Genomic DNA, 144,179 nt, shown 5'->3' with positions numbered 1-144,179 from the left:
TAAATGCCACGATCAAAAGCAACCACAACATTTAGCTTGCTTACAGAGGGAGGGCGTTCCCTGTCACCCATCGGCAGCCCACAAATGCAATTGCGGGCCTCCAATGGGGTGCCATGGCAGCCAGGGGTCTGATTTTTTTTTTTTTTTAAAACAGGTCTGTCTTTTCAGACGTAAAAGCCTCTCATCGTGTGCACATACCCTTAGAATGTGCCAGAGGCACATCCTAATAGACGCCCTAATTCTGACAGGAAATGTTCACACAGCTTATTTTCTGACTGTAAAAATCTGAAGCAGAACACCTCCAAATATCTGCCCATTAATTCCAATAGGAAAAACAGCATTCTGTTCCAACAGCGTATTATTTTTTTACGCAGCCGTTTAAAAAAAAAAAAAAAACTGCCGTTGAAAAGCACATGTGGCGGTTTTTCATTGACTCCATTGGAAAACCACTCCAAAAACAGCTGTGAAAAACACTAGTTAATTTTTTAAAAAAAATAAAAAACGCTGAAAATCAGGAGCCGTTTTCCCTTGAAACCAGCTCCGTATTTTCAGACTTTTTTTTTTTTTTTTACTAAGCATGTGCACATACCCTGACACTGACAGGCAATAATGCTCTGGTATGCCAAAGCATTACAGCAATCTGAAGATCGCATCGTAAATGTCCTAGTGGTACTAAAAAAAAATTAAAAAAAAACGTGAAATAATGTAGAAAAAAGGACTCTAAAAAAAAAATATAAATAAAACCAAAGTACACATGTGGTATCACCACGGCAACTCAAACTAAAGTTAATGTAATTTGAACCACAAGATAAACACCGTAAAAAAAAAAAAACGCAAAAAATGGTGAAATTGCTATTTTTACCCATTGTCCCCCCAAAAAAAGTCAAGTCCCATGTACCCTAAACCAGTAACAATCAAAAAGACATCTCGTCCCACAAAAAACAAACCCAAAACATCACTACATTGACTGAAAGAAAAAAAAATTACGGCTCTTGGAAAGACTATGCAAAAACATAATTTTAGTGCAAAAGTGTTTATTGTGCAAAAGTCGTCAAACATAAAAAACCTATACATGTGGCATTGTCGTAATTGTACCGACCAATAGGATAAAAGGTAATGTGTTATTTACACCATAAACGGCGTCAATTTAAACGCATAGAAAAATTGTGGAATTTCAGGGTTTTTTTCTATATCCCCACAAAAAGTAAATAAAAAAGTATGTACTCCAATGGGAGCATTAAAAAGTACAACTAATCCCACAAAAACTAGTCCTCATACAGCAGTCAACAGAAAAATAAAAAAGTTATAGCCCTTTGAATGACTATAGAAAGACAATAGCTTGGTCATTAGGGCCTAAAATAGGCTGGTCACTAAGGGGTTAAGTGTTGATCCTATTTTTGTTTTCCCATCCCATGATCCAATGGGATGGGATTTCAGACCAACAAAACTTCAAAATCGCTCCACATAAGAGACTCAATGCATTCTATGGATAACGCTTTATAGTTCACTACAAAAAAAAAAAAAAGTCTAGCCCCAGTCTAAGGCCATATACAGAAGTTTTTCTTTTTATTGCCACATACAGTATCAGATCCTTTCAAACAAAGACCGAAACCTTCTACACAGGCAAACTATCAGATGTACGAATGCTCTTTCCTGATCATTGCGGCCTAAGGCCTCATGCACACGACTAATTTTGAAAAAAAAAAAGTAGGGCATGACCCATTTTTGATTTTTACAGACCGTGACCATACTTTATTATGGGAACTTGGCCTGCAAACAGAGGACTGTCCCTGGCCATGTGCAGGGGGGCCTAAGCCTGGGGCTAGACCTAGACAATTGTAGTAAGTGATAAACAGCAGACCATAAGAATCCATTTGGCTAGGACTAAATACAGAGTCTAAGGCGGGATTCACACGACCGGGTCGTTCCCGAGCCCGAGAGTCGGCCGGTAAAATCGGCCATTTTGCCCGGCCGGTTTGCATAAAGTTATGCATCCGTGCCGGGCCGGGCAGATCCGGACAGTAACATCAGCGGCAGCTCCTGAAGGGGAATCCCCATGTGTTCGGGGATTCCGCTTCAGGAGTTTCCCCTGATGTCACTGCCCAGAGACATCAAGCGCTCTGTCCAGGAGCGGAATCCCCGAAAACACGGGGATTCCGCTCCTTCAAGGAGCTAAAGTGCGGCTAGCACATAGCAGAGCGGGGAGATACCTCCCTGCTCTGCTATAGTGGCGTCGCTACAGTACGAAGGTGTCGCCGAGCCAGGGTGCTTTTAACAAGCAGGGGAAGGGAGCCAGCGCAGCGCTCCCTTCCACCTGCTGTACACCCCGGCCCTGCAACAGTGTACAGCGATGCCATTCGTCAGAATGGCATCAACTCCTCCTCCTCACATGCACTCTGCGCTGTGAGGAGGAGGAGATAGAGCGCAAGCGCCGGGAAACCCGGCCATCACTCGGAACACATTCCGGTGATGGCCGTGTAATACCCAGCCCCATAGACTTGTATGGGAGCCGGGCGGCCGGGTGCCCGGGCAAAGATAGAGCATGTCCTATTTTTTGACGGCCGGATTTTCCGGCCGTCAAAAAATCGGTCGTGTGAATAGCCCCATTAGGGGTCTATCATTCCTAATGCAGCCGGGTGCCGGCCGATTTATGAACGGCTGGCACCCAGACGGGAAACCCTGCCGTGTGAATGAGGCCTAACAAGCTGCCCACAGGAATGTATTGAGCGCTGTAAAAATATTTTTAAAATTACTTAGAATAGCTGCAATCACAGGACAGATTTGAAAAAAAAAATAAGCCAGCAAACCAGTTGACTGGAGCAATGTAGAAGCTATTTAAGCTTTTTTTGTAGTGAGATCAGTACAAGCCCAATGGATTTCTATAGACCGGGATTATCATTCAGAAAAATGTCCAGGTCTAGCCCCAGCCTAAGGCTACATTCACACAAGTGTGACAGATTTACACACGTATCTGTCTGTGTTGCGTTATTGCATCAGTGTTGTTTGCGAGTGGCATGTGTTTTACACACAAAACTCTTTTTCAACGGACTTGACAGCTGTGCATCCATGTGCATGGTTTTCACGTACCCATTGACTTCAATGGGCACGTAGGTGCGTGAAGACCCCAGTATTGGACAGTGACTTTCACACAATAGAGTGTAAAAACACACATGTGTGAACAGCCCCATTGAAATCAATGGATCCGTGTTGCTGTAAATGTTTTCCACATACAGCACACGAACAGGTTTTACATTAGTCTGCTTGATTATCGCTTCAAACGCTTGTTTCTCAGCTGATTGGATATTTTATGCACCAGCTAGTGGGTAGGCCATTTTCCAGTGATTCATTTTAAATAGTTACGCTTAAATAAAGGAAATGAACGATTAACGTGCCATATTATCAATCAGCCCTCATTTATCAGGCAAAATATCCACCCGTGTAAAAGAACTGGCGATTGTTTACATACATGTAGAATTTGACTGCTGCAGCCATACAAAGGGTTCAGCGGTGACTAATTGCAATTTGGCATAAGGCCAGAAATATAACGTATGACTGACACACTGAGCCTTGATTGGATGCAACTCGAATGTAAACAATTGCCAGCACTGGATCGCTGGGGTAAAAGGTAGGCAAGTACAACTTTATTTCTCCTCATCTCATTTGTAGCTGTTACGCCAAACTTATCAGAACTCTGTTCACAGCCTCTGAAAAGCTAGGCACACTTTAATAATTTTCCAATCCCATCTGTGGCAGTGAATATACAGCAGTATGTGGCTTTTTACTGCTGTCTGAATGCAGCCTAATGCCTCATGCAGCCATGTTTGGTCTGATATATGGACTGTCAGCCACATTTCCTGGACCAAACACTGTTCAGGGTGCTAGAGTTCCTATCATCAGTTATGTATGATTGGAGTCCCTGCCTCTCTGGAAATACTGTCCTGTACTGAAAACAAAGGATTTCAGCAGGGACTCCTAGCATCATACATAACTGATGCTAGGAGCTCTAAAAGCTCCCTGAACAGGGTTTTGTCCAGGAAATGCAGCAGACATACAGTCCATATATCACAGACCAAACAGCTGTGCGCACAAAGCCTTAGGCCATGTTCTATGAGGACTTTTTGCAGCAGAATCTGACAAAGTTCCACCACACCTTGGAGTGCATCTCCACACCCTATTTCTTGAAGGCACGAATACTAAATAGTTGTACCCAACAATTGAAACTACCTTCAATTAAGCATTAAACAGCCATTTTAAACTGACTAACATAATAGCCGACTCTCTAGCCCCAGTGAGCGTGCACGCAGCAACTCCAAGATCTACCGTACTGATGAACATAGAGCTATGTGAAAGCAGCATTTCTGACAGACAAATCCTAACTACTGAAACGTTCTTATCTAGCAAAAAGTACAACAGACATAGCTAGAGAAGCGCTCAGAGGATTTGATGCTAAAAAACACAGGTCAGGATAGTGTAAGACGTATAAACTTTATGGAGGGGCTTCAAGTATTGCAACTAATTTGATAGTGTCCTGATGAGGGGTGAATAAGTGAGCAACTTTGTTCAGGTACTTCCTAGGTAACGATCAGATTTAAGATGTCAAGAAATGATAAGTATTTTTTTTTTTTAACCCAAAAGGACCAGGCCAGTCAGACAGTTTTCCTTTAGATTTATCCACAGGAGGAAATTCAAGGCAAATAAAAAAAACAAACAACTTATTGATGTTCACACAAGCTGTTAATATGCATTGACAAGACACTCCTTTTGTATCCAAAAATGGATAGATATGCAGGAAATATAACAGATGCATCACTTAGAGTGGAGCATGACAGCTTTATTTGGACTAAATGAGAAAGTTTAAAAATAATGTCTCCACTCCAATAATTTAGGGTCAAAAGAAATGAAGCATGATGATAACAGTCCAGTTTGAAAGGGTCTTAAGACTTTGCTTAATCCTGGTGTTGTATGGACATGAAGCAGCATATTGATGACAGACGATTCAAGTTCCGTTACTGTAAAGGAAATAGAGCAGATGAAAGCAACTGGTGTGATAGAGTTCTCAAACATCATTTAGTATGCCATGTATTCCTCTATTCAATCTGCTTTGCCACAGCGACACACAGAAAGCGCAAGGAAGTTTTATATGGCATCTGAGTGCAAACCAAAAAGCAACTGAACAAGGCTTAAGGTCAGTCAATAGATGCAGCGCATATTGGGAAGGCCAAACCTGCTGAGAAGCAGCACCTACTCAAATCCAGCTTTTATTTTTTAGAGGTCCTACAGTGTGAAGTCTCCTCATTGCTTGCAGCACATATTATGGAAGTCTTGCCCATAACCTCTTCTCAAATATACCAGTTATTAAAAAATACGCATTCAATTTGCAACAGCAAAGTCTCACCCTTTAGTGGTAAACATACTTTCCATTGCAAAGATTAATTTTCTATGGAAAATCTGGGGAATACTATAATTCAAGACTACCTAGTAGTAAAATGTGAAATGTACACAAATTTAGTGCCATGACTATACGGCTAGCTTTTGTATAGACTTTTAGAGCTCATTTACACGACAGTGATATACATCCGTGCAGCGTGCATGATTTTCACACACCTCGCACAGACCTATATTAGTCTATGGGGCCGTGCAGACAGTCCGTGATTTTCACGCAGCGGACAAACTCGCGACATGTCCTATATTTGTGAGTTTCTCGTGCATCACGCACCCACTGAAGTCAATGGGTGCGTGAAAATCACGTGCAGCACACTGAAGCACTTCTGTGGGACGCGTGTGATTCATACAAGAGCAGTAAAAAGTATGAATGAAAACAGAAAAGCACCACGTGCTACAAACATAAAAAAAGTGTGTCATGATGGCGGCTGCGTGAAAATCACGCAGCCATGCATCATATGGTGATGACAACCGGAGCTGTTAAGTGCCTTTTGCACGTGCAAAACGCACACGCTCGTGTAAATCTGGCCTTAGAGGATTCAAGGACTGAAAATGAAAAATTCCTAACTTCTTACTAAATCCTACTCTACACACTTAATATGAAGGACCAGATTGCAATGCAAAAAAAAAAAAAATAAAAAAAAAAAATAAAAAAAAAGGGAAACTGCTTTCCGTTTCTTACAGGGCAGTCATTACTACCAAGCAATTGTAACAAATCCCATCTGTGGCAATGAATATACAGCAGTGTGAGGCATTTTAGGGAGGACAGAAACATCCCAGGGAGCAGATGGGCTTCTTTTACAGAAAGTGGAAGAATCAACTTACACATTTTTCAATGTCCAGGCCATCCTTGAAGAAAGTCAAATAAGGCGTTTGTCCATCCTCACGGAAATCTAGAAGAGCCACCATTCCTTCTGGATTCATAGTCTCTCCTGTAAAAAACTGAAAACCACCAAAATGCTTTTTAGAAAGCAGAGTAATCTTTATAGGATTTTTTTGTTATTCTAGCCTTAAACATTTATCACCTATACACCGGTGATAAATGTTAGATATTGGGAGGTTTGAACACCGGGGCCCCACAAGCCACTAGAACAGGGAACCACTGGTTCTTTACCCCAGCTGCATTACTGCTGCAAGGCGTTGTGCACTGCTGCTCCATTCTGAGTTTAAGACCTGCTCAACTGCCACTGGTCAAACTCTTCCTATCCAGTGTCATGTTTATCTATAATGACATAGCCTCATGTTATAACTACCAGTGGTGGTCCTAGCAGTCAGATCCCCTCAGGGTAAAAGCCACGCATTAGATTGATCTACCCAAAAGGTCTTAGTTTTAAAAAATTCTATATTAATAAAATGTACCTGATAATTTTTGAAGTTTCCAAGAACGTCTTTTATTTTTGATGGAGCCCCAGTCATGAACGGCTTTACTCTGTCTGGATTAGTATCCTCAAGTTTGGCTTTGATGCTTAGGGGAAAAAATAAATAAAACTATAGATAAATACTCAAGCAAATTTGTCATTTTCCATAGATCCATTTTTACAAGTGATAGCTCAGACTTTAGAGTTTTCATAGGAACCAGGGCTCCAAAGGTGTCCTAAGTGTCATCATTGCCACACTTGGCCAGCAGCCTGACATCAGAAGAGATTAATATTACACAAATAAGCAATAACTGAGAATCTCCCCAAAAACAAAACGACCAGCATGAAGACAGGGAATCAACCACAAGATCTGATAGTCAGAAAAAAAAAGTGTTAGTGTAATAAGCCATGTGGCAAACCAACATAATCTTATTGTCCATAATTTTCGGTCCAATTGAGGGCTGTAGCTATTAAAGTCAATTGATTGGTGGAAAGAAAAAAAAAAAAAAAAGGCTGGTTTCTCATCCAGCAAGGCTGTGCAGTGACATAACTGTGCCCCAGCAGTAGCTGGGAATGGGGGTTCTCTGGATTCAGAGTGGTAGGTCTCATAACTTATTTATATAGAAGTGTGCACTGTATGGATGTGGTTTTTCACTCACACTGATATATACAGCACACACTGATGTATGGAAGGGTGTAGGCATCCAAGTGTGTAAAATTAGAAAAAAAAAAATTGGAAAGTTATTTCTGGATCCAGAGAACTACTTTCTGCACAACATGTCCAAGAAGCTCCTCCAGGTTTATACCAGGCCCTTTGTTTAAAGAGGTGGAGGTGTACCAGGCCTGACAGGCCCTCTTTGATGCTGTACCTTTTCAGAGTAAAAGCGGTATATTACTGGTCACTTTGCTGTACATCTAGTTTTAACTTGCTCGATTGGTCGAGGGGGCACAACCAGCAGGTTTGTCATATGCATGATGAATTCGTTCCCACAGCGAAATCAGCAATAACACACGGAGACAAGTGACACTTCCAGTAGCTTAAAACTTATTGCACACAACTCTGTACTTGAGTGGATGGCTCATGTGCCATACCCTTAGTGGATGCGTATCAGGTATAGTCACTTACGCTTTCATATAGTCCTTAATATAACATTTGTATGACTCCTTGGTGAAGCCAGTTTCCTGAAGTTTGTGGTTTAATACTACATCAATTCCACTGACTGTTGTTGAATCGGATCCTTCATCCAGGCACTCTGCGGATGCATTTCCACCAATTAGAGCATCATCAATTTGACCTTCAACTCTGGTGACCATCTAAAAAAAAAATATAAACAAGAGGCCAAATTATATAGTCTTCCGAAAGCATCTGAGTAATTAAAGCTGTACAAACTATACCCAGAACCAGGAAGACAGCCAAATCTAGTCACTCACCTTCCCATCAACCTCGAAACACAGCCCATTGCAGCATTCTGTAATCTTGTAGATGTCCGAGAACATTTCATCTCCTACAACATAAGAATCAAAGTCAAGCTATGAACTTGTTCTGTTTGGAGCTTAAAGAGGCTGTCACCAGATTTTGCAACCCCTATCTGCTATCAGCAGATAGGCGCTGCAATGTAGATTACAGGATTTTAAAAAAACGAGCATTTTTGTATTTATGCAAATGAGGCTTGCAAAAGTACAACTGGGCGTGTTGAAAAGTAAAAGTCCAACTGGGCGTGTATTATGTGTGTACATCGGGGCGTTTTTACTACTTTTACTAGCTGGGCGTTCTGATAAGTATCATCCACTTCTCTTCAGAACGCCCAGCTTCTGGCAGTGCAGATCTGTGACGTCACTCACAGGTCCTGCATCGTGTCGGCCACATCGGCACCAGAGGCTACAGTTGATTCTGCAGCAGCATCAGCGTTTGCAGGTAAGTAGCTACATCGATTTACCTGCAAACGCCGATGCTGCTGCAGAATCATCTGTAGCCTCTGGTGCCGATACGATGCAGGACCTGTGAGTGACGTCACAGATCTGCACTGCCAGAAGCTGGGCGTTCTGAAAAGTGGATGATACTTCTCATCTGAACGCCCAGCTAGTAAAAGTAGTAAACACGCCCCGATGTACGCACATAATACACGCCCAGTTGTACTTTTACTTTTCAACACGCCCAGTTGTACTTTTGCAAGCCTCATTTGCATAAATACAAAAATGGTCATAACTTGGTCAAAAATGTTCGTTTTTTAAAAATAAAAACGTTACTGTAATCTACATTGCAGCGCCTATCTGCTGCAATAGCAGATAGGGGTTGCAAAATCTGGTGACAGAGCCTCTCTAACCCAACTATTTACAATTAAGACGGATATCTAGACATTGTCAGGATGGGCCAGACTATGACAAGCCCACATTTTACAAGTGTGATTTACTATAGCTATGGAAAGAAGCCCTAACGTATAAAGTCCTCTCCTATACCATTATTTGAAAACTCGGGACTCAAGCTTCTGCTGACATTACTTTTTTCTTTTTATACATCATTTAGTATGCTATGTATTCCTCTATTCAATCTGCTTAGCCACAGTGACACACAGAAAGCGCAAGGAAGTTTTATATGGCATCTGAGTGCAAACCAAAAAGCAACTGAACAAGGCTTATGGTCTATAAGTAGATGCAGAGCATTCCACTTTCACACGGCAGTATTTTAATCAGTATTCATAGACCAAAACCAGGACAGGATGCAAAAAAAACCAGAAGACTGTAGGTCCCACTATTGGTTGACTTACAAATACAGATCCAAAATACTGCCATGTAAAAGTGGCATTAGGATGTATTCACACGTGCATGTTATAAGATGCAGTTCTTAAAGGGAAGGTGTCATGAATTATTTTTTTTTATCATTGCTTTTAATATGATAACAAATTTTATTTGTTTGTGTTCTCGTGTTCTACTTTTTAATTCTCTATGGGGACTGCCATTTTTTTTCATTTCTGTATGTGTCGATTAACGACACATACAGGGATGGAATACGACACATACATCCCCATAGAGAATGCGAACAGGAGCCGTTCCATTCACTGCAGCGTACGCCGTCTGTGTGGGAACAGCGCATGCGCCACTCCCAGACAGACCAAAAGGAAGGTCTTTGCCAGAGCGAAATCCGGCGCCATTTTCATATGGACCGGAAGCCGCGGCCGGACAGTAAGATGACGACTTCCAGCCATATGTTCAAGGAAGCGAAGGTGCAAGGAATAGGAGCGTAGACGGCAGCAGGTAGTTTATGTTTGTGTTATACTGTCTGCTGAGCCCTGTAGCTAATCCTCCTACACTGCATTTGCAGTTGGAGATACAACCGCCTCCTTCTCCTGGCACTAGCCAGAATAAGGGAGGGGATTGTGTGAGGACACTAGAGCGAGTGTCTACCCCAAATTTGCAGCATAAAGCAATGAGGTTGCTTTACCACATTGACCATGCTGCAATTCATCCGTATGTAATCCGCAAAATGTGGATAAAAAAAAGCCTAGGTAAAACAGGACGACAACCGAACTCATTCCCGGTCGTCGCCTAGCAACACTTCCGCAAATCCGCAAACTGCGGTTGACACATGGAGGTGTACCCGCATTTTCCACTGGCCCATCCGCATCGAATTTGCGGGCCGTAATAAGACATGTCCTGAGTTTTTGCGGCACGGATTTACGGACATGCGGAGACCCGTGAAAACACGGATAGTGTGTATGGGCCCATAGAAATGAATGGGTCCACAATCCTCCAGTGGATTTGCGGGGGAATTGCGGACGCAAAAACACGTTAGTGTGCATGGGGCCTAAGAATCAAATTTATAATATTTCCTGACTTGTGAAAAAAAATGAACTGTTATCACTTAAATAATAATTGTTGAACTAAAAAAAATTCTAGTGACACATTCCCTTTAAGCGAAAATAGATTCAAAGAAGTATCTGTTCTTTAGACTGTTCACACAGTTTTTTGCAGGAGGAAAATTCTCCCTGCAAAATCTGCGCCAGACGTTTTCTGCACAGTGGTTTGACAAAACCTCGACAAAACACTCAGGTGTTCTCCCCTCCCCCGTTTCTGACTTATTGAAATGGGGTTTTGGAGGCGGAAACCGCCTCAATATGGGTCATGTCGCTTCTTTACCGCTCGCAGTAAAAAACTCATCCACTTCCCATTGAAATCAATGGGAGGTATTTTCGGGCGGTATTTGACTAGTTTTGCAGAGCGGTTTCCACGTCAAAAAAACTCTGCGTGAACAGGGCCTTAGATTTATGCTAATTAGTTTCTTAATGACCAACTGGGCATGATTTTTACTTTTGCCAAAGTGGGCGTTGTACAGAGGAGTGTATGACGCTGACCAATCAGTGACCAGTCAGCCTCATACACTTCTCATTGTTCCAGCCCAGCATGATCCACAGCACAGTGTGATTGTGCAGTGAAAGAAGCCGGGCTGGAACAATGAGAAGTGTATGACGCCGATTGGTCAGCGTCATACACTTTACAACGCCCACTTGGGCAAAAGTAAAATCATGCCCAGTTGGTTATTAAGAAACTATTTAGCATAAATATAAAATTGCTCATAACTTGCTCAAAAATGATCGTTTTTCAAAATAAAAAACTGTTATCTACATTACAGCGTCGATCAGATTATGTAGGAGATAGGGCACTTATAATCTGGTGACAGAGCCCCTTTAAGACTATACCCCAACACCAAATCAATACACTTTAGACCAGGTTATAATGCAACTTGCATGGCACTTGTAAACACCTATACATTTTACTTTGAGATTGTTACAGAGGCAGTACCATAAATATCTAATCCCATACAATGCAGTGAGGTCTCTTCACACATGCGCACATCACTACTTGTAGCTGGTGAGAAGCGCCTGTCCAGCCGCCAGACGGAGTCATCACTTGTTATATTACGACCAGACGACACGTACCACACATCTCAGCCGGAAAGTTCTACCCGGCTAGCGTCCTACCACTCCTGCTCTAATCTGCCCAGCAACGCCCCTCCTCTCGGCAGCCGCATCTTCCCGCCCAATTCGCGGTGATGACGTAGAAAACAAGGGGCGAGACTCACGATGGCGGCTCTAGTTCATGGCAAATGGCTTTCCGCCCGGCCTGGTGTAACCGCAACGCTAGCGGGAACCCCAGTGAGAGCGAAAGGGCAGCGGGCGCTATACACGGTTATGAGCAGCCAGGCAGCCCACCCTCCCATTATCGGAAGCCCTTGACACTCATCGTCCGGCACACCACGTGATATCCCACTCACACAATGCAGCCGGCCGGCGGGGAAAATCCGCCAAGCGCACACAACAGGCGTGTACTCGCTCAACTAATCGACGGCGCCTCAAGGCCCGGCCGCCACACTGGTCTAAGAAACCGACAACTAACAAAACAAAGCGGCCGTCGGATGGACGTGTGACAACACGCTACTTACCGGTGATAATATCCTTGTAGATAATCATTGTGGCGGCGGGCTTCGCGCTGGTGTCCCGGAGCGGTCAGAGGGAACCTCAGCGTCGGCGAAGGGTGGGGAGGAAAAGAACGAGTCAGCGCCTCACTTGCTTCATATAGGGGCGGCGCGGCTCTAGTGACGCTATTCGCACATGCGCAATGCCGAGTACTGGGGGGGGGAGGTGAGGCAGCGTGCCGAGGTACAGGACTTGGCACAGTAGTGTCACCGCCCCTTTGCGCTATTACCGCGGCTTCGCGAATGCCTCTGTCTGCAGCGCCATCTACTGGTCATCGGTACTTTTTAAAATTATTATTATTTTTTTTTAACATACATCCTGTTAGTATAGGATGTATATGGGTTAGATCATGAACTATTCAGATAAAGCTAACCACAGGCATAGTTTATTCATGGATTTCCTTCCAGTTATATTTTCCTGGAAGTGTTTCATTGGATCTTATCCAATTGTTTTGATACATAAGTACATACCTCACAACTTTCAAGTATCACAAAGAGGGACAACCGATGCAGGTTTTTTCTTTTAAGCCACGCCTCTAATCCCACCCAATCCCCGCCATACACACCCGATTCAGCTCACACAGTATCATGCTCCTATAGTGCCTCCCACAGAGTATAATACCAAATAGCTGCCATCACACAGTATAATGCCCTCTAACTACGACCATATAGTATACTGCCCACACATATTCTCCCATGCAGTATAATGCCCATACAGATGCCCCATGCAGTATTATGCCCGAACAATTTCCCCCATACAGCATAACAGCCCATAGCTGCCCCAATACAGTATAATGTCCACTTAGCTGCCCCTAGTGCAAGTGCCCTTGTAGATAGTGACACAGTGCCCATGTAGATAGTGCCCATGTACATAGCGCCACTGTCTCCTGTAGATAGTGCCCCAGTGTCCATGTAGATAGTGCCACACCCCCCTTGAAGATAGCGCCACCTCTCATTGGGACTCTCTCTATGAGTGTAAACCCCAAGCCATAGGCCGGGGATTCTGCTCTTAGAGGGAATCCCTGATGTCACTGTTCATATATGGACAGTGACATCTGTGGTTACTCCTTAAGCGGAATCCCCTTTGCCGACTCTGGCCGGGGATTCCGCTCCAGGAGGAGCCACTGACGTCAATGTCCATATAAGGACAGTGCTCCTCCAGGAGTGGAATCCCGGCTAGATCACCGGCAACGGGGATTCCGCTCAAGGAGTAGCCACTAATTCTGAAGCAATGCACCATCAGCTCCCTGCTTCAGAATTAGTTCAGAGCGTAGGAAAAGAAGGGAGTTCCTCCGCTCGCCGAGGATTCCCCGGGCACAGCGCTACTTTAAGTGCTGTGCTCAGGGAAGCCCTTGACGGTACTGTCCATATATGGACAGTGACGTCAGTGGCTATTCCATTGTTGTTAAAGGGAATTTATACAAAAATATACCATAATGTTCCCATAGGTTTTTTATGAGGCAAACATAAAGCAAAAGTGTGTCATTTTGGTATATGTATGGCGTCTGTTGTGAAGATACTGACTGTAGCTTGCTATTTGGCATCATGAAATAACTTTTTTCCTCAACATTAGAAGTTAATGGTAAAATAGATTCAAATGTATGCCATATATTCCTACTGTATACTTAAAGAATCAGTCGGTGAATTAAAAAAGAAAAGAAAATGACTCTTGCTTCAGGGTTCAAGAGTTTTGGATGGCAAAAATAGCGTAGTCTGCGGCACTATTCTTGCAATCAAAAAATAGATGGAGTGATTGTCAATATGATGTGTTAAGGTCCATTTGAAAACCGATCCATCATATCTGTCATGGCTCCATAAAGCCATAACAGTAGTGTGAACAGAGTCTTAAAGGGAATGTGTTGCCAGAAAAACATGTTTGTTTTTTTTTTAATTAAACATTTAGTGTGTAGGTGATTAAACATTGTTCAAATTTTTTTTATTTTTTTCACGAGTCAGGAAATATTATAAATTAGATTCTAATTTATAATATTTCCCATTGCTGGTCACTAGATGGAGCTATTCCCAAAATTGCAGCATTGCAAAATTGGGTAAAAAGCCCTCGCTCTAGTGAGCTCTCAGCATCCCCCCCTCCTTTATCCTGGCTAGTGCCGGGATAAACGAGGGGTTTGAACGGTCTATCCTCCTACACTGTGTGTCGCCATTTTTTGAGCTAACACACAGTGTAGTAGGTTTACATACAGTAGTAAACGTACACAAACACGAACATACATTGAAATCTCTTACCTGCTCCTGCCTCCGCGGCTCCCTCCGGCGCGTCCGCTCCGTCTGCTTTAGCTGGTCCAAGTGCACAAGTCCGGAAGCCGCGACCGGAAGTAGTAATCTTACTGTCCGGCCGCGACTTCCGGTCCACAGGAAAATGGCGCCGGACGGCGCCAATTTCAAATTGGACTGTGTGGGAGCGGCGCATGCGCAGTTCCCACACAGACGGCGTACACAGAAGTGGATGGGACGGGAGCCGTTCGCAGTCCCTATGGGACTGTGGCTGCCGTATTCCATGTCTGTATGTGTCGTTAATCGACACATACAGAAATTGAACAAAAAATGGCAGCCCCCATAGGGAAGAAAAAGTGTAAAAATAAGAAAAAGTAAAACACAAACACACAAATAAATATAAACGTTTTTAATAAAGCACTAACATCTTTAACATATGAAAAAAAAATTTGTGATGACACTGTTCCTTTAACGGGAATGTGTTGTTAGCAAAAAATGTTTTGTTTTTTTTAGTTAAACAATTAGTGTGTGGGTGATTAAACATTGTTCTAATTTTTTTTATTTTTTTCACGAGTCAGGAAATATTATAAATTGGATTCAATTGGATTCTAATTTATAATATTTCCCATTGCTGGTCACTAGATCGAGCAATTCCCAAAATTGCAGCATTGCATGTGGTAAAGCAACCACATTGCTTTATGCTGCAAAATTGGGAAAAAATCCCTCGCTCTAGTGAGCTCTCAGAATCCCCCCCCTCCTTTATCCTGGCTAGTGCCGGGAGAAATGAGGGGATTGAACGGTCTAACCTCCTACACTGTGTGTCGCCATTTTTTGAGCTAACACACAGTGTAGTAAGTTAACATACACTATGAGTGACTATATACAGGATTATGTGACAATAAATAGCATTATAAGTGACAGCCAGCACGGTTTTACTAAGGACAGAAGTTGTCAAACTAACCTAATCTGTTTTTATGAAGAGGTGAGCAGAAGTCTAGACAGAGGGGCCGCTGTGGATTTAGTGTTTTTGGACTTTGCAAAGGCATTTGACACTGTCCCCCATAGACGCCTAATGGGTAAATTAAGGACTATAGGTTTAGAAAATATAGTTTGTAATTGGATTGAGAATTGGCTCAAGGACCGTATCCAGAGAGTTGTGGTCAATGATTCCTTCTCTGAATGGTCACCGGTTATAAGTGGTGTACCCCAGGGTTCAGTGCTGGGACCACTATTATTCAACTTATTTATTAATGATATAGAGGATGGGATTAATAGCACTATTTCTATTTTTTCAGATGACACCAAGCTATGTAATATAGTTCAGTCTATGGAAGATGTTCATGAATTGCAGGCAGATTTAAACAAACTAAGTGTTTGGGCGTCCGCTTGGCAGATGAAGTTTAATGTAGATAAATGTAAAGTTATGCATCTGGGTACCAACAACCTGCATGCATCATATGTCCTAGGGGGAGCTACACTGGCGGATTCACTTGTTGAGAAGGATCTGGGTGTACTTGTAAATCATAAAATCAATAACAGCATGCAGTGTCAATCAGCTGCTTCAAAGGCCAGCAGGATATTGTCGTGTATTAAAAGAGGCATGGACTCGCGGGACAGGGATGTAATATTACCACTTTACAAAGCATTAGTGAGGCCTCATCTAGAATATGCAGTTCAGTTCTGGGCTCCAGTTCATAGAAAGGATGCCCTGGAGTTGGAAAAAATACAAAGAAGAGCAACGAAGCTAATTAGGGGCATGGAGAATTTAAGTTATGAGGAAAGATTGAAAGAATTAAACCTATTTAGCCTTGAAAAAAGACGACTAAGGGGGGACATGATTAACTTATATAAATATATTAATGGCACATACAAAAAATATGGTGAAATCCTGTTCCTTGTAAAACCCCCTCAAAAAACAAGGGGGCACTCCCTCCGTCTGGAGAAAAAAAGGTTCAAGCTGCAGAGGCGACAAGCCTTCTTTACAGTGAGAACTGTGAACCTATGGAATAGCCTACCGCAGGAGCTGGTCACAGCAGGGACAGTAGATGGCTTTAAAAAAGGGTTAGATAATTTCCTAGAACAAAAAAATATTAGCTCCTATGTCTAGAAATTTTTCCTTCCCTTTTCCCTTCCCTTGGTTGAACTTGATGGACATGTGTCTTTTTTCAGCCGTACTAACTATGTAACTATGTAACTAGTAAACACACAGTAAAACACGAACATACATAGAAATCACTTACCTGCTCCAGTCGCCGCCGCTCCCTCCGGACCGTCCGCTCCGTCTGCTGCCACTGCTCCATGTGCACAAGTCCGGAAGCCGCGACCGGAAGTAGTAATCTTACTGTCCGGCCGCGACTTCCGGTCCACAGGAAAATGGCGCCAATTTCAAATTGGACTGTGTGGGAGCGGCGCATGCGCCGTTCCCACACAGACGGCGTACACCATAGTGGATGGAACGGGCCCCATTTCGCAGTCCCTATGGGACTGGAGCTGCCGTATTCCATGTCTGTATGTGTCGTTAATCGACACATACAGAAATGGAAAAAAAAATGGCAGCCCCCATAGGGAAGAAAAAGTGTAAAAATAAAAAAAAGTAACACAAACACAAAAATAAATACAAAAGTTTTTAATAAAAGACTAAAATAAAACTGATATAATTTTTTTTTTGTGGTGACACTGTTCCTTTAAGGGGGTTTTACACTGGGCAATTATCGGGCAAACATTTTAAAAAGTAAAATACTATCGTTGTCGGCAGCACATCTCCCTGTGTAAATGGAGACACGCTGCCGACATGATAATAATGTATGGGGACAAGCGATCGGAGTAACGACCGCTCATCTCCATACATAGCTCCTTGTGACTGGAGCAAACGAGAGCTGTTCAACGAGCTGTCTCGATCGGCGCACGCTGGACCGGCCAAAATCGGTCGGTGAAATAGGGCCTTAAGGACCCTGTTAAACGGGCCAATTGTTGGGCAAACGAGTTTACAGAACGCTCCTTTCCAATCATTGCCCTGTGTAGACAGGGCAACGATCCGCTGATGAACAAGCAAACCCTCATTCATCGGTTGAGTGTATAGTTTCCGCAGCCTTAACCCGTTAGTGACCGCTAATAAGCCTTTTCACGTCGGCCACTAATGAGCTTTATTCTGATGCATAAGCCTTTTTACAGCACTGCATCAGGATAAATAATCAGAGCAGGGAGCTGTCAAATCTCCCTGCTCTCAGCTGCCAGATGTAGCTGGGGGCGTCCCTGCTCGAACGTGTGAGATCGATATTAGTATCGATCTCACCCGTTTAACCCCTCAGATGCGGTGCTCTATAGCGTGCACCGAATCTGAGTGGTTTTGGAGAGAGGGAGGGAGCTCCCTCTCTCTCCCACCGACACCCCGGCGATAAGATCACCAAGTGTCTGTGTCTCCGATGGCAGCCGGGGGCCTAATAAAGGCCCCCAGGTCTGCCTGTAGTAAATGTCTGCTAGGTCATGCCGGAGATGCCTGTCCATTTTAAACGGACAGGCAGTAATACACTGCAATACAAAAGTATTGCAGTGTATTACAATAGTGATCGGAGGATTGCATATTAAAGTCCCCTAGTGGGACTAGTAAAAAAGTAAAAAAAAAGTTTAATAAAGTTAATTTAAAAAAATGTGAAAAAAAATTCAATACCCCTTGAGGAAGCACACCGCCAAACGCGCGTTGGGGTTCATCTGCACACTTGACTGATTCTCAACACATTATGGGTAAGACTATCTCTGGATAAGGGGGCGGGGGTCGATTGAACAGTCTGTGGACCGATTGTTACCAGTGATTTATCTCTTTCCCTAACCCTGTTCATTGCATACACAGGTTGTAATACGTTAGGGCATAACTATTTACTCATATCACTTGGCTTTTGGCCCATACCCCATACTCTTTATCTGGAGTGTCTGTAACTTTGCCCTGGATTACTATTGGGAGCTTTTCTTGCTGGGCTGTACTGGAACTACTGAGTCTCTTTGTCCTTTTGTAACTTTTAAACTTGTTATGTGTATTTATGTGTAAAATAAAAGTTTGTAATTTTACTATACTTGGCTGTTTAGCTCCTTGTCCTCCTCCTGTCTGTATAGGAATCTAGAGGAGCTGCCTTTGTCTTGTATCTAGGGAGGATGCTTTAACTGTATAGCGCCTAGCCCTTTACCCTAATTGCTATATGAGTCTTTTTATGTGTATAATATTTGGTATCGCTGCGTCCGTAACGACCCCGACTATAAATCTATTAAATTTAACCCGCATGGTGAACGCCGTAAAAAATTAAATAAAAAACAATGGAAAAATTGCTGTTTTCTGTAAATCCCGACTTAAACATTTTTTGGTAAAAAGCAATCAAAAAGTCGCACCTACTCCAAACTGGTACCAATAAAAACTACAAGTCTTCCCGCAAAAAAAAGCCCTCATACAACTGCATCGGCGGAACAATAAAAAAGTTATGGCTCTTCACATATGGAGACACAAAAACAAATAATTTTGAAATAAAAGCGTTTTTACTGTGTAAAAGTAGTAAAACATACAAAAACTATACAAATTTGGTATCGTTGCAATCGTAACAACCCGCTGAATAAAGTTATTGTGTTATTTATACCACATGGTAAACGGCGTAGATTTAGGAAGCGAAACAGAGTGGCGAAATTTCAGTTTTTTTTTTCTATTCCCCCCAAAAAAAAGTTAATAAAAGTTAATAAATAAATAATATGTACCTCAAAATGGTGCTATTAAAAAATACAACTTGTCCCGCAAAAAAACAAGACCTTATACAGCTATGTCGACGCAAAAATAAAAAAGTTATAGCTCTTGGAATGAGACGATGGAAAAACGTAAAAAATGGCTTGGTCATTAAGGTTTAAAATAGGCTGGCCATTAAGGGGTTAAATATTCTCGTTATTGGCAGCACATCTCCCTGTGTAAACAGGGAGATGTACTGATGACATGATAGAAATGGATGAGGACGAGCGATCGTAGTAATGAGCGATCTCCCCCATACGTAGTCCTTGTGAAAGGAGCAAATGATTGCAGATCAACGAGCTGTCTCGTTGATCAGCGCTCGGTTACACGGCCAAAATGAAGTTAAAACAATGAGCTAGACGCAATGTTAATTTTCTAGAGTTTGTTATGCAAACTGGTCCACAAGATCTCATCTACACAAGTATAAGTCCCCATGTCCCGGTCTCCACATTACTGAATATATTCCCGTTGAACAAGTGGACATTTTACCACCCGGGGGCACCACAAACAATGGTCTACAAATCAACTGTATGTACGGTATGATTGCACGGTGGCATGTATGGAATAAAGGTGGTTTTAAACGGGCAGATATTGCCCGTGTTTATCACTTTTAAAATGAGCGCCGAGCGACAATAATAGGAGCAATGATCGGTTATGTAAGGGGACGAGCGATCATTATCACGATTGTACGTCACCATGCATTTGTGTCACGTCGGCAGCACATCTCTGTGTTTATACAGGGAGATGTGCTGCTGTCTAGCAACCATTTTTTTGGCCGCATAAAAGAAGCGATCAGCCAATGAACAAGTGTTTCCCCGTTCATCGGCTGATCGTTGCCCTGTTTACACAGTACAATGATTGGGAATGAGTGTTTATATGAATGCTAGCTTGCCAAATTATTGGCCTGTGGCAGGACCTGGGGCAGGAAGTGAGTGACGTCACAGCGTGATCTCTCGAGAACACGCTGTGTGTCTGCACTGCCAGAAGCTGGGCGTTCTGAAGAGAAGTGGATGATACTTCTCGTCAGAACGCCCAGCTAGTAAAAGAAGTAAAAACGCCCCGATGTACGCACATAATACACGCCCAGTTGGACTTTTACTTTAAACATGCCCAGTTGGACTTTAGCAAGCCTCATTTGCATAAATACAAAAATGGTCATAACTTGGCCAAAAATGCTCGTTTTAAAAAAAATAAAAACGTTACTGTAATCTACATTGCAGCGCCTATCTGCTGCAATAGCAGATAGGGGTTGCAAAATCTGGTGACAGAGCCTCTTTAATATTCCCAATACTTTTTTATGTTTGTGTTAGGTGTTCAACCACCTTCTCTGATTTTTCAGGCCCCATTTACACAGGTCAATGATTGGGCAAGCTAGCGTTCATATAAACACTCATTCCCAATCATTGTACTGTGTAAACAGGGCAACGATCAGCCGATGAACGGGGAAACACTTGTTCATCGGCTGATCGCTTCTTTTATGCGGCCAAAAAAATGGTTGCTAGACAGCAGCACATCTCCCTGTATAAACAGAGAGATGTGCTGCCGACGTGACACAAATGCATGGTGACGTACAATCGTGATAATGATCGCTCGTCCCCTTACATAACCGATCATTGCTCCTTTTATTGTCGTTCGGCGCTCATTTTAAAAGTGATAAACACGGGCAATATCTGCCCGTTTAAAACCACCTTTATTCCATACATGCCACCGTGCAATCGTACCGTACATACAGTTGATTTGTAGACCATTGTTTGTGGTGCCCCGGGTGGTGGAATGTCCACTTGTTCAACAGGAATATATTCAGCAATGTGGAGACCGGGACATGGGGACTTATACTTGTGTAGATGAGATCTTGTGGACCAGTTTGCATAACAAACTCTAGAAAATTAACATTGCGTCTAGCTCATTGTTTTAACTTCAATCATATCACCAATTACCATAGTGACAGGAGAATTAACACACACCTTCTTTTGTTTAGCCCTGTAATCCGGAGGGTTTTAGGCCACTTATCTGATTTTTGGAATTTCATTTAACAAAACTAACATCCTGTGATTCCATTCTTACTATTTTAGCAATAGGAAAGGATTTTTTTTTACCAATTGATCAAATGATGGGTGAACAATGCCAAGAAATACTGGCTATTACATCTTTTGTGAACCTGGCTACTGTTTTACGAATAGGATAACGTCAAAGCTTCATACACATGGCAGAGACTGCACAACGTTACACTAGAGACTAGAAGCCCTTTTACACTGGCCAATTATCGGGCAAACGAGCGTTCAAAGAACGATAATTGGCCGGTGCAAACAGGGCAGCGATCAGCAGATGAACGAGCAAACACTCGTTCATCGGCTGATCGTATCGTTTTAAATGTGAAAAATGTTATCGTTGTCGGCAGCACATCTACCTGTGTAAACAGGGAAACGTGCTGCCGACATGATACAAATGTATGTAGACGAGATTTCAGAGTAACGAGCGCTTGTCCCCTTACTAGCTCCTTGTTAAAGGAGCAAACGAGCACTGATGAACGAGCTGTCTCGTTGATCAGCGCTCTTTACATCGGCCTAAGGAGTTCTAGGCACTTTGTATGCCGCTGGATGGTGCCTCCGTATAGTGCAGCATTATAGAGATATTCTTCTTTAGAAGAATGCAGCCATAATATGACATCTAATGGAAAAGATACAAATCATTTTTTGCTGTCTGATTCATAAATGGACGTTTTTTATCAGAGCTGTAAAAGCCCTTTTACATGGGCCAATGATCGGGCAAATGAGCATTCATATGAATCGTTCCCGATCATTGCCCTGTGTAAACAGGGCAACCATCTGCAGATGAACAAGCAAACACTCGTTTATCGTAGTGGAGTGACTACCGCTGTAGCAGTCATAGCGGCTGCTACGGGGGCCCGCGGCATGAAGGGACCCGTGCCTCCCGCTGGCACGGGCCCCCCGTGCCCAGAGCCTCCGCTAAGAACCGCAATGGCTGCTACATCGGTAGCGACGCCACATTCAATTGAATGCAGATACTATTGAACACTATCGGACGCAGATACTATTGAACACTATGACAACGCAGGGAGTTATCTCCCTGCTTTGCCATAGGCTACAGGCTACATTGGTTCTGCAGCCTATCAGGTGCAGAGTCAAGATCCCTGCACAGGCCGGCGTGATGACGTCACTGGATCACGCCGACCCATGCAAGGATCCTGTAGGTGTTGAGGAGCTACTCCGTTTGTCGGGGGAACGGGGCCCAGGTGAGTGTAATTTTGTATGGTTTGTGGGGGGCAATATATCGCACTATATACAAGGGAGGTACTGGCGCTATCTACAGGGGGGCTGTATAGCTGTCACGATGTGGGGTGTGGACCTACTGGGCCGTACCGCATAGCGGAACGGCAGCTGACCAACCAACCAACCAGGTACTCGATCTGGATAGCACTGGAAACAGGATACAGGAACAGGGAACACTTGGAAACTGGAAGACACTAAGGGGCCATTTGCAAGACAAACTTTGGGTAACGAACAATGCTCAGGCAAAGAACAAGAGGGCAGAGCCCCATTTATAGTCCAGTAGCACTCTGGGCTTGATTGCAGACTTCCTGCAATTATGCGTGCACTGGCCCTTTAAGGCCGTGCTCATGTGGGCCCTCCGGGAGACAGTCTCGATGCCAGGAAGTGAGGGCTGGCGCCTCACTGGAGGACGACGCTGCGGAGAAGACACATGTCCATGGCCACGGCCGTCGAGGGGTAAGTCAGAACGACGGGCCGTGGCCATAGACGTTACAATAGCACTGTACGGGGCGGCTGTATAGCACTGTATGGGGGGCTATATAGCACTGTCTACATAGGGGGGCTGGATAGCAATGTCTACAGGGGGCTGTATAGCACTGTCTACAGGGGGCTGTATAGCAGACTACAGGGAGGCTGTATAGCAATGTCTACAGGGGGGTTTGTATAGCACTGTCCTGTCTACAAGAGGGCTATATAGCACTGTCTAAGGGGGGGGCTGTATAGCACTGTCTACAAGGGGAGCTGTATAGCAGAATCTATGGGGGGGGCTGTATAGCACTGTCTACAGGGGGCTGTATAGCACTGTCTACACGGGGGTTGTATAGCACTGTCTACAGGGGGGGGGGCTGTATAGTAGAATCTACGGGGGGCTGTATAGCACTGTCTCCAGGGGGGCTGTATAGCACTGTATACAGGGGGCTGTATCACACTGTCTACAGGGGGCGTGTATAGCAGACTACAGGGGGACTGTAAAGCACTGTCTACAAGGGGGGCTGTATAGCACTGTACTGTCTACAAGAGGGGCTATATAGCACTGTCTGGGGGGGGGCTGTATAGCACTGTCTACAGGGAGCTGTATAGAACTGTCTACAAGGGGAGCTGTATAGCAGAATCTATGGGGGGCTGTATAGCACTGTACAGTGGCGCTGTATAGCATTGTCTACAGGTGGACTGTATAGCACTGTCTACAGGGGGGGTTGTATAGCACTGTCTACAAGGGGGGCTGTGTAGCAGAATCTATGGGGGGGCTGTATAGCACTGTCTACAGGGGGATGTATAGCACTGTCTACAGGGAGGGGGCTGTATCGCACTGTCTACAGGGGGCCTGTATAGCACTGTCTACAGGGGGCCTGTATAGCAGACTACAGGGGGACTGTAAAGCACTGTCTACAAGGGGGCTGTATAGCACTGTACTGTCTACAAGAGGGGCTATATAACTGTCTATGGGTGGGTTGTATAGCACTGTATACAGGGGCTGTATCACACTGTCTACAGGGGGCCTGTATAGCAGACTACAGGGGGACTGTAAAGCACTGTCTACAAGGGGGGCTGTATAGCACTGTACTGTCTACAAGAGGGGCTATATAGCACTGTCTGGGGGGGGGGGCTATATAGCACTGTCTACAGGGGGCTGTATAGCACTGTCTACACGGGGGTTGTATAGCACTGTCTACAGGGGGGGGCTGTATAGTAGAATCTACGGGGGGCTGTATAGCACTGTCTCCAGGGGGGCTGTATAGCACTGTATACAGGGGGCTGTATCACACTGTCTACAGGGGGCGTGTATAGCAGACTACAGGGGGACTGTAAAGCACTGTCTACAAGGGGGGCTGTATAGCACTGTACTGTCTACAAGAGGGGCTATATAGCACTGTCTGGGGGGGGCTGTATAGCACTGTCTACAGGGAGCTGTATAGAACTGTCTACAAGGGGAGCTGTATAGCAGAATCTATGGGGGGCTGTATAGCACTGTACAGTGGCGCTGTATAGCATTGTCTACAGGTGGACTGTATAGCACTGTCTACAGGGGGGGTTGTATAGCACTGTCTACAAGGGGGGCTGTGTAGCAGAATCTATGGGGGGGCTGTATAGCACTGTATACAGGGGGCTGTATCGCACTGTCTACAGGGGGCCTGTATAGCACTGTCTACAGGGGGCCTGTATAGCAGACTACAGGGGCACTGTAAAGCACTGTCTACAAGGGGGCTGTATAGCACTGTACTGTCTACAAGAGGGGCTATATAACTGTCTATGGGTGGGCTGTATAGCACTGTCTACAGGGGGCTGTATAGCACTGTCTACAAGGGGGGCTTTATAGCAGAATCTACGTGGGGGCTGTAGAGCACTGTCTACAAGGGGGCTGTATAGCACTGTCTATAGGGGGGGCTGTAAACTACTGCCTACAGTGGGGGCTGTATGGCACTATCTACAGGGGGGCACTATCTACAAGTGCGGGCTGTGTGTTGCACCCAGAAGAGGGGGCCCAGTCAAAAGTTTGCTATGGGGCCCAGTGTTTCCTAGTTACGCCCCTGGTTCATCGGCTGATTGCATCATTTTAAATGCATAAACTATTATCATTGTCGGCAGCACATCTCTGTGTAAACAGGGATATGTACTGCCGATATGATGAAAATGTATGGGAACGAGCGATTATAGTAACGAGCACTTGTCCCCATACATAAGCAATTATTTCTCATTGTGAAAGGAGCAAACAAGCGCCGATCAAGGGCCATGTGATAGGACCTTTAGGCTCTGCAGATCACCACATGGGGAGCACATGGCAATTGTATTTTCTAAGGCTGGATTTACACACAGCGTTTTTCTTCGTTTTTCATGGAGTTTTCTTTGGGTTTTTACAGGGTTGTATTTTTAGGTAAACAAAACGCTGCAGGCAGATGTTATTTTAAAATCTGTAGTGGAATATTGAATAGTCTACATACACAGAGATCTGGTGGTGTTTTTGGGTTCAGTGACTTTTTTTTTAAAATGTAGCATGCTCTGAAAAAGTTGAAAAACGCCATATAAAAACACCACCAAAACCACGTGTATAGAACCTCATATTAAAAAAAAAACATATGTTAGGGGGCAGAGCTTGCGAGCTTAGTATTGGACACATAAACCTGGTGCTCCTCGCATTACCGCTGGCTTCTCTTACTTATTGGGCAAGGATTCCACCCAAAATGGCCAACCTGCCAAGAACAGATCCGAAGAAACCCCGGGTACTCCCCGATACTTGAAAAACCAATCAGAGATGGATAAATACATTCATAGAAAGCATTCCTCCCAGGCGGGATATAACAAGATGGTGCCGGGTGACTTCAAGAGGCCTCTTACACTCATGACTCAGGGGACGAAAGTGCTTTGGTCTGCTCAAACACGGCAGGTGAGCGAGACACGGGCCTCATCTCCTGCGCCTTCATTAAGAAGACACTCACCAAAGCTCTATCTCCGGGACTAAAAGAGCTGGCTGACATTAAAGCTGATGTGAAGCATATTGGCCACAGAGTAGATTCTCTGGAGGGTGCGCAGGCTGCCAGTTTATAACACAGCGAACACATGCAATCGGTCCTAGCTTCACAACAGACACACCTAAACAATGCTCACCTGATGCTGGAGGACCAGGAGAAAAGGAGCAGAAAGAAGAACATCTGTATCAGAGGTGCTCCTGACGCGGCGGCAGCAGATATCTTTCCTCATGTTGCACGCCAAATTTTTGCCTCCCTCGTTGGCACGAAGGAAGCTGACAAAATTATTATTCAGCAGGCTCACAGGGCTCAGCGTCCGAAAACGGCCTTATCAGAACCACCTAGTGACATTATTTGTGGATTACTGAGTTACCTAGACACGGCAGCTATCCTTAAAGCCGCTAGGGACACACCGGAGATCTTATATGAGGGAACAAAAATCACCCTATCTCAAGACCTCGCAGCCAGCACTTTGGCTAAGTGACGACTCGTGAAACCACTAACTGATACGCTAAGAATGAGAAAAATACCTTTTCGCTGGCTATTTCCCATCGGGATTGCTATATTCAAAGATGGACGTCACTTGGTTTTACGATCTCGCCTGATGTTGTACCCAATGTGTGGGATTGTCGCGAAGGGTCTGTGGAACCACTGGGCCGTACCGCCATGGCGGTAAGGCAGCTGGCCAACGGCGCAGGTGAATGTCTATAGTTCGTATAGGTACCTGTGACAGCTCAGACAGCAGCAAGGCAGGCTCGGCTATGACTAGGCAGCAGGTAAACATCAGGCGAGGTGAAGCAGGTCAGACGTGGATACAGCACGACACGACTTTGGCACAGCACAGTGCTCGACCAGGATGGTATGGAATGCTAGAGACAGGAACAGGAATTGGAACAGGTACAGGAAAAGGAACAGGTAACACACTAGGAGGCCATCACATAGACAAACTAGGGAACAACAACAACGCTCAGGCATCGAAGCAGGGGGCTGGCCCTCTCTTATAGTCCAGGGTACTCACGGGTCAAAGTTCGTCACAAGGTCCGGTGCGCACATTGCCCCTTTAAGAGCGGGCACGAGCACCCTATGGGATCCGGCTGAGGTGAGTGGACGCGAGCGCGGGCGTCTCCTGAGGAGGAGGCTGGGGCCAGCGCTTGCCGACTCGTGGCTGTGGCTGTCAGGATTGGACCGGAGCTGACAGCCCGCAGCCACGGACATTACAGTATCCCCCCTCTTACGCCCCTTCTTGGAACCAGAGCGAGAGAGAAACTTCTTCAGAAGAGCAGGAGCATTGAGGTTCTACTCTGGATCCCAGGACCTCTCTACAGGACCAACCCCCCCCCCCATTCCACCAAATAAAAGGTCTTTCTGTAATGGCGGGGTAGGGAGACAGACAGGTGAGCCCTAATCTACCCGCCACTCAGTCCCTGCCTACTTGCAGCGGCCCGTCCTAAGCGACGGCGTACAACTGGGCGACGGTCCCTACGCTCACTAAGTGCACGACAGACAAACAGACAAGGGTAACAGAAGCTAAGGGAAATGGGGCTGTTGCCCACGGCAACCCGGTGAGCAACAAGAGTAGTGAACGAGCCGAGTCAAACCAGGAGTGGACGAGGTACAAAATGCAGAGCAGTAGAATAGTGAATGAGCCGAGTCAAACCAGGAGTGGACGAGGTACAAAACGCAGAGCAGGAGAATAGTCAGTCAAGCCCGGGTCAATATGAAGCAGAAGACAAATAGTAAGCAGCAGCAGCAGGGCCAGGAAACAGACTGAAAGAATCACAGGCAAAGGAGGAGCAGGAAGTGAAGGTATAAATAGACAGAGGGCGGGAGCTAGCTCCGTCTGGCCAGGCTATGATAGGCTCTCCCACTCCTCAGCCTCCCAGGCTGATTGGTGGAAGAAGGGGTCACTCGACCAGATTTAGGAGCAGGTGCAGAGTGAGTAACCACGGGCGTCGACACAGAAGCTGTGTCAGGCAGATCCTTTACACTTTCCTCTCACTTTTTTGGTGTCCAGGATCTCTTGAACCTCAAAGGTGTCTGAAGGGCCGCTGGAGGCAACCACAGGGTTAGGAATCTTGGTGTAGCGGTTCAGGACCACTGGCTTCAGGAGGGTGACATTCTAGGAGTTGGGGATCTTGAGGGTAGGAGGCAGCCGAAGCTTATAGGTGACAGGGTTGATCTGCTGCAGGATCTCGAAGGGTCCGAGGAACCTGGGAGCAAACTTGCATGATGGCACCCTTAGTCGGAAGACAGACCCTCGTGCCAGGAAAAAACTGAGGAGATTCTCTTCTCCTTGTGTCAGCCTTCCATTTCATGCGGTCGACTGCCATCAGGATGGAGGATCGAGTTTGCTGCCAGATCTGTAGGAAGTCTCTAAAGGTGGAGTCAGCCGCTGGAATCTCGGAAGAATCGGGCATCGGGAGAGGAATTCGTGGGTGCTGGCTGTAGACAATGAAGAACGGTGTATTCCTTGTAGACTCGCTGGTGTAATTATTGTAGGAGAATTCTGCCCACGGGAGCAACTGTACCCAGTCATCATGCTGCTTGGAAATTAAGTGGCGTAGGTAGTTCTCCAAGATCTGATTGATCCTCTCTACCTGACTATTGGACTGAGGATGGTAGGCTTATGAAAAGTCCATTTTGATACAGAGGAGTCCGCTCTGCAGAACTTCGAGGTAAACTGAACCCACGATCAGACACAATATGCTGCGGCAAGCCGTGCAGGTGGAAGCTGTGCTGGAGGAGCAGAAGGAAGACCGGTCAGAGGAAGGAAGTGGGCCATCTTCGAAAATCGGTCCACCAACACCCAGACAGCACTGCATCCAGCAGAGAGAGGCAGATCCGTTATAAAGTCCATAGCTATATGCTGCCAGGGGGCATTGAGCACAGGCAATGGCTGGAGCAGACCAACAGGTCTGGAGTGAGCGGCCTTGTTGGCTGCACATACAGAACAGGAAGCAACAAAGTCAATAATGTCCTTGGGCAGTATGGGCCACCAGAAATGACGAGCAATCAGATCTCGGGTCGTAAGCTGCCAGTCTAGAGGAGTGTTCCCAGCGGAGGATTCTTCCACGATCAGCCAGGTGCGCAAAATTCCTCCCTGGAGGAATGTCCCCAACTTGCAGACCACCTAGCCTGACGAGGGTTCAGCCGTTGGGCCGTCTGGAGGTAGGTCAGATTCTTGTGGTCTGTAAAAATCAGGATCGGATGAGCTGCGCCCTCTAGTAGATGTTTCTATTCTTCCAGGGCCAATTTGATGGCAGGTAACTCCCGATCCCCGATCGAGTAGTTGCGTTCTGCGGAAGAGAAGAGCTTAGAAAAATATCCACATGCCCTTGACTTTCCTTGGGACCTCTCTGGAGCACCAGCACCGACAGAGGATGCGTCCACCTCCAACGAGAACTGCAGAGAGACATCCGAATGATGGAGGATAGAGGCTGACGTGAAGGCACTCTTCAGGCTATTGAATGCGGAATCTGCCTCGGGAGTCCACACCTTGGCGTTCATATCCTTCTTAGTAAGGTTAGAGATGGGAGAAGTCAGTGAGAAGTTCGGAATAAACTGCCTGTAAAAATTAGCGAATCCCAGAAAGCGCTGTATGGCCCTCAAGCCTTGAGAATGTGGCCATTCCAGAACAGACTTTACCTTCTCAGGATCCATCTCGAGACCTTGATTCGAGACGATGTAGCCCAGGAAGGGTAGAGCATCTTTGTCAAACACGCACTTCTCCAGCTTGGCGTACAGACGATTCTCCCTTAACCGTAGGAGAACTTGACAAACATGTCTCTGGTTTGTTATAGGATCTGGAGAAAAAATCAAGATGTCATCAAGGTAGACTACTACACAAACATAGAGGAGGTCACGGAAAATGTAATTCACAAACTCCTGGAAGACCACGGGAGCATTACACAGGCTGAGGGGCATTACTAGATACTCATAGTGTCCATCACGGGTGTTAAATGCAGTCTTCCATTCATCACCCTGGCGAATCTGGACTAGGTTGTAAGCCCCACGCAGGTCTAATTTAGAGAAAAACCTTGGCACCACGTATACGATCAAACAGATCAGAGATCACTGGCAACGGATATTTATTCTTCACCGTAATCTGGTTGACACCTCGGTAGTTGATACAAGGATAAAGAGAGCCATCCTTCTTTTTGACAAAGAAGAACCTGGCTCCTGCCGGGGAGGAAGACTTTTGTATGAAGCCCCTCTCCAAGTTCTCTTTCACATAGGCGGACATGGACATAGTCTCCGGCAAGGAGAGAGGATATACCCTACCACGGGGAAGGGATGCACCAGGAATCAGTTTGATAGGGCAGTCATACGCCTGATGTGGAGGCAATGTCTCCACCTCCCTCTTGCTGAAGACTTGTAAAAATGCAGCATAATGACTCGGCAATCCTGCCAATGACCGAGGCAGAGAAGGCTGAACTGAACAAATCTTCACCAGGCAACGGCTTTGACACTCAGAGCCCCACTGGAGAACCTCTCCAGAATTCCAGTCCAGGACTGGGGCATGCAGTCGGAGCCAAGGCAGGCCCAGCAACACAGGGTTAACAGCTTTGGATAGGACGTAGAATGACAGAAGTTCGGAGTGAAGAGCCCCTACTTGGAGCCTCAGCGGCTTGGTCACAGCTACAACTTGGTCCATCAGAGGTAGTCCATTTACTGAAGCAACTGTCAACGGGCTCTCCAGAGGAGTGGTGGGTAATTGTAGAAGGTCCACCAGGTCTCTACGGATGAAATTATCAGCGGATCCAGTGTCCAGATACTCAGAGACCTGATGCGTTCTCTCACCTGACACTATGGTCACAGGTATGGACAATTTAGACGGAAGTCCACAAGGTTGTCACTCCTAGCAACCCTAGGCTTCGGGATCTTTGGGGACACAGGCGCACAAGATTGCCACCGAGGCCGCAATAAAGACAGAGTCCAGAAGTGCGTCTGCGTTGTCTCTCCTGGGTGGATGACTTACACTGGTCCATGATCACAGACTCCTTAGGAGGATCGGCATCTGAGGACAGCAGGGGTTGCTGCAAAGTAGGAGCTGGACTAGGAAGGGCTCCCCCCTGTCGGACCTCTTGGAGGGGTTCTCGGATCCGCATATCAATCCGGGTGGACAGAAGGATGAGGTCATCCAGGGTAGACAGCTGATCCTGAGCGGCAAGTTCGTTCTTAATCTTAGGAGCCAGTCCATGCCAGAATGCAGCCACCTAGGCCTCATTGTTCCATAACAGCTCTCCCGCCAGGGTGCGGAAGTGGATGGCGTACTCACTCATGGAGGTGTCTCCTTGGCGTAGATTAATCAGAGAGGCCGCTGCAGATGAGACGCGACCAGGCTCCTCAAAAACCATATGAAAAGTCCTGAGAAAGGCTTGGAAGTCACGGGTCTCTGGTCCTTGTCTCCCCCAGATAGGGTTCACCCATGCAAGAGCCTTGCCAGTGAGGAGAGAGATGATGAAAGCGACCCTTGCGCCATCAGACGAAAATGTCCTACTATACAGGCTGAAGTGGATCTGGCGCTGATTCAGAAATCCACGACAGCTACTTGCTTCTCCATCATAGCGGTCAGGAAGTGGCAAAGAAACACGCGGGTCAACACTGCCGGGAGGTGTAGTAGGAGGAACGGCAGCTTGTGCTTCCTGTCGACGTGCAAGAATGTTCAACACCTGGAGGAGTTGGTCCTGTCGAGACCAGAGGCCTAGCATATCTGCTCGCATCTCTTGAGACGTCGTCATGGTCTTGAATTGACCAGCGGGGTCCATGGCCTGAGCGTACTGTCACGAAGTGTCTGTGGACCCACTGGGCCATACCGCCTTGGCGGTAAGGTAGCTGGCCAACAGGGCGCAGGTATATGTCTATAGTTGGTATAGGTGTCTGTGGCAGCTCGGACAGCAGCAAGGCAGGCTCGACTGGGACTAGGCAGCAGGTGGACGTCAGGCGAGGTGCAGCAGGTCAGACGTGGTTACAGCACGACACGACTTTCGCACAGCACAGTGCTCAACCAGGGTAGTACGAAATGCAAGGAACAGGAACAGAAACACACTAGGATGCCATCACATAGACAAACTAGGAAAACATCAACAACGCTCAGGCATGGAAGCAGGTGGCTGGACCCCTCTTATAGTCCAGGGTACTCACGGGTTCAAGGTTCATCAGAAGTCTGGCGCGCGCGCTGCCCTTTTAAGAGCGGGGGCGAGCATTCGCGCGCACCCTACGGGAGCCGGCTGAGGTGAGTGGACGCGAGCGCTGGCGTCTCCTGAGGAGGAGGCTGGGGCCAGCGCTTGCCGACTCGTGGCTGCAGCTGTCAGGGGGAGACAGGAGCTGACGGCCCGCAGCCACGTACATTACAACGGCGTTCAACACCCGAGATAGGCACTATGAATACCTGGTAATGCCCTTCGGCCTGTGTAGTGCTCCCGCGGTCTTCCAAGAGTTCGTCAATTACTTCTTCCGAGATCTCCTCTATGTCTGTGTCGTGGTCTACCTCGATGACATCTAGATCTTTTCTCCTGAACCGATGACTCATCAGAGACACATTCGTCAATTTCTGCTGCTGCTTATATGCCAAGCTGAAGAAGTGCATGTTTGAGAGATATTCTCTACCCTTCCTAGGCTACATCATCTCGGATCAAGGTCTCAAGATGGATCCTGAGAAGGTAAAGTCCGCCCTGGAATGGCCACGCCCTTAAGGCTTAAGGTCCATACAAACTTTCTGGGATTCGCCAACTTCTACCGGCAGGTCATCCCAAACTTCTCTTCACTGACAGCACCCATCTCTACCCTCACCAAAAATGGCATGAACGACAAGGTGTGGACTCCAGAGGCAGAATCTGCGTTTAATAGCCTGAAGAGTGCCTTTATATCAGCCTCAACCCTCCATCATCCTGATGTGTCGCGACAGTTTTCATTGGAGGTGGACGCCTCCTCTGTTGGTGCAGGCACACTTCTGTTCCAAAGAGGTCCCAAAAGCAAGGCAGTGGTATGTGGCTATTATTCTAAACTTTTCTCTTCTGCACAGCGTAACTACTCGATTGGGGATCGGGTGTTAATGACCATCAAGTTGGCTCTGGAGGAGTGGAGACATTACTGAAGGGTGCAGCTCACCCTATTCTGATATTTACCGACCTCAAGAACCTCACCTATCTCCTGTCGGCCCAACGGCTGAATCCCCATCAAGCCAGGTGGTCTCTGTTCTTTGCTCGGTTCCAGTTTGAGCTCCACTACCGTCCTGCTGACAAAAATGTGACGGCCGATGCCTTGTCCAGGTCATTAGAGAGGACGCCATGGAGTCTCCGCAAAACATCATTGATCCATCCTGCATTGTCTCTGTCAACCCCCTGCAAGTTAGTGACATGCCCCCGGGGAGGGCTGTTGTATGCCTGGCGGACAGGAGAATTCTTCGCTGGGGACACAGCTCAAAACTGGCAGGTCACACGGTTGCCCGTAAAACTCGAGTCTTGATTACCCGTCATTTTTGGTGGCCCACGCTGCCCAAAGACACCATTGACTTTGTTTCATCCTGCACGGTGTGCCCGGCTAACAAGGATGCTCACCCCAAGCCTGTAGGCCTGCTCCAGCAGCTGCCGGTGCCCAATGCTCCCTGGCAGTATGTAGCAATGGACTTTGTCACGGATCTGCCTCCTCTGCTGGATGCAGTACGGTCTGGATGGTGGTGGACCAATTCTCAAAAATGTCTAATTTTGTTCTGCTTACCAGCCTACCTTCTGCTTCTCGACTGGCCAACCTCTTCATCCAACACATCTTCCGCCTGCATGGCTTACCTCTGCATATCGTGTCTGATCGGGGGGTTCAGTTTACCTCAAAGTTCTGGAGAGCCCTCTGTAAACTCCTTCATGTGAAGTTGGACTTTTCCTCAGCCTACCATCCCCAGTCCAATGGTCAAGTAGAGAGGATCAATCAAATCATGGAGAACTATCTACGAGACTTCATCTCCAGGCAGCATGATGACTGGGTGCAGCTTCGTCATTGGACCGAAATCTCCTATAACAACCACACAAGCGAGTCCGCTGCTGCCACACCGTTCTTCATTGTTTATGGCCAACACCCACAAATTCCTATCCCGGTGTCAGCTACGTCCCAGGTGCCCGCAGCTGCATTCAGGGACTTCCTGCAGATCTGTCAGCAAACCCGATCCTCTATTCTGCTGGCGGTCGACTGCATGAAACGAAAGGGGGACATAAGTAGAAGAGGGCCTCCGCAACTTTCTTCCAGGTACCAAGGGCTGGCTGTTCCCTTGGAATATCCGGCTGAGGATACCGTCATACAAGTTTGCTCCGAGGTTCCTCGGACCCCTCGAGATCTTACAGCAGATCAACCCTGTCTCCTACAAGCTTCGGCTGCCCCCCACCCTCAAGATCCCCAACTCCTTTCATGTCTCCCTCCTGAAGCCTGTGGTCTTGAACCGCTACACCAAGACTCCTACTCCTGCAGCTCTCCCCAGCGGTTCATCAGATTCATTTGAGGTTAAGGAGATCTTGGATACCAAAAAAGTGGGAGGAAGAACTTTTTATTTGGTGTATTGGAAGGGGTTTGGTCCAGAAGAGAGGTCCTGGGAGCCAGAGGAGAACCTCAATGCTCCTACCCTCGTGAAGAAGTTTCTTTCCCGCTCTGGCCCCAAGAAGAGGGGTTTAAGAGGGGGGATACTGTAACGTCCGTGGCCACAGACCGCAGACTCCTCTCATCCTGCCATCCGGAGATGCTAGCACATGTGGACGTCCTGGCCAGCAGTGACCTCCAGGGTGCGTATGCGAGCTCAGTCCCAGTCTTAAAGGGCCAGCGCGCACACATGTTTAGAATTGTCTAATCACCCTGGACTATAAGAAGGGCCTTGCCCCTTCACTCATTGTCTGAGTGTTGTTGTGTTTACCCGTGTTAGTCTTGCAAATGGTCCCTTAGTGTTTTCCCATTCCCAGTGTTCCTGTTCCTGCTACCTATATCCTGTATCCCATGCTACCTTGTTCCTGTACCTTAGAGAGTTGGAGTCGTGTTGTGCCACCGATCTGCTGTGCTACACCACGCCTGGTGTCTGCTGCCAAGGACCCATCCGAGCCTAAGCATCGCTACCTTCTGAAATACCACAGGTACCCTTACTCGGACTATAGACTTCACTTGGTACACTGTGTGGCCAGCTGCTATCCCGCTACGGCGGTACGGCCCAGTGGATCCACATACACACAAATTGTGTGGCTCAAATAGCGATACTTGAAAAACCTGCTGCCTCCTATATACTCTGCTGCCCCTTATATACCCTGATGCCCCTATATACCCTGATGCCCCTATATACCTTGCTGCCCCCTATATATTCTGCTCCCCTATATACCCTGCTGCCCCTTATATACTCTGCTGCCCCTAATATACTTTGCTGTCCCTTATATACCCTGCTGAGGGTATAGAGTCCTATATACCTTGCTGCCCCCTATATATTCTGCTCCCCTATATACCCTGCTGCCCCTACATACCCTGCTGCCCATTATATACCATGCTGCCCCTTACATACCCTGCTTCCCCTTATATACCCTGCTGCCCATTATATACTGTGCTGCCCTTATATATATATATATATATATATATATATATATATATATGCCTCTGCGTGTGTGTTTATATGTGTCTGTGGGTATAGTTATCATCTACGACATTATCTGTACTCAGTTATTACCTTGTGCTATCTGTGGTGTTACATAGGATTGCATGTGAAATCTACTACATTATCTGTACTCAGGGAGTTATTACTGTGTGTTATCTGCGGTGTTCCATAGGACTGCAGGTGACATCTACACTATCTGTACACAGATCGTTATCACTGTGTATTATCTGTGGTGTTACATAGGACTGCAGGTGACATCTACATTATCTGTACTGTGCATATATGGGTCTGTTTGTTAATGTGTCTTTGTGCTCGTATATATGTGCCTTTTATGTATTTGTATATGTCCCTGTCTGTGTATGTCCCTGTCTGTCTGTCTGTGTGTGTGTGTGTGTGTGTGTGTGTGTGTGTGTGTGTATGTATTTGTACGTCTATATATTTACCTGTATGTATATATTCCAGAATGTGTGTATGTATATTTGCCTGTATATCTAAATATCTGTCTTTATGTATGTACAGTATATATTTCCAGTACATGCGTGTCTATATATGTGGTTAATTTTTGGTTTGTGTAGGGGGCTGAAATAGAGAGTCCCGCACAGGGTGCCATCCAACCTAAGGCCGGCGCTGATCTGAGGCGACATCACTATAATCCCCAAAGAGTGAAAAGATTTGGACAAATGTGGGAGCTATAGGCCAATTTCCTTATTGAATGCTGATCTGAAGTTGTGGGCAAAGCTAATAGCACTTTTTTTTCCAGCTTTGATTGGAGGGGAACAAGTGTGTTTTGTCCCGCCAAGGGAGGTGAAATATAACACCATTAGGGTACTACATGCTATATACTATGCAAGATTGAGGAAGATTCCAATGGTCCTTCTGGGAACTGACTGCCAACAAGGCCTTTGATAGTGTTAGCTGGCAATTCATGACAGAAGTCCTCATTAAAGGGTTTTCCACCATCTGACAACTGATGACCTATCCAGCAGATAAGTCATCAGTATATCATGAGTGCAGGTCAGACACCCGGATCCCGCACCGATAAGCTGCTCCGGTAGCATGCGGTCACCGGAAGCAGTTGGCTCCGTACATAGCATAGCGGCCATGCTGCAGAACTGATGATCTGCTCCTATTCACTTGAATAGGAGCAGAGCTGCAGTATTGCAGCTCGGCCGCTATTCCGTGGCCAGAGCTAAGTGCTTCCGGCATGTACGTCCTGTGCACGGAGGCATCGGACCAGCTGATCTGTGCGGGGTTTGGATGTCGGACCCCCACAGATCATGTACTGATGACCTATGAAAGAAATTTCTTCACGAGGACAGGGGCATCGATGTTCTCCTCTGGCTCCCAAGACCTCTCCTCTGGGCCAAATCCCCTCCAATCCACCAAATAAAACGACCTTCCTCCCACTTTCTTGGAGGCCAAGATCTCCCTCACTTTGAAAGTTCCGGATTGAACCGCCAGGAGCCACTGCGGAACTAGGAGTCCTGGAGTAGCGGTTCAGGACCACGGGTTTCAGCAAGGAGACATGGAAGGAGTTAGTGATCTTGAGGGTAGGAGGCAGTCGAAGCTTGTACGACACAAGATTGATCTGTAGCAGAATCTCCCAAGGGTCCAAGGAACCTGGGGACAAACTTGCAAGATGGCACCCTCAGCCAGATATTCCTGGAAGACAGCCAGACCTTAGTACCTGGAAGAAACTGGGGAGGTTCTCGTCTTCTACTGTCTGCCTTTCTCTTCATGCGGTCCACCGCCAGCAGAATAGAAGATCGTGTCTGCTGCCATATCTGCAGAAAGTCCCTGAAGGTAGAGTCGGCTGCAGGCACCATAGGACATAGTAGAGCCGGGCAGGGGTATTTGAGGATGTTGGCCGTAGACTATGAAGAACGGACTGGAGGAGGTGGACTCACTGGTATGGTTATTATAAGAGAACTCTGCCCACGGGAGCAGCTGTACCCAGTCATCATGTCGTCTGGAGACAAAGTGCCGCAGATAGTTCTCCATAATTTGGTTAACCCTTTCGACTAGTAGGCTGAAAAGAGACAAAAACCACGGCGCCACATAGTGTAGATTACCAGAGGTAAGAGGAAGCAATATCCCGAAGTCCAAATAGGTGCTCACCTAGAATCAAAGGACAACGGACGATGGAGAGAAATGCTGCTGCTGCTGCCAGGACTCGGTGCCGGTGATCCAAGGAAGACCGCAAAAATAATGCTGATATACAGAAAAAAATTTTGGAGTCTCCAAGGCGCTGCTGCACGGGAAAGCAATAAGCAAACGATGTATCAAGTAAAGGTGATTTAATGAAATCAAGGCTACGCGTTTCAATGCCGCACCGGCATCTTCATCAGGCCATAAAAGAAATAAAACATCTGCACAGTTTAAATACACACTGACCAATTAAAAAACCCGCCAATATGACTGGGGTCAAAGTTCTCAGATGACGTCATGAATGAAAAGAGCTGTAACAGTTCACACGAGGCAATAGATAGTAAAACAGCAGTCAGGACCATGGACAGCGGTAGTGTCAAAAATACGCAACTGTATAAAAGGAAAGCACATAGCCGACAGGATAATAATGGTACATAGGGAATAGAAATGCGAAATTGCAGAAGGGATAATCGATGATAAAATGCAAATAATGTTGAAATAAGAATAATATATGACATATATAAAAGAGGAACGAAAAAGGATTCAGATATACAGTAAATAAATAACTGTGCCGCAATATGCTTGCTCGGAATAAACATCCAATGGATGTTTAATAACTAACATACAAATGGATGTTGGGAGAAAGATACATAATGATGTAAAATGGAGATGTAGAAAAAATGAGTGAAATGAACAGAAGAGACAGCGCAATAGTCGGGAAAGGACAGGGCATAGAAAACTATAATGGGCATGATATACATAGTGATCCAATAAAGTACCATTAGAAATGGTGTTACGATGGATACTATACAGTTTATGAAATACAATTATGCGATGATGTACAATTACAGAATCAATGCAGTACAAAAATAGATAAAACAATTGATAATAGACATAAAAAAACGGGGTAAAAGGGAACAAGTTGCAAGAACACCAATATATAAAAGGATCATCGGGGGGCTGGGTAAAAAACAACATATATAGAGCCAAAAAGTGAGAGAGTAATTGGAAAAATCGGGTATCACGAAAATGAAGAGCAGGAAGGGAAATCACTAATAATCTTTATTTAATTGCGCAAAAATGCCGCTAAATAGAAATGACCTTAAATTATGAAGCAAACGAATTTAAAGGAGTACATAAAACTAGGAAGTGCAAAATACTCACAAATGTGAGGGAAAAACGGACCCAAACGAACGGGCAGAGAAATTAGTGGTGAATGGATGGGCAAAATGTATTGTTAATAAATGATAATTAATCAAGGGACGATTCAGTTAGATCATTTAGACCATATGGTTGTAGAGTCCTAAGTTTAAAGATCCAATAGTTTTCGCGCTGCTTGAGTTTATTAAACCTATTTGCAGTGTTTGATGAAATCAGTTCGATCGGTGTGACCGTTATTTCATTAAAATGATTGTTATGAGTGGAGGCAAAATGACGTGAAACACTATGTTTCATAAAACCAGAGGTGACATTAAACCTATGACTATTAATTCTGGTTCGCAGGCACTGAGTAGTGCGGCCAATATATTGCAAACGACAAGGGCATTCAAGCATATAAACAATATAAGAACTCCCACAATTAAGGAAATTATTAATTTTAAAAGATTCATCGGTCACTGTTGAAGTATATTTAGTGGCTCTATGAGTGATCACAGTACAGCACATACAGCGTTGATGGCCACATTTGAAAGAGCCTAATAATTTAGGGAGTAAAGTGGAGTAAAAATATCTTGGCCCCAAGTAGACTGAGCAATCCATCGACTACTAGCTCCACTTTACTCCCTAAATTATTAGGCTCTTTCAAATGTGGCCATCAACGCTGTATGTGCTGTACTGTGATCACTCATAGAGCCACTAAATATACTTCAACAGTGACCGATGAATCTTTTAAAATTAATAATTTCCTTAATTGTGGGAGTTCTTATATTGTTTATATGCTTGAATGCCCTTGTCGTTTGCAATATATTGGCCGCACTACTCAGTGCCTGCGAACCAGAATTAATAGTCATAGGTTTAATGTCACCTCTGGTTTTATGAAACATAGTGTTTCACGTCATTTTGCCTCCACTCATAACAATCATTTTAATGAAATAACGGTCACACCGATCGAACTGATTTCATCAAACACTGCAAATAGGTTTAATAAACTCAAGCAGCGCGAAAACTATTGGATCTTTAAACTTAGGACTCTACAACCATATGGTCTAAATGATCTAACTGAATCGTCCCTTGATTAATTATCATTTATTAACAATACATTTTGCCCATCCATTCACCACTAATTTCTCTGCCCGTTCGTTTGGGTCCGTTTTTCCCTCACATTTGTGAGTATTTTGCACTTCCTAGTTTTATGTACTCCTTTAAATTCGTTTGCTTCATAATTTAAGGTCATTTCTATTTAGCGGCATTTTTGCGCAATTAAATAAAGATTATTAGTGATTTCCCTTCCTGCTCTTCATTTTCGTGATACCCGATTTTTCCAATTACTCTCTCACTTTTTGGCTCTATATATGTTGTTTTTTACCCAGCCCCCCGATGATCCTTTTATATATTGGTGTTCTTGCAACTTGTTCCCTTTTACCCCGTTTTTTTATGTCTATTATCAATTGTTTTATCTATTTTTGTACTGCATTGATTCTGTAATTGTACATCATCGCATAATTGTATTTCATAAACTGTATAGTATCCATCGTAACACCATTTCTAATGGTACTTTATTGGATCACTATGTATATCATGCCCATTATAGTTTTCTATGCCCTGTCCTTTCCCGACTATTGCGCTGTCTCTTCTGTTCATTTCACTCATTTTTTCTACATCTCCATTTTACATCATTATGTATCTTTCTCCCAACATCCATTTGTATGTTAGTTATTAAACATCCATTGGATGTTTATTCCGAGCAAGCATATTGCGGCACAGTTATTTATTTACTGTATATCTGAATCCTTTTTCGTTCCTCTTTTATATATGTCATATATTATTCTTATTTCAACATTATTTGCATTTTATCATCGATTATCCCTTCTGCAATTTCGCATTTCTATTCCCTATGTACCATTATTATCCTGTCGGCTATGTGCTTTCCTTTTATACAGTTGCGTATTTTTGACACTACCGCTGTCCATGGTCCTGACTGCTGTTTTACTATCTATTGCCTCGTGTGAACTGTTACAGCTCTTTTCATTCATGACGTCATCTGAGAACTTTGACCCCAGTCATATTGGCGGGTTTTTTAATTGGTCAGTGTGTATTTAAACTGTGCAGATGTTTTATTTCTTTTATGGCCTGATGAAGATGCCGGTGCGGCATTGAAACGCGTAGCCTGGATTTCATTAAATCACCTTTACTTGATACATCGTTTGCTTATTGCTTTCCCGTGCAGCAGCGCCTTGGAGACTCCGACTAGTAGGCTGCAGAGTGCTCTCCAGAACTTTGAGGTGAACTGGACCCCTCAATCCGAGACAATATGCAGGGGCAAGCCATGCAGACGGAAGATGTGTTGTATGAAGAGGTCAGCCAGTCGAGCAGCAGAAGGCAGGCCAGTCAGGGGAACAAAATGAGCCATTTTAGAGAATCGATCCACCACTACCCAGATCACACTGCAACCTGCAGAGAGAGGGAGGTCCGTCACAAAGTCCATTGCAATATGCCGCCAGGGGGCATCGGCACAGGCAGTGGTTAGAGCAGACCGGCTGGTCTGGAGTGGGCAACTTTGTTTTCTGCACACACCGTACAGGAGGAGACGAAGTCCAAGACGTCTCTTGCAGTGTCGGTGTCACGTTGGGTTCGTGAACCCACTGGGCCGTACCGTCTTGGCGGTAAGGCAGCTGGCCAACAGGACGCAGGTCAAAGTCTATAGTTCATATCGGTACCTGTGGCAGCTCGGACAGTAGCAAGGCAGGCTAGGCAGGAATTTGGCTGCAGGTGAACGTCAGACGTGGAGAAGCAGGACAGGCGTGGTATACAGCATACAAGTATAGTATACAGGAGCAGGAACACTGGGAGCAGGAAACACTAGGGGGCCATATGCAAGACAGACTAGGAATACACACCAAAGCTCAGGCAAAGAACTAGGGGGCTGGACCCCTCTTATAGTCCAGAGTACTCACGGGTCAAGGTTCATGAACGAGGTCCCTACAGGATCCATCTGTGGTGAGTAGACGCGAGTGCTGGCTTCTCCTGAGGAGGAGGCTGGGGCCAGCGCTTGCCAACTCGTGGCTGTGGCTGTCAGGGGGAGAACAGAGCTGACAGCCCGCAGCCACGGACATTACAGTATCCCCCCTCTTACGCCCCCTCTTCTTGGGACCAGAGCGAGAGAAACTTTTTCAGAAGAGCAGGAGCATTGAGGTTCTCCTCTGGCTCCCAAGACCTCTCTTCAGGATCAAATCCCCTCCAATCCACCAAATAAAAGGTCTTTCCTCTCACTCTTTTGGAGTCTAGGATCTCTTGAACCTCAAAGGTGACTGAAGGGCCACTGGCGACAACCACAGGGCTAGGAGTCTTGGTGTAGCGGTTCAGGACCACTGGCTTCAGGAGGGATACATGGAAGAAGTTGGGGATCTTGAGGGTAGGAGACAGCCGAAGCTTGTAGGTGACAGGGTTGATCTGTTGTAAGATCTCGAATGGTCTGAGGAACCTGGGAGCAAACTTGCATGACGCCACCCTTAGTCGAATGTTCCTGGAGGACAGCAAAACCTTTGTGCCAGGAAGAAACTGAGGCGGTTCTCTTCTAGTGTCTGCCCTCCGTTTCATACGGTCAACTGCCAGCAGGATGGAGGATCGAGTCTGTCGCCAAATCTGCAGAAATTCCCTAAAGGCCGCGTCAGCAGCTGGTACCTTGGATGAATCAGGAACCGGGAGAGATATTCGTGGGTGTTGGCCAAGGACTATGAAGAACAGAGTGTTCCTTGTGGACTTGCTGGTATGATTGTTGTAGGAGAATTCAGCCCACCGAAGCAACTGCACCCAGTCATCATGCTGCCTAGAGACGAAGTGACGCAGGTAGTTCTCCTAGATTTGATTGATCCTCCCGACATGTCCATTGGACTGAGGATGGTAGGCCAAGGAAAAGTCCAACTTCACACCTAGAAGTCCGCAGAGGGCTCTCCAGAACCTCGAAGTGAATTGAACCCCTCGATCAGACACAATATGCTGTGGCAAGCCGTGCAGGCGGAAGATGTGTTGGATAAACAGTTTGGTCAGTTGAGGAGCAGACAGAAGGCTGGTCAGAGGAACGAAGTGCGCCATTTTCGAAAATCGATCCACCACCATCCAGACAGTACTACATCCGGCAGAAAGAGGCAGGTCAGTAACAAAGTCCATAGCTATATGCTGCCAGGGAGCATCGGGCACAGGCAATGGCTGGAGCAGACCAGCGGGTCTGGAGTGAGCGCCCTTGTTAGCTGCACACACAGAGCAGGAGGAAACAAAGTCCATAACATCTTTGGGCAGTGTGGGCCACCAGAAATGACGGGCAATCAAATCCCGGGTCTTACGGATACCCATGTGACCTGCCAGTCTAGAGGCGCGACCCCAGCGGAGGACTCTCCTTCAGTCAGCCATGCGCACAAAAGTCCTCCCTGGAGGGATGTCCCCAACTTGCAGCGGATTGACTGAGACAATACAGGACGGGTCGATAATGTTCTGGGGCATCTCCATGGTGTCTTCTGTCTCAAAAGAGCTGGACAAGGCATCGGCCCTCACATTCTTGTCAGCCGGGCAATAATGGAGCTCAAACTGGAACCTGTCAAAGAACAGTGACCACCTGGCCTGACGAGGATTCAGCCGTTGGGCTGTCTGGAGGTAGGTGAGGTTCTTGTGGTCCGTAAAAATCTGAATGGGGTGAGCTGCACCCTCTAGTAGATGTCTCCACTCCTCCAGGGCCAATTTGATAGTCAGTAACTCCCGATCCCCAATCGAGTAGATGCGCTCTGTGGAAGAGAAAAGCTTAGAGAAATATCCACATACCCTAGACTTGCCCTCAGAACCTCTTTGGAACAGGAGTGCACTAGCACCGACAGAGAAGGCATCCACCTCCAACAAGAACTGTAGGGAAACGTCTGGATGATGGAGGATAGAGGCTGATGTGAAGGCACTCTTCAGGGTATTAAATGCGGACTCTGCCTCAAGAGTCCACACCTTGACATTCATGCCCTTCTTGGTGAGGTTAGAGATAGGAGATGTCAGTGAAGAGAAGTTTGGGATGAACTGTCTGTAAAAATTGGCGAATCCCAGAAAGCGCTGTATGGCACTCAAGCCTTGAGAGCGTGGCCACTCCAGAACAGACTTTACCTTTTCAGGATCCATCTTGAGACCTCTATTCGAGATGATGTAGCCCAGGAAGGGTAGCACATCTCTCTCATACACACACTTCTCCAATTTGGCGTACAGATGGTTCTCCCTTAACCGCAGCAAGACTTGACGGACATGTTTCTGATGAGTCATAGGATCTGGAGAAAAAAATCAAGATGTTATCAAGATAGACTACAACACAAACATAGAGGAGGTCACGGAAAATATAATTAATAAACTCCTGGAAGACCCCGGGGGCATTACACAAGCCGAAGGGCATTACTAGATATTCATAGTGTCCGTCCCTGGTGTTAAATGCCGTCTTCCATTCGTCACCCTGGCGAATCCGGATTAGGTTGTAAGCCCCCCGCAGGTCTAACTTGGAAAAAATCTTGGCACCACGTATACAGTCAAATAATTCTGAGATCAATGGCAATGGATACTTATTTTTCACCGTGATCTGGTTGAGACCCCGGTAGTCTATACAGGGACGAAGAGAACCATCCTTCTTTTTGACGAAGAAGAACCCGGCTCCTGCCGGGGAGGAAGACTTGCGTATGAAGCCCCACTACAAGTTCTCTCTAATATAGACGGACATGGACAGAGTCTCTGCCAGAGAGAGAGGACATACCCTACCACGGAGAAGGGAAGCACCAGGCACAGGCGCACAAGATGGCCACCGAGGCCGCAATATAGACAAAGTCCCGAAGTGCGTCTGCGTTGTCTCTCCTGGGTGGATAGCTTACCCTGGTCCATCCTCACAGACTCCTTAGGAGGATCGACATCTGAGGACAGCAGGGGTTGCTGCAAAGTAGGTACCAGACTAGGAGGGTCTCCCTCCCGACTAACCTCTTGGAGGCGTTCTCGGATCCGCATATCAATCCGGGCGGACAGAAGGATGAGGTCATCCAGGGTAGATGGCAGGTTTCGAGCGGCAAGTTCGTCCTTAATTTTAGGAGACAGTCCATGCCAGAATGCAGCTACCAGGGCCTCATTGCTCCATAATAGTTCTCCCACCAGGGTGCGGAACTGGATGGCGTACTCACTCACGGAAGTGTTTCCTTGGCGTAGTTTAATCAAGGAAGCCTCTGCAGATGAGACCCGTCCAGGCTGCTCAAACACCATAGATGATGTTAGAGAGATGATGAAAGCGACCCTTGAGCCGTCAGAGGAAAATGTCCTACTATACAGGCTGAAATGGATCTGGCACTGGGTCAAAAATTTATGACAAGAACCTGCGTCTCAATCATAGCGGTTCGGAAGAGGCAAAGAAAAATGCGCCGACACTGCCAGGAGGTGTAGTCTGAGGGTCAACACTGCCAGGGGGTGTAGTAGGAGGAACGGCAGCTCGTGCCTCCTGCTGACGTATGAGAATGTTCAAAGCCTGGAGGAGTTGGTCCTGTCGAGACTGGAGGTCCCGCATCTCCTGTGATGTCGTCATGGTCTTGGATCGACCAGCAGGGTCCATGGCCTGAGCTTACTGTCACGTTGGGTTCGTGGACCCACTGGGCCGTACCGTCTTGGCGGTAAGGCAGCTGGCCAACAGGACGCAGGTCAAAGTCTATATGTCTCCACTCCTGCAGGGCTAGCTTGATGGCCAGTAACTCCTGATCTCCAATCGAGTAGTTGCGCTCTGCGGGAGAAAACAGCTTAGAGTAGTAACCACATACCACCGTCTTGCCTTTCGAACCTCTCTGGAACAAAAGTGCACCAGCACCAACAGGGGAGGCGTCCACCTCTATCGAAAACTGTAGGGATACATCAGGATGATGAAGAATAGAGGCTGACGTGAAGGCCTTTTTTAAGGTTTTAAATGCAACTTCCGCCTCTGGAGTCCATACCTTGGCATTTATACCCTTTTTAGTGAGGGTGGAGATGGGGGCTGTCAAAGAAGAGAAGTTGGGAATGAACAGTCTATAGAAGTTAGCAAATCCCAGGAAGCGTTGTATGGCCCTTAAGCCTTGGGGACGTGGCCACTCCAGGACAGCCTTGACCTTCTCAGGGTCCATCTTGAGACCCTGATCAGATATGATATAGCCCAGGAATGGTAGAGACTTCTCTTGGAACATGCTCTTCTCCAACTTGGCCTAAAGATGATTCTTCCTTAATCGAAGCAACACCTGGCGGACATGGCCCTGATAGGTCAAAAGATCTGGGGAAAAAATAAAGATATTATCGAGATACACCACAACACAAACATAAAGGAGATCACGAAAAATGTCATTGACAAATTCTTGAAATACTGCAGGGGCGTTACACAGGCGGAAGGGCGTGACCAAATATTCATAGCATTCATCACGTGTGTTAAATGCAGTCTTCCACTCGTCACCCTGGCGGATCCGGATTAGGATGTAAGCCCCCCGCAGGTCTAGGTTGGAAAAATGTTTCGCCCCCCGTATGCGATCAAAGAGTTCCGAAATCAGCGGCAATGGGTACCTATTCTTCATAATATGAAAAACAGGGAGAAAACCTCCAGCTCACCGGTCTGCGCCTTCAAGCAGCGTCAAACGGATCCCCGCGACGGCCCGCGGTATGAAATAGCAAGATGAAGGAGGAAATGATCCAGCGCTGATGTTGGTTAAAAGGGAAAAACAAGTCCCATATTTATTTCAGGAAATTCTTAAAATCAGAAGGGAGACGCAGTCCCAAGGCAGAAAGGTAGGAGTAGTTGGGGTGAATGCCCAAGCCTACGCGTTCTTGCCATGACTAAGAACGCAGACCGCGTTCGAAACGCGTAGGCTTGGGCATTCACCCCAACTACTCCTATCTTTCTGCCTTGGGACTGCGTCTCCCTTCTGATTTTAAGAATTTCCTGAAATAAATATGGGACTTGTTTTTCCCTTTTAACCAACATCAGCGCTGGATCATTTCCTCCTTCATCTACCTATTCTTCACCGTGATCTGGTTGAGGCCTCGGTAGTCAATGCAGGGTCGAAGGGATCCATCCTTCTTTTTGACAAAGAAAAACCCGGCTCCGGCCGGGGATGAAGACTTTTGTATGAAGCCCCTCTCCAGATTCTCCTTAATGTAGGCCGACATAGACTGGGTCTCTGGCAAGGAGAGAGGGTATACTCTACCGCGAGGAGGAGGCTAATCAGGAACCAGGTTGATAGGACAATCGTATGCTCGATGTGGTGGCAATGTCTCTGCTTCCTTTTTGTTGAAGACATCAGCGAACTGAGAGTAACAAGGGGGCAACCCTGCCAATGACTGATGCGGAGAAGGCTTGGACGGATGGACATGCACCAGACAGCGGTCGAGACACTTGGGACCCCAATGGAGAACCTCTCCGGAGTTCCAATCCAGGACTATGGCGTGTAGATGGAGCCAAGGCAAACACAGCAGCACTGGGTTGACGGCATTGGACAGGACATACAGGGAGATGAGCTCAGAACGAAGAGCTCCAACTTGAAGTCTTAATGGCTTGGTCACAGACAAAACAGGGTCAAGCAAAGGCAGTCCATCTACCGAGGCAACGATCAACGGTCTCTCCAGCAAAACAGTGGGCAATAGAAGAAGATCCACAAGGTCTTGTGTAATGGCAGGAAGGAGGTGAAGGGAACAAGTGAGCCCTAATCTACCCACCGCCCTGTCCCTGCCTACTTGCAACGACCCGCCCTAGGCGACGGGGTACAACTTGGCGGCGGTCCCTACGCTGTCTAAGTGCAAGGGAGTACAAACAGGGAACACGCAAGGGAAGGGGCAGTAGCCCACGGAACGCCGCGAGGAAACGGAGCGGTGAATGAGTCAGTCAGGATCAGGATGTAGTGGAGTATACCAACGAGAGCACGGAGCAGGAAGCAAGCCAGGGGCAAAGCGAAGCAGGATAAGCGGAACTGAAGCAAGGCAGAAGCACGGCAGAAGCAGGCTGGAGCAAGGCAGCAGTGGGGCCAGGAATCCAAGAAGAATAACAAGCACTGAGGAAGAGAACAAGGCAGGTATAAATGGACAGGGGGCGGAGCTAACTCCGACTGACCAGGCCGCGATAGGCTCTCCCACTCCTGAGCCTGCCACCCTGGTTGGTGGGAGCCGGTGTCAGTCTAAGAGGTCTGGCCTCAGGTGTCGACTGATTAATCCCGGGAGTATACACAGACGTAGTACCTGGCAGATCCTTTACAGTACTCCCCCTTTTATGAGGGGCCACCGGAGCCTTACTAAGAGGACCCGGTTTAGTGGGGAAGAGAAGGTGGAACCTCCTGATCAATACCCCAGCGTGAACATCACGAGCAGGTACCCAAGTCCTCTCCTCCGGCCCGTATCCTCTCCAATGGACCAGGTACTGGAGGGAGCCCTGGATCATCCTACTGTCCATAATCTTGGCCACCTCGAATTCCACCCCCTCAGGGGTGAGAACGGGAACAGGAGGTTTCCTCGAGGGGGACCAGGACGGGGAGCAGCGTTTAAGGAGGGAGGCATGGAAGACGTCATGTATGCGAAAGGATGGGGGCAGCTCCTGACGGAAGGATACAGGGTTGAGGACTTCAATGATCTTATAAGGTCCAATAAATCGGGGAGCAAACTTCCTGGAGGGGACCTTAAGGCGCAAGTTCCTGGACGACAACCAGACCAGATCCCCGACGACAAACCGGGGGTTAGCAGAACGTCTACTATCAGCCTGAATCTTTTGTACGCTCTGGGACGCCTCTAGGTTCTTCTGAACCTGGGCCCAGACTGTGCACAGTTCCCGATGAACTTCCTCTACCTCGGGATTATTGGAACAACCAGGAGAAACGGAGGAGAACCTTGGGTTAAACCCGAAATTACAGAAAAACGGGGAGACCCCTGATGAGTTACTGACCCGGTTATTCAGGGAAAATTCGGCAAGGGGAAGGAAAGAGACCCAATGAAATTGACAGTCAGAGATGAAACACCTTAAATATTGTTCCAGGGATTGGTTAGTCCTTTCCGTTTGGCCATTAGTTTCGGGATGGAAGGCGGAGGAGAAGGACAGATCAATCTCCAACTTTTTACAAAAAGCTCTCCAAAATAAGGAAACAAATTGTACCCCTCTGTCAGAAACTATATTGACTGGGGCCCCATGGAGACGCAGGATGTGTTTAACAAACAAAGAAGCTAACGTCTTGGCGTTAGGTAGTTTCTTAAGGGGCACAAAGTGGCACATCTTGCTGAAGCGGTCTACTACCACCCACACCACCGACTTGCCCTGAGATGGAGGCAAATCGGTGATAAAATCCATGGAGATATGGGTCCAAGGTCTCTGGGGAATGGGCAAGGAACGTAGTAAGCCCGCAGGTCGGGACCTAGGGGTCTTGGATCTAGCACAAACCTCACAAGCGGCGACGTAAGCCCTAACGTCTTTAGGCAACCCAGGCCACCAATAGTTTCTGGGAATGAGGTGTTTAGTACCCAAGATGCCAGGATGACCAGATAGTGCGGAGTCATTGTTTTCCCTGAGTACCCTTAGCCGGTATTGCAGGGGGACAAACAGTTTGTCCCCAGGGAGGTTCCCGGGAGCTGAACTTTGATCAGCCGCGATGTCAGTAGATTATACCAGGGGGTAAAATACAAGCAGGATCCTTCTCGGAAGGAGGATTGGCCATGAAACTACGTGACAGTGCATCAGCCTTAATATTTTTGGACCCAGCCCTATAGGTAACCAATAAATTAAATCTGGTAAAGAATAGTGCCCAACGAGCTTGTCTAGGATTAAGCCTCCAGGCAGATTCTAGGAAAACCAGATTCTTGTGGTCAGTAAGGACCGTTACCTGGTGTCTGGCCCCCTCCAGGAAGTGACGCCACTCCTCAAAAGCCCATTTAATGGCTAAAAGTTCGCGGTTGCCAATATCATAGTTACTCTCCGTGGGCGAAAATTTCCTAGAGAAGTAAGCACAGGGGCGGAGATGGGTGAGGGAGCTGGTACCCTGGGACAAGACGGCCCCCACTCCCACCTCGGATGCGTCAACCTCCACAATAAATGGCTCCCTTTGGTTGGGCTGAACCAGCACGGGGGCCGAGATAAAGCACTTCTTGAGGGTCTCAAAAGCTTGGACGGCCTCAGGGGACCAATGGAGGACATCAGCACCCTTGCGAGTAAGGTCCGTAAGAGGCTTAGCGACGACCGAGAAGTTGGCAATAAATCTCCTGTAATAGTTAGCGAACCCCAAAAAACACTGTAGCGCCTTCAGGGAGGCAGGTTGGAGCCATTCCGCCACAGCCTGAACCTTGGCAGGGTCCATGCGGAATTCATGAGGAGTGAGGATTTGACCTAAAAATGGTATCTCCTGTACCCCAAACACACATTTTTCGGTCTTCGCAAACAGATTATTTTCCCGGAGGACCTGGAGGACCTTCCAGACATGCTCCACGTGGGAGGACCAGTCCTTGGAAAACACCAGTATGTCATCAAGGTACACTACAAGAAAATTACCCAGGTAATCTCTCAGGATTTCATTAATAAAATTCTGGAAGACGGCAGGGGCATTACACAACCCAAAGGGCATGACCAGGTATTCGAAATGACCTTCGGGTGTGTTGAACGCAGTTTTCCACTCATCCCCCTCTTTGATGCGGATAAGGTTATATGCCCCCCGTAGATCGAACTTAGAAAACCATTGGGCCCCCTGAACCTGATTAAAAAGATCCGGAATCAAAGGAAGGGGATACTGGTTCCTTACGGTGACCTTATTCAGGTTCCGATAATCAATGCACGGCCTAAGACCACCATCCTTCTTCCCCACGAAGAAGAAGCCAGCACCTACAGGAGAAGTCAAGGGGCGAATGAAACCCTTGGCCAGGCATTCTTGGATATACTCCCTCATAGCTTCACGTTCAGGACATGAAAGATTAAATATCCTACCCTTAGGAAGCTTGGCACCAGGCACCAAATCGATGGCGCAATCGTAATCTCTATGAGGGGGCAACACCTCGGAGGCCTCCTTAGAAAACACATCAGCGAAGTCCTGAACAAACTCAGGAAGCGTGTTAACCTCCTCCCGGGGAGAAATAGAGTTAACCGAAAGACATGACATCAGGCATTCACTACCCCATTTGGTGAGATCCCCAGTATTCCAATCAAACGTGGGATTATGCAGCTGCAACCAGGGAAGACCTAATACCAGATCGGACGATAATCCCTGCATCACTAGTACAGAGCACTGCTCCAAATGCATGGAGCCAACAAGGAGTTCAAAAACAGGAGTATGCTGAGTAAAATAACCATTAGCAAGAGGAGTGGAGTCGATACCCACTACCGGGATAGGATAAGGCAAATCAATAAAAGGCATTTTTAGAGACATAGCAAATTCCACAGACATGATATTAGCAGATGAGCCAGAATCCACGAAGGCACTGCCCGTGGCAGACCGGCCAGCAAACGAGACCTGAAAGGGAAGCAAAATTTTATTGCGTTTCATATTAACGGGAAATACCTGTGCGCCCAAGTGACCTCCCCGATGATCACTTAGGCGCGGAAGTTTTCCGGCTGTTTATTCTTGCGCCTGGGACAGGTGTTCAGTACATGCTTTTCGTCCCCACAATAGAAGCAGAGACCATTCTTCCTGCGAAACTCTCTACGTTGTCGAGGGGACATGGAGGCCCCGAGTTGCATAGGTACCTCCGAGTCCTCCGTGGAAGAGCGAGGAGACGGCACCTCGGGGGGAATCGCAGGGAAGTCAGAGGGGAACACATTGAAACGTTCAAGCTGACGTTCCCTGAGACGTCGGTCAAGTCGTACCGCTAGGGCCATAACCTGGTCTAGGGAGTCAGAAGAGGGGTAGCTAACCAGCAGATCCTTCAGGGCGTCAGATAATCCTAACCTAAACTGGCACCTTAGGGCCGGGTCGTTCCACCGAGAAGCTACGCACCACTTTCTAAAATCAGAACAGTATTCCTCAACAGGTCTCCTACCCTGACGTAAGGTCACCAGCTGACTCTCGGCTAAGGCAGTCCTGTCAGTGTCGTCGTAAATGAGTCCGAGGGCAGAGAAAAAACGATCAACGGAGGAAAGTTCAGGGGCGTCAGGAGCCAAGGAGAAGGCCCACTCTTGGGGCCCTTCCTGGAGTCGGGATATAATGATACCCACCCGCTGGTTCTCGGAACCTGAGGAGTGAGGTTTTAGGCGGAAATAAAGTCTGCAACTCTCCCGCAAGGAGAGAAAAGTCTTACGGTCCCCTGAGGTTACCGGTCAGGTAACTTGAGGTTGGGTTCTAGAGGTGAGGGGTACTACTAAGGCAGCGTCACCCTGGTTGACCCTCTGAGCCAGGGCCTGGACCTGTAGGGAGAGGCCCTGCATCTGCTGGGTCAGGGTCTCAAGGGGGTCCATGATAGCGTCAGCGTAGGAGAAATGGTAGACTAGGTATGGGCTTGTTATTATGTAATGGCAGGAAGGAGGTGAAGGGAACAAGTGAGCCCTAATCTACCCACCGCCCTGTCCCTGCCTACTTGCAACGACCCGCCCTAGGCGATGGGGTACAACTTGGCGGCGGTCCCTACGCTGTCTAAGTGCAAGGGAGTACAAACAGGGAACACGCAAGGGAAGGGGCAGTAGCCCACGGAACGCCGCGAGGAAACGGAGCGGTGAATGAGTCAGTCAGGATCAGGATGTAGTGGAGTATACCAACGAGAGCACGGAGCAGGAAGCAAGCCAGGGGCAAAGCGAAGCAGGATAAGCGGAACTGAAGCAAGGCAGAAGCACGGCAGAAGCAGGCTGGAGCAAGGCAGCAGTGGGGCCAGGAATCCAAGAAGAATAACAAGCACTGAGGAAGAGAACAAGGCAGGTATAAATGGACAGGGTGCGGAGCTAACTCCGACTGACCAGGCCGCGATAGGCTCTCCCACTCCTGAGCCTGCCACCCTGGTTGGTGGGAGCCGGTGTCAGTCTAAGAGGTCTGGCCTCAGGTGTCGACTGATTAATCCCGGGAGTATACACAGACGTAGTACCTGGCAGATCCTTTACATCTTGGCAGATGAAATTAGCTGCGGAGCCAGAGTCCAGGTAGGCAGAGACTGGATGAGGTCTCTCGCCATCGACAATGGTCACAGGAATAAACAGTTTGGAGGAGAGTTCTCTATTAAACGCCGTAGCGCTCAGGGTTGTCTCTCCAACCAATCCCAGGCATTGGGGTTTCTTTGGCCCCTAGGAACACAGACGCACGACATGGCCAGCGAGGCCGCAATATAGACAGAGTCCAGAGGTGCGCATGCGCTGTTTTTTTTGAACGGACAGTTTAAGCCGATCCACCTTCATCGGAACCTCGGGCACAGCAGAAGAACAAGGCAGGAGGGGTAGCTGGAAGTTGGGTGCCAGTCTAGGAAGCCATCTCTCCTGTAGAATCTCTTGAGATCTCTCCCTGAGCCTTATTTCCACACGGGTAGCCAGTAGAATCAGGTCGTCCAAGGCAGCTGGGAGATCTCGGGCAGCAAGTTCGTCCTTGATCTCGAGCGATAGGCCATGCCAGAAGGATGCTACCAAGGCCTCATTGTTCCAGAACAATTCTCCTGCCAGAGTCCGGAACTGGATGGTGTATTCGCCCACGGAGGCGTCCTCCTGACGCAGGTTTAAAGAGGCTCTGTCACCAGATTTTGCAACCCCTATCTGCTATTGCACCAGATAGGCGCTGCAATGTAGATTACAGTAACGTTTTTATTTTTAAAAAACGAGCATTTTTGGCCAAGTTATGACCATTTTTGTAATTATGCAAATGAGGCTTGCAAAAGTCCAAGTGGGTGTGTTTAAAAGTAAAAGTCCAAGTGGGCGTGTATTATGTGCGTACATCGGGGCGTGTTTACTACTTTTACTAGCTGGGCTTTCTGATGAGAAGTCTCATCCACTTCTCTTCAGAACGCCCAGCTTCTGGCAGTGCAGATCTGTGACGTCACTCACAGGTCCTGCATCGTGTCGGCCACATCGGCACCAGAGGCTTCAGTTGATTCTGCAGCAGCATCATAAGATCGACTTACTTGCAAACGCGGATGCTGCTGCAGAATCAACTGTAGCCTCTGGTGCCGATGTGGCCGTCACGATGCAGGACCTGTGAGTGACGTCACAGATCTGCACTGTCACAAGCTGGGCGTTCTGAAGAGAAGAGGATGTTACTTCTCATCAGAGCGCCCAGCTAGTAAAAGTATTAAAAACGCCCCGATGTACGCACATAATACACGCCCACTTGGACTTTTACTTTTAAACACACCCACTTGGACTTTTGCAAGCCTCATTTGCATAACTACAAAAATGGTCATAACTTGGCCAAAAATGCTCGTTTTTTTTAAATAAAAACGTTACTGTAATCTACATTGCAGCGCGGATCTGCTGCAATAGCAGATAGGGGCTGCAAAATCTGGTGACAGAGCCTCTTTAACCCCTTAAGGACGCAGCCTAGTTTGGGCCTTAAGGCTCAGAGCCCATTTTTCAAATCTGACATATTTCACTTTATGTGGTAATAACGTCGGAATGCTTAAACCTATCCAAGCGATTCTGAGATTGTTTTCTCGTGACACTTTGGGCTTCATGTTCGTGGTAAAATTTGGTCGATATATTCAGTCTTTATTTGTGAAAAATTGCAAAATTTAGAGAAAATTTACAAAAAATAGCATTTTTCAGAATTTAAATGCATCTGCTTGAAAAACAGACGGTTATACCACCCAAAATAGTCACTAGTTCACATTTCCCATATGTCTACTTTAGATTGGCATCGTTTTTTGAACATTATTTTATTTTTCTTGGACGTTACAACGTTTAGAACATAAACAGCAATTTCTCATATTCTTAAGAAAATTTCAAAAGCCTTTTTTTGAAGGTGCCAGTTCAGTTCTGAAGTGGATTTGAGGGGCCTATGTATTAGAAACCCCCATAAAACACCCCATTTTAAAAACTAGACCCCTCAAAGTATTCAAAACAGCATATAGAAAGTTTTTTAACCCTTCAGGCATTTCACAGGAATTAAAGCAAAGTGGAAATGAAATTTGCAAATTTCATTTTTTCTGCTGAATTTCAATTTTATTCAATTTTTTTTTAGTAACAGAGAAGGTTTTACCAGAGAAACACTACTAAATATGTATTGTCCAGATTCTGCAGTTTTTAGAAATGTCCCACATGTGGCCCTACTGCGCTCGTGGACTAAAACACAAGCCCTAGAAGCAAAGAAGCACCTAGTGCATTTTGAGGCCTCTTTTTTATTAGAATATATTTTAGGCAGCATGCCAGGTTTGAAGAGGCGTTGAGGTATCAAAACAATGGAAACCCACCAGAAGTGACCCCATTTTGGAAATTACACCCCTCAAGGAATTCATTTATGGTTTTTGTTATCATTTTGACCGCACAGTTTTTTCACAGCACCTATTTGAATTGGGCTGTGAAATGAAAAAAATGATATTTTTTCCAATAAAATGTCATTTTTGATCAAATTTTCTTATTTTCACAGGGAACAACATACCCCATTTTGTTGCCCAATTTGTCCTTAGTGCGGCAATACCCCATTTGTGGTGATAAACTGCCGTTTGGGCCCATGGGAGGGCTCAGAAGGAAAGGAGCGCTATGTGTTTGTTGGAGTCCAGATTTTGCTGGATTGGTTTTCGGGTGCCATGTCGCATTTGCAGAGCCCCAGAGGTATCAAAGCAATGGAAACCCACCAGAAGTGACCCCATTTTGGAAACTACACCCCTCAAGGAATTCATTTATGGTTTTTGTTATCATTTTGACCGCACAGTTTTTTCACAGCACCTATTTGAATTGGGCTGTGAAATGAAAAAAATGATATTTTTTCCAATAAGATGTCATTTTTGATCAAAATTTCTTATTTTCACAAGGAACAACATACCCCATTTTGTTGCCCAATTTGTCCTTAGTGCGGCAATACCCCATTTGTGGTGATAAACTGCCCTTTGGGCCCATGGGAGGGCTCAGAAGGAAAGGACCACCATTTGGCCTACTGGAGCTTTTCTGGTGCTAAGTCATGTGTGCAGAAGCCCCTGAGGTACCAGTACAGTTGAAACCCCCGAGAAGTGACCCCATTTTAAAAACTACACCCCTTAAGACATTCATCTAGAGGTGTAGTGAGCATTTTGACCCCACAGGTACTGTGTAAAAGATAATGCGCAGCAGATGGTGCAGTGTGAGATTTGCAATTTTATATATGTATATGCCATTTCAGTGTCCAATATATTGTGCCCAGCATGCGCCACCGGAGATATACACCCCTTAAATTGTAATGTGGGTTCTCCTGGGTACGACAATACCCTACATGTGGCTGTTATCAGCTGCCTGGGCATACGGCAGGGCTCAGAAGGGAAAGATGAGGGGGGTAAGCTGTGCGGAGTGCATCAGGGTAAATTAAAAATCAAGGGATGTATGATACATTTTAAAACAATCTTTTATACAGAGCCCTGGTTTTTCGGGACACGTGTCACATTGGTATATTGTGTTCTTCCTTATCCCCCTCTTATAGCAGACTCTGCACCACTTTTGACTCTTTCCCTTTCCACCGGTTTGGGGACCTTCTCCTGGAAAGTGTTGCCCTGGTACGATGAGTGTGGCCTCGCTTCCAGAAGTACTGGGTGCCCCCCCTTCCTGGTCCCTAAAGATTAGATCTTGAAATTCCAGGAAAGTTCCCCTCTGGCCTGCACATCGACGTAGCACATACGCATTGTACAAAGCCATCTGTATGATGTGCCCGGCCAGCTTCTTCTACCACACCGCATGGCGCTGTAGGGCTTCAGGACTTGATTTGACAAGTCCATCCCTCCCATGTACCTATTGTAGTCCAGGATGCAGTCTGGTTTGGGGGTGGCCTTTCCTTCATATATCCTAAACCTGTAGGTATACCCTGATGCACTCTCGCACAGCTTATACATCTTCACGCCATACCTTGCCCTCTTACCTGGCAGGTACTGGCGGAATTGAACCCTCCCTTTAAAATGTACCAGGGACTCATCAATAGAAAAACACTTCTCGGGGGTGTATGCTTGTGAAAACCGGGCACTGGAACGGTCTAATAGGGGTCTCCGTTTATACAAACGGTCAAAACTGGGGTCATCTCGGAGTGGGCACGGCTCATTATCAGTATAATGTAAGAAGCGAAGTATTGCCTCATTTATTTATTTTTTTAGGTTCCAGTTCATTTCTGAAGTTGCTTTGAGGGGCCCATATATTAGAAACCCCTATCAAACACCCCATTTTAGAAACTAGACCCCTCAAAGTATTCACAACAGCATTTAGAAAGTTTATGAACCCTTTAGGTGTTTCACAGAAATTTAGAGCAAAGTAGAGGTGAAATTTACTCTTTTTATACCATTTTTTTTATAACACAAAAGGATTTAACAGAGAAACGCAACTCAATACTTATTGCCCAGATTCTGCATTTTTGAGAAATATCCCACATGTTGCCCTCGGGCGGTAATGGACTGAAGCACCGGCCTCCGAAGCAAAGGAGCACCTAGCGGATTTTGAGCCCTCTTTTTTATTAGGCACCATGTCCGGTTTGAAGAGGTCTTGTGGTGCCAAAACATTGGAAACCCCCCAAAAGTGACCCCAATTTGGAAACTAGACCCCTTGAGGAATCCATTGTAGTTTTCTTGGGGTGCATGCGGCTTTTTGATCAGTTTTTATTCCATTTTTAGGTGGCGTGGTGACTAATAAACAGCAATTCTACTATTGTTTTTGTATACTTTTTTTTTTTACAGCGTTCACCGTGCGCTATAAATGATATATTAACTTTATTCTGCGGGGCGATACGATCACGGCGATACCAGATGTTTATAGTTTTTCTTTATGTCTTATGGCGTTTGCACAATAAAATACGTTTTGTAAACAATCATTCACTTTTTGTGTTACCTTATTCTAAGAGCCAGAACGTTTTTATTTTTCAATCAATAAAGCCGTGCGAGGACTTATTTTTTGCGTAACGAACTGTATTTTCCATCAGTACCATTTTTAGGTACATGCGACTTTTTGATCTCTTTTTATTCCATTTTTTGGGAGGTGAAGTGACCAAACAATTGTGATTGTGGTACGGTTTATTAATATTTTTTTTTACGGCGTTCACCGTGCGGGATAAATAACAAAATAATTTTGTAGTTCAGGCCGTTACGGACGCGGCGATACCAATTATGTATAGTTTATTTGTTTGTTTATATATTTTTATTAATAATAAAGGACTGATAAGGGAAAAAGTGGGACTTTTACTTTTATTACTTTTAAAACTTTTATTTTCTTATTTTTACACATCTTTTTTTAACTTTTTTTTTACTTTATTACTTTGTCCCACTAGGGGACTTGAGGGCTGGAGGCCCTGATCGCTATTCTAATACACTGCACTACATGCGTAGTGCAGTGTATTAGAACTGTCAGCTACTCACTGACAGCAAGCATAGTGGGTCCTGACGTTGTCAGGACCCACTAGGCTTCCGTCTATGGCATAGCCGGACGCCATTGTTTGGTGTCCGGTTGCCATAGTCACCATCGCCGGCCGCTATCGCGTAGCAGGCCGGCGATGGCAGCTTAACCCCTAAAAAGCCGCGATCTCTATAGAACGCGGCTTTTAAGGGGTTAATCAGCGGGGACACAGCGATCGGTCCCCGCTGTAGGAGCTGTGACAGCTGCTGAACAAGACAGCAGCGTCACAGCTCCTGTATGTGTCGGGAGGACGGCCGAAACGGCCGTTACTCCCGAGACGTACTATTACGGCATGGAGCGCGAACGATACAGCTGCCATGACGTAATAGTACGTCAAGGAGCGGGAAGGGGTTAAGATAGCAGTGGCTGCCGATGAGACTCGTCCAGGCTCCTCAAATATGAAACGGAACAACCGCACGAACCACTGGAAGTCTCGGGTTTCGGGTCCCTGTCGTTCCCAGATTGGATTCGCCCATGCCAGTGCCTTGCCGGCATGTAGAGATATAATGAAGGCGATCCTGGCTCCGGCTGAAGGAAATGCTCGGGCGTGCAGAGTGTAGTGAATTTGGCATTGATTCAGAAACCCCCTGCACGAACTTGCGTCTCCATGGAACCGAGGTGGCAATGGCAGCGAGAACTGAGGGTCCGAACTGGGACTGCCAGGAGGTGTAGCAGGAGGGTCTATTGGAGGAGCTTGAATAGGAACGGTGAAGGAAGTAGCTAGCAACCCTAGCTGCTGTGCCATGGAGTCTACTGCCACAAAGAGTTGATCCTGTCGTGCTTGCAGATCCTGCAGGTCCGCATGGCTTGGGAGGATGACAGGCCCTTGACATGGCCAGCGGGGTCCATGGCCTGAGCGTACTGTCACGGTGCGGGGTGTGGACCCACTGGGCCGTACAGCATAGTGGGGTAGAAGCTGGCCAACAAGGTACAAAACAATGTCTATAGTTCAGATCGGGTACCATCTCCACCAAAGCAAATTATGTCCAGAATATATTCTGGTTTGTTGTTGGACCAATCTGTTCACTGTCCAGAATTTATTCTAGATTGGGAGAAAGAACTAAGCACTAGATTCACAGCCTCGGAACTGGCTTTTGTTCTGACACACTCACTTGGCTTTTCTATACGTGTGCATGTTCAGGAAAACTCATATAAGACTTCGTTAGATGGTATAGAACCCCTGCATAGGATTGGTTTGATCCCTTGTAATGCCTGCTGGAGATAAAAAGAAGAAGTGGGTAGTTTATCACATATTTGGTGGTCTTGCTCTCTCATTAGACCTTCTGGGTTGCAATTGAACAGCTTATCAATACAATTTGCTCCTCTTCCTACACACTGAGTGTGAAACTGGTCCTGCTATGGTGCCCACAATCAAATTTTATACGGTCAACTAAAAATCTACCTACCTTCATGATTTTGGCAGCAAAATTGCTAATGCCTATAAAATGGAGGGATACATCTGTGGATATGTGGCTGTCCAAAATGCACCAATTGTGCCGCCTTGAGGAATTGGCGGCATGGGAACATAATTCTAGATCCAACTTCTTGTCCATTTGGGGACCGTGGTTGGACTATGTTCGCAATTCTTCCGCCTAGCTTACTGACCACGCATTCCATCTCCCCTCACGTTTCTATTTTTATTCTGGAACTCCTCTTTCATGTAGATGAGAGCACTGACATCCGAGGCTCCTTTAAAGAGGCTCTGTCACCAGATTATCAAATCCCTATCTCCTATTGAATATGAACGGCGCTGCAATGTAGATAACATTTTTTCCCAAGTTATGAGCAATTTTATATTTATGCAAATGAGCTTTTCAATGGACAACTGGGCGTGTTTTCTCGTTTTACCAACTGGGCGTGTATTGTGTTTTTACCAAATGGGCGTGTATTGTGTTTTTACCAACTGGGCGTTGTGAATAGAAGTGTATGACACTGACGAATCAGCATCATACACTTCTCATCGTTCCCACCCAGCTTCTTTCACTGCAGAAATACAGCGTGACGTCACCCACAGGTCCTTCAACGTTGTCGTCGGACAAAGAAGATACATCGGCTCCAGGCGTCCAAAAGGTTAATATGCTCGTGTAAAGGATCTGCCAGGCACTGCTTCGGGGTTAATTCCCAGAATTAATCAGTCAACACCTGAGTGTACATCCCTGAGACAGACACCAGCTTCCTCCACTCAGGCTGGCAGGCTTAGGAGTGGGAGAGCCTATCGCAACCTGGCCAGACTCAGCTAGCTCCCGCCCTCGGTCTATTTAAGCCTGCTCTTCCTGTCCTTCTGTGCTTGTGAATTCTTTCCTTGAGGTTTCCTGGCCCAGCTACAGCTCCTGCTACTTTTTGATCCTGCTCCATACAGACCCCGGCTTACCGACTACTCTTCTGCTTTTCGCTTTGTACCTCGCACTCTCCTGGCTTGACTCGGCTCGTTCACTACTCTGTTGCTCACGGTGTTTCCGCGAGCAACTGCCCATTTCCCTTGCTTGTATTCCCTTGTTTGTTTGTCGTGTTTGTCATGCACTTACTGAGCGCAGGGACCGCCGCCCAGTTGTACCCCGTCGCCTAGGGCGGGTCGTTGCAAGTAGGCAGGGACAGAGTGGCGGGTAGATTAGGGCTCACTTGTCCGTTTCCCTACCCCCCCCCACCATTACAAATTCACAAGCCGTATACCTAGTCTACCCTGGTCCCTGACACCATTATGGAACCCCGTGAAACCCTGGCTCAGCAAATGCAGGGTCTCTCCCTACAGGTCCAGGCCCTGGCTCAGAGGGTCAACCAGCCTGATGCTACCTTGGTAGTTCCCCTCACCGCACCCCTTGAACCCCACCTCAAGTTGCCCGACCGGTTCTCAGGTGACCGGAGGGCTTTTCTCTCCTTTCGGGAGAGTTGTAGGCTTTACTTTCGCTTAAAGCCTCACTCCTCAGGTTCTGAGAGCCAGCGGGTGGGTATAATTATGTCCCGGCTCCAGGAAGGGCCCCAAGAGTGGGCCTTCTCCTTGGCTCCTGGCGCCCCTGAACTTTCCTCCGTTGATTGTTTCTTTTCTGCCCTCGGACTTATTTATGACGAGACTGACAGAACTGCCTTTGCCGAGAGTCAGCTGGTGACCTTACGTCAGGGTAAGAGACCTGTTGAGGAGTATTGCTCTGACTTTAGGAAGTGGTGCGTAGCTTCTCGGTGGAATGACCCTGCCTTAAGGTGCCAGTTTAGGTTGGGTCTGTCGAATGCCCTGAAAGACCTGCTAGTTAGTTATCCCTCTTCTGACTCCTTAGACCAGGTTATGGCTTTAGTGGTACGACTTGACCGACGTCTCAGGGAACGACAACGTGAACGTTTATGTGTTTTTTCCTCCGACTCCCCCATGATGCCTCCCGAAGTCCCGTTGCTTCGTTTCTCCCCTAAAGACTCAGAAATACCTATGCAACTCGGGGCCTCCGTGTCCCCTCAACAACGTAGAGAATTCCGCAGGAAGAATGGTCTCTGCTTCTACTGTGGGGATGTCAAGCATCAAGTAAACAACTGTCCCAAGCGTAAGAATGCTGTCAGAGAGCTCCCGCGTCTAAGTGATCATCGGGGAGGTCACTTGGGCGCACAGGTATTTCCCGTAAATATGAAACGTACTAAGATATTGCTTCCCTTTCAGGTCTCTTTTGGTGGTAGGTCTGCTACCGGCAGTGCCTTCGTGGATTCAGGGTCCTCTACTAATATCATGTCTGTGGAATTTGCTATGTCTCTCGCTATGCCTCTGATTGATTTGCCTAAACCTGTTCCGGTAGTGGGTATCGACTCCACTCCTCTTGCTAATGGTTATTTTACACAGCATACCCCTGTTTTTGAACTCCTTGTTGGCTCCATGCATTTGGAGCAATGCTCTGTACTATTGATGCAGGGATTATCGTACGATTTGGTTCTAGGTCTTCCCTGGTTGCAGTTGCATAATCCTACGTTTGACTGGAATTCTGGGGAGCTAACCAAATGGGGTAATGAATGTTGTACGTCATGTTTTTCTGTTAATTCTATTTCTCCCCCTAAGGAGGTGAATACGCTACCCGAGTTTGTTCAGGACTTCGCTGATGTTTTCTCTAAAGAGGCCTCCGAAGTATTACCGCCTCATAGAGAATACGATTGCGCTATCGAATTGGTACCAGGAGCTAAGCTTCCTAAGGGTAGGATATTTAACCTTTCTTGTCCCGAACGTGAAGCCATGAGGGAGTATATCCAGGAATCCCTGGCCAAGGGTTACATTCGTCCCTCTTCTTCTCCGGTAGGTGCTGGCTTCTTCTTCGTAGGGAAGAAGGATGGGGGTCTTAGGCCATGCATTGACTACCGTGGCCTGAATAAGGTCACGGTAAGGAACCAGTATCCCCTTCCTTTGATTCCTGATCTCTTTAATCAGGTTCAGGGGGCCCAATGGTTCTCTAAATTGGATCTACGGGGGGCGTATAACCTTATTCGCATCAAAGAGGGGGATGAGTGGAAGACTGCGTTTAACACGCCCGAAGGCCATTTCGAATACCTCGTCATGCCCTTTGGGTTGTGCAATGCCCCTGCGGTCTTCCAGAACTTCATAAATGAGATTTTGAGAAATTACCTGGGGATATTTCTTGTAGTGTACCTTGATGACATATTGGTGTTTTCCAGGGACTGGTCCTCCCACATAGAGCATGTCAGGAAAGTGCTCCAGGTCCTTCGAGAAAACAAACTGTTTGCCAAAATCGAAAAATGTGTATTTGGGGTACAGGAGATACCATTTTTAGGTCAAATCCTCACTCCTCATGAATTCCGCATGGACCCTGCCAAGGTTCAGGCTGTGGCTGAATGGGTCCAACCTGCCTCCCTGAAAGCGCTACAGTGTTTTTTGGGGTTCGCTAACTATTACAGGAGATTTATTGCTAACTTCTCGGTCGTCGCTAAGCCTCTTACGGACCTCACTCGCAAGGGTGCTGATGTCCTCCATTGGCCCCCTGAGGCCGTCCAGGCTTTTGAGACCCTCAAGAAGTGCTTTATCTCGGCCCCCGTGCTGGTTCAGCCCAACCAAAGGGAGCCATTTATTGTGGAGGTTGACGCGTCCGAGGTGGGAGTGGGGGCCGTCTTGTCCCAGGGTACCAGCTCCCTCACCCATCTCCGCCCCTGTGCTTACTTTTCTAGGAAGTTTTCGCCCACGGAGTGTAACTATGATATTGGCAACCGCGAACTTTTAGCCATTAAATGGGCATTTGAAGAGTGGCGCCACTTCCTGGAGGGGGCTAGGCACCAGGTAACGGTCCTTACCGACCACAAGAATTTGGTTTTCCTAGAATCTGCCCGGAGGCTAAACCCGAGACAAGCTCGATGGGCGTTGTTTTTTACCAGATTCAATTTTTTGGTTACCTATAGGGCCGGGTCTAAAAATATTAAGGCGGATGCACTGTCGCGTAGCTTCATGGCCAGCCCTCCTTCGGAGGAAGATCCTGTTTGTATTTTGCCTCCAGGTATAGTCATTTCCTCTATCGAGTCCGATTTAGTCTCTGAAATTGCTGCTGATCAAGGTTCAGCTCCTGGGAACCTTCCTGAGAACAAGCTGTTTGTTCCCCTGCAATTCCGGCTAAGGGTACTTAGGGAAAATCACGACTCCGCACTATCTGGCCATCCAGGCATCCTGGGTACCAAACACCTCATTACCAGAAATTATTGGTGGCCTGGTTTGCCTAAAGACGTTAAGGCCTACGTCGCCGCCTGTGAGGTTTGTGCCAGGTCCAAGACTCCCAGGTCCCGACCAGCGGGCTTACTGCGTTCGTTGCCCATTCCCCAGAGACCTTGGACACATATCTCCATGGATTTTATCACCGATTTGCCTCCATCCCAAGGCAAGTCGGTGGTGTGGGTGGTGGTAGACCGCTTCAGTAAAATGTGCCACTTTGTGCCCCTCAAGAAACTACCCAACGCCAAGACGTTGGCTACCTTGTTTATCAAACACATCCTGCGTCTCCATGGGGTCCCCGTCAATATTGTTTCTGACAGGGGGGTACAATTTGTTTCATTGTTTTGGAGAGCCTTCTGTAATAAGTTGGGGATTGATCTGTCCTTCTCCTCTGCTTTCCATCCTGAAACCAATGGCCAAACGGAGAGGACTAATCAGTCTCTAGAACAATACTTAAGATGTTTTGTCTCTGACTGTCAATTTGATTGGGTTTCTTTCATTCCCCTCGCCGAATTTTCCCTTAATAACCGGGTCAGTAACTCGTCAGGGGTCTCTCCCTTTTTCTGTAATTTTGGGTTTAATCCACGGTTCTCCTCCGTTTCACCTGGTTGTTCCAACAATCCCGAGGTGGAGGTCGTTCATCGGGATCTGTGCACAGTCTGGGCCCAGGTTCAGAAGAACCTAGAGGCGTCCCAGAGCATACAGAAGGCTCAGGCCGATAGAAGACGTTCTGCTAACCCCCTGTTTGTGGTCGGGGATCTGGTGTGGTTGTCATCCAGGAACTTGCGTCTCAAGGTTCCGTCCAAAAAGTTTGCTCCCCGGTTTATTGGGCCGTATAAGGTCATTGAGGTCCTCAGTCCTGTCTCTTTCCGGCTGGAGTTACCCCCGTCTTTTCGTATACACAACGTGTTTCATGCCTCCCTCCTGAAACGCTGCTCCCCGTCCTTGGCCCCCTCGAGGAAACCTCCTGTTCCCGTCCTCACCCCTGAGGGGGTGGAATTTGAGGTGGCCAGGATCGTGGACAGCAAGATGGTCCAAGGCTCCCTCCAGTACCTGGTCCATTGGAGAGGATACGGGCCCGAGGAGAGGACTTGGGTACCCGCCCGGGATGTTCACGCTGGGGTATTGGTCAGGAGGTTCCACCTGCGTTTCCCCAGTAAGCCAGGTCCACTTAGAAAGGGTCCGGTGGCCCCTCATAAAAGGGGGGGTACTGTAAAGGATCTGCCAGGCACTGCTTCGGGGTTAATTCCCAGAATTAATCAGTCAACACCTGAGTGTACATCCCTGAGACAGACACCAGCTTCCTCCACTCAGGCTGGCAGGCTTAGGAGTGGGAGAGCCTATCGCAACCTGGCCAGACTCAGCTAGCTCCCGCCCTCGGTCTATTTAAGCCTGCTCTTCCTGTCCTTCTGTGCTTGTGAATTCTTTCCTTGAGGTTTCCTGGCCCAGCTACAGCTCCTGCTACTTTTTGATCCTGCTCCATACAGACCCCGGCTTACCGACTACTCTTCTGCTTTTCGCTTTGTACCTCGCACTCTCCTGGCTTGACTCGGCTCGTTCACTACTCTGTTGCTCACGGTGTTTCCGCGAGCAACTGCCCATTTCCCTTGCTTGTATTCCCTTGTTTGTTTGTCGTGTTTGTCATGCACTTACTGAGCGCAGGGACCGCCGCCCAGTTGTACCCCGTCGCCTAGGGCGGGTCGTTGCAAGTAGGCAGGGACAGAGTGGCGGGTAGATTAGGGCTCACTTGTCCGTTTCCCTACCCCCCCCCACCATTACAGCTCGTCTCTAGGGTGTTTGCTATGCTTACCTGCACATACCCTGCACTGTACCCTCTGACGCCTGGAGCTGATGTGTCTTCTCTCTTCCGACGCCAAGGTTGAAGGACCTGTGGGTGATGTCATCATTCCCAGACAGCTTCTTTCACTGCAGACACACAGCATGACGTCACCCACAGGTCCTTCAACCTTGGCGTCGGAAGAGAGAAGACACATCATGCATGCGACTTTTTGATCAGTTTTTATTCTATTTTTAAGAGGCGAGGTGACTAAAAAACAGCAATTCTACTATTGTTTTTTATACAGCGTTCACCTTGCGCTATAAATTACATATTCACTTTATTCTGCGGGGCGATACGATTACGGCGATACAATATGTTTATAGTTTTTTATGTCTTATGGTGTTTGCACAATAAAATACTTTTTATAAATAATCATTTACTTTTTGTGTTACCTTATTCTCAGAGACAGAACTTTTTTGTTTTTCCATCAGGAAAGCTGCAAATGTATGACGGATGCAAATGTAGGAGCTAGCAACTGTAATGTCCATGGCTGCGGGCTGTCAGCTCTAATCTCCCCCTGACAGCCGCAGCCACTCACCTCAGCCGGAACCCGTAGGCTTCAGGGACCGGTCACAATTGTTACCACTGCGACCCCTATAGCTATGCCACTGGTGCAGAAATAAAAGTAGGAATGTCAGCTCACCCTCCCAGGTGCACGAAGTAGATAGCGATCTCCTCGCCACAGGAACAATATTCAGGAGGAAAAGATCAGCATCCCTTGTGGAATGTACAAATAAATCTCCTTTATTTGGAATAGCCAGCGGAAAAACTGAGCAACAAAAAGTGGACAGCTTACATAAAGTGTCCGTCCCCTCTGACGCGTTTTTAGCTCTCAATAGCCATTACTCATAGATAGCGGAGGAAGTGAGAATGTGTGGCTGAAATAGTAGCCAGAAAAGAACGCCACTTTAGTCAGGTGTATACAATAATCAGAAAGTGGATGACATATAAAACATACAAAAGTATAAAAAGATCTCAGAAAAAGTACAAAAAGTACAGTTATATAAAGCATTAGTAATTCATAATAAGATAATTTCTCACATTAAGACCATTGGGGACTATAGTATTCAACATGAAAATCCAGTATCTGTCACAATTTAACAGTGCTCCCCTATGATCACCACCTCGCACTGGTTTATTAACCCTCTCAATTCCTGAAAACTGAAAGCTGCTGATGTTCCCTTGATGCATATGAATAACGTGTTTAGATGCATTAGAAGGATTTCTAACTTCAGGATTAGTAGCTCCATTAAGATGTGTTCTAATTCTGACCTTAAGGGGGCGACTTGTGCACCCAACGTAGGAAAAATCAAATATGTGCAGTTTATTTGGTATACTACATGTTGTGTGTTGCAATTGATGTATTGTTTTATCTTATGTATAGTTCCATCAAAGGCCGAACGTACTTGTTTAATTTGATGTACATAGTTGCAACACATACATATATTTGCTCCACAAGGGAAAAAACTTTTGGACGACAGCCAGGTATTTTGTTTGAATGAAAAATGTGTTAAACTAGGTGAGAGCATAGTACCCAAAGTAGGAGCTCTCGGAGAAGAAAATATACAACCCGGCTCTAGTATATGGCGTAAACCTTCATCCTGAAAAAGGACTGGTAAGTATTTGGACACTATAGATTGAATCGTATAATATTCTATACTATATGATGTAACAAACGCAGGAAATTAATTTTTATTGTTTTTATATGTATGTTTTCTTGGTAATAAATTATGTCTTCTGCCCTCACCTAGATTAATGGCCCTATATAGGGTCCACTGGGGATAGCCTCGGTCCTTTAAACGACGGCATATTTTATTTGTTTCGTCCCAATATGACTGTTAAGATGAGCAGTTTCTTATAGCTCAAAATATTTCTCCAACCGGGATGCCCTTAATGGTATGTTCTGGGTGGCAAGATTTACCATGCAAAATTGCATTTCCAGCAGTAGGCTTGCGATAAGTGCCAGTCTGAATAGTATCTAAACTGGAGGTACAGCTCAAAGTGAGGTCCAGGAATGTAATTTGTTGGCAATCATAGGCATAGGTGAAAGTCGAACCGAATGGGTTGTTATTGATGTAGTTGATGAAGTCTGGTATGGTCACCACATCTGAGGACCAGATGATTATCATATCATCAATGTAATGACCATACCAGACCAGATCAAGAGCAAAAGGATTGCTGTCAGTGAATAGAAATTATTCCTCCCACCATGCTATATATAAGTTGGTGAGCAAAGGGGAAAATTTAGCCCCCATAACTTTATGTAATCCGTCCACTTTTTGTTACTCAGTTTTTCTGCTGGCCATTCCAAATATAGGAGATGTATCTGTACATTCCACAAGGAGTGTTGATCTTTTCCTTCTGAATACTATGCCACTGGTGGGATCCTATTCTGGCACCGAAGAACTGAATGCAATGTAGTAATCAAAAAATCTCAGAATATATCGACACATTTTGTAATTGTTTTTATTGTGCACGACCGGTAAAACATAAAAAGCTGTATTAATTTGGTATTGTCGTAATCGGAAAGACCCCTGGAACAAAGTTAACATGGTATTTATACCATGTGGTGAGTGCCGTAAAAGCAAAATACCAAAACTATTGCCGAATTGCTATTTTTTTGCAATTTCCAGCAAAAAAAGTTAATAAAAGTTTTGTAATACATTATATGTGTCCCACAAAACACAACTCGTCCCACAAACAACAAGCACTCATATGGCTACAATGACAGAAAAATTTTAAAGTTATCTCTCTCGGAACACAGTGATGAAAATATGGAAAAATGATTGGCCCATATTTACTAATGCTGCCTAAGAATTAAACACTGTAAACTTAGTCTAGGCAGTCACAAAATGCACAAAATGTAGAACAGTGGTGCATGCTATATGATCATTTTGGCGCATGTTGCATTACCTGTTTAGACACTTTTCTCTTCCTTATACCACCTTTGATTTGGCTTATTTTGCGCCAGAATTTTGTGCCAGTTTTTTGGTGCACTTAGGTAAATTTAGGCCATGCCCTTTCCAGTCAGCCACGCCCCCTCCACAGCTAAGTAGCCTAAGCTCCTTTTTGAGACATTTTTTTTTTTTTAATCACAACATTTTTTATTTTGAAGAAATGCAATATTCAAAACAATATTCACATTACCAAGAAGCGAATATAACACAAAGAAAAACAGAAGTGCCAGTGACAGAACATGTGCTAATAATTGACATCATACAATTCACCATCAATACATTGGTATAGGCATATTGAGTGCATGTCGTACAGGCTAGAACCCTTGCATACCCTAACCACGGGTAGGCCAAACCAATCCCAAACGCCCACCCAGCATAAGACACTTACTGACAGTCTTCCCCCTCCCTCCAAATCCTCCCTCGTCATAAATAAAGGGTACCACCCAAGCAAGTACCTCTTACTCCCTATAATGCGAACTCTGGTCCCAGCAGGACCAAGAATTCTGAAATTTGGCAGATTGGAGATGCTGAGATGCGATCGTTCTTTCATACATGCAGATCGAGTTGACCAAGTTAATAACTTCTTGCACATGAGGTTGAGCATTAGATTTCCAGTGTCTCGTTATGGTGAGTTTGGTAGCCATAAAGATATGTGCAATGATCGTCCGTGCGGTGCCTGGGAAATCTCCTATGCCTATTAACAATAATTCTAGTTCTGGTGTAGGGAAATCTCAGTTGTGTAACAGCCTGCGCGACATGATGGGCCGCTAGCCATAACGGTTTGATTGTCGGACAGGTCCACAAAATGTGCAGGAGAGTACCTGGGTTCCCACATCTCCTCCAGCAAAAAACAGAGGTTGCCGGGAACATTAAATGAAGTCTGGAGGGGGTGAAGTACCATCTCATGTTAGTCTAAGGGTATGTTCACACGTAGTCAAAAAAACGTCTGAAAATCCAGAGCTGTTTTCAAGGGAAAACAGACCCTGCTTTTCAGACGTTTTTTTACCAACTCGCATTTTTCGCGGCGTTTTCACGCCGTTTTCTCGGCGTTTTTTACGTCCGTTTTTGGAGCTGTTTTCATTGGAGTCTATGAGAAAACAGCTCCAAAAACGTCCAAAGAAGTGTCCTGCACTTCTTTTTACGAGGCGTAATTTTACGCGTCGTAATTGCCGTACGACGCGTAAAATTACGCGTCGTGTGGACAATACAGCGTTCTACCCATAGAAAGTAATGGGCAGATGTTTGACGACGTATTTGAGACGTATTTCCAGACGTAAAACTAGGCAAAATACGCCTCGTATACGTCTGAAATTTGGCCGTGTGAACATACCCTTAACGATTGTTTCCTGGAATGAGGTGCATCTAAACAGTGTGTATATACAGTGGAATGTTCTCCTCCATTGGTCATCAGTAAAGGACAACCCCAAATCCCTTTCCCATTTAAGCATGGCAGCAGTTTTAGCAAATTCACACTTCTCCTCCAGGACATTATAATAAAATGAGATCCCCTTACATTTCCTACGAGAGGAGGTCAGGTGCCGAACAATATCCCCCGCAACACAAATAGTCTTAGGAGCCGAACGCTGGAGGAATCCCTCACCTGTAAAAACCTATAGAATTCCCTACCAGAGAGGCCAAATCTGGTCCTAAGGTCTTGAAAATTTAGTGTGTCGTGACTATCATATAGGTCATGTATCGAGCTGACCCCCAAATCTTTCCAGTTAGCTAGATCAAGATCTGGGATCTGGTCTTCCAGGAAGGAGAGGGGAACGTGGTTTAGCGTAATTGAAGTGAGGCACGTGGGTTTGTTTACTCGATGCCATAAAGTATTTACCAGAAGGGATTGTAAGGATGTGCACCCACTGATATGTGTCTCAATATCCACCCAACGTTTGTCCCCCGGGTTTTCCCACCAGTATGATATCTGATCCAGAATGCAGGCTTTATAATAATCCTTAAGACTAGGCAAGCCAAGGCCCCCAGCCCTCCTATGTTTAGTAAGGAGCGTAGCCGCAATACGAGGGTGTTTGTTGTTCCACACGAATTTTAAAAGCATGCTGTGAGCTTGTGAAAAGAAGGACTGTGGAATATGGATCGGTAGAAAGAGATAGAGCAACTTGGGGAGAATCAGCATTTTATACGCTGCCACCCTCCCGAACCAGGATATGATAAATTTAGAGTACTTGGTGATATCATCACGTAGGACTGCCAACATAGGGGGAAAGTTTTTCTGGTAAGTCTGGTGGGAAGGGAAGGTCAAATGAATGCCCAGGTAAGAGATTTCCTCACTACGCCAATCCAATGCAAATTCACTCTTTAACTTTTTGAGACATTTTTAAAAAGTGTCTAGTGAGGTGCAAACAATAAAATTGTACCAATTTGCACCAAAATTTGACACATTTTTCAACACATTCTAGATCCATACACAGTAGTAAATCTGCCATATTGTGTCCTTAATGCCTTGACAACATATCATGTATGTATACGCAACAGTCGCCAAGGGGGGGGGGCTGAGCCAGCTCCAAACTCAGCGGGTGTCAACTAATGAAAACCCCCAGCTCTGCCATCTTTCTGCTCTAATTAAACATTCCCTCCCCTGCACCCCACATGAACACTGGGGCCCATTTCCTCTATTATTGATCAGGTCACATTTTATTATTTTTTGGAAAAAAAATAACACTCCTGCACTGGCCCCTCCTTTCCGACTGGAGCAAATTATGCCCTGCCAGTTTCCTCACTACATTGTCCTACTATTAAAAGTAACCCAATGAACTGAGGTAACCAGGGACCATGTGATGTAAACTAACCAATGACAGCTTAGAGCTGTCACTGTATAGTTTACTGTCACAGACCCAGAAAGGTAAGTATAACAATGGTTTTGCTTATTTACTTATTAGTGATACTCATGTGTTGGGGTTTTTTTTGGGGTATTTTTTTTACTGGTTTGGTTAATGGACTATGTCGCATTTGAGGACTACTTTGAACAGAGTTTTTATTTTCAATAAAATGGTTAACAAGGGTTGTGTGTGGGGCTTTTATTTCAATAAAATATTTTCTCTGTGTGTCTGTTTATTTTAACTTCATTACTACTGCCTTAGTAATGGTGGCAGTCTGATAGACTGTGTCCATTACTAAGGCGGGGCTTAGTGTTATCCGGCGAATAGGCTAACACTAACCCCCCATTATTACCCCGGTACCCATCGCCACCAGGAGTGACGGGAAGAGCCGGGTACAATCCAGCACCCGACCACCTGTAGTAATGGTCGGGTACTGGGGCAGCCGCAGGCTTGTACTATTAGCCTGGGAAAGGCCAAAAACAGTGGCCCTTCCCACCCTGGTAATGATAGCCTGCTGCTGTGTTGTATCTGGCTGGTTATTAAAAATGGGGGACCCCATGTGGTTTTTTTCAATTTTTTTTTTTTTTTTTTTAAACTACGTGGGTTCACCCCCATTTTTCATAACCAGCCAGATACAATAAAGCAGCAGCAACCTAGCATTACCAGGGTGGGAAGGCCCATTGTTTTTGGCCTTTCCCAGCCTAATTATACCAGCCTGCGGCCGCCCCAGTGCCATTACTTCAGATGGTCGGGTACTGGATCGTACCTGGCTCTTCCCGGCACCTCTGGTGGCAGTGGGTACTGGGGCAATAGAGGGGTTAGTGTTAGCATCTTCACCGGCTAACACTGAGCCCTGCCTTAGTAATGGATGCTGTCTATCAGACAGGCACCATTACTAAGGCAGTAGTAAAAAAGTTACAAAAAAAACACAGACACACAGAAAAAATATTTTATTGCAATAAAACCCCCCACACAACCCTTGTTAACCAATTTATTGGGAAAAAAAACCTGCCGTCATCGAAGTAGTCCTAGAATCTGACGTAGTCCAACAACCAAACCTGTGAAAAAAACACACAATGAAAACATTAGTAACACTGAGGGTATGTTCACACATAGTGTTTTCAGGCATATTTCGGGGCGTTTACACCTCAACGCCTACAAACATCTGCCCATTGAAATCAATGGGAAAAACAGCATTTAGTTCATACGGGGCGTCTTTTTACGCCTCTGTTTTAAAAAACGGAGCGTAAAAAGACGCTCCGTAAAAAGAAGTAGCATGTCACTTCTTGAGGCTTTTTTTGGAGCTGATTTTCCATTGAAAAGTATGAAAAACGCCTCAAAAAATGCCTCAAAAGAAGCCCGAATAGAAGCTCCAAATTAAGGGGGAGTTCACACTGAGTTTTTTTTTTTTTTTAAATAAATTGTTTTATTTTCTGCAAGTTATACAAAACCACACAACAAATAAGAGCACGCAGGCTCAAACATATTAAACAGTATTGCCACAAAGTGTAACATAACAAATAAAGAAATTGCACATTAGTTTGTATCAAAAATTTTAAAAAAGATAAGAATATTCATAAAGCAGTAATGAGGAAAAAGGGGAAACAAGCCCCTCCCACCTTCTCGGGAAGAGAAAATTCTAAGTTTAGTTTGGTAAGAAATTCAGCTGTCCCGCAAATGCAGACGACCCAGCGTACCCTTTAAGACTTCCAATAAGTACCATTTGGTGAGCGTGAAGGGAGACACCGCCTGTTTAAGTTCCGATTCAGATAAATGCCGTATCATGAATGCCTTCCATTTTATGAAAAATCTTTTAGTGCGTTTGGTTTTCATACGTTCCGCATCTAATCGTTCTATGTGTAGACACTGCTTTAGTTGGTTCACTACATTTTGCATAGTTGGTATTGTTGATACCAACCATTGTTGTAGCAGTAGTCGTTTAACTACCAAACAGATCAGGTGAAACAATTGGGGAAGGTGTCTCCCTTCCGCTCTGCCACCATCCGTCTCCTCCTCCCAATAGTGGAAAAGGAAAAGGACATGCGACATTGGCAGGGCCAAATCCCATAGTGTATCCATCATGTCACGGACCTGAGACCACAAGGGCTGAATTGCCGAGCACTGCCATAAACCATGGAATAGATCTTTTTTTTGGACATGACATTTAGGACAGGCCACCAGGCGGTCAGGCATAGCATTGCACGGTGGTATATTAAAACCTAAGATTGCCCTGTGCATTATGCGAAACTGAGTATCTCTCCACACCTCTCTCATCACATGTTTCCGAACTGAACCCCATCCTATCAGAATTTTGTCCCTGAGGTCCCCGTCTCCTAATTGTTCCTCCCATTTTATAAAAAATTGTTCCGGCAGGGTAACAATCAAACTGTCCCTAATTTTGTAGTAGATTTGTGATACAGACAGCATTCCCGTATGTTGAAAAATTGCTTTATCCATTTTATTTGCGATCACCTCTTGACCCACCTCCCTTAGCGCATTCCTAAAGAAATGCTGGACCTGAGCGTATTGGATACTTTGGAAAGGTCTCAACCCAAATTTGCCTATCAATTCTTGACCCGTAAGCCATCTCGGATCCGTGTCATGGAGTAGATGTTCCACCCTAAAAATGCCCCTCGCCCTCCATTCTGCAAAAAGACTACTCTGTCTTCCTTGAGCGAATTCCGGATGATTCCATAGGGGAAGATATTTGGAAACTCGGAAAGATAAACCATAACTCCGTCTCATCGCCCTCCAGGTCATGAAAGTATCTCTACAGATCACCGATTGCTTTATGTACCCAGGCATGGCTGATAGGGACGAATGTAGGAGCGTGCAGAGGTCCCATGGGGCACAGAAATGTGATTCAAGCGTGTGATCTGAATGGTAACTAGTAGACGCCACCCAGTCTATAACATGTCTTGCTAGACAGGCCAAATTGTACCCTCGTATATTAGGTAAGTTAATACCCCCCCTCTCCTTAGTGGCCATGAGCTTGTCTATACGGATTCGAGGCCTCCTCCCTTTCCATAGCAAGTGACCAAAAGCCGACTGTAGTCTTGAGACATCTGTATGCTTTAAAAGAAGTGGCAGGGTTTGTAAAGGGTACAATAGCTTCAAGAAGCTCATCATCTTAAGAAGGTGATTCCTACCTAATAGAGAGAGTGGTAAACCATGCCACCTTTTCAAGTCATGTAAGATCTTCGTAAATAAGGGGAGATATTTCAAACGATAAAGGGAGTCGGCTGTGCGCCCAATATGTATCCCCAAGTATTTGATGGATCGTTTGGCCACTGGAATATTGTGCAACTGAGTGGGTAACCCACCCCGTGGATCTGTCGTGCCCAGAAACAAAGCCTCACATTTTGACACATTCAGTTTGAATCCCGAAAAAACGCCAAAATCCGATATGACATCCAGTATTTTGGGCAGCTCTGTATCCGGGTGAGCCATAAATAAGAGGATATCATCCGCAAAAAGAGCCAGCCTCAGAGTCGCCCCCCCAATCGAAATACCCTGAAAGGTCCGGTCTGTATCCAGGGACCGGGCCAAGGGCTCTAAAGCCAGATCAAATAGTAAAGGGGACAACGGACATCCCTGTCTCGTCCCCTTTAGCAAAGGAAAGGACGGGGAGATAAATCCAGGCGTGTGTACACTAGCTTTAGGTTGTGTGTAAAGAACTCTCAGAAATTGTCCAAAAGCCCCCTGAAAACCCATGGCATCCAGCACCTGACCCAACCACCCCCATCTCAAATTGTCAAATGCTTTTTCTGCATCTAGGGTGATCAGGGCATGCGGTTCTCCCCCTCGGCCATCTCCAACCTTATCCATTGCCAATAAAACTCTTCGGATGGCAGCAGGTGGGCAGGTTCCATGGGAATTTAGGGCCAATGGAGGTCTTATTCCATATACAGCATGATGGAGAATTAGAAGAGACAGAAACGACACATTTAGCTCCCATGGCCCATGCCACACTGATAGTGGCAAAGAGGTGCATACTCCAAAACTGGCTGGTAGCTGAAGTACCGACTCAGAACATGGTGGTCCAGGGGTTGAGGAAACTGTTTTATCTAGACCGCATTGGTATATTACAGAATAAAGACACGCAGAGCAAAAAATTCTTTGAGAAATGGAAGCTTTTCCTTACAAAATATTTCACCAGTGAAGAACGAAGGGACATCATAGATCCGTTTACGGGAACGTCATGGTACTTGATTGAAGATCTTAAGGGCACTTTAGGGGCACTGAAAATATCACGGGAGTAAAGCATATATATCCACTGGGATTTCTTTGTTCTTGCGGACTAGCTGCCTGAGTTGGTGAACTGCTTCACGAAGCTCCAATTGTTATGTATGCTCCAATTTCTTATTTGTTCTGTGTATTGTTTAGTTATGTAAGTTAGGCAGATATGCAAAGTTATGTAACAATGTTTACAGGAATACCCGACAGGTGGGGTTAAAGGAAGGGAAGGATAGAGGAGATAGAGGAGATGAAGGAGGGCTGATAGCCCATGGGGAATAACTTCCAAGATCAAACCTAGTTTGCTGGGAAGCATTCACTATCACATGTTCATTTATACATTTTTTGTAATGTTTATTATTATGGCAATGCATTACTGTATGATTTGTGTTTTTTTTGTGTGGTGAAAAAATTCAATAAAAATATGTTTAAAAAAAAAAAAACTCTTCGGATGTTCGTTACAGCTGAACGGCCCTTTATGAAACCCACCTGCGATGGGCCTATCAGTGAGGGCAATATCAAAGCCAAACGGTTGGCCATGAGCTTAGCCAATATCTTGAGGTCCTGGTCGATCAGCGAAATCGGCCGGTAAGAGGAGGGACATTCAAGATCTCGACCCTCTTTAGGTATTAGCTTGATATAGGCTAGATTAGTTTGGAAAGCCCGATCCTGTCCTGACAATACGTTATTAAACAGGCTAGTCAAGATGGGCGCCACTTGTGTCCCCAGAACCTTATAAAATTCACCTGGGTATCCATCAGGCCCAGGAGACTTGCCCAAGGGCAGGGCCATAATTACACTTCGCACCTCCTCCGCAGTTATCGGCGCGTTAAGCGCGTGTAATTGTTCCTCAGAGATTTGAGGTAAAAAGAGGTTTTGCAAAAAGGTCTCGCCCTCCGGCAGTTCCCCCGGGTCGTCCCGGTACAGCGAAGCATAATAATTCCCCAGTGATTTGTTAATGGACTTTGGGTCTTCTGTAACATTGCCTCCCGGGGATCTCAGGCGTTGGATACAGTGAAAAGGTCTCTTTCCCCTAGCCAGGTTTGCTAACAGTTTCCCAGGTTTATCTCCAAAACGTCTAAAGCTTACTTCCTGTTGGGTCCTAATAAAATCTTCCCGACGCTCAGCCCATATGTCAAAATCTCCCCTGGCTGATATCCATAAGGCTTTAGAGAGTGGGGTCTGCTTTACTAAAAATTCGGTATATGCCTGTCTCAACGCTGCACTAGTCTTCTCGTATTGTGACCGTACCACTTTTTTAAGTTTACTAACATGTGCTATAATGCGTCCCCTCAAAACTGCTTTTGCCGTGTTCCAAAATAGCTGAGGATCGGATACATGTTGCTCATTTGTAGCCCCGTATTCAAGCCACCAACCCTTCAGAAGCGTCAGGAAACTTTCATCCTTGGCCAAAAAAGATGGAAAGCGCCACAAATAAGCGTCTCCCTTAGGATGAGTATTAAGCAGGTCTATTAAGACAGGTGCGTGATCTGAAATAACTAGGTCTGTAATTGAGACCTCTTTGACCTTGGGAATTAATGCACGACTAAGTAATACATAGTCAATACGCGACCAAGAAGAGTGGGGGTGAGAAAAATGAGTATACTCCCGGTCACCAGGATGAACATGTCTCCAACCATCAATCAATAATGCAACCAACAAAAGACCCGCCAAATTAGAGCCCGCGACAGAGGTCGTCAGATCTGTAGCTGGCCTGGACGATCTATCCTCCTGCTGCGACACTACCCCATGGAAATCCCCTCCCACCACTATTTCCGTAGATGAATCAAGGAGTAGGGTGGCACAAAACTTATCATAAAAGGGTTTCTGTGAGCTATTCGGAACATACACATTATATAACCTCATCGTACCCTGAGGACTGTTGAGTTGGAGGTTTATCATCCTGCCCTCGTCATCTGTAACTACATCCGTGAACGTATCCGCTCCACTGCAGGGGATCCATACACCTCCCCAACCCATAATTTAAGCATGCGCGGGAAATCTTCTTTGAGGAGATGGGTCTCCTGCAGTAAGGCGACATCTACCCGAAGTCTTTTCAAATGGCGCAAGACCATCATACGTTTGGCTGGGGACCTAAGCCCTTTAACATTCCAAGTTACGATTTTCATGTCACAGGTGTACTATAAATATGAGCAACTGGATAGGTCATTAATACGCGGGCGCCAATCCCTATTGAGGGGCCAACATGGTGACAGCTAAAATATATCTCCCGAGTGAGTAACTGCAGTCTAATAGTGCAACAGTGGATTCCAATAGGAACTAATACAGTAAAAGGCACATTGAACAAAGTGCAACAGTGCATAGGAACAAGTAACAAGTATATCCAACAATATATGTCTAGGACTCCCATTATTCTGGTACTTAACGTTACACATCTTCTCCCCTCCCTATTGTACGATTAAGAACAAGGGGGAACGATCTCAGAAGGCAAAACCCCCAGACCTGACTTTTTGGGGGACTAGACTCCTACCCTTCCCTCCCACAGCAGTGTAACCCATATTGACAATTAACTAGGTATACTCAAGTAAGTCCCAATGTTGTGACACGAGACCATCCCGCTCAGGTACAGTCCTCAGTCTGGCAGTCGTGATCCACTTTGACGTCCTTGGTGTGTAGTACGCTGTGCCTTCGGACTACCTGGGGACCCCTTTGCTTCGGTCAAAGAAGAAGAGCTTCGCGTCGACTGGGCTGACAAGAGTGGCCTGCGTCTAGGCGAGGAGATGGATGTCCCTGCCTCCGAGATCACCGATGTAGTAGGTGAAGATTCAGAAGCTAGGAATCGGTCCGCTGCCGCCGGATCTCTGAACGTCTGGAAAGTTCCATCTGGGTGTTTAATGCGAAGGATAGCAGGATACAGGAGTTGAAATCGAATGTTCTTCCGAAACAGCAAGGAGCACGTGGCACTGAAAGCTCGTCGTTGTCTTGTCACGTCTGCTGAGTAATCTCCGAAGAGGAGTATACGTGCACCTTGAAAGGTAAGTGGTTCCTTTCGGGTACGGTAAGCATGAAGGATGTCTTCTTTATCCACAAAATCCAAGTATCGCATTATGACTTGTTGGGGCCGCTCAGTATTGCCAACATTATGGTCAGAGGCAGGCGGTTTGGGTGGGACCAGGCCCACCCGTGGGCCCACCCGTGGGCCCACCCTATGAGTTCGTTCCACCCGTCTGATCCCTGATAAGCCCAGGGCCTGTGGTAAATCACACTCACACAGCTTTCTAAGAGCTTTAACTGGTATTGACTCCGGCAAACCGACCAGTCTCAAGTTGTTCCGGCGGGACCGATTTTCAAGGTCTTCAATGCGGTCGTAAAGCTGTTTAACGGTCTGATGCAGATCACTTGTCTGGGACACCACCGCAATCAACTCGTCCTCAGCATTTGAAATCCTCTGTTCAGCTTCATTTATGCGGCCCTCATGCTGGGTAATGCTCTCTTGTAAGCGGTTTAAGGTGGATTGCACCGTCGATACCAGAGTGCTGGACAGATCCGGAGCTATAAGGTCGGCCACTGCTTTAGCCAATAATTTGTAATCCAAAGTTTCTTGCAAGGTATGAAGTTGCGTGGGAGGAGGCTGAGTCGGCAAGTCAACGTTGTCCCGTCTCTCCTCTAACGGCGCCATCTAGGGCGGCTGTTCCTCCATAGTGTCGTCCCCCATGTCTTCTAAATCCAATTTTCTGCTGCTCCTCAGCAAGTAACGCTCCATATAAGTAACGCCAGTCGTTTAGATGTTAGGTCTTCTCCACCCCAGTATATCTTGAGGAGAGATTTGTAAGAGCAAACAGCTTTGTTAGGTCTGGAGGAGCGGGAGCGATGTTACACGCGTCTTCACATACCAGCGCCGGAACCGAAAGCCCCCACACTGAGTTTTTTGGTGAGTCTTTTGACGCGGAAACCGCGCCGCAAAACGCGCCAAAAATGCCTCCCATTGATTTCAATGGGAGGCGGAGGCGTTTTTTTCCGGCGAGCGGTGAAACCGGCTCGCGGGAGAAAGAAGGGACATGCCCTGTCTTTGGGCATTTACGCCTCTGACCTCCCATTGACATCAATGGGAGGCAGAGAAAGCGTATTTCGCTGCGTTTTTCAATGGCCCGGAGATGAAAAATGCAGCGAAACACGCAGCGAACCCCTTGGCGTGCAGGCAGAGGAAAATCTGCCTCAAAATTCCAAACTGAATTTTGAGGCTGAATTTCCTCCTGCAAAAAACTCAGCCAAAGAAGCTTGATTTTCAGCTTCAAAAACACCTGAAAATCAGAGACTGTTTTCTCTGAAAACATCTCCGTATTTTCAGACGTTTTTGGTTAAGCGTGTGAACATACCCTAATAAGTAAAAAAGCAAAACCATTATTACCTGGGTCTGTGACAGTAAACTAAGCTCTAAGCTGTTATTAGTTAGGGTATGTTCACGAGGGCGTCCGTTACGGCTGAAATTACGGGGATGTTTCAGCCTGAAAACATCCCCGTAATTTCAGCCGTAACGGCATGTGCAGGCGCTTGAACGCCGCGTCCATTACGGCCGTAATTAGCGCTGCTATTCATTGGAGTCAATGAATAACTGCTCCAATTACGGCCAAAGAAGTGACAGGTCACTTCTTTGACGCGGGAGTCTATTTACGCGCCGTCTTTTGACAGCGGCGCGTAAATTACGCCTCGTGTGAACAGACAAACGTCTGCCCATTGCTTTCAATGGGCAGATGTTTGTCAACGCTATTGAGGCGCTATTTTCAGACGTAATTCGGGGCAAAAACGCCCGAATTACGTCCGTAAATAGGCCGTGTGAACATACCCTTAGTTTACATCACGTGGTCCCAGGTTACCTCAGTTCATTGGCCTACTTAGGACAATGAACTTTGGTTACTTTACATCACGTGGTGGCCGGTTACCTATGACAGCTTAGAGCTGTCACTGCTTAATTACTGAGCCTTGTTAGGGTATGTTCACACGGCCTATTTACGGACGTAAATCGGGCGTTTTTGCCCCGAATTACGCCCGAAAATAGCGCCTCAATAGCGCTGACAAACATCTGCCCATTGAAAGCAATGGGCAGACGTTTGTCTGTTCACACGAGGCGTATATTTACGCGCCGCTGTCAAATGACGGCGCGTAAATAGACGCCCGCGTCAAAGAAGTGACCTGTCACTTCTTTGGCCGTAATTGGAGCCGCTATTCATTGACTCCAATGAATAGCAGCGCTAATTACGGCCGTAATTGACGCGGCGTTCAAGCGCCTGCACATGCCGGTACGGCTGAAATTACGGGGATGTTTTCAGGCTGAAACATCCCCGTAATTTCAGCCGTTACGGACCCCCGCCGTGTGAACATACCCTTAGGGTATGTTCACACGGCTTATTTTCTGGCCGTTTTTCAGGCCGTAAACGGCTGAAAAATCGCAAGCAGAACGCCTCCAAATATCTGCCCATTGATTTCAATTGGAAAAACTGCATTCTGTTCCGACATGCCGTTTTTTTTACGTGGGCGTTTTAAAAAAATGGCCGCGTAAAAAAACGCCCGCGAAAAAGAAGTGCATGCCACTTCGTGAGCTGTTTTTCATTGACTCTATAGAAAAACAGCTCCAAAAACGGCCGTAAATAACGCAGCAAAAAAAGCTAGTTTGTTTAAAGAACACCTGAAAATCAGGAAATGTTTTCCCTTGAACACAGCTCCGTATTTTCAGCCATTTTTTGCTAAGCGTGTGAACATACCCTAAGTGACGCAGGATCACCCGAGATGAGCCAGAATTTTTGGCGCATCTCGGCTGCGTGTGCCACTATAAACCTAGTGCGGGGACTCCATCAGATACAAAGCAATAAAGGTTCTATTGATGCAGGCCTGGTCTTTTCTGATCAGGCCTGCTCTAGCGGAACGACAGCAAGCCGCGCCTGCGCCACAAGGAAGTGCCAAATGAAGAGGAAGTGAACTAATAGGACGCGGATACAATTGAAGACAGTACATTACATTAGGGTTGTCACAATACCAAAATTTGACTTTAATACCGATACTTAGTGTAGTATTGTGATTCTCAATACCAAAACAATATTTGTCAACAATAATAATAATAAAAAGTTCTTCAGTTTTCTGAAGTGAGGCAGGTGGTGTGAAGAATTTTGAACCTCAATGTGCTTCACATTAATAGTAATGAACTCCATAGTGTTTCTCACAGTCGTAATGGACAACATGAGGTCAGGACCCATGCACACGACCGTCACCTGACGTCGCCTAGCAACGCTTCCGTAATTACGGGTGCACACACGTAGCCATCCGTAATTACGGGAGCCCCATAGATTTCTATGGGTCTGCCCGTACTGTAATTACGGCCTGCAATAGGACATGTTCTATATTTTTCAATGGCCCGGGCACCTTCCCGTACGCAAACGGGAAGGTACCCGTGGCCAATAGAAGTCTATGGGCCCATAATTACGGGGCATTTTTACGGTTGTGTGCATGGGGCCTAAATGTGTGAGGTACATGATGGGGTTAATTGCGATTAATGTGAGACACATGGAGGTTCAAAATTCATAACCCTTCGTGCCTCACATTGAGTGAAAAAAAGCAGTTTCTATATTTGCTTTAGTGTTCACATTATAAATGACGCTATAAATTTGTTATTACTGCCACGACGATACCGAATATTTTATGCATTGAGACTTATTTTAATGTTTATTGTAAAAAACTGGGTGTGTATTTTTTTACATTATTTTTTATTTAACATTACTATATTTTTACTTTTTTATTTTTCAACTTTAATGTACTAGCATATATCTATATACTGAGAGTACACAGGCATTTGTTAGTACATACCTAAGTATGCCCTAACAACAGGAAACATGGTCAGACAGTCCTGGGGTCCTCCAACAGACACTGGGCTGTCTGACCATGTATGGTATATCCCTCAATTCCCTGTAACGCGATCCAAGGGGCAGCTCCCTTCTCATTTTCCCCTTGAATGCTGCAGCCGGCTTTGATTGCAGCATTCAAGGGAATAGCGGTGGAAATCAGAGGTTTTTCTGATCTCCGCTGTTAGAGCGGGGCTGCGGCTGTGTAATAAAGCCATTGCACCGCTCCTGACAACATGTGTACGCGCGCGCGGTCAGCAGGAGGTGATGCGGGCGACGCTGCACTAATGAGCAGTGGCACCGGCACTGAAGACAGAACATGGGGGTGTTTGCCGTGCGCCCGCCATGTTCTCTGTCTTCAGTGCCGGCGCTCATTAGTGCAGCGCCGGCCGCATCACCTCATGCTGATCGCGTGCGCACACTTTCCAAGAGCGGGGAAATGGCTGTATTACACAGCCGCAGCCCCGCTCACTACATTCATGTATTTTGATACTAAGCTGTGCGGCTGCAAAGCTTAGCATACATGAAGTAACGTTATTCAACCCTACATTGTTAAACTTTTACTTACCTGACCTGCTGCGGTGTCGTCCTATCCGGCTCTGCTCTGCCATCCGAGTCTAAGACATGCCCATTATTCGCGGATTGGCCACAGCTGCTCACGTGAGCAGTTCTGGCCAATCCGTGAATAGTGGGCGTGTCTTCAGCCTAAGAAGCGCACGCACCCCCCTTCCCTGTGAGTGACCTGACCGCTGGCTGGTCAGGTCACAAGATAAGTTTTTAATGAAAAAAAAAGAGAATCCTGCAGCCACCCCCCCTGCCGTATGCCCTAGGCACTGCACCCTCAGTGCCTAGTGGCAAATACGGCCCTGCCTATGTTCACTCCCCAAGCTGGTGTTCAGTAGCTGCAGTCTCTTCTATGTGCACCCCATCCAAGCTGGTGTTCAGAAGCCTCAGTCTCTCCTATTTGCACCCCCAAAATCTGGTGCTCAGAAGCAGCGTTCTCTCCTATGTGCAGCCCCCCATGCTGGTGTTCAGTAGTCACTCTCTCTATTGCGTGCAGCACCCCCTAGCTGGTGTTGAGTCGCCTCGTATGTACAACAAATGGATCATCACTGCAAAAAAAAGTCAGGGACAATGGTTACACTGAAATGTAAAATTAATTAACTGATGAATTGATTTATATCACATACGTGGTCTTATATGACTTTCATATTTGCGTGGCACACAGTACTTCCTCATTCAGTGGCGTAACTACCGCGGTAGCAGCAGTAGCGGCTGCTACGGGGCCCGGGGCTTGAGGGGGCCCGGTGGCGCCGCTAGCAGCCGTTATGGCTACTACAGCAGTAGCGTCGCTACTGTGGGGCCCGCGACGCCGAGCCTTACACAGGCCCTCTCATGCCTGTAGGTGTCGCTAGCACCGGAGGGGGCCCCAGTGCTAGCGGCAGCCAAATACATGTATTAGCACTGAATGGCCGGGCATGTTCCGTGCCTGACCATCCAGTGCCTTACAATGACACTGATTGGCTAGCGGCGCGATGACATCATCGCGCCGCTTCCATGCTTGGAAGGTGCTGATTGGCGGGGCAAGTCATTCTGCCCCGCCAATCAGCGTCATTGGAGGACGCTCGTTCAGCTCCTGCAGACATGCTCAGAAGAGAGCATGTCTGCATCGCCAGTGAACAGCGTGGGAACCGGAGAATGTGAGTATGTCAAGTTTTTGTTTTTTTTCCCTCATAAAAATGTGAATGGCATTATCTATAGTGGGTGGGTGGGTGGGGGGGGGGTCATCTTTATGTGGGCTATTATATATAGGGGGTCTATGTGTGGGGCAGTAGCTACAGGGGGGGTCTAGATGTGGGGGTGTGGGCCATTATATACAGGGGGCTCTATACGTGGGCCATTATATACAGGGGGCTCTATATGTTGGCCACTATATACAGGGGGGGTCCATATGTGGGCCACTATATACAGGGGGGTCTATATGTGGGCCACTATATACAGGGGGGTCTATATGTGTTACACTATATACAGGGGTGGGTTACCTGTGGGGCACTAGCAACAGGGTGGCTATATGTAGTGCACAGTCTACAGGGGTGGGCTATATGTGGGACACTATATACAGGGGGAGCTATATGTGAGACACTATATACAGAGGTGGGCTATACGTGGAGCACTAACTATAGGGGAAGCTATATGTAGGGCAGCACGGTGGCTCAGTGGTTAGCACTATTGCCTTGCAGCTCTGGAGTCCATATGTGGGCACTATCTACAGGGGCTTCTATGTAGGTCACTATCTACAGGGGGCATGTTGTGTGTTTGTGACAGTTATATTTAGATGTGTTGAGAATTTTAACTTTGTTTATAGGTGCAGAAATGTTTTAATAGTGAGAAGCTGAAGACATCTAAACGGAAAACTGCAGAAATGGGTCATGGCCGGGAGAAATCCATCATAGATGTCTGAACCGGAGGGAGAAGAAAAGAACTAGAATCTGAGACGTCACCGGTGAGTCACTTAATGTAAATGTTTATTCTGCCTCTAATCAGTAATGTAGTCACTGTATGATCTGCAGCGAGATGATGGTGATAGGATTTTTTTTGTGAAACCGCATCTCCCAGCATATCCTTACCATTGTTCCGGCCATGCTGGGAGCTGTAGTTTTACGCCGTACAAACCTATACGAAGTGGCGTAACTACCGCTATAGCAGCCGTAGCGACTTCTACAGGGCCTGCAGCATGAGGGGGCCCGTGCCACCCGCCGGCACGGCCCCCTCCCATGGCCGCAGGCTCCGCTAGCAGCCGCTATGGCTGCTACAGCGCGACGCCACTGAAGGGGTTGTTCCTACATAAAGACATGTATCCCCTATCCACAGGATAGGGGATACATGTGTGATCGCTGGCAGCGATGAGGAGAACGGGGGACCGAAAGTCCCCCCTAAGTTCTCCATGACAAACCTTGGACTTCCGGGGTCTGTGTCGGCAGCTCCGTAGAAATGAATGGAGCGCCGGTTGCGCTTGTGCGCATGCGTGACTAGCGCTCCTTTCATTTTTATTGAACTGCGCAGACGCCGGAAGTCCGAGGTTAGTCATGGAGAACTTCGGGGGACTTCCGGTCCCCCGTTCTCCTTATCACTGCCAGCGATCACACATGTATCCCCTATCCTGTGGATAGGGGATGCATGTCTTTTGTAGGACAAACTATAGGACGTTTTTTTTGGGGGGGGGGGCTATATGGCGTTATCTACAGAGGGGTTCTGTATGGCGTTATCTACAGGGGGGGCTGTATGGCGTTCTCTACAGGGGGGACTGTATGGCGTTATCTACAGGGGGGCTGTATGGCGTTATCTACAGGGGGGCTGTATGGCGTTATCTACAGGGGGGCTGTATGGCGTTATCTGCAGGGGGCTGTGTATGGTGCTATCTATAGGGGGCGCTATGTGGTGGAATCTATAGGGAGGCACTATCTACAAGGGGGGGGGGTTGTGTGATACCCAGCAGAGGGGGGGCCCCAGTCAAAAGTTTGCTATGGGGCCCAGTCTTTCCTAGTTACGCCCCTGTCCTCATTGATTTATTTTTGGGCACGCCACATAAAAAGTGTGCCTTCTTCTGCAGTGTAGGTTCAGTGTAGCAGCCTGATCTAGCTGACGGCACTGTGTGCATGATGGTGAAGTGCCATCATACATACAGTGTAGGGATGTCACGATACCAGAATTTGGACTTTGATACCGATACTTTGTGTAGTATTGCAATTTCGATACCAAAACGATGCTTTGCCAACAGTAATAAAAACAAAAAGTTCTTCCATTTTCTGATGTGAGGCGCGATGTGATGATGAATTTAACCTCCATGTGCCTCACATTAATAGTAATTAATCCCATTATGTTTCTCAGTCATAATGGGTTAATGTGTGAGGTACATGATGGGGTTAATTACTATTAGGGCTTATTCAGACGAACGGAATATACGTCCGTGCAACGCGCGTGATTTTCATGCGCGTCGCACGGACCTATATTAGTCTATGGGGCCGTGCAGACAGGTGTATGATTTTTACTCAGCGTGAGTCCGCTGAAAAAAAGTCACGACATGTCCGTTCTTTGGGCGTATTTCGCGCATCACGCACCCATTGAAGTCAACGGGTGCGTGAAAATCACGCATGCCACACGGAAGCACTTCTGTGGGACAAGCGTGATTCGCGCAACAGCTGTAAAACTATGAATGAAAACAGAAAAGCACCACGTGTTTTCTGTTTACAAACATCCAAATGGATGGCGGCGGCAAGTGGCACGGGCCCCCTCATGCTGCGGGGCCCGTTACAGCGGTAGTTACGCCACTGGTGTTAACTTATTTATTTTATATAGTGACATTGTTAAAAAATAAAAAACTACTAGTAGTTTCTGCCGCAAAAATCGCAACATTTGCTTTTTGTTACAGGGTTTACCTCCCTATTGAATTAAATGGGGAAAACCCACAACAAAACAGCAACAAATGTCAGTTTATGCTGTGGATTTTAAATCTGCACCACAGGCCAGTTTATGAACATGACCACACTTATCCTTACGTGCAATGGGGAGAAGCGGCAGTCAGAAGGTTTTCATCACTAGTCACGTTAGCAGCTATCAGCTAGTATATGTACGGTAACAATTAAGACCCTAGAATTGGTGCTGTTGTGAAGGCAAAGGGTGGTCACACCAAATATTGATTTGATTTCGATTTCTGTAATGTTCATTCACTTTGCATTTTGTTAATTGACAAAAAAAAAACAACTATTAACAATTCTATTTTTTTTAAAGAATTCTTACTATGCAGCATTATTACACACTTGCCTAAAACTTTTGCACAGTACTGTATATTTAAAAAAAAAAAAAAAAAGTATGCTGTGCAGTATATATGTTTTCTAATTGCAATCCTTGGCAGAGGTATGCAGCTGTATCGTCATACACTTTATACATCTGTCTATACGTCCGGCCAGCTGTGCCAAATGTAAAGAAAAACCCTGATCAAAACCATCAATGAGGACATTCTATGTAGCGCTTTATAGCACTCAGTCTCCGCCCATAAATAAGCCAGACCACGCCCCCTAGAGATCACTCTCTTTTCACGTGCTCTTTACATAAATTCCTAACTCTCCAAACCAATCACAGGTCTCCTTTCCGGTATAAGGGCGGGGCGAGGTACAGCCAAGACGGATCGTTGGCTCGCTATGTGGTAGGTGTGGAGCAGGCAGTGCAGGGCGGAACCATTCAGATTGTGAGAAGGGAGGACGTGGGCGGGGACACGTCTTCCGAGCCCTTCACTACACTTAGAAAGCGCCTTCATTTCTGAGAGGTCAGTGCCGCGGTCAGGCCAGAGTCAAGTCTACGCATACAAAAGGTATGTACCGAAGGAGGGGTGCGGGGACAGCAGCTCAGTGAGTCACGACATTCCTTATACGGATAAGCCATTGTTCAGGGCTTTAATTCGTATTCTGTCACGCAAACGGGCCCCGACATCAGGCGCACAGGTATCACGTGGGCTTAGATAGTCCTCAGTGGTCGCAGTGCAGTTCCAAGTTGCCAGATGACCCCCCCCCCCCCCCCGGCTGTGACAGGTAGACAGGGCTACTTGTGAGGGCATGTCTGATGCCCACCATGTGTTGTGTAACATGTCTTAAGCCTCCTACACATGGGGTGATGCACTTGTCTCTCATTACCAGGATTCTAAGCAATGAGTAACATGGATTTGGTATTGATTTGTGTCCGTGGTGAGGAACACACAGCTTGTACATGCTACCAGCCTGATATTGAGGTCAACTGGGTCCTATTAGTGTTGTCAGAGGGACCTCCATGCTGCAGATGTCACATTACAGCTCCTAAGTTTTTCTGCGTTAGTGAATGTCGCAATGGACACTGTTTACACGTTGCTGGACTGTCATTTCCACAGATTGTACACCGTGATCTGCACCATGTGGATAGTACAAACTTTGTTCATTCTAGTCTTTATCTGGAGCATCCGCTGCTCATATACAGCCTGGCATGAGACCGGGATGCCTCCCACAGCCTGGCACGATCGTGTTGTCTGTCTTTACTGCGGCATGCCTGGGTAAGGATAGCAGCACTGCCTGCATACTGTTGTGGGTGAAGCACTAGAGATGCCCTTTAATGCTCATATAACGTTTTATTGTTTATCAGTGGATACAAAAGTCTCTAGTCGATAATCAATCACCATCGTCCCTCATACCAAGCAGTAAGGGTCAGTTCATACAGAGCAGAATTTCTGTGACTGAAAATCGGTACCATTGATCTGAATAGGAGAAACCGTGGCTACTAAATACTAGCTTGGGGCCGCTGCACATAGAAGAGAGCGAGAGACCACGGCTACTGAACACCAGATTAGGGGGCTGCACATAGGGGACTCCGTCCTTGTGGTGCTTATCTGGAGAGAGCAGCGTGTCATTATGTGCTGGGTGCCGCTGAACACCAGGAGGGAGCAGTGCTGCATTGTGTACTTGCCAAGTGTTCAGGTGTGACAAACACAATGAAGCTCTGCTCTTTCTGTCCTGGTGATCAGCGCCGCCAAGTCCGTAGTGAGGTGCTGATCTCTCCCTGTGTTCAGTACCGCCAAGCACTGGTGCCACAGGTTGCTGACGTCTAGCCTAGGGAATGGGAACCCAACTAGTTTTCCCTCTCCATCCACTGCCAAATGTACGTATATAAACTCCTCTTCGGCTGGATTGTTGTGTTTTTAGTGGCTGTTTTTTTTACTGCTTCCAGATGTTACATCAGGCTGGGTTCCTATAGGTCGGATACAGTGAGTAAAAGTAACAGGCAAATTCCGCCTAAAAAAACCCGCATTGTGGTTCAGTTTTTCAGACGGAAGCTCGGCTGTGGAAACCAGCACTTGAAAAAAAAGCTTATACTTACCCTGGGCCATCGTCATGGCAACGTGTCCCTCTTGTCCATGCAGACTAGAATAGTTTCTGCTGCAAAAGTTGCAAAGTTTGGCTATTTGTTGCAGATTTTACATCCCCATTGAATTCATTGGGGGAAAACCTGCACCAGGAGATCCATGAATCTTGATGCAGTTTAAATTGCCAGAAATGTGTGTGTAAAAGAGGCCACCTGTTGTGCATAGTGGCAGCACCAATGATTCATCTTCCATACTGAACGTTTCTTCTATTAGTGTTAACCAGTTCAGGACCGGGCTATTTTGAGCCTTCAGGACCAGACACCGTTTAGCCATTTTTAGCACGCGTTAAAATAGCTGTAACTTTATTTGTTGGGCTAGCGACGTGATTTTTGCGTTGTTTTTTCCATAAACCATGCAGGTTTTTTTTTGTTTTTTTTAAATCATTTTTATACACATCCTTTGTGCTATTTTTAGAATTTTTAGGCTTAAAGTTTGAAAATAATAGTAAAAAAATAACCTTTTTTACTTTTCAGCAATTTTTTTTCTGGTAATAACAGTTTTACCCTAAAATAGACCTTTTATTTGTGATAGTCATTGTCTACCGTAAATTTGAATGTATTACATGTCTATATTAGGGTAAATGGGTCCGGGCTAGCGTTACGACAATGATTGGCGGGGGAACGACAATGTTTTTTTTGGGGTGGGAATTTTATGTGTATTCTTTTTTTTTTTTTTTATATAAATATATATATATTTTTTTTTTACTATGGTCTGTCCCTTAAAGGTCAGAAAAGATCTTTGAGGAACTTTATATGTATTTTTTTCTTTCTTTTACACAATGCTTTTCCACTGTATAACTGGAGTTGCACAGCAGCCCCAGTTACAAGGGAAATCAGCCCTCTCATAGTGACGATTGTCACTAACTGGGCTGTGCTGGGTCTAGTAAGACCCAGCAGCAGTCTGTCCCTAACGGCACCCGGCGATCATGTGACCAGTCACATGATCACCGGGAGCAATAGAGACAGCGGAGCAGCCACTGACTCTATTCCTATACACAGCGTTCATTGAGCGCTGTGTAAAAGAGATCGGAGAAGACAGAAGCAGCGAAAGCTGCTTCTATCCTCTCCTCAGGGTCCCCGGCAGTCACTGACAGCCGGAGACCCGACATTCAGCTGCCCGATCGCTCTGGCAGCAAGTTAAAACCCGCGCCGTAAAAAGTTGCGGGTTTTAAGGACCCGGTGTATTTACGGCCAGCGGTCGGGAACCAGTTAAACTGCTATTTTGTGTAAATATTGTGACATTTATTTAGTGTCCGTCTATTATTCGGGATCCCCCAGTTAGGCCTCATGCACACTGCAGTAGTGGTGTGGGTGGCCGTGATTTGCGGCTCGGACGGCCGCGGAGTCACCCAAATCGCAGGCAATGCACATGGCCGCGTGCATTCATTTCTATGAGCCTGGACCGTAAAACGCAGCCGTAATAAGACCTGTCTGTGTTCTTTTTGCAGTACAGGCTCCTGGTCAATTCACGGACCGTGGAAACCATGGTCATGTGCATGGGGACGCAATTTTCAGGTGAATTGCGGTCGCAAAAATAAGTTTGTGTGCATGGGGCCTAAGGGTCCTCTGACATGGGCTGTGTAAACGAATGCCAATCACGACCGCTTGTTGATCTGCGCTCGTTTGCTTCTTTCACAAGCAGCAATGCGTAGGATGAGCGCTCATTATTCCGATCGCTCGTCCTCATACATTTCTATTATGTTGGCAGCGGTTTACACAGGAGATCTGCTGCCGACAACCATATTTCATGCTGCATAAACGATACTGTTAGCCGAAGAACGAGCGTTTTCTTTTTCATCGGCTGATCGTTGCCCTGTTTACATTAGGGTTGTCTCAATACCAGAATTTTGACTTTGATACTGATACTTCGTGTAGTATTGCGGTTCTCTATGCCAAAATTATACTTTGCCAACAATAATAAAAAAAAACATGTTCCTCCATTTTCTGATGTGAGACATGTGGTGTGATGAATTTTTAACCTCCACGTGCCTCACATTAATAGTAATTAACCCCATCATGTTCCTCAGTCATAATGGACAACATTGGGGTAATTACTATTAATGTGAGGCACATGGAGGTTCAAATTTTTTTTTTATATATAATATTGCTTTTAGTATGTTATTAAAATAAATTTTATTTGTGGTTTTGTGTTTTACTTTTTTCTTTTTTCTAACTTTTACTTCACTATGGGGGCTGCCATTTTGTTTTTCATCTCTATATGTGTCGATTAACGACACATACAGAGATGGAATACGGCAGCTACAGTGCAAAGGAGTCGATGAACGGGAGCCGTTCCATTGACTTTGCTCTCTGACTCTGTACTGCGCAGACGCAGGTCAGAGTCACACAGAGCAGAGCAGCTGTTTGCAGGGAGATAGCAGGCGCCATCTTGAAGACCAGCTGCACTGCAGGTAAGGTCTGCGTCTCTGCATGTCCCACTCTCTGTCTCTCAGACCGCCGCCCTCGTGACCCCCAATTGTCCTTCAATGGACCGTGGGCTGTCTGCCCATATATGGTATGTCCCTCGATCGTGTCACGGGGATTCCCTGTGATGCGGTCCATGGGGCATCCCCCGTTCTCATTTTCCCCTTGAATGCTGCGGTCCGCATTTATCGCAGCATTCAAGGGAATGGAGATCAGAGGTTTCTCTGATCTCTGCCATTAGAGTGGGCCTGCGGCTGTGTGATAAAGCCATTGCCCCGTTCCTTACGTACGTGTGTGTTCAACATAATGTGATGCAGCCGACACTGCGCTAATGAGCGGCGGCCCCTGCACTGAAGAAAGAACATGGGGTTGTCTTGCAGTGCGCCCGGCATGTTCTGTGTCTTCAGTGCCGGCGCTCATTAGTGCAGCGCCGGTCGCATTACTTCATGCTGACTGCGTGCGGGCAATGGCTGTGTTACTCATCCGCAGCTCCGCTCTAACTAAATTCATGTGATACATTACTAAGTTGGGCGGCCGCGCAGCTTAGTATTGAAATACATGAACTAACGGTATTGAACGGATTGTGGGTGCACGGCATGGAAGGAGTGTCTTTAGATTCATGGTGCAACACTAGTTTACACAGGCCAATGATCGGGAATGAACGTTCTGCCTGATACTTGGCCTGTGTAAAAGCGCCTTAATGTACATTCAGGAGCCAGATGGTCATCTCTACTAACATTGGGATCTTTTTAGCAGCCTGTGATTTGTTGACACAGATAAGAGGTGACACCGGCGGTAGATATGTTGGCCCATTAGTCACTTCTATAAACCTGTTTGCTTTGTGTCCAGTCATCTTGCAGGACACTCCTTTATCTCTCCCCGTCTGTCCCTATTGATAGTCACTGTGCTAAATGAGGTGAGACTGACTATGTTGGTAAATCTCCGAAGCTGCAAACAAGTACATTGTGTTCTGAGCTCTTTTTAATATCCGTTCTGTTCTCCTGAGCTGCAGCATAGTGATAACGTTTTACTACATGTCCACTTCAATTTCTGGTGGCCCAGGTAGGCAGATGTTACAGGCAAGTATTCTTCACCAATCTTCCGATTTGGATTGTTTTTGTATTTGTGTGATATTGATCGCTTTCTGTGAGCAGAAGCATTCATTATTTTCCCATTCATGGCGTGATTCTTGACACGTGTTTGTATCAGGATGTAGAATGAGCGATGAGTTCAGTACAGTTGTCACATCCTTCAATTTAAAGGACCGCTTTAGACAACCGGTTTCTGTAGTGGGGGGGGGGTTCACACTGAGTTTTTTGATGCGGAAACCGCGTCGGAAAACGTGACAAATGCCTCCCACTGATTTCAATGGGAGACTGAGGCGTTTTTTTCCTATCTCTGGGCGTTTACGCCTCTGGCCTTCCATTGACCTCAATTTCTAGTTTCTTAATAGACAACTGGGTGTGTGTTTTACTTTTTTTTTTTTTTTTTTAACCAACTGGACATTGTAAAGAGAAGTGTATGACGCTGACCAGTCAGCGTCATACACGTCTCTCCTTTCATTTTTAGCAGTACTCACAACACCGTGTGAGATCACGCTGTGCAGTCACATACTCCCACATTAACTTTACTGAAGTGTCTTGAGAGTGAATAGACCTCCCCTCCAGCCAGGACGCAATGTCTATTCACACTCCTGACACTTCGGTAACGTTTCTGTGCATGACCGCACACGTGATCTCGCGAGATCATGCTGTGCTGTGTGAGTAAGTCCCCAAGAAACTTTACCGAAGTCTCGGGAGTGTGAATAGAAATCGCATCCTGACTGAAAGCAATATGTATTAACTCTCAAGACACTTCGGTAAAGTAAATGTGGGAGTATGTGACTGCACAGCATGATCTCGCGAGATCATGCTGTGTTGAGAGTACTGCTAAAAAGGAATGGAGAGAAGTGTATGAGCGTCATACACTCCTCTGTACAACGCCCAGTTGGTAAAAAAAAGTAAGAACTTGCTCGGTTGTCTATTAAGAAACTAATAAAGCAGGGGGTCAGCCCTCCAGCTGTTGAAAAACTACAACTCCCAACATGCCCTGAAAGCCAAAGGCCTCATGCACACGACCGTGTTTTTGCGTCCGCAATTCCCCCGCAAATCCACGGGAGAATTGCGGACCCATTCATTTCTATGGGCCCATACACACTATCCGTGTTTTCACGGGTCTCCGCATATCCGTGCCGCAGAAACTCAGGACATGTCTTATTACGGGCCGCAAATTCGATGCGGACATGCCAATAGGAGTCAATGGGCCCGTGGAAATTGCGGATACACCTCCGTGTGTCATCCGCGATTTGCGGAAGTGTTGCTAGGCGACGACCGGGAAGGAGTTCTGTCGTCATCCTGTTTTTTACCTAGGCTTTTTTTTTTTCATCCGCATTTTGCGGATTACATACGGATGAACTGCGGATGACATTTCACGGAACACGGTCCTGGAATTTGCGGACCAGAAAAACACTACGGTCGTGTGCATGAGGCCAAAGGCTTTAATAATCCATTCAAAGTCTGTCAGGGCATGCTTGGAATTGTAGTTTTAAAACAGCTGAACATTGCTGACCCCTGTTGTAAGGCAACTTTTTCTGCTGCAGGGAAAACCAAAATTTACGGTATATTGCGCCACCCTCTCTCACCCGGTAACAGCGGACTCTGTGAAAGTTCCGACTTGTTAATCAGGTTGTTAAAACTCATGCATGTAGTGGAGAATACCTCCTGAAGGAACTTACCATGATTTTTTCATATGGAATCCGCCCAAAAAAAAAACACTGTATAAAATTGATTGAGTACCTGTCCGGTAGAGGATTCGTGACAATGCGCCCGCATGTGTGCACCTCAGACGTGAAAAACTGCAGTTTTTCACGTCCAAGGTTGGCTATGTTCATGTGAATGTAGCCTAAGGCTACGTTCACATGCGCTTATGAGATTCACTTGCGTGAAAAACACCCGTGTGTGTGTTGCATTATGTATCAGTGTGCTTTGCGAGTGGCATGCGTTATACACGCACTCGCAAAGCACATCTATTTTGGGTTTTTTCAATCGAATTGAAGCCCAAATCATGCACTGCACGCGGTGATTGACTTCAATGGGCACGTAGGTGCGTGAAAACAAACCAATATAGGACATGCAGTGAGAGAACTCACGCATGTGCGACCGGCCCATTGTAATCAATGGGTCTGTGTGCTGCGCGTGACTTCCATGCGCAGTACACGGACGTTATTCACGTTCGTGTGAATAGGCCCTAAGGGACGTTCTTGCTGATGAGGTTTCTTTGTCACCCCCTCTCCCTCTAACCACTTAGAGGCTCTGTCACCACATTAGAGGGGCCCTATCTTTTACATTATATGATCGGCGCAGTAATGTAGATTACAGCAGTGTTTTTTTTATTTAGTGAAGACCTATTTTAGCTTTATGCTAATGAGTTTCTTAATAGACAACTGGGCGTGTTTTACTTTTTGGCCAAGTAGGTGTTGTGGAGAGAAGTGTATGACGCTTACCAAATCTCACAAATGTTAGCGAAGTGTCAAAATTCTGAATAGACGTTCCGTCCTGGCTGGAGGTATTGTATATTCACTGTCGGGACACTTCAGTAACGTTAGTGTTTGTGTATGTGGCTGCTGATTGGTCAGCGTCATACACTTCTCTCCAAAAACGCCCACTTGGCCAAAATAAAACACGCCCAGTTGTCCATTAAGAAACTCATTAGCATAAAGCTAAAATAGGTCATAACTCCATCAAAAATGATTGTTTTTCGAAATAAAAAACACTTCTGTAATCTACATTACAGCGCCGATCACATCATGTACAAGATAGGCCACTTATGTGGTGACAGAGCCTCTTTAAACCAGATTGACTGTAGTGAGTAGATCCTAGAGAACAGAAGGGGCATATCCTGGGGTTAGTTCCTCGATGACATTGCTGAAGGTCAGTGACATTCCACTGTATGGCTATTTGCCTTTATCAGCTGATGCAGAACTTTTTCTTGTATCTTGGAATAGATTCAATCCCAGCTTTTACCTCTGTAGCTGCTGAGGGTTTTAGGTCATTGCATTCTAGATTGCTTTTACCTTACAGTTCTGAGTTAGGTGAGTGAACTCTACAGCGGTCCAGACCAGAACTACTTTACATGTAAATGACCGTTGCAGCCCTAACAGCCAGGTTATGCCATTAAGTTTTTATGCATATTGTACTCGCTTTCCTTAACCGATACCTCTATTATTTATATTACGTTTGCATTGGTTGAGGTCCATGAGCTGGGTGAATAAATACATAAACTTTCCTATTTAAATTGTTTGGTTTCTATAATCTGTCATTGGTTTAGGCAGTCATAAACTTGTTACTTGCCGCTTGATGTTTCAAGGGACTCTTATTATTCTCACATGAATTGTTCAGTATGGGGAGGTGAAATTGTACAGTGATTCCCTATTTTCGTGCTGTTTATACATCAATACAGTTCACTTGTCTGGAGTCCAGTATCCAGCACATTTGGATCTGCATCGTGATACTGCCATGTGTTCACTATTGCAGTTTAAGGACACGACCTTTGAGGACGGAATCATTTTTTTTTTTTTATATTTCGCCCTTGCATCTCAGCGCTCATAACTTTTTTTCTTTTGTATACGATGTAGCTGTACGAGCCTTTTTTTTTTTTTTTTTTTTTTTTTTTTTGTGGGACGAGTTGTACTTTATGTAGGTGCCTTTTTTTTTTTTTTTTTTTTTTGTATTTGTTATCGTTTAATTTTATATAAAATTTTATTTTGGCAAAAATACAGAAAAAATGCGTTTCGCTGCAGTTATCATATAATTTTTTTTTTTATGATTAGAAATAATGTTATACATTTGTTACGGTCGTGGCGATACAAAGTATATGCATTTTTTCATGTTTTGGGATTTATATTTTATAAAGTTTATTAATTGTAAAAAAATAATAATGTGCATTTCTGTGTATGTGTCTTACTGATTTTTCTTTTATTTTTTTCTTTTTATTTAACATTTCCTTTTTTATTAATTTCTTCCCATATGGGGATTTCTCATTTTTTTATTTTTGAATTTTATTATACTGGCATATATCTATATACCTGTGTACTGATTGTATACAGACAGTTGTTTGGGCATACCTCTGTAAATATGGTCAGACACCCCTGGAGTCCTATGGGAAATTAAGGATTTCGTGTGATGCCTTTCTCAATTTTACTTTGAATGCTGTGGTCAGCTTTGATCGTGGCATTCAAGGGGTTAACGGCAGAGAGAAGAGGGTTTTCTTCTCTCCACCATTAGAGCGGAGCTGCGGCTGCCAATTACAGCCGTTGCCCCGCTCTTGATCGCTCGTCCTAATGTGGCAAGCAGCCGCTGCTCAGGACAAGTTTTCTTGTTCTATGTCTTCAACCAGTTAATGTCACCAGATTTTATATATCATTAAAAACAAAACAGATGTTAATTTGTCATGATTTTTTCGATTTAGGGCCTGTGCACATATGCGTCGGAGGCTCCATTAGGGGCAGATTTCAACAAAAGTACTTGAAACAATATCGCAGGATGCTGCGCTATTGTTTCTGATAAATCCACGTTCACCCTGACGGAAACAATGGAGTCCGGGCGCTGGTTGGGGTCTCCATTGTTAAACGGAGCTCGCCCTTCCGCCATTTCTGTTTATGCTCCTCTGACGAAGCAGAATAATGGAAACCCAAATGCATGTTGAACAGGGCCTTAGTTGTCGCCAAGTGACCCTTTCCAACAGGCGTGGAATGTCTATGGCAGACCTTAGCCGCCTTCCACCAGAGCTGGACAGTGTTGACATGATCTGCCCATTCATCTGTATAAAGAAATAATCCCTCTTCTGAATATAGTTTTTCAGAACGGTCTCTTAGGTTTGGCATTTTCTGAAAATTGAACCATTACTTGTTTTGCAGGCAAAATAGAGACTTCAGAAGAGAACATGTCTGCTGCGAGCTGGAAGCCATTTATATATGGAGGTCTGGCCTCGATTACGGCTGAATGTGGTAAGTTCTATCCTGAAATATTTATCACCCCTGTTTTTCTGTAAAGGCAAATGGTTTTGGAAATGGCTGTTCATCATTGCTAGCGTAGTTTGATCACATACATCTTTAAAGGGGTTTTCCAGGGACATTTTTTTTCCTCAGGCCGTGCAGCGCACGAGCACTGAGGAGTTTTACTAATAAGAGGCAAATGAGGTGGGCATTGAGGTGTAATCAAAGAGGCGGACATTGAGGAGACTGGACCAATAGGATGCCTCAAACCCGGGTGTAAGTCAGAAGTCCCGGGTTTTGAGGCATCCTATTGGTCCATGGCCTCAATGTACGTATGGTTCATTCTTTGCTTGTACTTCAATAGCCACACTATACTTATATATTACTCTCACACAGCAAGTGGGTGGGATAAACTAAAGGGGAAGGGAGAACTAGTGGGGGCCAAGAGACACAGAGGGGGCGGAATACTTAGTAAAGAACAGCCCTGTGTCGTAACGTAGTTCAGTGAGGTATCGACACACGGCTGTGTATTCTAACGCTTGTGCACGAGCCTGTGTCGAGAGAAAAAAAGTGGCAGAAATCAGAACTTCCGGGAGGTCTTCAGATTTAATACAGACTGTATATTAGCAACTTTATTAGGTAAAAAAAATTGTGTCCCTGGAAAACTCCTAACAACGCAGGGCATAGGGCACGCTATTGTAGGTGCACTGTATGGACAAAAGTATTGGGACACCTATACATTACACATACAGGAGCTTTTATAATCAATTCTAAATCCATTAATACAGAGTTGGTCCCCACTTTGCAGCTAAAACAGTGGCGACGTGCTTTACGCCACTCCATCTCCTGCCGCTTGCATTGTGCTTTGTGTTGTAAGGTTTATGTGCAACTGCTCGGCCATGGCAACCAATGCTATGAACCTCCCAGCGCGGAGTTGTTGTGCCGGTGTTAATACCAGAGGAAGTTTGGATCTCTGCAGTGCGTTGGGGACTTACGCTCTAACTTTTTGTAGTCTACCACTTCTTGACTGAGTTTCTGTGATTCCTACATGCTTCCACTTTACAATAATATCACTCAGTTGATCGTGGAATATCTAGAAGGTGAGAAATGTCATGAACTGACTTGTAGCAACTCTTGTGTCCTATTCCAGTACCACGCTCAAACTCAGTGAACTCTTTAGAACGATCCATTCTCTCACAAATGTCTGTAAAGACAGACTACATGGCTAGGTTCTGGATTTTATACACCTGTGGCAATGGGACTGAATGAAACACCTGCATTCAATGATAGAGTTGTCCCAATACTTCTGTCAATATAGAGTATGGGTGCATTTACATTAGACTTCTTTGGCTGCGCTGTAAAAATCGCATTAAAAAATGTTTGCAAAAACGCATGCCATTTTAAAACAAATAGAATCGGTTTGTGATGCGTTTTTTTTTCTTGTGTGGTTTTTATAGGTGAAACACGATTTAGAAGTTTCACCTGTAAAATCTGCACAGGCAAAAACAGGTTTGTTTTTTGCAGCAATTTTTGATGTGGTTTTTACTGCGTGGCCAAAAAGTCTCATGTAAATGCACTCTAAGTTTGTACCTGCTAAGAGAATGGAGAACATCTCCGCATCAACTCTCCATTCCCTGTGTAGTTCTGGGGACACAGACATTGGAGGTATTCAAGGGAGACCCCAAAGTATGGTCTCTGGAACCTCCCTAATACTCTTCACACACTTTTTTTTTTTTTTGTTATTTTTTTTTTTTAGTGGTCTGAATGAGATTGATTCAGATCTGCTGCCATTTGGATATTATCATGTATGTTGTTGCCAGACTCCCCCCTATCCCCCATTCTTATACAAAAATTCTGGTAATAGAGATTATCACAACTTGCTTTGAGGGCAAAACATAGAATACTCTGCAGCTAGTTTAGGGTGAACAAGTTTCTCTGTAGTCAGCCCTTGCTTAGTCATGGCCGGTTTGGCGTTGTGTTCTTGTATCGCTGCTCTGTTGCTGCTTGATAAGTTATCCTGGATACTTGCGTCATGTGTGCTTGGCCCTTTTTATGTTTTATATATATATATATATATATATATATATATATATATATATATATATATATATATATATATATGTGTGTGTATGTATATTCTTTTAGTTAGGTTTTTTTTCAAAACCTAGAATCCTTCCTTTCCATGGATTGTTTTCACCCCTTTTTTTTTTCTATCACACCATCGGTAATGATAGGGGGTTGGGGGAAGAGGGAAATTCCATGTCAAAAAGATGAGTAGATCTCAAGGAAGATGACTGTTCCGCTACGTACAGAAGAGAAAGTGAATACTTTATGCAAGCATCATTTTGTGATAGATGCACGTAGTTGTAGAACAGTTTTTATTGTTGGAGCATGCAAGCCGGTGAATCGGGAGTCTGTATGTATGAGCCATTATTTAGTAACCGTCCGTCAATCTTCTCAGATTTCTGAAACTCGTTCCAAGAATTTCGATATTTTTTAATTATTTATCATTAAACCTGTTCTTAGTCCAACGTAACTTTTCAATATTATGTATGTTGCAGATTTCCTTATTCCATTCTCACTGAGGGGGCTATTTTTATTATTTTTTATTTTTCCCAAAATCTTGGGATCAGCTGCATTTATAAGATATGGAGTAAGTTGGTTTTTGATATTGACATTTTGGACGTCAAACATTTAGTAAAATTTGGTGAGGGTCAGTCTGACCGAAGTGCTTTTACCGTTTAAAGACTATGTAAAGCTTTGAGCACTTGTTTTATTTAAAAAAAAAAAAAAAAAAGGGGTATTTGTATTTTAGACAACTTTTTTAAATTGGTTTTATTAAAAAGAAATTTGACTGAGATACAGCTTCTATATATGGATATATAGAAGCTGTATCTCGCGCTCAAACCGGAATCCTTTAGGTTAGCGGGACTGACTGGTGGCAGCGGGTCCTGCGTGTCTTTGACACACAAGATTCACCTGACGCCGAAGCCGTCCGTCCCGCTAACCTGAAGGATTTGGGTTTGAGCGTGAGATACAGCTTCTATGTATCCAGGATATATAGAAGCTGTATCTCCAAGTTAAACACTTTTTTTTTTTTTTTTTCCTTTTAATAATAATAATAATAATATTATTTATTATTATTGCTTGTCAACACGCTCCGGAATTGCCGCCTTATTTTTTCGTCCAGAAAAAAACGCAGCAGAATACAGCAGCAGCATAGTGGATAAGATTTAACAAATCTCATCCACATGCTGCATACAATTTGTGAGCCGAAATCTACCTGCGGTGCCAAGTTTTCGGACCGCAGCATGTCAATTCCTGCTACGGAAAGTGTGCAGAATTGCTGCATTTTTCATAGATGTCTCCATCTCCTAACATTGGGGAAAAACGCACCATTTTCTGCCGCAAAAACCGCAGGAAATGGTGTGTTTTTGTCGCAGCGGAAAGCCTTTGACTTTCAATGGTATTGCTGCAGAAATTTTCGTTGTTAGCAATTAAAAAGTTGTTCAAAATACTCTGGCTTATTTAGAAAAGAAAAAAAGTGTGCTCAAAGGTTTACATAGTATTTAAGCTTTCTTTGGACACTAACAAAACATAAAGCCCTTTGCTTGGGTCCCCCTGTCCTTGTTCATTAGACCCCATGCCCACTTCAGTGTTTTTCTTCAGGGTGCTAGCCGTTTTTCTGACGGATAGCACACTGACCCAGTCATTTAAATGGGGCCATGCACACTTCCGTTTTTTTGACGGTCCCGTTGCTCCGTTCCGATCCAAAGTAGAGCATGTCCTACTTTGGTCCGAGATTCCGTGACCGTGAGGCCCATGCAAGTCAAGGGGGCCGTCAAAAAAAAAAACTGAAGGCACACAGAAGGCCTCCGTGTGTGACGGAGCCGTTGCCTAGCAATGGCCGGGCGGGCAGAAAAACATAACAGAAATATTACACTAATCGGCAGCCACTTGTCTCTATCAATCACTGGAGAAAAGAGGCTGCTGATTAAAATTAAATAAAAATCAGTTCATATGTACCCGGTCGTTGTCTTGGTGATGAGTCCCTCTTCTTCCTCCAGTCTGACCTTCCTTTCTGACGCGGCAGCCTGTGATTGGCTGCAGAGGCCGCTGCAGCCTGTGTTGGCTGCAGAGGCGGTCACGTGGGATGAAGTGTCATCCCTGGCGGCCGGCCTTCTGGCGTCATCCTGACGCGCGTGACCGCAACTACAGCCTGTGATTGGCTGCAGCGGCGACATAGATGAAACGTCATCGCTGGAGGCCGGACAGGAGGAAAGTAAGTTTGAAATATTTTTTATTTTTTTAATTACATTAAAATTGTATTTTCCGAGCATGGTACTGTCCAGGGTGCTGAAAGAGTTACCGTCGATCAGTGCAGCCCATTAACTCTTTCAGCACCCTGGACAGTACCATGCTCGGCGCACGGAAACGGGAGTGCACATGGCCGCTAAAACGGGCACACGGATCTGTCACAAACGGCCATGAAAAATGTGTCGGAAGTGTGCACGAGGCCTAAGTGTAACATTAAAATAAAAAACTTTCCAGGTTCTCATCACTCTAGCACTGGGGAGTTGCAACCTTGTTCCCGGTCTGGAGTTGTGCTGGCACTGGCACAGTGTATGGCATTACTAGGTCACATACAAGGACAAATAATTATTCATTAGAGAGTCTAAGGGAAATTCTAGTGAAATTATTCATTATGGATCCTTCAAAGGGCAGGAACACACAGGACCGATACTCTGCGTAAAAGTACACAGCGTATCAGTCCTGGAAGCTGCACGGAAATCCACACCAAATTGTGTCTGCAGCGGAAATACTGGAGGAATAGAAAAAAAAAAGTTTACTTATCACCCACGTGTTTGTCGTGGCGACGCGTCCTTTTCTGAGCGCAGTCCGGCTTCCTGAGATGACAGTAGTCCTTGTGACCGCTGCAGCCTTTGATTGGCTGAATCAGTCACATGGGATGAAACTTAATCCCAGGGGGCCGGGCTGTTCTCAAGACAGGATCTCGTTGCTAGGACAACGGCCGGTGGTAAGTATAAGCTTTTATTATGTATTGTAACTCAAAAAAAAAAAAAAAGCTTGTTTTTTTTTTTTCACTTACAATTTCTGAAGTGAAATTGCAGCGTCACTGCCTCAAAAGTTGTAACCCATAGCTCTTTGCTTCTGGTTTTACCCCCCCACCTACTGTACTCAATATGGAATACCTGCAACAAAATACTCGCAAACAAATCTCATCCACGCACCGTAGAGAAAAAAGAAATCAGCCAAATAAATGTTCAGAAATTGACCGGTGTGGTTTTTAATCCGCAGCATGTCAATTTATGCTACGGATTAAAAACCACACAGCAGCTTAATTTATGAATTTTTTTTATTTTTTTTTCTACTGTGTGGATGAGATTTGTTCAAATTTCACCCACACTGCTGCTACTGTACTACTGTATTTACGCCCAGTGTTTCCTACCCTTAAAGAGGCTCTGTCACCACATTATAAGTGGCCTATCTACTACATAATGTGATCGCCGCTGTAATGTAGATTACAGCCGTGTTTTTATTTACAAAAACTAATTTTTTTACCTATTTTTGATTTATGCTAATGACTTATTAAATAGACAACTGGGCGTGTTTTACACTTTGGTCAGCGTCATACACTTCTCTCCACAACGCCCACTTGGTCAATCAGCGTCATATACTTCTCTCCATTCATTTACTCTGCACGTAGTAATCTTACTAGATCACTATGTGCAGTCACATACACCCACATTTACGTTACTGAAGTGTCTTGAGAGTTAATAGACATCGCCTCCAGCCGGGACGTGATGTCTATTCACAATCCCGACACTTCGGTAACGTTTGTGTGGGACTTGCAGCACAGCAAGCGTAATCTCGTGAGATCACGCTGTAAATGACAGCACATCGAGATTACGCTTGCTGTGCTGCAAGTCCCACACAAACGTTACCGAAATGTCGGGATTGTGAATAAACATCACGTCCTGGCTGGAGGTGATGTCTATTAACTCTCAAGACACTTCAGTAATGTGTGTATAGTGATCTAGTAAGATCACTATATGCTGTGTAAATGAATGGAGAGAAGTGTGTGACGCTGATTGGTCAGCGTCATACACGTCTCTCCAACGCCCACTTGGTCAAAAAGTAAAACACGCCCAGTTGTCTATTAAGAAACTCATTAGCATAAATCTAAAATGGGTCATAACTCCGTCAAAAAAGATTGTTTTTCTAAATAAAAAACACTTCTGTAATCTACATTACAGTGCCGATCACATCATGTACAATATAGGGCACTTATAATGTGGTGACAGAGCCTCTTTAAACTTAACTCCATTTGTTAATTTGAGCAAAGTTCCAGATCCAATCAAACGCGATTCTTTAAGAAGCACTTGATCTATATACTTAAATTTCCTGCATTAATATTATGTTTCGAGATTTTTCTTGCTATGTGATTAAAGTGTGGGACTGTGCACAATATTTTTTTTTATTTTTAGCATAGCAGATTCTGTCTCTAAATAGCAGTACGGACCGGCCGCGGTTCAGTCTAGGGGTTACTCATGACTGCAGCGTCCTGCTCGGTCTCCTAGACCCCCATCTCCAGTACAGGAGCCAGCACTGTAGAATCACATTACATTTTGCACACTCTTAGGCTATGTTCACACGGGGTATTTTGCCGAGTTTTTTGACGCGGAAACCGCGTCGCAAAACTCGGCAGAAACGGCCCGAGAACGCCTCCCATTGATTATAATGGGAGGCGTCGGCGTCTTTTTCCCGCGAGCAGTAAAACTGCCTCGCGGGAAAAAGCGACATGCCCTATCTTCGGGCGCTTCCGCCTCTGACCTCCCATTGACTTCAATGGGAGGCAGGAGAAAGCGTATTTCTCGCTGTTTTATGCCCGCGGCGCTCAATGGCCGTGGGCGAAAAACGGCGCGATAATTGCCGCGAAAATCGGCGTGCAGGGAGAGGAATATCTGCCTCAAAGTTCCAAACTGAATTTTGAGGCAGATATTCCTCCCCCCAAAATACTCCGTGTGAACATAGCCTTATACTATAACCGTTTCTCTATAAAATTGGAGGTACACTTTTTTTTTTCTTACTGGTGGTTTAGATACTTTAGTTTCTACTTATTGTAAGCCATTTACTAACCAACATTTGCCAGAAGTCTAGCAGAATTTTTGCCAACAAAAACTCTTTGTACACTGCTTGTTCCACATGTATTACGGTATGTGCTTTAACCATTTGGAAAGTGTCTAGAAAAGGCGGTGTGGCTAAGAGTAGTCTTAAAATGCACCAGATTAGTTAACAGCGTGCGTAAGTTTTATGGTGGAAAAAATGAGCAGTTTTTTTTTTCCTGTCTGGTCTAGTTTTATCTTGTCTAAGGTCCTGTTCACATTGCGTCTGATGTACGTTAAGTTTTCGCCAGGAAATTCCCCCTGGCGTAGATGCTTTAAACATGTCCATAGGGTTACATTAGCCCAACGGAAGAAAAGAGCAGCCTTTCAGCCCTATGTCTTGCTGGTAGGCTGGTATACATAATATATTGGCAAACAAAAGTTTGGAATAGCGTAGTAGACTACGCTATTCCATACAAAGGAATCCCATAAAGAAAACGTCTACCACCCTGTATAAGTTGTTTTTATTTTTTTTTTTTCAAATGTGGGAGCCATTGGGTAACGGATGCCGCTATATTGCATTCGGCACAAGCATCCGTTTAACGTATACTTCATGTGCTTTACGTGACGTATTAGTTAAACAGATACCATACTAGTGTATGGCCAAAAAATGTGATGTGAATGAGACATAACTTTAGGACAGTATTAATCTCTCCCATTATTTTCTGACTGTAATGGAAATCAGATCTCTATGTATTGATTTTGTGGTGAACTTGTGCTTATACAAAGCAGATCTACAATGTAAAGCCTCAGCGGACAAAACAGCCATACACATTGCTGCCACAGATTTTGTTTGTTCGGTCAACCGCTCCCTCCCGAGTAGGACGTGTAATTCATACCGTTTGTTAACTATTTGTGCGCTCTTTCCATTCTCTTTTTCAAGGTACTTTTCCTATAGACTTGACCAAAACACGTCTCCAAGTCCAGGGGCAAGCTAATGATGCCAAATATAAAGAAATACGCTACCGAGGAATGATCCATGCGCTTGGTAGAATATGCAGAGAAGAGGGGATGATGGCATTATACTCCGGGTAATTAGACTTCTAACTTGTCTACCTAGTGCAGTGGATGATGGGTCTGCTTGTATGTATGTTGCTTTTCTACTCCGTGTTGTACAATGGAAGCACAATTAACATATTTTTGGGATATGGATATCTCTGAATCAGGCTGTGTTGCATATACGCTTGTGTTTAAATTTCCGTTCTGCGTCTTAGGAGCTGAACAACGAAATTAACGTAAGCGACTGTTCCGCCGCGTTAGTGAAACAAACGGCACCCTGATGGAACCCATTGACTTTAATAGATTCTGTCATGATTTCCGCCGATGTGATTATTGAACAGAATACCTCTGGCATTGGAGTGCTGCACCCCATCATTCTAACGACTGGGGTTTCACTTTATGGGCCAGCACAGATTTTAATTTTAACACCGACGTGTCAAAGTTAAACGATTTTGGATTTATTTTCTGTTTGTTTAGCCTTGTTCTAAAAAGGAAAACCCCCTCGCAAAATTTAAAAAAAACACACACCTTCGCAAAACTACTTTCTTCCTGATCTTAAAGGGAATGTGACGCTAGAAAAAAAATGTATTTTTTTATTTTTTTTAGTTGAACAATTAGTGTATAGGTGATTAAACATTGTTCTAATTTTTTTTTATTTTTTTTCACGAGTCAGGAAATATTATAAATTTAGATTTTAATTTATAATAATTCCCAGTGCTGGTCACTAGATGGAGCAATTCCCAAAATTGCAGCATTGCATTTGGTAAAGCAACCACATTGCTTTATGCTGCAAAATTTGAGAAAACTCACTCGCTCTAGTGAGCTCTCAGAATCCCCCCTCCTTTATCCTGGCTAGTGCCGGGAGAAACCAGGGGATTGAACGGTCAAACCTCCTACACTGTGTGTCGCCATTTTTTTGAGCTAACACACAGTGTAGTAGGTTTACATACACTAGTAAACACACAGTAAAACACTTACATACACAGAAATAACTTACCTGCTCCAGTCGCCGCCGCTCCCTCCGGTCCGTCCGCTCCGTCTGCTACCGCCGCTCCAAGTGCACGAAGCCGCGACCGGAAGTAGTAATCTTACTGTCCGGCCGCGACTTCCGGTCTACAGGAAAATGGCACCGGACGTCGCACAGTTCAACTTGGACGGTGTGGGAGCGGCGCATGCGCCGTTCCCACACAGACGGCATACAGCATAGTGGATGGAACGGGCCCCGTTCACATTCACTATGGGACTGTAGCTGCCATATTCCATGTCTGTATGTGTCGTTAATCGACACATACAGAAATGGAAAAAAAAAATGGCAGCCCCCATAGGGTAGAAAAAGTAAAAAAAATAAAAAAAAGTAAAACACAAACACACGGGCGTGGCTTGGCAGCCGAGACTGATGGCAGCTTGAACAGAGAGCTCCGGCACCGAGCGACTGACACAGCGTATAAAGCTACTTTCACTTTCTACAAACCTTCCCCCGGTGAAGCAGATTCATCCCTGATGATGACCCGCGGCAAGAGACAGCATCAAAAGCAGGAGAAACTGGAGTTCTTCTTTGATAAAGAGCGGGGAGTGAAAGGCGCGAAATCGGGCAGGTCGCCATCTTCCTCTCACTCTGGGACATCTCCCCCGTCGTGCTCCTCGCCCAGACAAGAGCAACCGGAATCATCACAAGAGGTAGGAGCAGAGGAGGGAAACAGTAGTGCTGGCTGCTATCGACAGCATGCAGAGAGAGAGGGGAGTTTAAACTCTGAGAACAGGCATGTCCCTTCCCCCGAGCGGGCTGATGGTAAAGCTCATGCTCCTGCCCAACAGAAGCAGAAGCTCCAGGAGCAGCCGGGTTCACTATCTGAGGTGAGATCCTCCCCAGCACATGTCAATGCAACGCTGCAGAGTTTTCACACTACTGATGCACCAGCTTCTGGCACTTTACTGAGGGACATGTTGGTAGCGTTTAGTGCATCCATGCACAAAGAATTTGCACAGCTTCTTTTACCAATTCACACCACAGTTAATGAACTAGAAGTGAGAGTTGATCATGTGGAAAATAAAATGGCGGATTTTGCATCCTCTCATAATAATCTGGTCGATTCGCACAATGCTTTATCAGAAGAAATAGAGCAGATCCATATGAAAATCAATGACCTGGAAGATCGCTCTAGGCGAAATAATATTAAATTTCGAGGAATCTCGGAGGAGGTGACACAGCAGGAGATACAACAGTATTTGCAATCCTTCATTAAAGCAATGATGCCTATGTGCTCCCTGCATGACGTTATTATAGATAGAGCTCACAGAATCCCCCGGCCAAAGCATCTGCCAGAGACAACGCCGAGGGATGTTCTGGCGAGAATACATTTCTTCCACATTAAGGAGTATCTTATGGATATTGCAAGGAAAACAAAAGATCTTCCAACTCCGTATCAGCATGTGAAGTTATATGCGGACCTATCTGCAGCTACGCTACGCTTGAGGAGGCAACTTGCGCCCATTACGACCGTACTACGTGATCAAAAAGTGGCATATCGTTGGGGATTCCCGGTCAAAATCCTGATTCTACGCCAGGGGACTATGCATTCTATTTCATCACTGGAGGAAGGTGCTAAATTACTGCAGATGTGGAATCTTCCAGCACCAGAGAAAAGTGGAGATAATGGAGGATCATCGACTCGTATACATCAAGAATGGCATACCGTGACACATGGAAGACGCACCAAGCATTGAACTCTGTTCGCTACTTCAAATGGTGCATTGAGAGTTCTCTGACCCTCTCGGTGTGTAACCGTGAGTGGGTACCCGTTTCTATGGATACAGCAGATGAGGCTGTATATGTTTTACCATTTTCTTTTGTTCTCCTTTGTTATTGTTTCACAGGTTTGTTTTTTTTCTTTTGGGCATTGCAGGATGTATAAAACGGAAAGATTTTGTGTACGCAGAGTAATGGGTGCGAATTCAAAGAAGGGTCTCTATTCCAACGAAGTGTACCTTTTCTTAGAGAGCATATCTAGGTACCGATTATCTTCTAAAGCTTTTTATGCAGATGTAATGATGGTAGTAATATCTGGTATTTATAGTCCTCATGGTTCTTAAATTTCTTTCTTTAAATGTCAAAGGACTGAATAGTCCGCATAAACGCTCGTATATGTGGAAAGAGGCTATCCAATCCAGGGGAGATGTATTGTGTGCGCAAGAAACGCACATCATTGCTAAGGATGCACATAGACTCAAACATTATAAGTTCCCGTGTATTATACAATCACACCACATTAAAAAACAACGAGGCGTAATGTTGGCAATTAAAGACACAGTCGCTCATAAGTCTATTGAGACAATTGTAGATCCAAATGGCAGATTTATCATACATGTCTGCAATTTGAACAACACTCTGTACACACTGGGGGTGGTGTATGCCCCTAACCAGCATCAAATCCGGTTCTTGGGTAAATTTTTTCGGAAACTTAAAAAAGTTCAACAAGGTCATTTAGTCATGTGTGGAGATTTTAATACTATCCACGATAAGGCTCTGGACTCTACAGCGGAGCAGAGATCGGCCTCCCAACCCTTGGGCGGATTTTTACACACGAATGAGTTATATGACATATGGCGCATTCACCATGAAAATGAGAGGGATTATACATTTTTCTCCTCCGCACATGCAACCTATTCACGCATAGACATGTTTTTGATACAGAAGTCCTTGTTGCATACTGTTACTAACACTACCATTGACCTTATTAAATGGTCAGATCATGCCTCCATATCACTTCAAATCGAAGAATCCTATGTGGCATCCAATACGTCTTTATGGCGATGTAATCCCTTCCTATTAGCCCACACGGAATATAGAACTGAGATAGAATCGGCCTTAAAAGAATACTTCCAGTTAAATGTGGGTTCAGTTACTAGCCCCTTCACAATTTGGAATGCTCATAAAGCCATAATCAGGGGAGTATTCATTAAATTAGGACACAGAGCTAAGGTAGAAAGGGAAAAAAAGATGCAAGATATCATGCAGAACATCCGTACATTAGAAGATCTAAACAAATCTTCAGTATCCGCCGAACAGGTGTCACAGCTTAGAGATCTACGAATACAATTGAGAGATTGTTTACTACATGAATATGAAAAATCCCTCACCAGAATTAAGGCCCAGTACTACTCACAAAATAATAAAGCAGGCAGATTACTGGCTCAACGGTTAAAGGCAAAATCATATAAGACTAGGATCCCCTTTTTACATCGAAGATCTACACAGTCCAAGCTCTATGACCCCCGAGATATAGCCAATGAGTTTATGGAATTTTACTCTAGTCTTTACAATTTGGATGGGTCTTCAAATTCCCCATCTGTCCCTGTGACTTCTATTAGCCAATTTCTAACAAAATTAAACCTACCTATCCTTCCTAAACGACAGCTGGAGGCCCTAAATTCCCCGATACAACTGTCGGAAATAGAAGACATTGTTAAAGCACTTCCCTTGCAGAAAGCACCAGGTCCAGATGGCCTCACAAATTGCTACTATCAAACATTTATAGATATTCTGATCCCTCATTTGCATAATACTCTAACACAGGCCTTTAAAGAGGGCTCATTTCCAAAAGAAATGCTTTCAGCTCTAATCATAACACTTCCAAAGCCTGGGAAATCCCCAGATATCCCGCAAAACTTTAGACCAATATCGTTACTTAATACAGATCTCAAAATATATGCAAAACTTTTGGCTAACCGACTGGCACCATTAATACCCTCCCTGATAGGAGGAGATCAAGTAGGATTTGTCAAGGGCAGACAAATAACTGAGAATACCAGAAGGGTTCTGGATATATTGGACTATGTCCAGGGCTCAAAGGAAGCCTCAGTGATGGTGACACTAGATGCTGAAAAAGCGTTCGACCGAGTGCGTTGGTCATTTGCCTTCTCGGTGTTGGAGACTATGGGCATAAAAGGTGGGATATTGCAGGCTATCAAGGCGTTATACTCTGCACCTTCCGCGAGAGTGTATGTTAATGGGGCACTCTCAGATAACTTTGATATTTCTAATGGGACTAGGCAGGGGTGTCCACTTTCCCCCTTGATATTCATACTATCAATAGAACCGCTAGCTCAAGCGATTAGACTGAACAAAGATATCACTGGGGTTTGCATAGGAAATAGACAACATCGCATTTCGTTGTTCGCAGATGATATCATGCTGACACTGGAACACCCGGAGAAGTCTTTAGAGACAGCACTAAACATTATTAAAGAATTTGGGACACTATCTCTTTATAAAGTTAATGAGAATAAATCTCAAATTTTACCGTTTAACATTCCTCTGGATACTCTTCAATCACTTAAATCTAAGTTTCCCATGGATTGGCAATCACACCATGTTACCTATCTAGGTATAGCAGTTACTAACTCTATACCTGCGTTATATAAATATAATTATATCCCACTGTTAAAAACCATTGAACAAGATATGTTGTTGTACAATAAATCCGAAATATCCTGGGTGGGTCGCATAGCGGCCTTTAAAATGCTAATTCTACCAAAAATGCTGTATATATTTAGAACGGTCCCTATTAAACTACCGAGTTCCTTCTTCAATAAGGTGCAGAAACTGTTGAATACATTTATTTGGAAGCCGGGAAGACCCAGAATCGCTTCCTCGATCTTGAGTAGAGATAAAAAATGTGGAGGTTTGAGTCTACCCAATATTCAAGATTATTTTTGTGCAACTCAAGTCTCGCTCTTAAGAAACTGGTGGACAGGTGATGTCTCACAACATTGGATACATATTGAGACTTTTTGGGCACCTAGCCATAACTTGAGGGCTTTACTATTGGCTTCACTAATGCCCATAGCCATACCTACCTCTCTTCCTTACTTTCTACATACTTCCTTGCATTATTGGAAACAGTTTCATTCACGTAGTCCGAATACAAAGTTTTCAATTCAGAAGGTAACACCTATCGAGACTTTCTGCATAGCCTTAAGCGATATGGATTTGAGACCCTGGAAAGAAAGAGGCATTGTATACCTCAATGATATGATGGAAGAGGCTCAATTAGCTCCATATTCCGATATAACACACAAATATGGCATCTCCCATAAAGATTTCTATAAGTATTTAAGAATAAGACACCTCCTATCTACGGGAGACTATACTCAATTAACAGCCAACGAGGAGGTGTTTCAACTATGGTCAGCCCCATCAAGTACTCCAGTCCGCCTTAGACCTATTTACTCACTCATGGGTTCAAAGTCCTTATTTCTTAAAACGTCTCCATTCCTGGCATGGGAGAAGGAATTGAAACAGGTCTTTGAAACATCCCAGTGGAAATTCTCTTTGAAATTCATCACTACTACTTTTACATGCGTCTCGCATTACGAGTCTGCTATCAAGACGGTACTGCGTTGGTATTATACGCCTGATAGGTTGAGCCATATATATCCTAATTCTTCCAATCTATGTTGGAGAGGATGTGGACATAGGGGCACACTGCTTCATATATTGTGGGCATGTCCTTATCTTCAGTCCTTGTGGTCCTCGATATTCAGAACTATTTCCCGAATATGTAAAACTAATTTGCACACATCACCGTCTCTGGCACTCCTTTTACTGGGTCTTGAGGAGATACCAAGGGAGTTTAGGGTGCTGGTTGCTCATTTTTTATTAGCTACCAAATTAGCAATAACCAGATACTGGAGGAGTACAACCATTCCGTCCATTGATGAGATTCATACTATGCTGAATGTTACGTGTGCTTATGAAAAAATTATAGCATATAAAACTCACAGATTTACAAGATTCACAGAGGAATGGAGGGGGTGGTTGCTTCTTCCTCAGAACTGTATATTTCCATGATGCTTAGGGGTTGCCTGGGAAGCTATAGGCCCAAGAGTTAAATATGTAATTACTCTATCTTAAGCATAATTTTTTTGATGCAGTTGTTTGTTTTGATAAACTTTATGTGATGATGAGTATGTTATTCTTGTCCTTGCAATGCATAATTTGTACTGAAAAATTTTTCAATAAAAAAACAATGTTGATTAAAACACAAACACACAAATATAAAAGTTTTTTTAATAAAACACTAAAATCAAGCTGATGTCAAAAAAATTTTTTTCGTGACACTGTTCCTTTAAGTCACTTAATTCTATTAGAGAAGAGAAAAAAAAAACCTTAAGGGGCTTGACTGGCATAAAATATTTTGAAAAAGGGGGGGGGGGAACCTGCTATTACTGAAATCAAACGTTACACATGAATTTGGAAACCACCTGTCCCCTGCCACTGTACCCCCCCCCCCCCCCCCGCTCCTGGGTGTTCCATGATCTCGGTGACAATTCGTCTATGTAATAGCTCATCATATGCCTGTGTCCTCTATTAGCGGCCACAGATATGACGTTTTTTGTCCATAGAGACATATGAGTCCTGCTTTTAGAGGATTAACAGCTACTGAATCCGTGGAAGCACCCAAACATCTGAGGGACAGTGGTGGGGGAAAGGACTATTTCTTAAAGAGGCTCTGTCTGACGCTGACCAATCAGTGACCAATCAGCGTCCTGCACTTCTCATTGTTCCAGCCCAGCTTCTTTCACTGCACAATCACACTGTGCTGTGGATCATGCAACATGGAACAATGAGAAGTGTATGACGCTGATTGGTCAGCGTCAGACACTTCTCTTTACAACGCCCATTTGGTAAAAAGTAAAAACACGCCCAGTTGTCCATTGAGAAACTCATTAGCATAAATCTAAACTAGCTCATAACGTGCTCAAAAATGATCGTTTTTCAAAACAAAAACCACTTATCTACATTACAGCGCCGATCAGATTATGTAGGAGATGGTCAAGTTATAATCTGTTGACAGCCTCTTTAAAGTAGGTATATTGTAAAGTAATAAAGGTCAGACAACCCTTTTAACACTCTTGGCACTTCGTTGATTTGATGTAAAGAAAATTTCACAATTCGCTCACCTGTCCCAAAATAATGTTCTCTGGAGTTGATCGTGGGATAAAAGAAGGGTATTTTTGCTTGCAAGGCCTGAAGCCTGACCGTGCTTATGTAGCGGATATTAATGTTTGTATTTGTTGTGAATGCAGTCGGCAGGCGTGTTATCCGGAGAAATCCTGTCTTGTACAACGTGTCGTGTTTATGCTGGTTACACAACTGTCTACACAGGTTTTTTCGACACCGCTTACCTTTCTATCACATAGACTGGCATCAGCCTTTTATATTGTACTGTGACATTCTGAAACTTTAGCTTTGACCCCAGCCAGTTCTACCTTGTGATCCGTTTTGTGATCTGTAGATGACTATATAATAACTTAAAAATGTGAAAAAGAGAAGGGTTAATGACTGTTGGGTCCTCTAAATTGTTTAACAGACTTCCAGGACTGCGTTCTTTCTTGCATTGCTTTCTGTATATGACTTTGTGTGTCCACATTTCTACTACGTTTTTTTTTTTGTTTTTTTTACCTCTCCAGGATCGCACCAGCAATGCTTCGCCAGGCATCCTACGGTACTATAAAAATTGGCACATACCAGAGCTTGAAGAGGTTATTTGTTGATCGTCCAGAAGGTTTGTATGAGAATAAGAACTGGAGTTATCGATGGGGAACCTCTAAGATAATTTGTCCGACAGATTGTCTGCCCACTGGGGATTTAAAGGCATTGTAAAACATTGGGGAAGATTTATTAAGACTGTGGTGCTACATAAGCCAGTCTTCGTATAAAGATTGTTGGAGTAAATTAGGCACGTCACTGGCTGTCTGCGGCTAAAAAGGAAACCTACCGAAGATACGAGCTAGTGCAAATTTCTGCTATAATTGACGCTAGTTTCTGGCATAAATCAATCAATTTGTCGGGCTGTGACCACTTATTCTAAAACCCACCTATTTTTAAGTTGGTGCTGTGCATGGCACAAATGTGACAGAAATCACAATTTGCACAAATTGCAGCATTTGCACCTAATTTACAGTGTGGAACGTTTGATAATCCCCCCCCCATTGTTCCCTTTTGGAATTGTCTCACCTAAATGTTAGAGATAACTCTACAGGGCTGTTTTTGGCCATCTTTAAAAAGTGTGTCTTAGACACTCTGAAAAAGTGATGGAGTAAATTAAAAAAAGAGTAGCCAAAGGGAGGGGGGGGGGGGGTATGCGATAAAACAAAGGCATTGCTCACCAGACAGACCCCCCCCCCCCCACCTGGCATTCCAGTGTAGCTGCTACAGTCCTCACTGCCGTGGTCTGTTGACATGGCTACATTGATGATGTGCCCGTATACCCACGTGTTTGCTGCAGCCAATCATTTGTCTGTTTGTATACGGCACAGAGGCCAGTGATTGGCTGCAGCGCTTATATGGGCATGGCTGCAGCCAACAAACAGCGGCGGGGAGGACAGGAGCAGCTATGTTGGACCGGAGGGGATACCAGCGGTCAGACCCCCACAATCAGCTGTTTATCAACTATTCTGTGGATAGGTGATATGATTATGGGAAAACACCTTTAACATACAAAACCTTTGGTGAACCCACACACGTGTATAAGGGAATTGAATAAATAACAATTCTCTAAAACAGAGCAATTCTGTTAGTAGCGCGATCTAAAGAGTGTTCCAGTAGTCAATTGCAGGTCTGCAGGACCTCACAAGTCTCTGCTTTTAATAATCAAAACCATGGGCTGCCGACAAACAATGAGTGAAGCTGCGTCCTCTATTTCCAGAAACAAGTGTCTCTAGTAGGGTATCTCAAATCTGCGTTCTAGTATTCCAATATAGTCTAAAGTTACTATTGTCTTCTACAGATGAGACGTTGGTACTGAATGTATTTTGTGGTGTGTTATCTGGAGTAGTTTCCTCCTGCATCGCCAACCCCACTGATGTTCTTAAGGTAGGTTCATCTCCTTCAGTATCTTCATTGACCATTTTTGTCATAGGATTAGGAGCAATGTTACTGTAAGATACAATAAAATAAGAATATATATGTTTTAAAAAAAAAACAAAAAACATGTTAAAACTGGATATTTGAGAAAGCGCTACAAAATTGGAATCGTAGAATGATGCATATGGTAGATTTATTGCATAAAAGGAGAGAACCTTTTTCCTGGGGTATTTGCCCGCGGCGCTCCATGGCCGCGGGTGAAAAACGTGGCAAACGGCGTGCAGGCAGATCAAAATCTGCCTCAAAATTCCAGATGGAATTTTGAGGCAGAATTTTCTGCCTGCAAAAAAACTCCATGTGAACAGGGCCTTCTAGTGTGAAAGGAACCACTGCTGTCAAACTTAAACTGGTGCAGTCTGCTACCTAAAATAAATCTGCTTGGTATTCCTAGGCCGGTGACTTTGCCTTTCCTGTGTGGTATAGAGTAGTTGTGAGACTGTAATGTGGCACCTTTATGGGCATCATCATAGAGTATAGGGTTAAATCTTTCTGCTGTGTCTTATTGTCCGCTCCTGTGTCCTGCAAAATTCTATTTCCATAAAAGTTGAATCTGTTCTGTAAAGATTCCAGGACTATCTATAATTCAGAATGTGGAAGGACTTTGCTGTGTTTACTCTGGTTTCAGCATGTGACCATGTGTGGAATAGGATCATCGTGCAGGCAGTGACGGCGGTGGTGAGACACCAAATATGCCTTGCCAGTTTGTATTACGTAGTAGTCACACGGCAAAGAGGTCAGGGAGTTCCAAGCAAGAACACTATGCACAGTCCATGTGCAGGTTTCCATGCAAAACATGTGTTGCTTGATTTTTGAACGTCTCTGTCCCTAGAATAGCTCCGAGAAGGCTCGGCCGTCTGACTGAAATGTGAGAAGGGGGTTTGCTGTCTCTGAAAATAGCCACGCTGGCACACTGATTCCTCTAAAGCTTTACAGAATGTCCCTCTAGGATATTTACAGGTTGTTTTTTTTATTTGTTTTGTGAAGTCCTATCAAGAAAAAAAATAATTTAGTCAGAACATAATGTCTGTGTGCAAAGGTTACCGAGTACAAGCTTAATTCTGATATGGTATGGATTTTGCCTCGTTCATTGATTGCCGTTTCAAGCAAATAATCATGGCTTTCTAGTATAATAACGACCGATAGTGGACCTGAAACCAGCTTGAAATCTGATTTCCATTCTGTTCATTTTGATATGTAATAGGTGATGTTTCTGGATTAGGGCTATCAATTGCTGGTTGTGCGTTTATAATTTTCTTTTGTTACTACCTTTTTGTATTTTATTATTATTATTCTGTTCCTAAAGTTTGCAACCATGAAGCGTGTTTTTTTTGTTTTTTTTTCTGTGGGAGGCCCATCATTTGACTTGAGCTCTGTCCCACCAAGCGCTGCTTGGTGATTTCAGCTCTGCATTGTAAATGCAGCTCTAAGGCCCTATTCATCACACGGACGAGGAGCCCTGTCGTGTGAAGAACGGCCGTCACATGGCCTCACTAGGAACAATAGACCCCAAATGGGGCTATTCACACGGCCGGTTTGTTTCTTTTTTTTTTTTTTTTTTTTTTTTTTTTTTTTGGGAGGCCGGGTAATCCGGGCTGTCAACAAAATGGAGCATAACCGGTCTGGGCCGTTCTCCCGGCTAAGTCTATGGGGCTGAGTAAAGCATGGCTGCCACTTGGATGTGATGGCCGTGCATTCTGCCGCTTGCTCTCGTCTCCTCCTCTGTGCGAAGTGCAGAAGAGGAGGAGATTTTTTATTTGTTTTGCTCCGTGTAGGAGCGGAATCCCTAATCCCCGGCATTGCCAAAGCTGTGGCCAGGGATTCTGCTTCAGAAGTTCCTGACGTCACTGTTCATATATGGACAGTGACGTCAGGGACTTCTCCTGGAGCGGTCCCCTAATCCTGAAGCGGAATCCCCAGCCACAATGGTGAATAGAATCTAAGGCTGTATTTGCACGACAGGGTCCCAGTGTCGGCGGATTAAAAATGGCCATTTTGAAGCAGCTTTTTCTTTTTTTTTTTTTCTTCCCCCTGTCAGTTTTTAAAAAGAAATGAATTTCATTAGATTTATTTTTTATTTTTCCGGACACACACTCCCCTCCCCCCCCTCCTCCTGCAGATAAGGCCGACCCCCCCCCCCCCCCCCCTGTAGATAAGGCCACACTCACTTCCACCCCCCCCCCCCTGTAGATCAGGCCGCACTTCCCCCTGTAGGTAGGGCCACACACTGCGCCCCCCCCCCCCCTGTAGGTAGTGCCACTGAAGTGGACCGCTCCAGGAGAAGTCCCTGACTCTGTCTACTCAGCCCCATAGACTTCTATGGGAGCTGTGTGGCCGGGAGATTCGCACAAAATAGGGCATGTTCCATTTTTTATTTTTTTTTTTATGGCCCGGTAAATTTACCGGCCCGTCAAAAAATTCACCGTTTGAATAGCTGCATTAGGGGTCTATTGTTCCTACTGTGGCAGAATCCCTGTTGTGTGAATTGGGTCTAAGGCCTCATGCCCACTTCAGTTTTTTTTTTTTTCTTCACGGTGCTATCCGTTTGTTTAACTGATATCACCCTGACCTCTTCATTTTAATGGAGCCATGCACACTTCCGTTTTAACGGAACAGTGTGGCCGTTCTGTCAAAAATGGGACCGGTCCTACTCCTGTCCGTTTTTGACAGAACAGTGTCTGCCTTTTCATGGATTTGGTTCATGAAACAATGGACTGCACACGGAAGCCCTGTGTGTGTGGTCTGTTTCACGGATCAGTCATTAACTGCTGTACGACGACCAACGGAAGTGTGCATGAGGCTTTAAGCAAACCTGCAAAGATACTCCACTTTTTAATTTAAATCGATTTGTAAACTGATGTTTAAACTTGAACATATGGTATAATAATGGATAGCGTTCCATGCTTGTGGATGTGATATCCGATAGATATTAAAATTTACAACCTGTCCTCACCTTTTTCCTCCTTGCTCTGTCCAAGATAAGAATGCAGGCGCAAGGCAGTATGATGCAAGGGGGAATGATTGGGCACTTCATCAATATTTACCAGCAGGAAGGTACACGAGGCCTGTGGAAGGTAATTTGCGTTCCTGAGTTTTATTCTTTATCGATATGATGACTTGTAGTTAATCTGCCATATTTGTTGTTTTCCAGGGGGTATCCCTCACTGCCCAGAGAGCTGCCATTGTAGTTGGAGTGGAGCTGCCAGTCTATGACATTACCAAGAAGCACTTGATCCTGTCTGGACTGATGGGTGATACAGTCGCTACACATTTTCTGTAAGTTAAACTGTTAAGTATCAGAGTCATTGCTTTTAATTTGAGCACTGGAGAATGCTTGAAGTGTACCTCCAGTTACAAGTACGTCAGAAGTTCACCTCTTTGGGGGGGGGGGGGGGGTCTAAGCACTGACTCCCACCGTTGGCTAGAACAAAATCTGCGCTACAGTCTGTGATGCATCTTCATCACTCCTGAATGTAGCCTATGGCTCCGGAAGACAAACCTTTGGAGGCCTCAGCAGTTAGGTGTGTTTGGTTTTTGTTTGTTTTTTAAATCGTCAAATACCTTTTTAGTTGGCGTACCTTTTTTAACATGTTCCCTTTTTTGGAAGTCGGACGGCTGCTTTGTAATAGCTTCTAGAAGGTGCCAGTTGCTCACCTGGTTACTTCTGCGTATCATTCAGTAGACCCATGCTGAACTTGCTACTATGCACAGAGAACAAAATGGTGGCATCCAGGCTGATGGTCAGAGAGAGTCCTCGTTTCATGGCAATTCTGCCAGTTTTACACGAGTATCTCCACATTACAGCGAGCGCTGATGTTGCAAATATATATTTTGCATTGGGATTCTATAACGACTAGTAGGCTTGGTGAATTTAAGCCAGGTTCCCTGAACCTGTGCCCAAAGTGGGGGGGGGGTGCTCTGTTTTCTTTTCACTTCTTGTGGTCCTGTTCTCAGGAGTAAGGTGGGGTGGGGGGCACAAAGTTTCTTCAGGACACGATGGTTATCACTGTCCCAGATGACCCCAAAGTTTGTCCTTTTTTTAATCATTCCCGAAAAAGTCGCTAAATTTTGGATGACTGATATAAGTGGCCGGATACGCTCTGTCAATGTTACCCTGGCGCTAAAAATATGGATATTTAAGCCTAGAAATAAGGATGTTAAAAGGGTTTCCCACAAAACCCATCTATCCCCTATTCACAATATAGGGAATACATGTGTGATTGCTGGGGGTCTGACTACTGTGACCCCCAGTGATGAAAACCAAAAGTCCCCTGAAGTACTCCATGGGAATGGGGGGCTGGTGCGCATGCTCGCCAGCGGTCCATTCATTTCTATGGGACTGCTGTCGCTGGCCTCTTCATAGAAACTAATGCAGCGCCGGTCGAGCATGTGTATTCTGTGGATAGGGGACACATGTGTTTGAGGGAAAACCCCTTTAAGTTTCACAAGATTTGCGATAGATGGCTTGAGTCTCCCCGTAGCGTTCTCTCTCTCCCTGACTCTCATTTGATAATTCTTAGTTTTTCTACAGTGTCCCCTTGACTAAGTGTAAAGTCACTAAAGGACCAAACTATTTTGGATGGTGAGATCCCTTACCTGAGGTTCATACTTTTCGGTGGAACGCACCGCTTCTTTACTCTTACTGCACTACACATCAACAGTTTTTTCTGTTTTTTTTCCGAAGAGTGTTGTAATGTGTGTCTTGCTCCGGAGCCGGAACTTACATTTCAGCATGATCCATCTGTATTTGCCATATAGATGACATCCTTTTTGTTTTCTCTGTATACGTTACAGCATGAGAACATCCCAATACGGTGTGTGATTTTCATTTCTAAGGGCCAGTTCACACAGAGTATTAACGCGGAAACCACGTCTGAAAACGCGCTGAAAATGCCTCCCATTGATTTCAATTGGAGGCGGAGGCGTTTTTTCCCCGCGAGCAAAAAGTCTCGCGGCAAAAAGCGACATGCCCTATCTTTGGGCGTTTACGTCTCTGACCTTCCATTGCCATCAATGGAAGGCAGAGAGCTTATTTCGTGGCGTTTTTTGCCCGCGGCGCTCAATGGTCGCGGGCGGAAAACGGGGCAAATAGCGTGCAGCCTGCAAAAAACTGTGACCATAGCCTAACACCTTGTTCTATTCTTTTTATTTTGTTTTCTCTATTGATGAAATGACAAGACTGGTTTATTCTGATTGGAACTTCAATTAGTTTTTTTTATTTGTTTTTAATAATACTGGCAGAATTGCCTTTCGTTTGAAGCACAGGAATAATCTTCTAGTTTCAGAGTGGGGAGTTACCTTTGATCTTGTCACGGACCACGGCAATCAAAGGGTTAAACTGCTGTATGTTTTCCGACCCCAGCTGTATTCAGCAGGCTTCTCTATGATCAGGAGCTGTAAGTTACAGCTCCTGCTTAGAGGATGAGCGCTCGCAGGAGCGCTCATCAGCCTCTTCTACATTGACTCAAAAAGACATCGCTGTAGATTAAGGACATGCACCGCCTGCCGTAAAAAGATGGTGGGTGGTCATTAAGGAGTTAATGTACTTTGAAACGTGTGTGTGACTTTTTATTATATATATATTTTTTTTCCCTTTACCAGGTCAAGTTTTACGTGTGGGTTGGCGGGAGCTTTAGCATCAAATCCAGTTGATGTTGTGAGAACCCGGATGATGAACCAAAGGTCTACGGGTGAGATGTCCGGCTACAAGGGCACTCTAGACTGTTTACTGCAGGTACGAGAATCCATTCTAGTTCTAGAAGACATTTTTGTTACATTTTTTTAAAATTTTAACATACGAACGGATGTACCCACGATTACATGTTCAAGTATGATTGGGGCAACATCTGCATGGAGCTTGTATATTTTGCCCTTGTTTCTATGAGTTTCCTTGTTTAGGTATCGTGGATTTTTCCCACCTACTGGCAGTAGTTTTTGAAGTATTATTGGTGTGAGAGTGGCCTTTTGTGAGTAAATTAGCTGTGCAGCTTATGTTGAGATCTAGTTTACTAGTGCCCCATGACTACTTCATTTTTGACCCCTACCCAAATGTATGTGTTTAGATGTAGAACACTTTCTGAAGCAACTTGTTTCACTTTCCATTTACATTTTTATTTAACATGTAAAATATCTTTCAATAAAACACGTCTGCTCTTCATTCAGGTAAATAGTATGTACTTTGTTTCAAGGGTTTACATTTTTTCTTTTCTTCTTTAACAGACCTGGAGAAATGAAGGTTTTTTTGCGCTGTACAAAGGGTTTTGGCCAAACTGGTTAAGACTGGGACCTTGGAATATAATTGTATCCTTTTCAATATTTACCCTGGTGATTTTAATGTCTGTCATCTTATACAGTGCCTTGCGATAGTATGTGCCCTTCTTGGTGTTTGTTCCTGCTTTTTGTTATTTTACAACCTGGAATTAAACTGGATTTTAAAATTTGGTGCGGTCTTTCGGACACAATTCCCTGCAGGTTTTAGGTTTGGCACGCTGTTTTACTTTTAAGAAGCATATCTGACCTGTGTGCACATACCCTAAAGGAGGTCAAAAGATGCACAGCGGAGATAGCGGTATCTTTCCATAGGACCACTATACACCGTGCACTCCAGAGTGGGGCTTTATAGAAGAGTGGCCAGAAAAAAAGCCATTACTAAGAAAACAATGGATAATGACCCTAAACATAATGGAGCGGTTTAATGCAAACACTTAAATGTCTTGGAATGGCCTAGACAAAGCCCTTACCTCAACCCAATTGAGAATCTGTGGCATGACGTGTAGACTAGTGTACACCAACGCAGCCCATCCAACTTGAAGGAGTTTGTGATTTTTGCCCATTCTTTCAGGCAAAGCTGCTCTGTGTCTAGATGTGCTGAGCTAGTAGATACGTATCCCAAGAGACTTGCATCTGGCTCCATAAAGTATTGAATTTCAGGGGCTAAATACTTATGCACATTAAAGTTTTTGTCTTAATTATTGTTTGTGTGACAGAAAAAAATATTTTGCACCCACAAAGTGGTAGGCATATTGTATAATTCAAATGTTACAAGCCTCCAAAAATTCTATTCGAATTCAAAGTTGTAATGTAACAAAACAGAAAAAACACAAATGGGTGATTACTTTTGAAAGGCACGGTATATGTATTTTTTAAAAAGCTATGCACCCTACCAACTGATCTACAAAAAAAATATCTATCGCACTCGTGTTTTTTGTTTTTTTTGGGGGGGGGGGGTGAATATATGGAAAACCTTTAATTTTGGGTAATTGTATTTGACAAAATTTTAGCAGTTGGGGACAGTGGGGCTTTAATAAGATTGTGGGAATACTACTTTAACACCATTGGGACAAAGCCATTGTTTTGATTTTTCGTTTTTCACTGCCCACATTCCAAGAGCCATAACGTTTTTTTGTTTTTTTTTCCAGTCAATAGAGTGGTGCGAGGACTTATTTTTTGCGGGAGGAGTTTGTTTCTTTTGGTACCATTTATAGTTGCATATAATGTACTGGGAAACGGGAAAAAACTGAGCTTCCACAATTGTTTTTTGGGTTTCCTTTTTACGGCTTTCACTGTACGGTAAAAACGACAACTTATCTTTATTCTGTGGCTCAATACGATTACGGTGACACTAAATTTATATAGGCTTTTTTATATTTTACTACTTTTATTGATAATAAACGTTTTTGTTCAAAAAATAAGTAATGTTTTGTGTCGCCACATTCTGAGAGCCATAACTTCTTATTTTTTTTTCACCGATTGATGTGGGGGCTTATTTTTTGCGGGACGAGCTGTAGTTTATCGGTACTATTACTTGGTACGTAGAACTTTTTGATCACTTTTTTTTTTTTTTTTTTACATCCAAGTTGACCAAAAAACAGCGATTTTGTAGTTTACATTTTTTATGGCGTTCACCGTGTGCATTAAATAACGCTATATTGTAATAGTTCAGACGTAGAGATACCAATTTGGATTACTTTTATGTTTTACGTTACTTTAGGGGGAAAATGGGAAAAGGTGTTTTTTTTTGTTTTTCACTACTAAAGCCCTAGGGGGCTTGAACCAGCGATCGTTAGTATTGCAGTATATTGTACCAGCGATCTAACGAATTGCAGTATATAATCATTTTTAGTCTTCTGTTAACCCCTTCCCGACATTTGACGTACATGTACGTCATGGAAAGTACTGACTTCCCGCATCTTGCCGTACATGTACGTCAAACGTTTGGCACCGGCTCAGAAGCTGAGCCGGTCCCATCATCACCGGATCTCAGCTGTATCTTACAGCTGACATCCGACTGTAACGGCGGGGACCGAAATTAGCTTCGATCCCCGCCATTAACCCCTTAAGTGCAGCGCTCAAACGCGATCGCTGCACTTAAGGTGTTTGCAGCTCATCGGAACCCCAGTAATGAAATTGCCGGGGTTCCGGTGGCTGCAATGGCAACCGGAGGCCTAATACTGGCCTCCCGGTCTGCCTAGCACCGAAGCCGGTCAAGATCCGCCCGGCGGCGGAGCCTGATCGGCTTCCGTAGCTGCCGGCAAGATGGCGCCGGGTCAGGAGCTGATCCGGCGTCATCAGCGGTGGAAGTCAGCTGTACTGTACAGCTGACATCCACCTGTAACGGCAGGAACCGGAGCTAGCTCCGATCCCTGCCATTAACCCCTTCGATGCAGCAATCGAAAGCGATTGCTGCATCGTAGCGGTTACAAGCAGATCGCCAGCCCTGACAGGCAATCGGGACTGGCGACTGCTGTTATGGCAACAGGAGACACAATGGTCTCCTGCTCTGCCATTACGGAAGCCGATTTAGGCCCCGCCGGGAGGCGAAGCCTAAACGGCTTGCTGTCAGTGAATGACTGACAGATCTAATACATTGCACTACATAGGTAGTGCAATGTATTAGAAAAAAAAAAATCTGACCGTTGGACCTTCAAGTCCCCTAGTGGGACTTGAGAAAAAGTGTAAAAAAAGTATAAAAAAGTGTAAAAAAAAGTGCAAAAAATAAAAGTTTGAAAACAATAAAAGTTTCAAGTAATCAAATAACACACAATCCCCCTTTTACTCTTATCAAGTCCTTTATTATTGAAAAATAATAATAAACCATATGTATTTGGTATCGCCACGACCGTAACGACCGGAGGTATCAAAATATTATATTATTTATTGCACGCGGTGAACAGCGTAAAAAAAACCCGTAAAAAACGTTACCAGAGTTTCTGTTTTTTAGTCACTTTGCCCTACAAATATTACAATAAAAAGTGATCAAAAAGTCGCACGTATCCAAAAATGGTACCTATAAAAACTATAGCTCGTCCCGCAAAAAACAAGCCCTCATACAACTCCGTCGACAAAAAAATTAAAACGTTATGGTTCTCACAACTTGGCGACAGAAAAAATACATTCTTTTTACAAAAGTAATTTTATTGTGCAAAAAGTTGTAAAACATAAAAAAGTTCTATAAATGAGGTATCGCCGGAATCGTACTGACCCGCAGAATAAAGGTAACATGTAGTTTATAATGCGTGGTGAACTCTGTATAAAAAAAAAACAAAAAAAGCTGTGCCAGAATTGCGTTTTTTGGCTTACCTGGCATCCCAAAAAATAGGATAAAAGGTGATCAAAAAGTCACATGTACCCCAAAATGGTACCAATAATAACTACAGCTCGTCCCGCAACAAACCAGCCCTCATACCGCTACGTCTATGAAAAATAAAATTAGTTATGGCTCCAATAAGTCAGGAAATAAAAAAATATGCAGTTGTGCCCGAGGAGAACATTTCTTCTGTTTCAAGAGGCGATTTATCAAGGACCTAAAATTAGGGAACCAGGAAGGGAGGGCCCAATCATATCCGATGGAAGCGACGGTGCCCGTATTATACCAGGATAATACTTTCCCAGCAAAATTCCCCAAACTACAAAGGCGCGGAGTGTGGACCAAAAGGGGGATAAGAAATGACACCATTTATCAGTGCGACACCGGCCTGTGCAGAAAGGATTGCTTCACAGCGTAACACACATCTATGGATTATTTTTATTTTTTTATACCACCTGACTATGCCCCTTATATACTCCGCCCCGCTTACATGTACCCCCACATTATAAAACACCAGCAATACTCAAACAAATATAGTACCAAGCAAAATCCGCTCTCCAAAAGCCAAATGGTGCTCCCTCGGCCCTGAACCCTACAGCGTGCCCAAACAGCAGTTTCCTTCAACATATGTGGCACCGTCATACCCGTGAGAACCCTTTTAACAATTTTTGTGGTGTGTGTCTCCAGCGTCATAAGCTGGGCATGACATATTTGCCACTGAATGGCATATCTAGGGAAAAATATAAATTTTTAATTTGCACCATCCGCAGCGCATTCATTTATGGAAAAGACCTGTGGGGTGAAAATGCTCACTACACCCCTTAATAAATGCCTTGAGGGGTGCAGTTCCATAATGGGGTCACTTATCAGGGGTTTCTTTTTATTATTTCACATCTGAGCCTCTGCAGTTGTGAACCAATACTTTGTAAATCGCCAAATTAGGCCTCCACTCCGCATGGTACTCTTCACTTCTGAGCCCTGTCATATGTCCAGACAAAAGATTAGGGCCACATGTAGGGTGTTTCTAAAACCGGGAAACACCGCATAATAATTAGAGAGCTGTCTTGTTATGGTGGCACAAGCCGGGCACCACATATTGGCATATCTATGGAAAAAAATCCCATTTTCACTCTGCAACATTGAGCGCACACTAATTTCTACAGAACACCTGCAGGGTTAAAATGCTTACTACACCCCTTGGTAAATGCATTGAGGGGTGTAGTTTACAAAATGGGGTCACTTCTGGGGGGTTTCCACTGTTTTGGGCCCACAGGTGCCCAGAAACCAATCCAGCAACATCTGCACTCCAAATGGCGGTCCTTCCCTTCTGAGCCCTGCCGTTTGCCCAAACAGCAGTTTATGACCACATATGGGGTATTGCCGTACTCGGGAGAAATAGCTTTACAAATGTTGGGTTCTTTTTTTCCTTTATTTGTTGAGAAAATGAAAAAAATTTGCGCTAAAGCTACGTCTTATTGAAGAAAAAGGACTGTTTTTATTTTCACTGCCTAATTCTAATAAATTCTATGAAACATCTGTGGGGTCAAAATGCTCACTACACCCCTAGATGCATTCTTCAAGAGGTGTAGTTTCCTAAATGGAGTCCCTTTTTGGGCGTTTTCATTGTTTTGTCCCCTCAGGGGCTTTGCAAATGTGACCTGGCCTCCGCAAATCATTCCTGCTAAATGTGATCTCAAAAAGTCAAATAGTGCTCTTTCCCTTCTAAGCCCTGCCGTGTGTCCAAACAGCCGTTTATTACCACATGTGGGGTATTGTTTTACTCGGGAGAAATTGCTTTACAAATTTTGTGGTGCTTTTTCTCCTTTAGTCCTTCTGGAAATGAGAAAAAATTAGCTAAACCTACATTTTCTTTGAAAAAATGTAGATTATTATTTTCAGGGCCTACTTCCAATAATTTCTGCAAAAAAACTGTGGTGTCAAATCGCTCACTATACCCCTAGATAATTTCCTCAATGGGTGTTGTTTCCAAAATGGGGTCACTTGTGGGGGGTTTCCACTGTTTTGTCCCCTCAGGGGCTTTGTAAATGTAACATGGCCTCCGCAAACCATTCCTGCTAAATTTGAGTTCCAAAAGCCAAATGGCGCTCTTTCCCTTCTCAGCCTCGCCGTGTGTCCAAACAGCCGTTTATTACCACATGTGGGGTACTGTTTTACTCGGGAGAAATTTCTTTACAAATTTTATGGTGATTTTTCTCCTTTAGTCCTTGTGGAAATGAAAAAAAATTAGCTAAACCTACATTTTATTTGAAAAAATGTAGATTTTCATTTTCACAGCCTACTTGCAAAAATTTCTGCAAAAAACCTGTGGGGTCAAAATGCTCACTATACCCCTAGATAATTTCCTCAAGGGGTATAGTTTCCAAAATGGGGTCACTTGTTTGGGGTTTTCACTGTTTTGTCCCCTCAGGGGCTTTGTAAATGTGACATGGCCTCCGCAAACCATTCCTGCTAAATGTGAACTCCAAAAGCCAAATGGCGCTCTTTCCCTTCTCAGCCACGCCGTGTCTCCAAACAACCGTTTATTACCACATGTGAGGTATTGTTTTACTCGGGAGAAATTGCTTTACAAATTTTGCGGTGCTTTTTCTCCTTTAGTCCTTGTGGAAATGAGAAAAAAAATCGCTAAACCTACATTTTCTTTGAAGAAATGTTGATTTTAATTTTCACGGCCTACTTCCAATAATTTCTGTAAAAAACCTGTGCGGTGAAAATGCTCACTACACCCCTAGATAATTTCCTTGAGGTGTCTAGTTTCCCAGATGGGGTCACTTTTGGGGGATTTTGACTGTTTTGGCACCGCAAGAGCCCTTCAAACCTGACATGGTGCCTAAAATATATTCTAACAAAAATAAGGCCCCAAAATCCACTAGGTGCTCCTTTGCTTCTGAGGCCGGTGTTTCAGTCCAGTAGCACGCTACGGCCACATGTGGGATATTTCCTAAAACTGCAAAAACTGGGCAACAAATATTGAGTTGCATTTCTCTGGTAAAACCTTCTGTGTTATAAAAAAAATTGTATTAAAAATGTATTTCTGCAGAAAAATATGAAATTTGTAAATTTCACCTCTACTTTGCTTTAATTCCTGTGAAATGTTTAAAGGGTTAAGACATTTTCTAAATGCTGTTTTGAATACTTTGAGGGGTGAAGTTTTTAAAATGGGGTGACTTTTTTGGGGTTTCTAATATATAAGGCCCTCAAAACCACTTCACAACTGAACTGGCCCCTGTAAAAATAGCCTTTTGAAATTTTCTTGAAAATGTGAGAAATTGCTGCTAAAGTTCTAAGCCTTGTGAGGTCATAGAAAAATAAAAGGATGTTCAAAAAACGATGCCAATCTAAAGTAGACATATGGGGGATGTTAATTAGCAACAATTTTGTGTATTATAACTGCCTGTCTTACAAGCAGATACATTTAAATTGAGAAAAATGCTAATTTTTGCAATTTTTCGCTAAATTTTGGTGTTTTTCACAATTAAATACTGAACATATCGAGCAAATTTTGCCAGTAACATAAAGTCCAATGTGTCACGAGAAAACAATCTCAGAATCGCTTGGATAGGTGAAAGCATTCCGGAGTTATTACCACATAAAGTGACACATGTCAGATTTGAAAAATGAGGCTCTGTCAGGAAGGTCAAAAGTGGCTAAAGAGGGAAGGGGTTAAAGAGGCTCTGTCACCACATTATAAGTGCCCTATCTCCTACATAAGGAGAATGCTTTTTATTTAAAATAACGATCTGTTTTCACCACTTTATTAGCGATTTTAGATTTATGCTAATGAGTTGCTTAATGCCAAAGTGGGCGTGTTTTTACTTTAGACCAAGTGGGCGATGTACAGAGGAGTGTATGATGCTGACCAATCAGCGTCATGCACTCCTCTCCATTCATTTAGTCAGCGCATAGGGATACTGCTAGATCCTTATGTGCTGTCTTATACTAACGCATTAACAATACTGAAGTGTTTAGACAGTGAATAGACATTCCACGGGATGTCTATTCACAATCTCTGTACTTCGTTACTCTGTCTGTGGTAGTTACAGCAGAGGAAGCATAATCTCGCTTGGACAGTCTAAAACTCTCTACTCTTCTTAAAAAATTCTTTCGTTGAACAACCTGTGTGTTTAGGGTGTTGTCTCCCTGCATGAACCACGTTCTTTTGAGATTCAGCACACGGATGGATGTCCTGACCTCTTCCTTTTAGAATTTGCTGGTATATTTCAGAATTCTTTGTTACTTCCATTTTTCTGCTGCCCGAGGCGAAAATTGAAATAGCGCCCCCCTGGATCTTGATGGACCTCCTCCTGGCTGCTCTATGCCACTAGCAGCCTCACACAAAAAAATAATCCTACCACCCATTATCTCGCTGCAGATCATACGGTGACTACAGTGCTGATTAGAGGCAGAATAAACTTTTACATTAAGTGACTCACAGGTGATGTCTTAAATTCTAGTTTTTCGTTTTCTCTCTTCGCAATCAGGTCCAGACCTCTATGATAACTTTTCCCGGCCACAGCCCGTTTCTGCAGTTTTCCCATATATAGCCCCCTGTAGATGGTGCTCCACATATAGTCCCTCACACTTTTAACAGAAAAAAAAAACTTTACATCCTCTCCTTAACCTGTTCCTGTGCCGTCCTCTTGCAATGCAGGCCTGCTCTCGTCTGAACGACGCAAGTGGCACGATGACCTTATTGCGCCGCTCATGTCATTGGAAGGCGCTGAATGGCGGGGCACAGAGCGTGCCCCGCCATTCAGCACTTGTGCACGTAACTGTATCTGCATCCTATAGATGCAGGTACAATTTAGAGTGCAGGATCAGGGGGTGGAGGCTGGTTTCAGTGGCGCCGCTGCCCCCTCAGAGGCTGCAGGCTGCAAGGCTTGAGGCACCTCATGGATGGTGCGGCCCTGGTTCCATCAATGATGGCGAACCGTCCTGGCCCAGATTCCGCAAAACAGGCCCAAACCATGATACAACCAACACCGTGTTTTTTATGCTGGAATGCGGTGTTTTAGATAGATAGCTCTCCCGAGCACATTGCAAAAAAAAACAAAAAACCCAAGACCAATATTACCATAGACCATACCAAAGAAAGGTCTTGAACATTAATACCAAACTTTTTCTTGATTTTCCCCAAGCACAATGTAAAAAACAAATTGGTATCCCTGCGTCCGTGAAAATTATTTAACTCGCACGGTGAACGGCGTAAAAAAAATAATCCGGTTATTTTGGTCACCTTCGCGCTCAAAGTGATCAAAAAAATCGTATGTACCAATAAAAACTACAACTCGGTCCGCAGAAAATAAGCCCTCACACCGCTCAATCGATGAAAAAATATAAAAAAAAGTTATGGCTCTCAGAATGTGGTGAAACAAAACAAATTATTTTTTTAACAAATACTTTTTTCTTTGTAAAAATAGTAAAACATGACTAATTTTTTTTTCCTATTTTCTGTGTGCGTCTTATAGTCCAAAAAATACGGTAAATAAAATTTCTCAGGTGTTTTAACCCGTTAGTGACCGGCCCATCGTGTTTCTACGTCGGTCACTAACGGGCCTTATTCCGATGCCATAGACTTTTTACGTCGCGGCATCGGAATAAGTAAACAGAGCAGGGAGCTGTCAAATCTCCCTGCTCACAGCTGCTAGAGGCAGCTGAGGGCTGGGAGCGCCCCTGCTCTGCTAGGTGAGATCGAAATTAGTATCGATCTCACCCGTTTAACCCCGCAGATGCGGTGCACAATAGCGAGCACCGCATCTGAGTGGTTTTGGAGAGAGTGAGGGAGCTCCCTCTCTCTCCCACCGACACCCGGCGATACGATCGCCGAGTGTCTGTGTCTCCAATGGCAGCCGGGGGTCTAATAAAGGCCCCCAGGTCTGCCTGGAGTGAATGCCTGCTAGATCATGCTGCAGGCATGACCTAGCAGATGCCTGTCCCTGTTAAACGGACAGGCAGTAATACACTGCAATACAAAAGTATTGCAGTGTATTATAAATGCGATCGCAGAATCGCATATTATAGTCCCCTAGTGGGACTAGTAAAAAAAAGTTTTTAATAAAGTTAATTTAAAAAAAAAGTGAAAAAAAAATAAAACCCAGCTTTTCACCTTACAAAATGCTTTACTATTAAAAAAACAAAATAAAGTTAAAGTTACACATATTTGGTATCGCCGCGTCCGTAACGACCCCGACTATAAATCTATTACATTATTTAACCCGCACGGTGAACGCCGTAAAAAATGTAATAAAAAACAATGGAAAAATTGCTGTTTTCTGTGAATACTGACTTTAAAAAAATGTGATACAGTCGCGTCTACTCAAATGGTACCAATAAAAACTACAAGTCTTCCCGCAAAAAAAAAAGCCCTCATACAACCGCATCGGCGAAAAAATAAAAACGTTACGGCTCTTCAAATCTGGAGACACAAAAACAAATAATTTTGAAAAAATTGCGGTTTTACTGTGTAAAAGTAGTAAAACATACAAAAACTATACAAATTTGGTATAGTTGCAATCGTAACAACCCGCTGAATAAAGTTATTGTGTTATTTATATCACACGGTAAACGGCGTAGATTGAAGATGCGAAAAAGAGGCGAAATTTCAGGTTTTTTTCTATTTCCCCCCCCCCCCCAAATAAAAGTTAATCAATAAATATGTCCCCCAAAATGGTGCTATTAAAAAATACAACTTGTCCCGCAAAAAACAAGACCTTATACAGCTATGTCAACGCAAAAATAAAAAGGATATAGCTCTTGGAATGCGACGATGGAAAAACTTAAAAAATGGCTTGGTCATTAAGGTTTAAAATAGGCTGGTCATTAAGGGGTTAATACAGTTTTATTTCTTAGTCTAAAATTTAGGGCAAAACAAACCCCCCCCCCTACAAATTTATACAAAGGGCCTGTGCACATCAGCGTTGGTTTCCGTTGAGGGGTTCCGTCAGAAGTTTGTTGTGGAACCCCTCAACGGAAAGTCAAACGGAAACCGCTTCCGTTTACATCACCATTGATATCAATGGTGACGGAAACATTGCTAATTGTTTCCATTTGTCACCATTCCGGCAGGTTTTTGATGGAATCAATAGCGCAGTCGACAGGAAACCTGCCGGAATGGTGACAAACTCAAACCATTAGCAATGTTTCCGTCACCATTGATATCAATGGTGATGTAAACGAAAGCGGTTTCCGTTTGACTTTCCGTTGAGGGGATCCACGACGGAAACCTCAGACGGAACCCCTTAACGGAAAGCCAACGCTGATGTGAACAGACCATAATAAAGACTATTTAACAAATACTATTTTGGAATATTTGTGTTTGGTATTATTGTTCAAGGAGAAAGGAAAACACTGCATTCCCTAGACTATACCAAACATAACGCTTCTCATTTAAACCAAAAAGCTCTTTTTTGGTCCCATCTGTTCACAAAACTTTGTTCCAATAACCTTCTGACCTGTCCAGGTGATCTTTAGCAAACTGCAGATGAGCAGCAATGTTCTTTTTGGAGAGCCACGGCTTTCTCCTCACAATCCTGCCATTGTTCAGTTTCCTCCTCCTGATGGTGGTCTCATTAACATTAGCTAATGTGAGAAGTGACTTTAGTTGCTTAGAGGTTACCTGGGGTTCCTTTGTGACCTCCTGGATTATTATACACCTTGGTCTTGGGGTGATCTTTGTTGGTCGACCACTCCTGGGGAGGGTAATGATGGTCTTGGATTTCCTCAATTTGTACACCTTCTGTCTGACTGAATTGGTGGAGTCCAAACTTTTAGAGGTGGTTTTGTAACCTTTTCCAGCCTGTTGAGCATAAACAAATCTTCTTTGGAGGTCCTCAAATCTCCTTTGTTCGTGCCATGATACCCTTTCACAAACTTTTATTGAGAAGATCAGACTTGATGATCCCTGTTCTTTAAATCGAACAGGTCGCCCACTCACACCTGATTCTCATCCCATTGATTGAAAACAGGACTCTAATTTCATCTTCAAATTATTTGCTAATCCTAAAGGTTCACATACTTTTCCACTTATGGACATTGAGGAAAATGATCTAATTCTAATCTTTTTGACTCATTTGCTTGATTTAGTTCCATTTATCTACTTTTAGGACTTGTGTGAAACTGATGTAGTTTTAGGTTACATTTATGCAGAAATCTAGAAAATTCTGAAGGGTTCACAAACTTTCAAGCACCACTGTATATGAAAATTGTTTATATAGCCGAGTCGTTTGATATATAGCTAATACTGTCCACCACTCGCCTACCTGCTATGAGTCCTTAATCCTCTTCTACAGTTCTTTATAACCTATGAACAGCTCAAGAAACTGAACCTCTGATGTGTGATCCATGCAGCTAGCCAAGTCTTTCACTGCTAGGAACCTTCTTGAATTTCAAACTGATGACTAACTCTATTCATGATGTCACTGAAGGACTGTGTGGAGAGCCGTGACACTTTCTTGGAGACCGGATCTCCAAATGTCAGCACTGCACTGGAAGAAATGTGACTCATTGATTGCGACTGGAAAAAACGCATACTATAAATTAGGATTCCGCAGGTTGTAGAGGTTTAAAATTAATTTACATCAAGTATTCTCCTTATCCATATACAAGGACTCCCAAAAGTTACATTTTTACACCTGTAGAGTGGTAAATGACTGTCACAATTCAGTGTTATGTTTTTTTTTAAATAAATAATCCTGTTTATTTAACTGCAGAAAAAAAGGCAAAATCCTCATGCAGCATCAAAAAAGTTCTCAGACTTAGTTTTCATGAATGCAGCAATTCTTTGTTTTCAATATGTAGGTAAACTATGCTTGTATATAGGAGTTTGATTATAATGTAGCTCTCTGGAATACATGCAAGGTACATCTACTATTTTTGAAATCCCTTTTATGAGCAGGAAAGGCAGACTTACGTCCGTCTGTCTGCTGGGCCATAGGTAGAATAAAGGCTGATGCATATAGTTTTTGGCTCATGGGGAACAGTGCAGAATTTGGTTTTGTCTAAGGCAGCTATTCTAATAATATAGGTATATTTGGGAATTGCTGTATGTTTAATTTCCAAATATACAACCTTAGGTTCATGAAAAGTGGACCTAAACTTCAAACTGTTACATTGCAATGTTGAGTAATGTGTAAATATCTACAGATCGTGTCCTGTGACAATATATAGTCCGGTTTAGTTTATGGTTAATGCAGAATCACATTATGTGATCCCTAGTTCAGTTCTCTTAGCAAGTCACATGTAGAAATGCAGTCCTCCGTGCCTCTTGGGGATCTCTGGGAAGCTAAAATGTAATGAAGAGCCCTGGGCGGCCGTGTAGACAGCTTTGTCAGCTTATTACATTGGGCCTCATTTACCAAAACTGGCCATGTTGCCCATAGCAACTAATCACCGCTCCGCTTTAATCTCTTAAAGGGGTTGTTCGACCCCGTAAAATATATTCCATACAGCCTGCATGGCATAAAAGTAATAATGCTCCCATGCCAACGCGTCTAGTCACCCGCCAATCTCTGTTCTTCCGACTTGAGCAATGACGTGTCGACGCAACATGTGAGCACTGCAGCCAATTATTGGCTATATTGGTGACCTGTTGACCCGCTGAGGTCATTGTTGCCTGCAGTGGTCACATTTTGTGTCGACGTGTCATTGCTGAAGATGGGGGGGGGGACGACACTACGACAAGCGGGGGGACCAGGGAAGCGTCGGCAGGGGATTGGTAAGGAGAATATTAATACTTTTGTTTTATAGCTATGTACAGGGTTTGGAGAATAATTAATGGGGTCAGACAACCTCTTCAACTGCCCTGGAAAATGAAAGTGGTCCTGTAACTGGTTGCGATGGGAAATGAGGACTGTTTTTGCTCTTGTTTTGATAAATCTGCCCCATTATATTTCAGCCATAAGCAGAATAGCTTTACTCTTGCATTCTCCATTGCACTTGAAAATACCCATTGATTGTAGTTAATCTAAAGGAATATAAGGAGCTTTAGTTTCTAGTATTGTTTTTTTATTTTACTTTTTGACCGACAAGATTTTTTTCTGCCTTTTTATAGTGTAATCAATTTTTGAAGCACTACATTCCACCTATCCTAATAACAGGCACAGTTATTTATTCGACTGACATTTCAAATAATAGAACTCAGATGTATATTTTTATATTTTTGTGCACTTGACACTTTGCATTATCCTGCCAACAAAGTACGAATTGCTGTTGTGAAACTAACTTTGTGGACTAGCTTGTAAATTCGCTTCTCGCGTCGTGGCTAGAACATGCCGTTTAGGGTGCTATTGAGTTTTGCTTCACTGTTTTTCTATTTTTTTGCTTTGTCTTATGTTACAAAAATTGGCATGATGTGTGTAGATCTGTACAGTTCAAGATTTTAGGGGCTGTTCACATCTGCATTGGGGCATTCAGAGGAGCAGAACAAGGGTATGCCAGACGCAGCTGTTCTGTTGCTCCAGGAACCCGTTGACTTTAATGGCTTCCATCAGGGTGTCTGTCGATTTTACCAGAAACTATAGCGCAGCATGCAGCACTATTGTTTTAGGTAATTTCTGCCAGATGTGAACAGCCCCTTAAGAAAATGTAGTAATTTAATTTGCAAGGCAGTTGTGTATTGTTTATTATTATTTATTGTTATATTTGTTAGTTATTGCTTCAGACTATCACAATCATACAGTTCCTGTTGCATAGTTACGAAGTATAGTGGACAAAGTTCAACATGATGTGGATTGAACGCTCTAGTTTAAGAAATATGTAAGTAAATGCCAATAAGCAATAATCAGATGTCCGTCTGTTATTTACTGGGTCAAAACTGATATTGCTATCAAGAATGTATACTACAGTCAGTCTGCCAGGTACCAGGACAACTGCCCCCCTCCTCCCCCAATATTTCTGAAATTGTTTATTTTTTTCTAATTTTAGAAGAGAAGCCGTTGTGTTCAAGAGCTAACGAGAGGTAGTGTTACATGGATTTTACCTCTGCTGTAATATATACTTGTTTATGAAACTAACAAATACTTTGTTCTGGGTAAAAAGTTAATGGGGCAGAAGAGTGATTTATATTGGGAAGACTCATCAGTCCACATTTGCTGAGACTGGCATTTGTCACTTAGTTTACTTTAATGTTTCCTAATCTGTCTCGTCCGAGACCATGATTTTTTTTCATCACCTTTTAGATTTGGCAAGCGACGAGAAAAGTTGTAAACTTTACACCAAAAATTTGTCAGTTGGACCTTTTTTAACCCCTTAACAACCACCCACAGACTTTTGATTTCAGGCGGTGCAGGTGCTTCGTCTACAGCGACGTCTTTTGGCGTCGCTGTAGAAGAGGCTGATGAGCACTCGGTATCCTCTAAGCAGGAGCTGCAACGAACAGCTCCTGATCTTAGAGCAGCCTGCTGAACACAGCTGGGGTCGGAAAACATTCGGACTACAGCTGTTTAACCCTTTGATCGCTGCGGTCCTTGACTTCAGCATGATCAAAGGGAATTTCCGTCTTTGATCGCGTCACTGGAAACCCGGTGACTTGATCAAAGAGCAGGGAATCCCTCTGCAGTCATCCCTGGGGACCTATGAAGGACAGGTACACAGTTTAATGTATTGGCATACAGGAGTATGCTAATACATAAGTAAAGTTATCCCTTAATGGGATTTAAAAAACAAAACAAAACCCTAAATATAAAAAAAAGACCCATAAAAAGTCATTTTGCATAAAATATATTTTATTACCCCTACATTAAATAAAACAAAACCTATACATTAGGTATCTAAACTACCGTAATAACCTGTTAGATTAATTCTTCAGGTTATTTAGCGTGAAACGTGAATGGGATAAAAAATAAACAAGAAACTATGCAGAGAATCGCTTTTTCCTATATTCACATGGTAATACGATTTATTCCCGCATAAAACAAGGCCTCATATGGCCACATCCATAAAAAATAAATAAAGTTATGGCTGCTGAAAGACAGAGCGGTAGAAACAGAAAAAAATTTAGTTGGTCATGAAGGGGTTAAAAAACTTTCCCTACAGCTTCCACATGAGATGCTGATGTGTACTATGTAAAGTCCTTCCTGCAGTCAGGATTTTATTTTTATTCTATAGTAACGTCCTTCCCTAGAAGTTTCTCTGCTGGTGAGAATTCATTATTGATCTGGAAACCGCCACGTTTAAGTCAGAGCCAATATGGACGAGAACAACCTCCCCTTTTTCTTTTTTTTTTTAAACATTTACAAAGAACTTTTAAGTGACTCTTCTGGATAACTTTTGACATGTCATTGATACACACCATAAGATTTGATAAGTCCGGAACCCCAGCCATTTAGTAAAATGTCTTGAGTTTCATGTTCAGTATAACTCCGAACAAAGTTGGTTTTGTCATTGTTTTGGCACCATTGGACGTCTCCAATGCTTCTGTAGCTGATCTGTTGCTTTGTCCTTGTTGGGCAAAGTCTGATGTGTAGTGCTGGTCCTGATGTCCTATTAAAGAGGCTCCAATGAATATTCTGCCAAAATGAGCAGTTGTCTGTCCCTCCCTCCATCCATTCGAGTCTTTTTTTTTTTTTTTTTTATTAATGTACACTTATACATATACTGATGGATTCACTTTTAACTTAAACTATTTGGTTAAATTATTTTTGAAATCTATTAAAGTGTACCTGTAATACTATTTTTTGTTAGCCATACGCTTAACTCTCGTATAATTACCACCTGCCTTTTATAAAAGTATCGCTTCTAAGCAACAAACTTTAGCTTTTTCTTTTAAACGCACATGCTGAGAGTAGCATCTTGTAGTCTGTTGCAAATAAGGAGCAGAACTTTAGGTTCAGTGTAGGAGAAATTTTCCTATGTTTACATCAGCGGCATCTATAAGATGACCATAAAAATGTAACCTAGTAAGTAGGAAGAGCTCCTATTCTGCATCTTTCCAAACCAGAGCTTGTGCGTTGCATGCGGCAGCCAGGTGGGTGTTGCAATGTGAAGGAAACCTGCCTTAGTGGATCTCCTCCAATATGCACCATGATTCAGATGACTTGATGGGGCAGTGTGTGGGAAGTCTTGTTCTTCAGTACAGTGCACGGGGCTGAATTGTGGGCGCTCCCGAAGTCTTGATGATAGGTATTTTGTCTCAGCCCCTGTTAAGAGGACCTGTCACCTCTCTGTTAGTGCGCATTGGGGAAGATTTATCAAAACTGATCCAAAGGAGAGGTGGAGTAGTTATCTATGGTAACCAATCAGATTGGTGTGTTTTTTTTTTTTGTTTTTTTTCCATGAGGCCCTTTGAAAAAAAGTAGTCGGGTTGCAATGGGCAACTACTCTGCCTTTCCTTTGCAATTAAAAAAAATAATTAACAAACGAGAGATTGAAACTGTTGCAGAGTTTGTAGCTTTTACAGCATTTAAAAATACCAAGTATAAGCCTCTGTATCTTTGCAAGGTATAGTGGGTCTCTGACTCAGATACCGAGCCAACAGCCCTTCTTCCCTCCCTAAACATTTCCACGTGGCTTTAAAATAAAATTATTTATAAGAAAAAAAAGATTACTGGAAGTTAATTGTTGTGATATGAGGTGACATTCTCTAATGCCCCATGGCAAGTACACTAGCATCTCCATCTATATTGAATACCTTGCACTGGATCATATGGTATTAGATCAATATCATGTGTGCGCCACAATTCTCATCGTATAATATAATTCATTCTGTATTTATACTTGTTAACAAACTTTGTTTTGTAAAATTTATAAATTTGCTTTGGCTGAATCTTGTGTTTTGCCTCAAATTGTTCTCTGTACAAAAGTTTTCTATTAAAATCCACATAAATCTTGCAGATATTTTTGTCCTGTGTTACTGTGGGCATGGAGGGCAGAGATGAATCTTGTATGGCTTGCAATAAATATAATATAAGTGAAGTTATCCTTCCTCTATAATGTAGTCTTTGCTTTGCAGTAAAACAGGTTTGCACAGCAGCTTAATCGCTGCTCCATACAGCAAATGAGATCCTGTCTAGCAGCTTATGTAAGGTGTATGTCTATATACTGCACGCTGCATAAATGGGTACACCCCTCTCCCTGAAATAAAGATTTATTTAGAAATATATTTTTCAATTACAATTCATGGGAAGATGCCAAAGTTGTAATTAAAAGGAACTGGTCACATTGAACATGCTGTATACATTTATGTCTATCTACATCACGGGTCTCAAGCACGCGGCCCCTGAGGCTGTCATTTGCGGCCCGCACGACATTGTGCTGCTGGTATCCGCTCTACTCCGGTCCCCCTGTGAAATCCCTGACATCGCTGTACATATATGGACCGTTTTGTCAAGGTCTTCAGAGCGGAGTCCCGGGCAGAGTGCTAGTATAGGCTCTGTTCCGGGACTCAGTGGAATTCCCTGACATCGCTGTCCATGAATGGACACTCAATGTTTGGGTCTTTCCCCGAGCCTGAGTCCCGGGCAGAAGCGCTAGCATAGGCTCTGCTCCGGGTTTTGTGGAAATCCCTGACATCACTGTCCATATATGGACAGTTTTTGTCAGGGTCTTCCCCAGAACGGAGTCTCGGGCAGAGCCCTAGCATAGGCTCTGCTTCGGTACTCTGTGGAATCCCCTGACATTGCTGTCCACATATGGATAGCGATGTCTAGGGCTTCCCCAGAGCTGGACAGTGATGTCAGGAGCAAAGCTGGAGTCCCAGTAGGAGCGCTAGTAGCACTCTGCCTGAGATTCCAGCTCTGGGGTTGCCCCTGACATCTCTGTCCATATATGAACAGTAATGTCAGGAGCAGAGGTGGAATCCCAGGCAGGGTGCTAGAAGCGGCTTTGCTATGGACACTGATGTCCGTTGCTTCCCCAGAGTTCCGGAGCAGAGCCTATACTAGTGCTCTGCTCTGGGACACCGGCTCTGGGGTTGCCCCTGACATCACATTCCGGTCCAGGAGGATACCATGATGTCACTGTATGAACAGTGACATTAGGGGCTCCTCCAGCAGAGTAATCTCTGGTCAAAGCATCGGCAACGCTCTGGCTGGGGATTCCAATCAAGGAGGGAGCTATCTACTGGGGGCGTCTGTGGCACTACCTACAAGGGGTGTGTGGCAGCATCTACAGAGGGCACTGTGGCAGGATATAAAAAGGGGCAGCCTAATTTTGACATTTGTGTCTATGCCAAACGCTGCCGGACTGCATTTAGCGACACAAACTCGAAAACTGGATTGTTGAAATAAGCACGTTGAGAACTCTTGCAAATTTCCGTTAGGGTTAAACCTAGCGGTATTATTATAGTAATGTAGTATTTTTATAGCAGTTCAAATAACTAACAATTTTGTATTTTATCAAATTTGAAAGTAATGCGGCCCGTCAACTTCAAATTTTTTTCTATATGTGGCCCACTTACCTGGCAGAGTTTGAGACCCCTGGTCTACATGTACATATCCTCACACAATCACCAGAACTGACGAGACCAAAAATCTGTGATGGATGTGTACCAGGTACTTCAGAGACAACAAATTGCCTGACTAGGTGAAGAGTGTGACCAGATGTGTAACTGCTCATCGTCTGGCCCCTTTAGTGGGGAAATCAAGGCCTCCATATGTTCGGATCAGAGAGAACATTTCCATTCTCATTAATAAGAGGGGTTATGTGTTATAAACTTAGATTTGATCGATAACCGCTCGACTGACACGCAGGACCTGCTGTCACTGAACCAGTCAGATCTGACAGATTCAGGTCTCCAAGATACAGCTACTCTGTATACAGGATACAAAGCAGCTCTCTTAAAAAGTAAAAACTATTTTTAATAAAAAGAGTTGCACTAATCGCACAGATTTTTATTTATAACGTATTTTTTCCCCCCAAGTTGTACGTAGCCTTTAACCCTTTCAGGACCAAGGGTCATCGATTCTTCAATGAGCAGCCCCATTTTTTCAAATCTGACGTCATTTTATGTGTTAATAACTCTGGAATGCTTTTGCCTATCCAAGCGATTCAGAGATTGTTTTCTTGTGACATATTGTACTTTGTTAGTGGAAAAATGTGGTCAAATTCATAGCTTATTTGTGGAAAAACACCAATTTTAAGAAAATTTGCAAACATTATAATTTTTCTAATTTTGAATGTAATCTACTTGTAAAACAGTAATACCACACACACAATTGTTGCTAATTAACATCCCCATATGTCTCTTTATATTTGCATTGTTTTTTTGAACATTTTATTTTTCTAGGATGATACAAGGCTTAGAACTTTAGCAGCAATTTCTCACATTTTCCCCAAAAATTTCAAAAGGCTATTTTGTCAAGGACCAGTTCAGTTCTGAAGTGGCTTTGAGGGCCTTATGTACTACATAGACCCAATGAATCACACCATTTTAAAAACTGCACCCCTCAAAGTATTCAAAACAGCATTCAGAACGTTTATTAACCCTTTAGGTGTTTCACAGGAATTAAAGCAGAGTAGAGGTGAAATTTACAAATTGTCATTTTTTTTCCCAAAATTCATTTGTAATACATTTTGTAACATTTGTAACACAAAGTTTTACCAGAGAAATGCAACTCCATATTTATTGCCCAAATTCTGCAGTTTTTAGAAATATCACACATGTGGCTCTAGTGTGATAGTGGACTGAAGCCCCGGCCTCAAACAAAGGAGCACCTAGAGTATTTTGGGGTCTCCTTTTTTTTAGAATATATTTTAGGCACCATGTCTGGTTTGAAGAGGTCTTGTGGTACCAAAACCGTGGAATCTCCCCAAAAGTGGTTTTGGAAACTACACCTCTCAAGGAATTTATCTAGGGGTATAGTTCATCTTGACCCGACAGGTCTTTTGCTATATTTATTGGAATATGTCTGTGAAAATGAAAATCGACTTTTTTTTCTTCTGAAAAAATATAAAAATATATTTTTACAAGGAATAAAGAATAAACAGCACCCCAAAACTTGTAAAGCTATTTCTCATGATTATGGCAATACCCCATATGTGGTAATACACTGCTGCTTGGACCTATGGCAGAGCTCAGAAGGGAAGGAGCGCCATTTGGCTTTTGGAGCGTAGATTTTGCTTGGTAATAGCTCTGTTTGGCGTTTTTCTGGTATTTCAGTTTATAATGTGGGGGCATATGTCAGCTGGGCAGAGTACATCAGGGCATAATAAGGGGGTAAATAAATAATTCATAGATGTGTGGCCGGTGTCTCACTGATAAATGGTGCACAATCTTATCCGCTTTATTCTGAGCGGCAGAATTTTTTTACGTTTTTTTTCCTCTGGAGCTGTGCGAGGGCTTATTTGTTACGTTACAATCTGTCGTTTTCATTGGTACCATTTTAGGGTACATGTGTTGTTTTTTGTTTTTTTTTCTATCACTTTTTTTTGGCAAGCAAAGTGACAAAAAAAAAACACATTTTGACTTTTTTACAGTAATCACTTTGCGCTATAAATGACATTTTTACTTTATGTATATAGGTTTTTTTAATGTTTTGTGGCGTTTGCGCAATAAAATCACTTTTCTATAAAATAATTTTTTGTGTCCCCATATTCTGAGAGCAATAATTTTTTTATTTTTCAGTCAAAAAAGCTGTGTAAGGGCTTTTTTTGCGGGACGGGTTGTAGTTTTTAATGGTATTTTGGGGTACATGCAACTTTTTATTCTGTATTTTGGGAGGAGTGATGACCAAAAAAATAGTGATGCTAGCATTGTTTAATTATTTTTTGCGGCGTTCACCGTGCATTTTTTATATTTGTAACTTAGAACTTGTTTTTAAACTTTTATAAAACATTTTTTATTTTTTTAAAATTTTATTTGAAGACCTGCAGCACTGATGGATGCTGAGAGTCACACTGACAGGAAACCTATGAGGACCAGCTGGATGTCATGTAACCGGCAGCACCCGCAATCGGTCCTTGAAAGTTTGGTAGCAACAAACTTTCCCTGCGATCACATGATCGGGACTTGAACCAATCAGGTCCCGATCATGTCTCTAGGACCAGAGGCAGGGGTTAACATCGCGATCCGGGTGTCAGCACTACTCTGAACACCCCGATTGCACTTTTAACACCCACCGTGAATTCACGTTGGCGCTGCACAGAGCACAGCAAGCGCCGACATGAATTTACTGTGGGCGGTCAGGAAGCAGTTAATATCGGTGATCATATTCTCTGTAGCCAAACCAATCTGTTCGGCTGTCCGAGAACAGGTTGCTGGGGAGCCACGGACATGGACACCGCCTGCGTCAGAGCGATCTCCCCAGCACTATGCCGGCA

General features: G+C 44.7%; 2 protein-coding genes and 3 non-coding genes across 5 annotated transcripts; 1 reads left to right on the top strand and 4 right to left on the bottom strand.

Moving 5' to 3' along the window:
• Positions 1-4,712: 4,712 nt before the first annotated feature.
• On the bottom strand, positions 4,713-12,383 carry TPT1 (tumor protein, translationally-controlled 1). Its single transcript, XM_075852267.1, has 6 exons — positions 12,238-12,383; positions 8,232-8,305; positions 7,927-8,114; positions 6,802-6,907; positions 6,268-6,384; positions 4,713-5,009 (listed from the first exon to the last, which is right to left on the bottom strand). Exons 1-6 carry the CDS (start codon positions 12,263-12,265, stop codon positions 5,007-5,009), a joined length of 516 nt encoding a protein of 171 aa, XP_075708382.1. The 5' UTR covers positions 12,266-12,383; the 3' UTR covers positions 4,713-5,006.
• On the bottom strand, positions 5,076-5,203 carry LOC142747818 (small nucleolar RNA SNORA31). Its single transcript, XR_012882054.1, has one exon. It is a non-coding gene; the product is annotated as a small nucleolar RNA SNORA31 (small nucleolar RNA).
• LOC142747802 (small nucleolar RNA SNORD58) lies at positions 6,988-7,055 on the bottom strand. Its single transcript, XR_012882041.1, has one exon. It is a non-coding gene; the product is annotated as a small nucleolar RNA SNORD58 (small nucleolar RNA).
• LOC142747819 (small nucleolar RNA SNORA31) lies at positions 9,329-9,456 on the bottom strand. Its single transcript, XR_012882055.1, has one exon. It is a non-coding gene; the product is annotated as a small nucleolar RNA SNORA31 (small nucleolar RNA).
• A 75,659-nt stretch (positions 12,384-88,042) lies between the features above and the next one.
• SLC25A30 (solute carrier family 25 member 30) lies at positions 88,043-139,755 on the top strand. The gene is made up of 10 exons (XM_075852266.1): positions 88,043-88,183; positions 98,135-98,224; positions 106,283-106,430; positions 114,871-114,965; positions 116,190-116,275; positions 119,302-119,397; positions 119,475-119,599; positions 121,925-122,057; positions 122,543-122,623; positions 134,216-139,755. Exons 2-10 carry the CDS (start codon positions 98,161-98,163, stop codon positions 134,255-134,257), a joined length of 870 nt encoding a protein of 289 aa, XP_075708381.1. The 5' UTR covers positions 88,043-88,183; positions 98,135-98,160; the 3' UTR covers positions 134,258-139,755.
• Positions 139,756-144,179: the final 4,424 nt, after the last annotated feature.

The sequence above is a fragment of the Rhinoderma darwinii genome, chromosome 2, assembly GCF_050947455.1.
Source record: "Rhinoderma darwinii isolate aRhiDar2 chromosome 2, aRhiDar2.hap1, whole genome shotgun sequence".
NCBI lineage: Eukaryota > Metazoa > Chordata > Amphibia > Anura > Rhinodermatidae > Rhinoderma > Rhinoderma darwinii.
This window is presented reverse-complemented; position numbering and strand designations above follow the sequence as displayed.

Bases quoted from the DNA above. Each gene is read 5' to 3' on its own strand.
- SLC25A30 (XM_075852266.1), top strand. From the start codon at position 98,161: ATGTCTGCTGCGAGCTGGAAGCCATTTATATATGGAGGTCTGGCCTCG. The intron at 119,398-119,474 runs GTAATTTGCGTT...GTTGTTTTCCAG, and splicing joins GTACACGAGGCCTGTGGAAG to GGGGTATCCCTCACTGCCCA. The intron at 122,624-134,215 runs GTATCCTTTTCA...CCTCTTCTACAG, and splicing joins TGGGACCTTGGAATATAATT to TTCTTTATAACCTATGAACA.
- TPT1 (XM_075852267.1), bottom strand. From the start codon at position 12,265: ATGATTATCTACAAGGATATTATCACCG. The intron at 8,115-8,231 runs GTGAGTGACTAG...TTTTTTTTTTAG, and splicing joins GTTTCGAGGTTGATGGGAAG to ATGGTCACCAGAGTTGAAGG. The intron at 6,385-6,801 runs GTACATTTTATT...GGTGGTTTTCAG, and splicing joins GAAACTTCAAAAATTATCAG to TTTTTTACAGGAGAGACTAT.